Raw genomic sequence first — 144,179 nt, 5'->3', positions numbered from 1 at the left:
TTGTATATTTTGATATTTTCTGTTTCTTTTATGCTTATTTTCGGAGTTTTATTTTATTTTTATTTTTTTTCTTAATTAACCCCTTTTTGAAAAGTGTGTTATTTACACCATACCGTAGGGTGCCCCTCACGCAAAATTATAGCTGTCAACTTTTCTATTTTCGCTTTGTTGAGAAAAAGTTCTCTGCTATTCATTCGTATAGTCTATTATTCGCTCGTATTTTAGTGCAAAGCTTTTATGTACAGTAACCAATGAAGTTTTATACGTGCACATATGTTCCAAAAAATAACAAAAACACTTTTATTTTAAGCGGGGCATGAATACATATCCAAATTACTACGCCGCGATTTAATGAATGAAAAATTAGAAGGTCAAATGTGTTAGCAAAACAAATGCGGATAATCATTGGATTTTAAACATTTTTCTTAGTTTTAGTGTGTTTCATGATACATGGATATTCAGTCATCTAACTGTCAAATACCAGTCTGTTTTGCTTGAAGACAGGTCGTTTTCAAGGTAATGATGAGGACAACGCTAGTTTGTTGACATATTTTTAGGCGTAGGTGGGGCAAAAAATATCAGATTATCTGTAAATTGTTGTGTGAAAAATTCAATTGAACGATGATATAACATTCTTTTATGTTCGAACAGTTGTTTTCGTCTGTAATTTGTTTGGTACAGTATGAAAGCAATTATTCGAACATTCAGCTTCAAGATCAAGAAAACGTTTGAAAACGGGATAAATAGTAATAAACGGTAAGTTGTAAATTTCCAAATATATATTTATTTAAATTTATATATAAGTATCTTCCATGGCCGAGAGTGTAAGATAGGTTCATTCCGACCCGAGCGTAGGGTGTTTTGCGGAAACGAGGCAAAACACCCTGCGCGAGGGTCGGGATGAACCTATCTTACACGAGCGGCTATGGTAGATGCTTTTTCTCCCACCTCAGTTAAACCAAATTAAGTAAAATGTATTTTTTTGCCGGAACTCTTTTGTGCTTAGTGAAAATAATTGCGGACGGATATGCAATAATTCGTGGTCGTCATGGATATTCGCGCAGTGATTCAGAGTATGTAAATGTTCTGATCGGTCTTTAAATAGTTCTAAGAAGAGTGAAGCATTATTTCTTGAAAGTTGCGTGAAAACTGTTTTCTGGTGACATTTGAAGCGAGAAATAATTAACTCGCGTTCTAAATATTGCCACAAGACAAGATTTACATGATGCCCTACAGACGACGGTCTTCAACAAGGGAGGTAGTTACAATGTGGTAACCATTAAAAGAAGTTCCATACGGGCATTTTATCTTCGCCCGTGGGCAAGATAAGAATTTCTATCATGGTCAAATTAATGGATCTACTTATCTGAGGTAGGAGAAAAACATTTCTTTAAATTTGCCAACATTTTCTGGTATAAAGTGAAGTGTTCTGTTTTGATCAAGGGGAAGTTACTACAAAGAATTTTAAAAGTAGTTCTGAAAGTTGATATTTTCACCCCTTATTTTGCAGTGAAAATACCAAATTGATAGTTTCACTGTTGTTATTTCACTGATAAAACCCCATATTTCTTTGAAAAGCATAAAAGAATATGCTATTCATTCGTCGCGATTCTTTTCTCGTGTACGGACAAAATACGGAGCGCGTAAGCGCAAAATAACCGCTGATAATTGTTCACAGTTTTTTTTTTGTGTCGGGAACGTTTCGTAGGACGCATTGTTGTTATTTTAATTCGGTATTATTTTTCAGTTTTCGTTGTTTTACGCGAACATAGTCAATGGATTACAGTTTTCAGCAACAGCAGATGCACGGCGTCAAAGGAAATATTTATGTGTGTTAAATGTCTTCTAAAAACCCACACACTAGTAAACTCATGTTAAACATGTTTTCGCATGTATACATCTTCTGGGTATGATTGTTGTTACAGTTTCACATAAAACCAAAACCAGTTTAATCTGGGGGGTTTTAACGAAAACCGAAACCGGTTTTTGAAACTATAGAAACTCCTACCGGAGGCGGTTTCATCGGTTTGTTCTATCCGAAAACTAGTTTACTTTGCAAACAACACGGCGGAAAGTGATTAACCACGTTTGTTGGAACTCAATATATTTGATAACAATGAGCTAAATGAAAAAGGTAATAGTGGCTAAATGTATGTTGTTGAAACTGTATACAAAACATGCATTTGTTACTTCAAGCAAAACTATACAAACCGGTTTCAATACTGCTGAAACCATTGAAACCAGAATTGAAACTTGTTTAGTAGGCCTATCACCAAAAACGCCCTAATTCTAAAATGCACTTATCCGTAAACGCAATTGTTATTCACCAATAAAAAAGGACAAGCTTGTAAAAGTTTTATATATCGTCTAAATATATGTATATATATTAGATATAATAACATAAAAGGTACAATTTTTGTATGTTCACACTTATTTTCTTAATAGAAAAAAAAACAGGTGTAAAATTATTTTGAAAACAAATCACTGTTTGATAAGTTATAATTGAATTGCGATCAGTATTATCTCCCTTACATATTTCTTCAAGTATTTTTATTAAAATCTTTAAAAATACATTAATATAACTGTGTTTCTATTAAGAAAATATAAACATTTTTATTTTTGTATATTTATTTACGTTTAATTTATTTCTATAAATAATTAATCTAAATTAATAATTGTCAGACGGACAACGCCAAATCAATTCTAAAATTGATATCCCTCGTCGATAAGACGAATTAGAATTTTGAAGCCTGAAATTATCGGGCATGTGTGGTAACAGTCATTTGAATCTCCCCGGCGATTTTTAATCGAAAACAACATCGGATGTACATGGACGGTTTACCTTAAGTCAACTGCAAGTAGATCGCTTTGTATTTAATTTAGCGGTTAAACAAAATGACTGATTTCTTGGAAATCATATGTTTATGTACGCAATAATACACTTCACTGGCTATCAATTTAAACTTAGATCAACAAATACAAGCGAAAACACTACATTTAATTAATGATATAATTCAAAATTTTACGAACTACTTCTACTTATGTACCGGCATAAATCCGAGGTTGTTTTCGATAAAAATGACCAAGGAGCTCCGATTGTATCGTAGTATAATTATTTTGGACAAAGATGGTCGGCAACCACCGTACTTTCTTCCGTTTAACTGCATACACAACGTCATATCGCTGTAGCGTATCTGGTATTATCTAACGATGGGAACATGTATGATTGCAGGACTGTTTAGTGAAACCTTTGAACAATTGAACACAAGGGTTAAATCAACGAGAAATTGTTTTCTATTCTAAAAAATAGGAGCTCAAATAAACTAGTCATGTGACAGTTAAAACTCACTGAATGACCAATTACACAATATATAGATATGAAAGCAAATTCTAAAACTGCTAACCTATAGTTAGACTGAAAGGTCACGTGATCATTATCAGTATTGAAAATATAACTATGAAAAATGTTTTATAAAAAGCAACCTTTATTAACAAATGTTATTATGAACCGATTAAAGAAAAATGACACATCAGTATACAAAAAAACGTATATATGTCTTATTACAACACATTAAATGGGTATTTATTAATTTGTACCGAAACTCATAGAGTACGTTTTTATAGCTTAGTTTACGAAAAATAGTGCTCTAATAATCAAAACTCAAAAAATACTATCAAAGGTAATGAATTGTCATTGATTTCCCATGATTTTCCATTAAATAATAATCATATTAACTTTAATAAGTAAATTTCCTGAACGTAACTCAACTATGCGATAAGCATGGCCATATAATTGTCTTATTGCCTCCCTTTTCTTCAAAGTTACATAATTTAGCTTTATATTGAAACGTTTGATTAAGATAGCAGTCACTGTGTTAGAATTATTTTTCGTTGTTGATTTTTTATATTTAAAAAGTTATTTCTCAGTTAGGTATAACCCTTATTGTCTAAAAAGCAATAGCACATTGGAAACCAAGTTAAATAAAAATTTCGAACCATGAAAAAGAAATGAAAAACAATTAAATTCGATAGACATTTCAAGGATTACCTAAAATATAATATAATCATTCTATACAATCGTGTGCTAATAAAATAAACACACATTAAATGTGTGTGTTTTTTCTGCTTTCATGTTGATGGTTGTACGAGAAAGGCCTGACAGCTTGGACCGTCAGCCACCTTCCTGCAAGCTGATGATATTCATCGCTTTTTGTACATTCTTGTAAATTACTGTTTGTTTTGTAACTTTCTTCATTGAAATTTGTGACCCAGATTCATATCATTTCAAACAAACCCTCATTCCACTCATCCTCCATATGAAAAAGTGTATATTGTGTATAATTGCTCCCCCTTTCATATTACTGTGTCGGATTATTAGTTAAACATATGGACATTTTTCAATTACTTTAAAAAGGCCAAAGGCGACTCATTGTGAACTTTCCAGTGACATATCGTGACAGTAGTGTGACACATCGTAATATGTGACTTTCATCTTTCATCATTTCTAAAACATATTTTGTACCTGTATATATATATATTTATATGTTAGTTTTGTTAACGTGTTTTCTTGAGCATGTTTGTTGGGGCGCTCTACACGCCACCCTCATGTTTGTTTTATATGAATAGATTTTATGAAAAAGGAAAAAAAAATCGAAAAAGGAAAAAAAAACACACCAGAAAATGCAGATTTCATCGTGAAGTTGTGCGGTTTAAAATTTAAACTATGTATAAACGTTCGGTTCAATGTTTGTTATTGCGTTAAACTTTAGAGGTGGGGAAATTGACATACGAGCCAACCGTTGATACCATGTTTGTGTCTTCCACTGTGGAGCTATTATGGTCCCATACGCTTTTTGCGTTTGTACTATGTCTAAAATTTGTGGTATAAGACAAAACGGGGCGTTTACAAAGTTGTTTTCGCACCCCAGTAGCCCTGCGATAGGGCGTCCACTGCTTCTGACAACGGATTTCAGTACCGACTGTTGAACCTCGGTAACTGAGCGTTCTGACAATTTGCAAACCGATCTATTGTGTGACGACCGTACAATTTGTCTATGTAACCGAACACGGCTGGATGCAACATCCAATTGTGCTTGTCTGGCGTTCTCGACCAATAATCGGCTTGACCATTCTGTACTCCTGCGATATGAGCACAACGTAACGTGATTCCATGATCGAACGCTTCCACCCAAATTGCTAATGCCAGCCTTGACAGTTTTTGGCTCGGGCCCCCCATATGGTTTATATAAGTCATTGCAGAAATATTGTCGGTTAGTACTTGCACTACTAACCCGCGTAACAGCTTCGCGAAGGCTTTGATGGCCATCAATATGGCCAACATTTCTCTTTCGTTCGAGGTGAGATACAAGACGCGGCGGTTCCAGTCGCCCGATGCAACATGGCTGCCGTACGTTGCTCCCCAGCCTAGACCACTGGCATCGGTGACCACCTGAGCCTGTATTGTCTCGGAACATATTTCGCGTGAGTTCCAGTAATCTACTGAATTTAACCACCACTGTAGTTCTTCTGCAACTTCCGGTGTTATAATTAAGCTATCCGACCACGATTTACGCGCACTAAGTAATTTATACGAATTTCTCAGAAAAAGTTTGCCAGGTGTGACGGCCCAGGCAACTGACACACACTGCCCCAATACTTTCGCTAACTGACGGGCAGCTGCCAGCCCTTGACTAAGAACTCTCCGAATAGACCTCTTAAGCCTGGCCACGCGAATCAACTGCACTTTTACGATTATTTTGCTGTCGGCAGTACATATTGTATATCCAATATATGCAATACGCTGTGTTGGCACTAGGTTTGATTTCTCAAAATTCACTTCAAACCCTAACTCGTCTAATGTATGCAGTAACTGATCTTTGTGATCTGTTATATTTGACACAGATGCACAAAGTAGAAAATCGTCAACAAAAACTGTAATTCTCAACCCTACAGACCGTAAATACGTTATAACATGCCTCAAAATCTTATTGAAAAAAATATGGTGAACAGCATAAACCAAATACTAACACATTCCACACATAATAAACTCCATCCCATTTAAATCCTAAGAATTTTCTGTGTGATACATGAACAGGTATATGTAAAAATCCGTCTTTGATATCAGTCGTAATAAACCTGTCTTCGGGTTCTATTAACTTCACAGCATCTCGAATGTCTTCATTTCTGTACTTTGGAACATTACAATTATCATTAAGCTTCCTTAAATCCGTGAGAAGACGTAACTTATTGTTCTTTTTAGGCACAACCCCTAAAGGGCTCACACAAACTGGTTTTTCTTCCCTAGGTTCTATGTATCCGAGTAATAGCAACCTATGTAATTCCTGATTAACAAACTGACACTGTTTTGCACTAAGATCGTGATTCTTTAACTCGAAAGGCTGTACTTGTGTCGCAAAGGGAATAGTAATACCATTAGTAATCCAATCAATTTTGTGATTGGGAGCATCAATCTGTTTCCATGCAGATATATTTCGTTGGAGATTAGAAATACACATTGAAACAAAATTTTAATTAAGTGAAATCTGAATGAAAACAACGCTTAATGTAAGCACACAATGCGTAACTAATCGTCCTTATCGTATGTGTTTGGTGCACCCTCGTCCTTCTGGTGACTGTTGCGGTATCTCGACGACGGGAACTGGCGCGACGCGAAGCTATTGAAAACGTCTCCCCGACGACCTCCGCGTTGACCTCCACGATAACCGCCACGTCCCGACTCGTACGATGATGTTGCCGCACCACGTGCTGGGGCTGTCGTACGGCTGGCCGCCGATAATGTGGCTGCAGACCTTAAAGTATCGAGCGAGTCTGCGTTTAACCCGGATGTGTTCTTTTGTAACGCACGAAATATCCTTGATGTTGATTGGTCAAACTGTCCATTTACAAGAATAGCCGCATACTCGTCCTGAACATATTTACACTGGGCATGACAAATAAGAAACAACTGGTCCAATGTCTCTTGGGTTATACTAGATCCTGGTTCAATTGTCGATAGGAGTTTTGCCGTGGTTTCACTGTAACGGCTACACTTTGAAAGAATGTTCAATACAGGAACATCCGAACGCTTGATTCCTTGACGGGATTCGTTGAGTCGTTGCTCTGTCGGCAGCTTAATCCGTGCCAAACTGTCCTTCAGTGCGGAAAAATCCCCCTGGATATCAGAATTAGACCCGGTGGCAGTTAGAGCTGCGGTACCGGGAGCCAACACGTGGCTTCTTTCTGGGTGGTCGTTTACCGAGAAGCACCCTTCACGTGGTGAATTTACAAATCCGGAGGAAATATCAAGTTTCTGAATCACTGTCTGTAGATTTCGTTATACGCCGATAATCCTTTCGTTCACAGAGTCTTTAAACTCCTGAAACTGTTCCTCCATCTGAATAATTGTCTATGAAATAAACTTATTTTCCTGACTGAACAAATACACGTCCTCTCTCGAGAGTGAACAAGATGAGAACATTATTACGTCATAAATGACTGTATTATGACGTAATTGTATGTCGCGTGACTACTAATAATGAATTTTATACCTTGGCGACCGTTCCGTTCCTCCTTCAACTTAAAATAGACCATTTATACTGCATATTGGTATGGTACCTAGCCACATGTTCTGTTCTACCGTTGATTTTGAGCTGGGTGGTTTTACCTTTCACACAGTTCACCCCCCCCCCCCCCCCTTAAATTTGGTATAGGAAATACAATTCGTCTTCACTGTGCCGTTTACAAAGGGATCGTCACAATCACTGCCATCTGTGATAGTATCGCAGGAAAAGCAGGAGATTCCCTGCGCTCCTAAAAACAAAGACATGTTTTCAACCATTCCTACACAACTGTATCTTTAACTTCGGATGAAAATCGCTGTTTTTCGGCAAAGAATGTAGTTAAAAATATATATAATTATGCGCATTTTATTTCATATTTATGTAAAAACTACAGAAACAAGCTCAATAGCCAAAAGTTAAAACATAAACCCCGTTTACTGGCACAGGGTAAACGCCAAAGACATAAAACAAAAAAACAAATCATAACAAATAAGAAACATGGAACAACAGCACAAAACTTCAAAAACATATATTATATAAAAATAAACTAGGTTTGTTTATCAAGGACTGTTAGAACGGTCAGTAAAATGTAAATTTACTTGGGTTTAAATTAGTCCAATAAAATAAAGTTACACTTTTTTTCAAGTGAAAGAACATTTGAACATGTAGATTGAAGTCTCGTGAATTTGATCACCATACGTAATTTGTTTAATGACGATGATTTCTGTACGACAAGGGAAGTAATCTCCGTGCAGGTAAGAAGCCAGAGTACGGGAATATCCCTCGAGTTATATTATTCCGTTCTAAATAGAATGTCTGTTTGATCACACTTGACACAGTCAGTTTAATTTTACAACTATGAACATTTCATTTTAATATGTTGATTAAAACAGTACATCTTTGCAAAATGTTTTACAATATTAATGGCAGTGTTTATATGTCATAATCACCATTTTGTTTAACAACACAAGTTACGTATCCTGATGAGATTTGAAATATTGTACACTGTGTATTCGTTGAAAAGCAACATAAACTATATTCGACTTCTGCAAAGACGCATTTTAGGACATAATCAAGTATCAAGTATTAAAATCTTTAAATTTATCATTGTGCCCCGATAGCTTCAGATATAAGTTTAGTTTACTCGGAAGATCGATTGAGTACTCGAGACATCCATTGATCTTTTTTTGCATGTGGCCTTTCGCTCAATGATAACCAAGTCACACATAATCCTAACTTCAATCATGTGTAATCGTGTGTATAACAGGGGAGTAGTTACTGTCTAAAGTTTATTTTACACAAGTATGTTTTAAAACTACGAAAATAAATTATAATCTTTACGACAATGATCAACTGAGACTGTTATTAAAGCGCGTCCTTGGACTGTGTTTCATTTGTATTTACTCTGGAAATTTATTGTCTCGTCAGAAGATTTATTGTTTGTGACAGAAATTTCAGAACGTCTTTAAGTTTATTATCGTTTTAAGTTTCTTGTTGAGCATAATCTCATTTTCAAAAGCACCTGGCAGATATTGAGTTCAAAAAAGCACAGAATATTATTGTAATGAATAGAAAACAAAACATATCAATGTTAAATGATGTAACAATATCAATATGTTAAAAACAAATTTTGTTAAAAAACAAAACTTAAAGCATATACAAATTTTCAAATGAATGACTATACAATATATGAAAATGTCCTTTTTACTATTATATATTAAAAAGTATTTCCATATAATGAAAAGTAACGATCACATATGATATTTTACAAATATCAGAGAAGACCAACTTAACATTGTTTTAACATGTTTTGAATGTAGCATTTATATTTCCTTTTAATTAAAAATGACAATAAATCTTACCGCTACAAAAGGCAAACAGAACAACCCAACAAATAATAAGATGTTTCTTAAGTTCCATTATCTTGACTTTCGTTTTAAATCAATCCAAACGTTCCTTCACTTGAGCTATGAATGCGCTTATAAGATAAGGTACTTTTTATACACGACATCTAGTAACGTCATGAACGGGTTGCATAATAACTGCTTAAGTCTGAAACCTCTTCGGTTTGCATTTTCTTTAGAGGCCTTGTGCTTGTTATATATCATCGTATTCATTCGTGGTATCATTACATCACTATCGCTCTATATTTTCGCTCATTAAAATGAGAACTTTATTTCAAGTATCCTAAAATCAACAACTGAATTTGCTGTGGCATCGAGGACAGACACATGCCATAATTTCGACATGAAGTTCATTTATACATTCAGCGCTTCGGCTTTCGTAAAGTTAGAAATTAGTTACTGGCTACTAAAATGCATAGATGTATTTTGGTGTCTCGACATGTTAAGTATACCTTTATAGGTAAACGCGATGTCAGAAAAAGAAAATATCATACACGTCAATGTGCCTTGAGATTTGATAAATGTAAGGTATTTAATAAAGGAACAAAAACATTCATTTATAATATATATATATATTATTCATTCATTGTCTTCCCCTAGTGTACATGTAGTTCAGTCATTGTCTTCCCCCAGAGTACAAGTAGTTCTGCCTAGTCATCCCCTAGTGTAAATGAAAATAAGTATTTGTCTTCCCTTAGTGTACGTATAGTTCAGTCTTTGTCTTCCCCTAGTGTACGTGTACTTCAGTCTTTGTCTTCCCCTAGTGTACGTGAAGTTCAGTCGTCGTCTTGCCCTATTGTACGTGTAGTTCAGTCTTTCGCTTCCCATAGTGTACGTTTAGTTCAGTCTTTGTCTTTCCCTAGTGTACATGTAGTTCAGTCTTTTTTCACTAGTGTACGTCTAGTTCAGTCTTTTTCTTTCCCTAGTGTATGTGTAGTTCAGTGATTGTTTTACCCTAGTGTATGTGTAGTTCAGTCATTGTTTAACCTAGTGTTCAAGAGATTTAAACTAGTCATTTGATACAATTTACTAAGATTCAAACAAATGGCCGATGGCCTTTTACCTCAACTATTTGTCCTTTTTCACTAACGATGCAATAAAAATGGGACGACTTCTCCAATACTGAAATGAACGACTACAAAAACGTCCAGTAGTCGACACCCCGTTCTATGACATTGGGCAAAAGACAGAAACATAGAACAACGAATAAATAGATGTAAAGCTTCTGATGCGTTCACATTCTTCTTAGATTGTAAAATTTATAAACCGATGTAATATAAAAACGCTGTACGTACTGTTCTATCATAAAAATCCACTTCTTTAAATAAATGTTAACATCATTTCGATTTTATTAGATATCTACGACTCTGTTGAAAATTGAAAGGTGAAGAAGGAAACGATCATTTAAAAATTACTATATTTTTGGCCCGCCGACTACTTCATCGACCACAAAGGCACTATAGTTAGGCAAACAAAGTTCTTTCCACTAACACTTAAAACAGAAGGTAGGAAGGCATTACTTTCTCTCGTTCTATTTCTCACGGGATCCTATACCAAACCGACCTATATCAGCATGAATCACTTTTATAATGTTCACTTAAAATGCCGGTCTTTTAATGAAAATTAAATGAATAAAATCCACACCACGGCAAAAATGTGTAGGGTCAGGAGGAAAACAAAATCGGTCGGTCGGGTTAGTGAAACAACACATATTTTTCGCCTTACAATTCTTTGGTTGGAACATTTATTCATAATTAAACAATGTGTTTAAAAACTATGTCATTATGAAAATAGAAAATAACTGTTGAACTCAATAGATTTAGTTATAATTGGCGAATTAAACTATCAATGCATCAACGAAGACGAATACAATCTTAAACAAAGTCTTAGCGATGCACATTTCGTACGATCGCTTTTTCGAATAATCATTTCTGATTATTTATAATAATTATATATATAACTGCAATTCTACTGCACTTCTTCATATGTTATGGAGTCAAAAGTCCTCTGAATAATAATGTGGCACCTCAATGTACACATTAATTCCATGTCATTTTCAGTCAAACCACATTTCTACATCTCAAATAGTTTCAAGAAGATATAAACTAACACGGGAAGTAGATTGAGCATTATTGTTGCCATGGGTCCACGTGTTGCATCGTTACATAAGTCAGTCGTGCATACGCATAGGGTTCCAGAATAAATATCTTCTTCGAATGAATTGCAACCCGTTGTAAGGTCTGTTTCCGTCTCGCAGTCTCGAGCTATCCCTGAAAAAGATTAATAACTGCTAGATCGAGAACTTGTAATGCATTAACCTTAGTCGCATTATATGCTTCATGGAGAACATGGATTTCTCGAAACATGATTTTAAAAATATATGATCGTTATTGCACTAGGAAACATATCACGGTGTTATTTGAATCCAAGATATCTTGGCGATCATGATACCTACACAGAAGAAAACTCTCATATTCTCGCAGTATTTGCATATGAATAACCCCAAAAAATATTTGAAAGAAATAAGCTACAACACCAGGACACCTTAACTTTGCACGGTGAAGTTCCTTGGAAAATGTTCCGTTCCTCCTTCGCGATAAAACGGACAGTGCATCAATTCCGTTCTGTACTTACTTGTTTAATGTACTTGACTCTGGAAACCCGTTCTGCTCTCCCGTTAATTTTGCACAGGCAATGCATCTCGTATAGTGTATTTTGATTCTGGTCTGTCCTCCCTTCACTTAAGAACGGGTCAAATAACCCGGAAATACCTTATTCACTGGTAGTGTGTACTTGTATCCAGACATCCACCATGATATATGTTTAATTTTGAACAGACAGTGCACTCTTATTAATGTATTTTATTCCTTGGCATCCGTTCCGTTCCTTCTTCAACTTAGAATAGACCATTGATTTTGAACAGGGTATTTTTACCTTTCACACCGCTCACCTCTCCCTTTAATGTAAAACAGGAAGTACAATTCTTCTTCACTGTGCCGTCGACAAAAGGATCGTCACAATTCTTGCCATCTGTGATAGTATCGCAGGAATAGCAGGAGATTCCCTGCGCTCCTAAAACAAAATCATGTTTTCAACCATTCCTACACAACTGTATCTTTAACCATGAATGAAAATCGCTGGTTTTCAGCAAAGATTTTATTTACAAAATATATGTTGTACGCGTATTTTATAAACATCCAATTAAATAAAGTTGTTTTTTGAAAGATTAAACTTAATTTCAGTGGAAAGAACATTGGAACGTGTGGATTGAAGTCACGGTTTTTTTTTATCACCATTACATAATTTGTTTAATGACGATGATTACTGTCCGTCAAGGAAAGTAACCCCAGTGCAGTGTGTATTTCCCATAGACACGTGTATCTAACAATCCAGTGTACGTTCACATCTTCTAGAGTGAATATCCCACAAGTTATATTACTCCTTTCTAAATGTCACATTTGACACAGTAAGTTTTAGTTAACAATTATCAACATTTCAATTTACCATGTTGATTTAAACTGTACATCTGTGAAAAACGCCATTTAACAAGCAAGTGCAAATTGCAAGCGTTTATTCACTGTGTATTCGTTGAAAAATAACATAAAGTATATTTGACTTCTGCAAAGACGCATTTTAGGACATTTACAAGAATTAAAAGGGTTAAATTTATCGTTGTGTCCCGATAACTCCAGATATATGTTTACTATACTCGGAAGATCGATTGAGTTGTCTTTTCTCTCCATAGACATACATTGATCTTTCTATATTAGGCCGTAGGCATAATGACAAACAAGCCGCAATAATCGTTACTACATTCATATGTACTTCATTAATATGTAGTATTTTTTTGTCACAAACGGCGACAATTTCATTTTATATTTATCTTTATGTTCATTTGTTACTGGCTTAAGTTTAATTCACACAAGTATGTTTTAAAACTACGAAAAAAATTATTAATCTTTACGACAATGATCGACTCAAATATTATTGCAAAGTGTACTTGTACTGTTACAGTACTGCATTTGCCTTTGCTGCGGAGTTTTATGGACTCGTCAGAAGATTTAGTGTTTGTGCCATAAAATTTCATTAAATTTATCATCATTTACGTTTCTTGTACAAATATGAACACCTTTTTAATAGCACCTGACATATATTGAGTTCAATATAAGACACATAAGCTGCAAATTTTATAATCAATGGAGAAAAATCTATTTGGTATGATGTAAGATTAAAAATAATCATTTAAAAAAATCTTATTCTTTTGTCAATAGGGGTCGAACCGGGATCCTGTGATCTGCTGATGGAGATTTTAAAAACTAGTTACAAATAAAAATGACTATAAAAACAAAATTAACTATTGTTATATAACATATTGTGCTGTCAGCGGGGGTCGAACCGGATCTACTGGCGCAGACTTAAAGAACAACTCTACAGGGAGTTTGCGGTTTGACTAAAATAAAAAATGTATGTACCCTATACGGTTAATTTACAATCGTTTAAGATATGATCTTATCAAGATAATATTCGATCGTTTCTGGCCATGATTACGAACAACCTTAAGTATAAGTCTAGACTCAGACTACGAAAATATTTTGTTTTTCATTTGATAACCAAGAATCATCTTTACTCCATTCGTTTTACAAGAACAAATTTTGAAGAGTTTTACAATTTTAAGCAGCAATAAAATTCAGCAAATCTCAACTAGAATGGAAGTTACTATGAACTCGGAATTTGCTGGTTTGCCAAAGAGGTCTAAATTCAGACATGAGACTATTCCAAGACCTCCAAAAGTAAAAGAAAAATATTTGATCATCGAAAAACTTTGAAAACACTATTGTAAAGAGAAAATAGGGCAATGCCTCAATGCAATCTGTCTAAAGTAATTCGTGTGCAATCAAACGTTGTCAACACTTTTTTTGCCATTGAAACACTTTTTTTTAAATACTAAATATAAATGAAACCTCCTTTTTGTGCTGAATTTAAGAAAATTTTAATGTATACTCTGAAAACACGTTGATTTTGAATTTCCGCTTAGCGCAATCGTTTCTCACCAAGGCGACCCGGGTTCGATTCCCGGCCTGGGCGCATATGAGTTTGGTTTGTAGTCACCAAGCCGGACAAGTGGGTTTCCTCCGGGTACTCCGGTTTCTCCCACAACACATGACCACACTCTCGCCTAACATTGTGCCAACGAGAGTGATTAATGATATAATGTTGTAATAACTTGTTTCACAATCGTTGTTAAAACTAAGCAAGTATATCGTACGCGCTAAGCTTGAACGGACACATTAGTATCATGTTCGCCACGCAGATTTGCAAAATATTTAATATGAAAACACTGCTAACATAATTTGGGTATATAAATAATATGGGATGCTGTTTAACACCTAGGAATCATGTATATCGGCAAAAATAATATATATTTACAATTGAAGTAACACGTTTGTTCGTAGTACGCACATTTGTTGAAGTAATAGGGGATAGATCGCAAAGTGTTTCACCGTGTGAGCACGAAAAGCTATATTTCGCGAGCGCGTTCAGGTGGTGAAATTCACCACTCTCTCACATCGAAACAAATGTTATTCTTTTCTTTTTATGTGCCCCTAAAGGATATAAAATGTGCAATTTCGAATTAAACGCCTGAAAGCATATAAGAAAATTGTTCAATGACTGACTTCAAAATATATCATAATTCCATATAAAGTATTATATTTCCATATAAAGAAAAAAACGTTCACATGTGTTGTATTTACAAATATCAGAGAAGACCAACTTATCATTGTTTTAACATGTTGTGAAAATACCATTTATGGAATATTTCGTTTCATTAAAAAAATGACAATAAAAACTTACCGCTACAAAAGGCTAGCAGAACAACCCAACAAATAATAAGATGTTTCTTAAGTTCCATTTTTCTTAATTTACTTTTTAAATCATACGAAACGTTCATTTGAGCAAGGAATGCGCGTAGAAGATAAGGGACTTTATATACACGAACTCAAGTTACGTCATAAACGGGTTGCACAACTACTGCTTAAGGGGCCACTTATTATTTTATGGCTAAATAAGAGTCATTGTGCAAAAATGTGTCCCATTCTGCCGCCTCTACGGTTGGGATTTTTTTGAGAGGGCTTGTTGTGCCTGTTATTTATTACTGTATTCACTTTTGGTATCACTACGTCAAGTGCTGTCTCCCTATTTTTTCGCTCGTTCAAAGGAGAACGTTATGTTCAAGAAGCCTTGAATTATCAACCTTTGCTATAATGTTCTCAAGATCTCCCAAAACTACAAATTGTTTATAATGATTCATACACACTTCTCTTTGGTAGACGTTTCTTACTGTGGTTAAATAGTATCTATTGCCGCATGGAAAGGTAAAATTTTGAATCACGCTTCCGGCATACAAATATGGCATTAATCATCGTCGGCGTCGTCATCGTCTTGCTCCTTTTTGTCGACTAGTTTTTTTATTCGTATCATCATTATCAGCGGCTGTCGCACCATATTCACAATCAACCTTGTCATCTTTTGTAGACCTTTAAAAGCGTATTCTTCTAAAATTATTTAAATGTGTTTTTAAGCAAGACATGTTTTTTTCATGCGATTACTTTCATGCACAGAAAATACGTTGGAAATATACATGATGTTACATCTTAAGTCGTCGCCTATTAATTCTTTGTTTACAGGCATGGGACTGGTTGACTTCAGTCTACATACAAGTCAAAACAAGGTCTAAGTAACCGTTAAAATAATAAAATCCTAACCATATACAAAATAAACATTCATGTGTACCATCAAACTCTAAACGTTTCATGCAATGGAAAATGCAGTAACCTTCTTGTGTAATGTTGCAGTTGAGAATGGACTGCCCATGCCAGCTGCACCCAGAGAAAGGACCAAGAATGCGCCGGTTGTCCTTAACAGCTCAACCACAAATAACGCTTATGCGCAATCGTTCGCAGAAGCAGACTCTAGTTGAGATGAATTTAAAACATCTTACTTCACTTTATATTCCATTAGTGAGTATATTAGATATATCATACATACTTTGGCATGCTGTGTATGTCTCTCGCAAAAAAAATATGTTTAAATCTCTCCCCAGGCTTCAAACCAGAGGTTGATTTGTAGTCTAATTTGGCAAGCACACTCTGACCATTTAAGAAATTTGGTTTGGTGAGCAATAGTTCATCCATGGTTGTCTGAGGGCCTTATATCTATAAAGGCAGCAGTTTTGGCAGTTGTAAAGATAAGATAGGTAAGATAATCTTTATTTAAAGCCGGCTATGATAAACATAAATAGCACTGGCTGATAGCTATTTTTTGACATAACAGATTATCCAATAAAAAACAAACAAAAGACCTGAACATATTCAAGATCATAATATCACATGTTATTATATTAATGCATAGGTTCCAATAAGATTGTGGCTTCATTATAAAAAAATACCAGATACATCAAAAGTAACAAGATAAAATATAGTTATGATTTAAACACTAGTTCAATGCATTGAGATAATTTAAATGAAGGCAACAGTAAGACACAAATCATGTAATCAAACAACAATACATATTTCAAGTGATAAGAAAGTAGTAAGCGGCTAATAAAAAGCAGTTCAACATAAACGACAGATATTTTACATATATATATACACAATACGACGCTAGAGGTGAAAGTTAACCGTTTTATAAAAATAATTAAAACGAAAAAGAAATTAAGACACTGAAGAAAACACGCATTACGATACATAGATATAAAATAGGTATTAAAGATCCTTTAAAGAGAAGAGAAGTCGCATGTCCTTCACCCATCAAAACTGTTTGATTTGCGATGTCCTGATTTCTCCCTGGCCAGACTGGTTCTGGTTTCAAATGTAGCTTTGACATGGAACAATCTGCCTGCCCTGACAGACTGGGCCACTGAAAGTACAAATATTCAATATGAAACAAGTCACTATCAAATATGTGTTTTCCATACTCACAAAGCAAAACCGAATAGTTTTTGATTAATAGGTTGTCCTAATAAATCATCAGGATGAAACAAGAATCACCTCGCCTATTTTTCTAGAGGACCATGGTAGGCTTGAACGAGGAGTATTTCAGTTTGGATTAACCCTTTTTTTAATATAAATGTTACACTCTAGTTCATTGTATATTAAATCAATGGAGAAGGGGGTTTCACTTTTTACTTGTAAGCCATTTTAACAGAGCTATTATTACTGAACTACGAAATAGTTCACATGGCAATATATATTTCTAAAAGTTTTCATTTACCTGTTCAAGATAGCAACTAGTGTTGACAACTTCAGTATTTTTATTCTGACGTATGTTTTTCTCCATTATTTGAATCAACATAAAGGTTTTGCTTTTGATAATTTACGACTTTTGTTATGAAATTGTAAATTGTGAATTTTATATATCACACATAACATTTAGATGCCTGTGATATCGATCTGGTCTTGAATTCGTAACCTGCTGACATCGAATAATGTTCAATTTCTTTATGTAAGTGTCTGTCGTGGTTTTTATACAAAATATTTAGAGCTAAACTTATTTCTGTTGACTGCGAATTTCATAGATTTCAGAATGAGAACTTCGAACCTGTAGGTACATGTACCTGGCATCCGATTGCTAGAAGATTGCTTGATATCCGGTTAGCGCAGTTGTTATTGCACTCACTTCTCGACAAGTCCCGTCCTGGGTGCATTTGAGTTTGGTCAACAAGCCGGACAAGTGGGTTTTCTCCGTGCACTCCGGTTTCCCCTACAACACAAGACCACAATTTCGCGCATCATCTTGCCAACGAGAGTATTTTAGTATATAAGCTTTCTTCACAATCGTTTTTAGATATATCCCGTTTAAACTGCTAGATGAGGGCAATTGTGATATTGGTATTACAGCTTAAGCGACATGGATATGCGGAATATTTACAATCCAAAACCCCTTACGCCTCATAAATCTACAAATAGTCGACATAAAGGGTTATTGACAATTATCTAGTACCACTCTAACCATAAATCTTTGATCAATTGGCATTTTGAATAGGCTTTATGTCTGACCGACTTTCTAGATTAAATAGGGCTTAGAATGTTGCCTCATATTTTTTCAACATCAAGCTGTTTATATATTAAGACACTAAACAGATGATATATCGTATTTTCAGTGTACATGAGGTTAAACTTTTATTTCAAGGTTGAAAGGCTATATTTATGTCTGAATCGTAATCTGAGTAACAGTCTCACAAATGTGGATACATTGTACACTGTACAGTTCCTACTTGGTGTACTGATTTCCGAAGCATATTTTGCATAGACTCAGAAATTGTAACACGTTATTTAGGTTAGCCACATACATGTTCCTCATGATATAGGTACCAACTTGCTGGGAACATTTTGTTACGGTTATAGACAATGTTATAAAAATCATACATTAAAAAAAACAGAAAAATATGCACCGTCTCACTGGGCGCTGCCATTATTTAGTTGTAAAATAATAATGTTTTCTTAGATGTGTAAATTGCATACCACATGTACTTCAAAAGAGCAGTGAGATAATATGACATATTTGGAACTGTGACAATTAGCTGTTGTTTTTTCACAACGGCTATTAACATCATCATTTTATGTAAAAACGACTCTGTTTATATCAGTTTCCATACGTCGTTCAATTGCACTAACCAGTGCCGATTCAGTGTTTGGAAAAAATACGTTTCAGATATACGGGGCAATTCATACAACATACTTTATATGTCCTATCAGCTTGAGTTCCTCTGACACAGCATATCATATATCTATAATGATAGCCATATTTGAACAAATATATCTTCAAGAGAGTTACAACTTCTTTCAAAGAAATAAAAACAATGATTAACTTAGGCCTTCTTTAATTCAATGTACACAATGATGTAGGGCTTCTTAAGTGTTTACATTTGTCTTACATAGCGATAGCGATATTTATACGCCTCTATTTGGGTTGTTAATATTTGTATTATAAAATGAAAAACAAAGTTATAAATTATGAAAAGCTGTTTGTACTGTACATTTCTATACTTTACACTATTTCATTTTCTATAGATATTTATTAAATGTGACAACGAAAAGGCTGAGTAAGATGAAGTCGCTTACTTTTATACTCTACGTGTAATGTGCTTATTTGTAGGCGTTTTGTGTACAAGTTTCTTAAAGATGCAACTCCCAAGTAATATGTACCACGGTTAATACAGTTGTTTAAATTTACCGAAAAGGATTAATAAATAAATGTTTTTATGAAGGATACCGTGAATAATTTGAAAGAAAGGTGCAGAAAAACACGGTATTTCTACCTAATGAGATGATGATTGATCACTGTAGATCTTTGAGGACATATCAGTAAGTTAATATTTGTGCGTTTTCAAGTATTAAAAACACGCCATCGACGACAAAGGCATGCCATCGACGACAAAGACATGCCATCAACGGCATTGGCACACCAAAGATGACGTAGACTTGTCATCGACGACTAAGACATGCCCTCGACGACTACGACATGCCATCGACAATAATCAAATGCCATCGACGACAAAGACATGCCAGCGACGACTACGACATGCCATCGACAATAATCAAATGCCAATGACGACAAAGACATGCCAGCGACGACTACGACATGCCATCGACAACAATCAAATGCCATCGACGACTAAGACATGCCATCGACAATTATCAAATGCCATCGACGACAAAGACATGCCAGCGACGACAGAGACATGAAATCGACGACAAAGAAATAACGGTAAAGGGGAACAATTCCTCATTTTTTTCGAAAGACAAACAAGCTAAAATATACTAGACACGGGCGAAATAATATGTGTTTCATAAAAAGTTATTTATTTACAGGAACAGTTGGGTTCTAAAGATCTAGTAGAAAATGACGTAAACATACCTATCAATAAACAATCAATTAAAGGAGAAGAATATAAACTAAAACATATGTCTCTGTTTATTCTCTGCGTTCTTTACAGTTTATTCCGCCAACATGTTCATGACGAGAGCAGCAGACACTGGAAGTAGAAAAATCACCACTGTTGCTATGGATACACGCGATGACGTGTTACATTATTCAGTCGTGCAGACGCAAACATCAAAAGACAAGCCCTCTAAAGTCCTGTGATAACAACCCGTGGTAATATTTTCATCCGTTTCACAGATTCGACCGAGCCCTGAAAGAGAGTAAGAGCTAGACTTGGTCACAAATTCACAAGATAAAAGAACACCAAAATATCGCTAACATGTTTTAATCTGTTCACAAATCATATGTTTTATCAGTATAATAAAATAAGTTAATTATAAATATGCATTAAATAATTTTGCATCAGCGTATATTGTTCTCCTTTTTGGTGTTCGCAAATATTTGTGGGCCAATGACAATGGAGGATTTACCCTTTTTATTGTAGCTCCATATCATGTAGAGCAGATTTGACGGTAATGCAAACGCGTTTTTTTTTCGAAGAGAGTATTTTGTCGATATACATGATTTGGTAAAATCGTCTGGTTTTCAATGATCGCTCTGCGCATGCGGGAAGTAACTATGATTGACAGTTAAGGGTGTCTTTTTCTGGAGGAAGCTTACCTCATGAACCAGAATCTTAAATATATGTGTAATCAGCTATCAAACCTTATGCACCAATCAATTATAACCACGGCCCCTGCAAAGTCCGAGGAATAGCGGGTACTTTTTCATTATCGGTCCAGCAAAGTCCGGGTAAAATCTTCGCCCTGCAGCGACAAACTGCTGGTAAAATCCCCGCCAAATTTCCCCCGCACCCCAGGGACCCTAGGTAAGGCCCATTCCCCGCTGTTAATGGCGCGAAGACAAGACCACCGCACTCACCAGGCACTGTGGAAGGTAAACATACGGCCCATTTCCCCGGCAATCCTCGCTATACCCACGGAAATGGGGGGCGTGGTTACAATCGACTGGTGCATTTCTATACAGATATATATTTTAAAGCTGCAGTCTCACAGATTGACCCTTTTGGCATTTTTTTTGCATTGAAAGGAGTCGAATTCTGCGTAAATGACTAGAAACCACACAAAAAGACTGTGAACGAATATCAGATTACAGTTCTTCATATTTACGGTCACAGATTGATGTTTTATTGCTAAAAGCGTTACGAACGCTTATTTAAAAAAAAAATACGTTTATCTGCAGTTTTCCAAACATTTGAGATCTGTTCTTATTGTCAGCTATCTTATTCAACTGAAATGATCAGATTAATGTCAAAATCAACTGAATCTGAAACAAAAATTAAACGAAAAGTCAAAACTGTCTATCTGTGAGAATGTAGCATTAAACAGCTTATTTACCTTTGACACAGTCCTGTTTCCCCCTCAACTTTAAGTAAGCCGTACAATTCGGAACTACTTTGACATCGACAAACGGGTCGTCACAGTTCTTTCCGTCTGTGATTATGCCGCAGGAGTAGCAGGAAATAACATTACTTTGTGGAACTAATGGTTTAACATATTTCTCAACCTTTTACCCAGTGAGCTCCCTTGACAATCTATTACAAAGAGCTCCCTTGACAAATTCCTACTCAGTCATCTCCCTTGACAATATCCTAACCAGTTATAATTGAAAACCGCCTACCAAGTAATCTCCCTTGAACATATTATACACTGTGATCTCCCGTGACAATCATCCACCCAGTGATCTTCCTTGACAATCTCCTATCCAGTGATCTCCCTTGACAATCTATTACGCAGTGATCCCCATTGACAAACTTCTACTTAGTTATCTCCCTTGACAATCTCCTTCCCAGTGAACTCCATGGATGATCTTTTACCCAGTGATATCCCATGACAATCTCCTACCCAGTGATCTCCCTTGACAATCTCCTACCCAGTGATCTCCCTTGACAATCTCCTACCCAGTGATCTCCCTTGACAATCTCCAAACCAGTGATCTACCTTGACAATATAACTCAGGCTACCTTGACAATCTCCTATATAGTGATCTCCCCTGACAATATCATACCCAGTGATCTCCCTTGACAATCTCCAACCCAGTGATCTCCCTTGACAATCTCCAACCCAGTGATCTACCTTTACAATATCCTACACAGTGATCTCCCTTGCCAATCTCCTACCCAGTGATCTCCCTTGACAATCTCTAGCCCAGTGACCTCCCTTGTCAATCTCCAACCCAGTGATCTACCTTGACAATTTAACCCAGGCTACCTTGACAATCTCCTACATAGTGATCTCCCTTTACAATCTCCTACCCAGTGATCTCCCTTGAAAATCTCCAACCCAGTGATCTACTTTGACAATGTAAACCAGGCTACCTTGACAATCCCCTACACAGTAATCTCCCTTGACAATCTCCTACCCAGTGATCTCCCTTGAAAATCTCCTACCCGGTGACCTCCCTTGATCTCCTACACATTGGTCTCCCTTGACAATCTCCTACCCGGTGATATCCCTAAACAATATTCTACACAGTGATCTCCCTTGACAATCTCCTACACAGTGATCTTTTTTGACAATCTCCTAACCAGTGATCTCCCTTGACAATCTCATACACAGTTAATTCCCTTGACAATCTCCTACACAGTGGTCTCCATTGACAATCTCCTACCCAGCGGTCTCCCTTGACAATCTCCTACACAGTGATCTCCCTTGACAATCTCCTACTCAGTGATCGCTCTTGACCATTTCCATGGATTTGACGTTAAAGAGGGCGGGGTGGGGCTGGGGGGAACTTAGAGTGTAACCTTTTGACTTTGACTTGCACAACTCCTTAAGAACTGAAATTGATTTTGTTTAAAATGTTGGCAGTGAGTTGGAAGTACTTCCCTAAGTACATTTGAACAATTTCTAGTCCGAAATGGTGCATATTTGGCGTGTTTTATTACTTTGATTTTCCTTTATTGAAATAAAAAAAACTTTTAGGGAGAGACACGCGCCGGGTGCACCCACTATCCCTCCGGTTCCGCAATTGATAACTTGATCCCCCCCCCATCTCATCCACAAAAAATGGCTGCAGAATTAATTAGAAGGTTTCAAAAGGTTTATTGCATGCAATTCATAATTCATTGCTGAAATCGTTAATAGAGACACACTCACAGGTCATAAGTGAGTATGTATCTTCAAGGTATGTCATGTAAAAATAATAATTTCACCTTGCCATTAATAATCATATTCAAGTGTGATGACTTAAAGCTGCACTGTCTCAGATTGACATTTTTGACATTATTTAGTTTTTGTCTCAGAATCAGCTGGTTTAGTACAAATGCCTGTAACTAATTTATATAAGATAACTCGCAATAGAACAGATCTCAATTGCTTAGGGGAACTGTCGAAATTTCATTTTTCTTAAAGCGTTAGGAACATTTTTGGCAAAAAAAATAAGTCGTAAATTTACGTAAATAAGAAAAATCTGCGAATTGATCTTTTGTTAGCAGTCCTATATCACTAGGTTGGTTCATTCCAAGACAAAAAAATAAGTCAAAATGGCCAATCTGTGAGAGTGTAGCTTTAAATCCCCTTATAATTTAGGTATTATCCAAAAAGGCACAATATATAGGTTTATGCGAAAATTACTTTTAACACATTTGACTTTAATGATCAAAACAAAAAAAAACTCAAAATGATTTATGTATTTTTCAAAAAATAGGAGCCTTTATAAACAAATTGTTTTAATAAATAGCTACGTGGCCATCAATTAAATTAAAAGAGCGCGAAATTAAACATTAACATAAAAATACATTTTAAAAAATCAAACAAATCTCAATACAGGGTGAGGACTCACGTGACTTAAATGGGTTCAGTTTGATAAATTTAGTACCTTTATTATCAAAAATGAAATACTAGTATACATCGTTTTCAACTGACAATACTTAAAATGCCAGGGGAAGCTAAACATTCAGTTAGAAATGTAAGTCCAACAAATATTATTTCATATTTTAAAAAGGGTGATTTTAAAACGACAAATCGTATCATGAATTTCAAATAGGATCAAAGGATAGGCTTGTCTTTGAGTACTGATAGTGTGCTTCATTTTTAGAAAAAATATTAGGGGTATATTTTCGGAAAATGTAGTTTGGACTATTTATAGAACACACTACTTAAGTATCCGAGTTGAATTTCGTTTGTAATATTAAAGATGCACTCTTACTCCAGGTAAGATTCACCACAATTAATAATATTGTTTTAATATTCCGAAAAGAATGAATAAATGTCGAATTCAATGGTTCTTATGGAGGATACCGAGTTTAATTTGAAAGAAATGACTATAAAACACGGTATTTCTACCTTATGAGACTATAGTAGATCACAGCAACTCTTTTCACATTTCATTTGATATTTTTTACGCATTCTGCTATTAAAAACACGGTTACAATCGTGTTATCAGTAATAAATATTTTCCATCAATACATTTTTTAGTTAGTAGTTAAAGTTTATCAGTCAAAATTGATGTTTGTATGTATTGATTTGGCCTAAAAAAATGTCCGTTTCGGGTAACCCGACCCTACCTATAAAAATGCGCCGACCCTAACTATTTTTTTCCGTTCTGAGCAAAAAAAATATTCGTTATCGAATAAAGAGTTACGAAGGGCGGATACATGCAGATTTTAATCAGAATTATTGTTTATATGATAAAACAAAGTCAGGCAATGACAGTAATGTAGGAAAGACTGCCATGTGCAAGAAAACACTCTGAACTTACGACAGATTTTGAGAAAAAAATAAAAAAAATACCTACCCTACCTAGAAATTTTGGGAAGGTTACCCTAAACAAACAATTTTTTGGCCTTTTGAATAAGAGTGTCACCCTAATGCCATGAGCGATTGAAATAACAAACTTGTGTTAGCATGTTGGATCGCTCTAAATTTTTCAGGCCAAACTTTAAATCACACATGTGCTTATTGTTAAAGGATAATTTTATCGATACATTAACTTCACAAAAAAGCCATGTGCTATACGTAATAGATAGATGACATGAATTAAAATCTTAAAGTGACACTCTTATTCAAAATCAATGCATAAACATGGATAACAAACATCAATTTTGACTGATAAACATTTAACTACTTACTAAATAATACGTTTATGGAAAATATTAATTACTGATAACAACATTGTAACATTGTATTTAATAGCAGATAGCGCCAAAAATATTAAATGAATAGTGAATGCTAAAAGATTTACTGTGATCTACTATCCTCCCATAAGGTAGAAATACCGTGTGTTCTACACATTTCTTTCAAATTAAACGCAGTTTTCGTCATACGAACCATTGTTTTCGACATTTATCAATCTTTTATGGTATATTAAAACAATTGCATTAAATATGAATATTAAATCTTATTTGGGAGTAAGAGTGCATCTTTAATGATTAAGAAAGGGGAGGAGTGAATGAAGCGAACAGAGAGTCGGATGAGTGGCAGTTGGCGAACCTTTAAGCATCCGCGAAAGTTCAAATCCTTTATGATTAAGTCTAGTACTTATTGATTGCTTATCTGCAATTTCAAAAATGTAGGTTGTTCTAAATAATGCACTAGTCATTTGTAACCATGGCGCCCCCAGGTCCGAGGGTATACCGTGGATAACCAGGGAAATGGACCGTGTTTTTACCTTCCAGGTGGCCCGGCAGTGCCGGGTGAATGCGGTGGTTTCGTCTTCGCACAAAATATAGCGGGGAATGGGCCTTACTTAGGGTTCTTGGGCTGCGGGGGCATTTGGTAGGGATTTTAACATCAGTTCGTCCCCACAGGGCGGAGATTTTACCCGGGGTTGGCTGGACCGTAAGTCAATGTCTCCGCTATTCCCCGGACCGGGGGGGGGGCGTGGTAACAATTGACTGTTGCATAACAAGTCTTGATAAAGTAAACATTAGATGACATGAAGTAAGATTTTAATGAATAAGAATGGGCGGAGTAAAGGTAGCAAACGAGCCCTCCTTAATCATAAAGATTTTAATTCAGGTAATCTAACTAACTTAGAATACAACATCATGGGCTGACACATTGTCAACCCAAAATCTGACGCAAGGATTGTGTATCGGATGAGTGGCAGTAGGCGGACCGTGAACGTTGAAATTCTAAAATGATTAAGCCTAGTACCTAGTAGGTTGTACTCTAGTGTTGCAATGAAATATTTCCTCAACAATAAGCACATATGTGACTTCAAGATTGGCCTGAAAAATTAGAACATCAACTTTTCAAAAAAAGCCATGCTGTACTTTGTAAAACAAGTCAAGTCAAGCAATAATCATGAAATATACATGGGTTGTTATAATATAAATATTGGAACTTTGAATATAAAAGTCTCGATAACTACGACCCCATATTTTAAAAATGCATACATGATATTAACGTCAGAGATAACACGATGATCAAAAATTGATCGTTAGCTATTGAGGTCGCTGATAAACGGTAGCATTATATTGGAATCGAGTGTCGCTATCAGGGGCGGTTCCAGGATTTAACGTTAGAGGGGGGCGAAACTGAGGGGCGTAACCTTTTGACCTGCGCCCCTCCTTAAGAAACGAAATTAAAGTGTTGGCAGGGTTGCTTTGGGGTACACGCCTAGGAAAATGTTAAAAAAGTATAGTCGGGAATGGTTCATTTTGGGCGTATCTTATTACTTTCTTTCTACTATATTAAAGTAAACATGGGCGATTTAAGGGGGGTGTGCGCCGGTTGAACCCCTTGATCCGCTAGTGACTATGTGGTTGTATTCTCTAAGAACAAAATAATGTTGTCAAATAGCACTATAAATATCATAAATTATATTGTTTAAGCTAAAAAACTCAAGCTTATCATTAGATTACTTCTGACTAACTATATACAACAGAAGAATTTCCTTTCGTGTTCATTCATCGTGCAAAGTACACTTATGAACAGTTAGATGCAGTTTTTTTAAAGACTTCTTATAAAGTTCAAATAAAAACAAACTTTTTATTTCAATTCTATATCAAACAATAATCGAAACGGCTTTTAACCCATTATTTCAGATGGTCGATGGTGAGATTTATCAATCTTTAGTTAACAATCTTATAATGGCATCCTTTAAATTCCTAATTTCTTTCAGGACCTGTTCGGCATTCCACGCCTCAAAAGCGATACTACCAGCGCGCTAACATTAACCTCATGTTCACATACTCAAAATCTTTTTATACACTTTTCTTATATAAATGAACGTGGTAAATAAATGAATAGGGGAACTTTTGACATTCCTCGTCACAAAAATATATACACCTTCCCACCACACACACACGCGCGCGCGCACGCACGCACGCACGCACACACACACACACTTAGTTACATTTCGCATACAAATAAACTCAAATGATAACATTTTCCAAAAAACATGTTGGAAAACTTTACTTATATAAAAAAATGTATTATCATATTTAAGAAAATAGGATGATAATACATACAAATTAAAAATCAGTAGAAAAAAAGAGGAGAGTGATAGAAAGTAAAAACTGATTTTCGAACCAGTCGTATTGAGGCATTCGACATGTAAAGATATTTTCCATTACTCCCAGGGTATTCTTACAAATATGAACTCAAATTTAATACGTATTTCAAGAATGGAACTTGATTGGATATAAAAAAATAAATTTGATAAACCTAAGTGAGTGAGAACAATTAATTTTGTCGACCCTCTACAGCTCAACCCCCGCAAAAAATACTCCTTCAATATTGTCCCCAACTCCTCAAATAAAGTCTTGATAATATTAAATCATATTGACCTTAAATCTACTTGCGTTATAAAACATACAATTGTAAAATATTGTGCATTTTATATTTATTTTTAAAGATTAATTTTATGTTTCGTAGCCTCATTTCAATATTTGATGACTTGTTCATTTAAATATGACTTCATTAGAATATTTGTCCATTCTGAAATTAAGTACCTGAATGCATTGTGTGTTAATGGTTAATGGCTGAATAATGATATTTGCTAAAAAACTCATAATCGTTTCCAAACTTTACAAAATTAATAAAATTTGAATAAGTGGCCGTAACACCGTATCGATAATCAATGCTCAAAAGTCAAGTATGCTTAATGTAACGAGCGATTTGATTGGTCGACGAAAATATCAGGAAAATGATATATTTATACATGTATTTTTGCACTCGAATTTGCAGCGATTGCATCAGAGTTTAAGATTTATCATTATCGAACCTCTGATAAATAAGAATGCATTCTTATAGAACTCTTATTTTTCAAAAATCCAGACCTAAAAATCAGCATTTTAAAATACAAGATAACAGCAGGAATGCGAAGTGATTTAAACGATGTTTAAACTTGTCAGATATCGTTTTTCGAAAACGATGTTAAAACTAATTTACTCATATTTTTGGAAAATGCAAAAATTTGAGATAACCAACTTGTAGCGCATTTATGTCCTTATCTTGCTTTTCAACCACCTCAACACTATGTGCCTTCCGAAATGTTATGTCAAATGAAATAATGCTATCATCCATGTTATATCTATGGGTTAAGATAAATTCTGTATTGACAATACTTAACTTGTTACATGAAAACGTTCTCTCCGCTTTGATCTGTATTTTACCAAGGTCATTAATTGAGTTTTAAAAGCGTTTAATTGATAGAATTACCGTATTCAATACATGTAACCAGGAGTTCACATAACTCGGATTTCCTATGGCGGTACAGATAAAATTCAAGCTATTGAATTTAATGTAGTGGATCAATGATTCTTTTGTTTCCAAAGTAATGCACCAGTCAATTGTAACCACGGTCATCCAGGTCCGGAGAATAGCCGGGACTTTGACTTTTGGTCCAGCCAACCCCGGGTAAAATCCCCGCCCTGTGGGGACGAACTGATGGTTAAACCCCGGCCAAATGCCACCGCCTCCCAGAGGCTTTATATAAGGCCCAATCTCCGCTAAATTTGGCGCTATGACAAAACCACCGCGGTCACCCGGTCCTGCGGGGGCACCTTGAAAGTAAAAACACGGCCCTTTTCCCCGGCTATCCCCGGTATACCTCGGACCTGGGGGGGGGGGGCGTGGTAACAGTTGACTGGTGCATAATGTGTGTATATTAAAACGGTACAATTTTGTTTGTACTGGTGGAATTAGCTTGGAAAAAAACAGAATATTTATAATTCCGGGCTTCAACTAAAAGCCAATTCGTTGTACTTATAAAACAGTTTGATCGAAGAACATGTTAAATCCCGATCCATATTCTATATGAAAGGCGCCTTGCAACAGCAAAGCTACCAATTTCATAGCTTGCTGCTTGGTCAGCATCCGGCAATCTCAGAACAAGCTCCTATTTTTGATCGAACCTTCGACCTTTCGCTTCGTTTTCGGGCGCCCTAACTACGCAGTCAGGGAAGGGATATACATGGAAAACCACTCCTCCATTCGAAATGCAGTCCATTGATAACAAACTCGTTTGAATACTTTTCAATGGTTCATATGTAGCCTAATGCTAGGCCAATATTTCAAATCCAGGGCCCATATTAACTCATGTCTTTCTAGAGTAGATAATTTTGAGAGTCAGACTTAGACTAAGCAAAGCAAAAGTTTATTGTTATTGTATAAGATGATATGACCGGAGCAAGATGGACAAAATGGCTGTATATGTTATAAAAAAATAAGTTCTAAAATCATTCCGAACACCTCGGCCATTTTCCTTCGGTAACAATCTCCGACGTATATGGACGGTTTACAATGTCAGAAATCTTAACATTTAACTACACTGCATGTAGATCGCGTAGTAATTTTAATTAAGCAGTTACACTTAATGACTCTACTCTTGGAATTCTTATTTATTTGTGCAATAAAACCATTAATTTACAATCAATTTAAACTCAGTAATACCAAAATACACGTGAAATCACTACCATTAATTAAAAAATACGAACTACTTCTACTGATGCACCGGGAAACATCCAAGGTTGTTTTTTATGGAAAATGGCCGAAGTTTTCCGAATGTTCTAAAATATGTAAGTGAATTAGGCCCAGAACTTTTAGTATTTTGTCTGTTTACCGCCGTAAGTTCAAACCCTACCAAGGACACAAACCAATTTCAGTTTACTTTAACATTTAAAAAAACATGTTTCCCATACATTGTTCGAAAATATATCCCTTATCTGCCAAGACACATAAGAAGGCACGTATCAGGCCTGACCGTAACCTACTTAGATATCATTTTTTGAAAATTTAGTTATAAGAGCGTGAGAGTGAACAGATAAAAAAATACATGTAATTATAAAAAAATAATAATGAATGGCTACGTGGCCACAAATTCCCAAGAAGCATTAATTTTTCGCTTTTATTTTTTCATCTGTACATAAGTCATATGCTTTTTTGTTTTTATCCTTAAAGTCAAATTAGTTAAACATGAAAATGGTTTGAACCCGCAACCCAATCATAAGACTTAATCCCTCATCCGATCAGCTCAGCTAACCAATCAAGTGACTTGAACCTAAAACCCATCCAAATAGCTTAAATCAGCACCTGGTCTCATGGTAAATTTCTAATTTTGAACCCGAAATTCCGGCGAGATCTCCTCAGGTCTTGTGGATTAAGGGTATAAAATAACTCTTTTGGCGAATATCCCATCAACCGTTGGGGGCAAAACTCCCTCTTTGGATTACAAATTAAGTTTAAGTCACACCTGGGGATGTGACGGGGTCAAGCCATAACGCTGTCATTAAAAATCGTTAGGCCTAAAAAAATACATTTGGTTCGGGTTATCCGACCCTACCTACGGAATAGGCGTCGACCGTACCATTTTTATAGTCAGTTTGAAAAAAAAATGAAAAACTAAATAAAAAAATTATATATATTTTTTTTAATTGCTTTTCAATATGTAGTTTAAAACCTTAAATGCTTACTCAGAAGATAACTTTAACACCATTCCGCTATGATGAAAGTGATAGTCTTATATAAACCTAATAAAAAAAGCCTACCTTCCCTACCTATTTTTGAAAAGGATGTAACCCTAACCAAACAATTTTTTTAGGCCAAATCCTTCATTCTTCATTCAAGTTTTATTTCACCAGACTCATATTCGTCGACGTTATCACGTTCGCAAAAACAAGCAATCTCCATATATGGACATCTTGGGTAGCCGATCGTTTTGTTATGCTATCAAAAAACAGGTTCATACTCAGCCCGAATTGATAAGGTCTCCGCGCTTTTTAGATTTTTAGAAAACCTCTGCAATTTCAAATTTGATTGATGCATAAAATATATACTCAGAGATAGCAGATTTCATTTGAGAAGGGGTCTTCAGAGTGACAAAGTATCTAAAACGAATTCAGAAATCATGGCGAAATCACAATTAGTTCTTTGTATACTGCCTCTGTTCCTATTGGTTACTTTTGCAGGTAAGACTAATATATTTTTCATAGTTTAACTTATATCAATATTAGTAACATTTATGGAGGATATTTAATGTTTAGTTTAAACATATTTATTTTACAACGATTGTGAAACAATTTATTTCAACATTATATTAATCGCTCTCGTTGGCACGATTTTACGCGAGAGTGTGTTCTTGTATTGTGGGGAAACCTGGAAAAAAACTCGCTTGTCCGGCTTGGTGACACATGCACCCATGCCGGGAATCGACCCTGGGTCGGTAAGCGAGTGCGCTTACCACTGCGCCAACCAGACAACCATCATATTTAATGAGTATTTAATACTGATTTTCATATTTATTTATTTTTATTCTTTTTTTTTTGGGGGGGGGACTCTGTACGAAACCGACCTTTATCAGGGTATATCACATTTGTAAATAAATAAATAAAATATAAGCACATTTTAGCATGTTAATTTAAATAACAAATGCACCAGTTTTTTGGAAATTACGGATGTAAATCCACAGTGTAGGATCGGAAGCAAAATAAGGTTATTGGATAAAAAAATTTTTTTGTTAAAGATGCAATCTTACTCCAAAATGAGATTTGTCACAATTAAACCCATAAAATATGATAAATGCCATATATAATGGTTTTCATGAAAGATACCGAGTTTAATTTGAAATAAATGTGCAGAAAACACGGTATTTCTACCTTTTGAGACGATAGTATATTACAGTAAAACAGTAAAACTTTTAGCACTCACCAATTATTTAATTCCTTTGCGTATTTAATACACGGTTACCCACTTTTGTTATCAGTGATAAATACTTTCCATGAATGCATTATTTAGTAAGCAGTTACAGGTTTATCGCTCAAAATTTATGTTTGTTGGACATGTGTATGCATTGATTTTGAATAAGGGGATCAGTTTAACCTTCTAGAATAGTGTTTTGTTTTTCTTTGTACTCGTTAAAATGACCGTTCTTGTTGGAATATTTTATTTTTATTTTTTAACTATCACTTACAATATCTCCCCGTCTTTTTCTAGCACTGAATGTCAATGTTACAAATGTTATCACATTTATTTTTTATAATAAAGTGCATTATGTAATATTGTGTAATTAATAATGATTTAAAAACGAGCGTATTGAATGAGCACGAATGCCATATTTTATTTTTATTATACACACTTTAGTGCTTTGAAAACTATTTTACTTTTTGTCTTGCACTGAGCCAATTTTCGCGTAAATATCGGAAAACCAGTGCTGACAAAAGATAACATCGCAGTTCTTCATATTTCCGTTATAAAAATTAATGTTTTGTGGCTAAACGCATTACAAACGCTTTCAGAATAATGCATAAAATTTCACTTTTTTAAAATAAATATGAAAACATGCGATCTGAGTTTCTGTCAACAGTCTCACATAACTGATTTCCCTAAATGTTCGCAACGATTAGCTCGTTCCAAGACAAAAAAATAAAAAAGTTAGTTGATAAAACGTTCAATCTGTGACAGTGCAGCTTTAACGTAAAAGGCTATTGCTTTAGTAGTTTTAATAAACAAACATGTAAACATGACAATATTTATTGATGGCGACGTCATTTATGATAAAATTGCTTTTATATTAGCGTGGTTCCCAAATTTTAAAGTCATAAAATGATTTTATATTATTAATATGATTTTACACAATTACGGTAAATCTAGCTGTGAAATTGTAATAATGATTCAGACTATATTGAAGAATAATAATTAAAGATAACTGTAATTCATTTTTTTCAAAATATCCTCCGCAAGAGAGATTGAAATACAATAAATAAGATATGAACATGATTAAATAGATTAGCAGAAATATTTATTTCATGTACAGTGATTTTGGGGGTGGGGGAAATTACCGCCTTCTAAAGGCGGTTTCCCCTTGCGAAAAAATTGTCCATTTTCACAAAAATTATATTTTTTGCCCAATTGGATAATTGGAGCTTACGCTAATGAATAAAAAATCCATTAATCTTTTAAAAAATAATAAACATCTTGAAAACAATAATTCTTTCACAGCATAATGTATGCATAAAATGAAAAGTGGAAACATGTATATTTGCCATTATACAATGTATATGCTATTTTGGCATGATTTTGTAATTTTCCCATTTTTTTAAACCTAATTTGCAGGGCACACGCGGTAAAAATAATTCCAAAAAAACACTGATGTATAAAATAACAGGTTTGCAATGGAGTCAAGTCAAACACAAGACTATTTACATTGCTACGACGATTGTATGAAAATATTGTATTAACATAACCAGCTCATGCAAAAAATGTCTGTTTTTCGGCATCTTTAAACCACAAGCAAAACTGCTGTATAATTCGAATGCATCTTGCACATAACAAAATGTGAGCATGCATAATAATATTGATTACAGTCTTTTTTTTGTTTGTTAGATGCACAAGGTCAATGATAATTATTGAGGGACACTCGTCGAAAACCCAATGGAATTTGGCTGTTAATAAACTGCTTTTCATAATACACCAGTCAATTGTAACCACGCCCCCACCCAGGTCCGGGGGTAAACTGGGGATAGCCGGGAAAATGGGCCGTGATTTTACCTTCCAGGTGGCCCCGCAAGGCCGGATGAATGCGGTGGTTTTGTCTTCGCGCCAAATATAGCGGGGATATGGGCCTTACCTAGGGCCCCTGGGGTGCGGGGGCATTTTGCGGGGATTTTATCATCAGTTCGTTCCCGCAGGGCGGGGATTTTACCCGGGCTTGGCTAAGTCCCGACTGTTCCCCGGACCTTGGGGGTCGTAGTTACAATTGACTGGTGCATAATCAAATTGGTAAAGGCAAATATTGCGAAAGACTGATTAGCGCTAAATTAAAGTGCATGTGTTAAAGTGAAAAGCTAATTCAGTATTCACTTCATAGATATTATGTAATAGTTAGTATTGTTTTTGGTTTTCAAAACGAGGAGGCCGACGCCGACTTATCGTTTATAGATGACCAAAACATAAATGTTCATTGTTCACTTATTCAGAGCGAAATGCCGCGCGATTTTCTTTATATTAGCCAGTGCACATCCAGTTTAAACCAACATCTATATGAAGGCTGGCTTGCCCAAGACATTTTGTTTGCTATATTTAGTCAAGACAGCTTTACTCCGGTGGTATCTATATAAAGGTTCGACCTTCACCCCTGACCTTTGTGAAGGTCTATAATACATGTATTACGAGGCAAGACCAAGCTGTGGTTCGTAGTAATTGTCCAATTAGTGTGCGGTTTTCACTAACAAAGACTAATGCTTTCTATAGCTTTAATGTTCATACAATTCACATATAAGAAGGATTCCAGTAGGATTCAATACAGATGAATCTACACACTGAAATATAACATAAACAGTATTAAAAACGTAAAATGCAACATCACATTTAGTTATTAGATATAAAATGTTAAAGAATAAGTTTATCTCATATGATATCGTAAAGTGCTTAGTGGCCCGTATTAACAAACAACATATGATATCGTAAAGTGCTTAGTGGCCCGTAATAACAAACAACATATGATATCGTAAAGTGCTTAGTGGCCCGTATTAACAAACAACATATGATATCGTAAAGTGCTTAGTGGCCCGTATTAACAAACAACATATGATATCGTAAAGTGCTTAGTGGGCCGTATTAACAAACAACATATGATATCGTAAAGTGCTTAGTGGCCCGTATTAACAAACAACATATGATATCGTAAAGTGCTTAGTGGCCCGTATTAACAAACAACATATGATATCGTAAAGTGCTTAGTGGCCCGTATTAACAAACAACTTTATATATTGAGATAAATGGCATTCAATAGAAAGGTCTACATCTATTTGTGTTGCTCCGATATTGTTATTTAAGTGTGTACTTGGACAATTTTAGATGGGGTTTAGAAAATTATATCTAAAAGTTTTCCAAACGCTATTGATCTAAATCTACAAATTGTTTGTAACTTTCGGATTCCTTCGTTTAAGAACTTAACAAAGCTTTGTGCTTGATAAGAAAATCGCACAACGCGAACAAAATAGAACCACGAATAATGGGAAAGGACGGAGTGACTTTGAAGCTCTAACAAATTGAACGTTTTGACTTTTTTATTTTTTGTCTTTGAACAAATCAATTTATGCGAAAATGCATGGAACCTAGTGATATAAGACTGCTGAAAAAAATCAGATCGCGGATTTGCATATTTAAGTTCAAATATTGATGTTTTATACATTTTTCTTAATCCGTTAGTAACGTTTTTAGCCATATTACACTATTTTCGACGGTAATATAACCTGCTACGTTCACTCCACCCATTCTTAATCATTAAGATGTCACTTCATGTCATTTAACATTTACATGGCAACCGGTAGAACACGATAATTGCACGCTTAAAAGTTTAAATTGGGCTGCGGCTGCGACTACGTGGCATTACCTTTTACTAACCATTACCCTAAATTACACGAACCCACTCCTGAGTGACAAATATAATTAGCCCAACCTTAGCCACGCCTTTGTCCTCTGCTGGGTGCATTTTAGACTTTACGCAATTCGGCATACAGCGTGTTTTCACTTATAGCATTGTATTGCACACAGTACAGACATTTATATTGAAATCTAGACATGAAAGGAAAATTCCGTCCGGCACTTCGATGAAACATAGCGCCTTTAAAAAAAAAATCATGTTGAGCTAAGGCCAAATAAAAAAAATAGGTGCGTTTCAGGTAACACTGCCCAAAAAAATAGGGTAGGTAGGTCGGAATATTTTTTTTATTTTTTTTAGTATTTTTTTGATATATTGATTTCAGTAACTGTTGACTCAGAAAGTAACAAAAATAAAAGTCACCAATTTTCAGGTTTATCAGTAGTTTTTAAACATGTTCCATGCTTCAAAGGAAACATTCTTTATTTGTCTGGTTAAATACTTTGACAATGATGGTTGGATTTCAACTAAGTTATGGTACACCACTCTGCTATTATTTAAGACTTTCCAAGAACGGTTTTACTTTTCTTTATGCACCCTTTTGCTTTCAATCGCCCTCTGTAGAATGCTAACCTCCCTGTAACATAATTACATGAAGAGTGGGACAGCAAATTTACCATTATAAGCCATCAGCCAAGGAAACCTCAATGCTGTCAAGAGGACCTGGGGGTTCAGGTTTGAAGAACAAGTAACATGCCGGTTTTATTGCCAAAATTGCACACTTAAGTCTGACATATCAATCCGAAAGTCAGTATCTGACACATTTGTATCTGACAAGAAAATATAGTTCAAGAATTGAATTATACCTGCCACACAAGCACAAACTACCCGTAATTCACCTTTGAGTTCGGACAATCTAAAAATTCGGACATCCATTATTATTTTCAAAAATAATTTATTTAAGGTACCTAATTTTCGGACACCCATAGGACATCGATTGTAACTTACAGTTACTAAGTCTCACAGACAAAAATTATTGATCATTATCGTTACAATGCCTGGCTAGATTACCTAACCGTATACAGCACTGTGATAAGTTAGTTAGTTACTACCCATCCTAAACGATTTATTGCCTGTTGAAAAGAATGTGTGATATATTTAATGGAGGATTAAAGAAACAACAAGGGCAATCAAGAGATTAAAAAAACACAGAAATGACATCGTTGTAAAACGATCCGCCAATAAACTTTCAAACTTGTACCACACTTTTAATATAGACTTTATGAAGCAATAATCGTACAGTAATGCTCATTGAAACATCAATAGAACAATAAAAGTCAACACATTCAATGATACAGGTAACTTTTTAATGTGATGACTTAAAGTTAGAAATGCAATACTTAAGTTACAATCCCAGACAAATTAGTCCTGCATAGCAATCCTATGAGATCCTTGTGGGTATAACTGAGAGTTATGTGACGTCACACAATGTGACTGTTTGATCTGAAGCGGATAAAAGGTGTTTATTCATTTCAATGCATGTATAAAATGGTGTTGAATAGGATTTTAATTAACTTGATGAAGGAGTTACACTTATAGGCGTAATAACCATTGATAACTACAGATATATTAATTAGTGGTAAAATGCAGACATGAAGAAAAAGGCAGGTACCATACATGTAGATAAAATGTAAAAATGGTTATGTTCTATGAATTTGGAGAGCGAAAAATTAATTATTTTAAGGTGTCCGAACTCTAAGGTGAAGTACGGTAGATACATTCAGAAATCCAACTCTTAATATTGTCAAATTTTCGTACATACATTTCGTAACAAATGCTTTTCGTACCCAAATCACATTTTTTTTCAGGGAAAAATAGGTTAGGGTCGGCGGGAAAAAATAGGGTCGGTCGAGTAACCTGAAACGGCCCAATTTTTATTTGGCCTAATAAACATAATGAAATAAAGCGCAGACAAATTTATAATTATATATATATTGCAATTAAAGCTGCACTCTCACATATTGAACGTGTTGACATTTTTTTTTATTTTCTGTCTTGGAAAGAGCCAATTTTTGCGAAAATCCATAGAAACCAGTTATATAGGAGTGCTATCAGAACACATATTTTGATACTTATTATTTAGTTTTTTTTATGTTTTATGCATTTTTCTTTAACCGTTAATAACGGTTTAAGCCATAAAACATTTATTTTCGAACGGAAATATGAAAGTCTACGATCTGATTTTTTGTCAGCAATCTTATATTGGTTTGCCGATATTTACGCAAAAAAAATCTTCTAAGACAAAAAAATAAAAAAAAAGTTGCTAAGATGGGCAATCTGTGAGAGTGCAGCTTTAAAGACTGGCAATAAACATTTGGGGAAAATCTTTCTTTATTCCTTTTCATGAAATTTGATCGTATATGACGAACATGTTTATGTGCTGTGCATAACCACTGGCACACGCATTAATAAATAAGCTTGTTTATACTCGCAGTCGCGTAATAGGGCCGATTTGATGAGTGCTCCGATAAGAGTGTGAGTCACTCAATGCTTACGGAGCATAGTGAACGGACAGAATGTAACCCTGGTTAAAGCTACCCTTCTTTAACGTGTACAGTGTATGTCACTGTCACACAGGATCCACATATAAAGTCCCACCCGGAAGAAGTTCAGATTTCTTTAGTGATGCGGCAGGGAATCGAACCTGCGACCCATGGATCGATAGTCAAGTGTGTTACCACACAAGACAACAGATCCGCCACAAGGGTGTGTAATTATGAATGTTGAGTCAAATGTTTTAATAGAAACTCAATTATTAACAATAATAAAAAAACTACAACTACTACTACTACTGCTACTGCTCCTGCTGCTGCTACTACTACTGCTACCGCAACCGCTACTGCTACCCCTACCACTACCGCAACCACTACCACTACCATTTCCACTACCAATACCACTAGAACTACCACTACTACTACCAATACTACTGCTACTACTACTGTTTCTACAACATCTACTACTACTACTGCTACTGCTACTGCTACTACAACAACTTCTACTTATACTACAACTACATACTACCACTACCACTACCAGTACCACTACTACTACTACTACTACTACTACTACTACTACTACTACTACTACTACTACTACTACTACTACTACTACTACTACTACTACTACTACTACTACTACTACTACTACTGCTTCTATTACTACTACTACTACTACTACTGCTGCTGCTGCTGCTGCTACTACAACCACCACCACCACCACCACCACTACTATTACTACTACCACCACTACCACCGTTACCACCGCCACCACCACCACCACCACCACCACCACCACCACCACCACCACTACTACCACCAGTAGCAGCAGCAGCACCACCACCACCACTACTACCACTACCAATACCACTACCACCACCACCACCACCACCACCACCACCACCACCAACACTTACACTACTACTACTACTGCTACTGCTGCTGCTGCTGCTGCTGCTGCTGCTGTGCTGCTGCTGCTGCTACTACTACTACTACTACTACTACTACTACTACTACTACTACTACTACTACTACTACTACTACTACTACTACTACTACTACTTTAATTACTACTACTGCTGCTACTACTACTGCTGCTGCTGCTATTACTATTACTACTACTACTATTACTACTACTACTACTACTACTACTACTACTACTGCTACTGCTACTGCTACTGCTACTGCTGCTGCTGCTGCTGCTGCTGCTTCTGCTGCTGCTGCTACTGCTACTGCTGCTGCTGCTGCAGCGGCTGCTGCTGCTGCTGCTGCTGCTGCTATTATCACTACCACTACTACTATTACTACTACTACTACTTCGACTACTACTACAACGACTACGATTACTACTGTTGTAACCCTGACACCGTTTTTAACTTTATCTTTCAGGAATGAGCAGCGCCATCCGTTGTTATGTATGTGACAGCATCACCAATACTGATTGCAAAGACCCTTTCATATCTGCTCCTACTCAGGATTCGTGTGTCGCCTGTGGCAAAGCAAAGGGCGAAGTTAGTGGGGCACAGAGTAAGAAATGATATTCAAAGTTCACACGCACGTTTTGTTTACAATAGCATGTATAGGCCATGAATACTAAATATCTACCAATCGATTTTATTTTTTTTGCAATTTTATACATATCCAAAATAAAAAAAAAATGTCTGAAAAAAACCCACAACGAATAGGTAGGGAAAATATATTTATATCGATCCGTGCTCAAGAAAAAATAATGTCTATTGCAATGAAAACTCATTATTATTACATAAAAAATATTTAAATGTCGAATTCTGTTATTTCGATGTTCCGGTTATGTTGATTTTGTTTAAATGTTTTTGGTTGAGTAAGATGTGTTTTATATGTCGGTTATATCGAATGTTTGTTATCTCGAAGTTTTTCCGGAGCCACAACAATTTCGACATAGCGCATTTATAATGTTTATAAATTACAGTTGACACTGTTTTTTAGGAGTAGCTAGAACCTGCGAGTCCAATTCGTTACCGGACATTTGCGAATCTGATACACAGTTTGGAGTCGACGTAGATGCCTGTATCTGCAATGGAGATCTTTGCAACGCCGCAACTCCCGTTTCCATGTCGACGAGTGTGCTTTTGTTGCCATTAGTGATTGTTCTGCTTGAGAAACTGATTTAGTGTTATAGAGACCGTGTGGTTTTATCATCGAATATACAGTCATGACTTTATTAGGGTGATATCAATAAGTTCATCTCATGTTATAAGTGCAACTGTGTGTTTTTTCTTAAATATTCAATAGACATCACTTTATCCGACAACTTTATTTATGCAACTGTATTATTTTCTTGAAAACTCAATCAACATCGCTTTATCTGATATTGGTTATATGTGTAACTCTGTGTTTCTACTGCAAACTCAATAAACATCGATTTATCTGATAATTGTAATATGTGTAACTCTTTTTACTGCAAACTGAATAAACATCGATTAACCAACAATGGTAATATGTGTATTTATGTGATTTACTTGAAAAGTCAATAAACACTGCTTTAACCGATAATTGTGTAAGTGCAACCGTATGTTTCTCTTGAAAAAACAATAATAAACATGGCCTTCACAGACAAAGGATAAGTTTCAGAATGGTTCTATCCCAACCAAATATAGCTGGTATAAAAAGGCAATTGTAGGATTCCATACACACTGTTATAGGACGGGTCATAAAATGTAGAAATTGGAGAAATGTGGGTTAATGTCATAACAGAAACAATGCCTTGCATCATGCAGTTGTACAATGTAGAACTCGATTTTAAAGTGATATTCTTATTGAAAATCAATACATACACATGTATAACAAACATCAGTTTTGGGTGATAAAATTACTTACTAAATAATGCATTTATGGAAAATATTAATTACTGATAACAAGATTGTTACCATGTATTTAATAGCTGAAAACGCAAAAATATTAAATGATTGGCGAGTGCTAAAAGATTTACTGTGATTACTATCGTCTCATAAGGTAGAAATACCGTGTTTTCTGTATTTTTCTTTCAAATGAAACCCAGTATCCTTCATAAAACCATTCTTTTAGATATATGTATTCATCCTATTAAATATATTCAAACAATTGTATTAATTATGGTAAATCTTATTTAGGAGTAAGAGTGCATCTTTAAAATGGCAATGGTTTCTTCGTGTCTTACCTTATTCACAAAAGGATACACTATCTCCAAGCCTAGGAAATTGATTCAATCAATTATAACTAATCTCGATAGATACCCTGCAAAACTTCCAGGAATGAAACAGTAACTTAGTGTCGTTTAAAACATATAAATGGCGGAGAGCGACACCTTCAGATCAAGGGCGATTAATCAGGATATAAGGTCAGCCAGCATGAAACTTATCGACAATAATCATCTGATAGCAAAGTTATTTTCCTTTATAGAGTGTATACTTTGTAAATGCTGTTGAATTAATGCCAAAATTATTAATTAACAAAACAATAATTGCGCTGCAAACGTATTTGTCTAATCTGGCTTTATATCGGTAACTTGTGTCACAGGTTAGATTGTAACATAGTCATCTGAAGGGTTTTATTGTCTGTCATGTCTTTGTTTCTATGTCTTTTTCTATGACTTCATATGTGAGTTCTCATTTCATCTCATTACCCCTCATTTAACGATCTGCATGCATTTCCTTTATCTAATTTATTGCACTGTGACCGTTTTTAACAACCGTTTCGGTTCTTGGGCACGCCTGCGCAGTTCATATGTTTACATCGGATAGGCGTGAGCTCTCCCTTTTACAAAGACAATAAATGTCCTTATAATCATATATATTGTGTGTACAGGTTAGTGAAGTATTGAGGAAATGTTCTAATTATAAAAATAGTACACAGAAATTAAATAACCCATACAAAATAATGCAATATTAAAACTTTCATTTTTCATTGTTTCGGTCAGCCTTTTCTGGCCTGGTCAGCCTTTTCCCTCTCTCTGTATATATCTATATATATATATATATGGTCGGCGCTCTCGTCAGCCTTTTAGCACGACCCTGATGACGTCACAGCACAGAGGACCAATGAGAATTGGAAACTCCCTCCAATTTTAGCGATATGGAATTCCTCCTACAGTGAAGTATTGAGGAAATGTATAATGTGAAAGAGACGTCACTAAGCGTCAAGTTGTTTACTTATACGGAAAATGAGTGAAACGAGTAGTTTGATATATTTTTGGTGAAAATCGACCGGAGATAAAGGCTTGAAAGGGGTTTGAGCGTTTCCGTGAGCGGACAGAAATCAGCTGATCAGGACTTCCGGAGATTTGTAAACAAAGTCAAGGACGACATACTGGTTTGCTGGCTAAAGTTTCATTTTGAAGACTTTCGAAGGTAAAAACTTTATTTTATCCAATTTTAAAATAAAACCTGAATATTTAACACAACGATTGATATATGGAAAATGGCTGGTAAAAGAAAGACAAATAAAAAGAAAACAAGTAAACAAAAATCACCCTCGCCTGTGAGTTCTGTTTCTGTAAAGAGTGAAACTAACCAAAACACAATTTGTTGTGCCTGTAGAAGCGTAGAGCCTCATGAACAAATCAAACCCTGGATCCAGTGTGACGTTTGTAATTCTTGGTGGCACTCGGAATGTTCTTTTCTGAGGGTGGATGATTTGAAGAAAATAGACATATAGGATCTCACACGAGTAGTCATTTAATACAAGATTTTATTAAACGAGTTCATGAAATTTGTTAGTTAGCGAGCGTCTGGCGAGCTTACTAACAACTTTCATGGACGAGTTTAATAAAAAATATTGTATAAAATGATAACGAGTGTCAGATCTTTTTTTATCACATGCTTAAAACGGTGTTTGTATGACCGATTTAGTTCCACTTTCTGAACCCATTATTTGACAGCCAAAGCACTCAGAGTGGAATGTCAACGATGCGCCATATAAATAGTTCCATATGAAAATGACAAAAATAGCTAGAAGTTATCAAGTTTTAATTGTTATAAAGCGCTTAACAAGTCACCAATATGAAAATGTGTAGTAAAATATCCAACAACATGAATAATGAACAATTTTAACCAAAAAACTATAAGTACACAATTTGATGACGTCACACCGAGAGTACATGCATTTACTACGCGGTTTATATGACATACATCGGTTTGTCAAGTTTTACTTTGTGCACGGATTTAAAAGTTATTCGCTGTCGCTTTCTACGATGATTTTGCAGCTTTTCTTAGTGTACATGGAGTTTCATAACATGCAGATGATTACGGCGAAGCCTTACTCTGTACTGCGTGGATGTTGATGTTGTAAAAGTTCCACCAAGATTGTTTCCAGAGAACATAATGTTCTAGCCGTCATGAGAGAAGGAAGATAAGGAGAACCCTGTGCTGCAGAATTCGTATTTCTGTTTTTGGTAACTGACAGCTGATTAAACTGGCAAGAAAATGGCATTGATTGCATATTGACTGTGTTTGTCAAGATGGAGATGTTTGAAATATTCTTGTGCTATTTGTCATTATTGTGGCTGCATTTGTTGACTGACTGGATATTTCTTCATTATTGAGGTAAGTATTTGCTTGCGTTTAAACCATTTTGTTTACAAACAATGCGGAGGGATATCTAGGGACGGTGTGATTAGTCTAGCCAATATAATTGTCTGATATGTTATCTTACACGGGTGTAAGATAAAAATATTCGTAATGGGTATATTGCATGGAAAACAAGGGTAGGCATGTGATAAAATGTATTATTAAACATTCCCCCAGGGATACTCAAAAACCCTTGCCAATACTAATTGTTGAGTGTTTCTCCTATGAAGATCAGCAGAAACTTTTTTAAAGCAAGATCACAATAGAGAAGAAACACATTGTAGTGCAAGCATACCGGACCAAGCGTAACATTTCAACAAGGTGTTACCAGTGTCAAGAATTTGGGCATATAGTGGCAATCTGCAACAAGGACTTATACTGTGAGAACTGTGCAGTATCTCATACAGAAAACTGTAAGAGGAATTGAAAGTGTAAAACCTGTTCCGGGGATCACGCAGCTAGCTACAGAAAGTGCCCAGAATTTTTTGACTTGTATGATAGATTGAAAAAAAGAAACAAGCACCAATTCATAAAGCATTCTCACAAAAAGGAATATGATGAAAAATACAAAAGATATTCAACTCTATAGAGTTTTAATACTCTCTTTTCTTTGTATTGTTGTACTTGAACATATGAAAATAGCACATGCAAATATAATATCTATAAACACATCATTTGGCTTTATTGAAAATGCAGTTAAAGCCAAGGAAATACAAATATTAGCCCTGTTAGAAATTTGGCACCCAGGAAACAACATTAAAGAATCAGTAAAAAGGAAGTGGCACTGGATGAAAGAAGAATAAACCAGGAGGTGGTGTCTTATGATTGACAAAAGTCTGAAAATATTTGAGATAAAAGATCTGAGATCATGTGATGTTGAGGCAGTTTGGGCCGAAGTATATACAAACAAGACTTCATTTATTGTTGGATCCATATACATTCCACCAGAAAAGAATCAAATGATTCACAAACTGTTCGAAATCATAAATGTAATTGACAAATATGGAAAACTTCTTATATTGCTAGATGACTTCAATTTTCATCGTCAATACTGGCATGACAAAACCAATAACAACTTAAGAAGGACTTGACATGATTGTTCACAAAGGAAAAGTTTAGTAGTGCTGAAAAACCACATGCCAACAAGAAAAGACCACATCAATGACTTGTCTATTGTATCACCCAAGCTCCAAGATTTCAAATTGGAAAGGTCAAGAAGTATACCTGAACTCTGACCATAACCTTGTCTTGAAATGTGTTGACAAGACAATAAAAACAAAAAGTGGTACGCACATATAACAAAGGATACTGGTGTCATGACCTGACTGAAGCTAGTTTGAATTACAGAAAGGCAAAAAGAAAATATCAAAAAAGAGCTGATCCGGCTAACAAGCAAGAGGTGGTGAATGAGCGGAATAAATTTAAAGAAACAGTTCAGCAGGCTCAGAGAAAATACATCGATGTGTCAACTTGGAACTGCCACGAGAGTGCAAATGAAGCGGTCAAAAACACTAATGAAGACATGAAGAGTATTACCAACAGGTGTCAAGAGGCACTCGAGAAATTGAGATTATTTAAGACAAGAAATTGTTGGGTATTATAATAGATGATAAAGTTGGATTTGAAAAGCATGTACAAGAAAGAGATGCATCTGGTTTTAAAACACTCAGATCACTAGATAGATTCTTGGAAGGCAACAAATGATGCAGCCAGTCAACTTACATGAAGTTAAACAGGTCATTGGTCCTCCCATGGATTATGGATTTTGGTGCTCAGGTACTTGCGACTGTGCCAGAAATGAAATTAAAGCCATTAGAAGGGGTCCAGAGAGGAGCTATGTTGAAGGCAAGTGGCTGCATACATTCCACTAGTACAGAGACACCTGAAATTATAACAAACACTCTACTTCTAAACATACACATTAAAAGAAAACAGGCAGAGGAGGCAGTTCGGATATCAAAAAAGGGGCCAGATGATCCACTAAAGGAGGACTTCAACAGATGGTTTAACCACAGAGGAACCAAGAGAGAAAAAACATCATGTTTCTTAATGCTTATGGGTAGGTTCGAAGAATTTAGGGGCCACATCGAGTTCAGTGACATTGAAAAGGAGTTTGAGTACAGCGAATTCTTCATCGGGTTATCAAGAACAATGGAGAAAATTACATTGGAAGAATTTAAAAAGAGAGTAAGGATAACCAAGTAGTAAACATCAACAAAATACTTGAAGAATGTAAAGAAGACATGCTGATGTTCACTGATGGGTCGACTTTAGGCAATCCCGGACCTACAGGGGCAGGGGCAGTTATCTATGTGGATGGCTACAATTCAGCACCAATACAGATGAAAAAACTGTATTAAAGTTGAGTAATAACTCTGCCGGGGAGATAGTTGGAATAGAGACGGCCCTTGCATTTGCCAGCAAACTAACCAGCATTAACAGCATTGACATCGATAACTTCACAAACTGTCAAGCAGCAATAAGGTCAGCGATTTCAAAAGAAATTCCAGAAGAAGACAAAAATAGAAACACTACTCAAAATTAAAACTGCAGTTGCTACTCTAGAAGAAAGAGAAAATAAAATTACTATACACTGGGTACCTGGCCATAATAATGTTGTTGGAAACGAACTAGCCGATCGCCTGGCCAAAGAAGCTGCCAGAGAAGCCCAAAACACAGAAGAGATAGCATTACAAGAGAAATGGGATGTTATAAGGCAAATGAAAGAAACTTTCAAGCACAGATGGGAAAGTCAGTATGCACGCTCAGAAAAGGCAGAAAAACTCCAGGACATATTTTCAATACCAGGAAGGAGGAACTGCATAAGAGACAGAAACATAAATACTTTTAGTTTTATCAACCAGTTTCTGAGTGGACATAGCCATCTCAAAACCATTGAGCAAAGATTACAGACAGTAACGACCGAAACTGTAATACTTCCTGAAATAGTGGACCACTACATATTTCAATGTAAAAGATTTGTAGAGGCCAGAAATTCCTTAGAAAGAAGAACGGAAGAGCACCTGAATTGCTTTGGTATAGACTGTGGGGTAATCACATTGGCCGTCCTTGCAGGAGAGATAAAAGACATTTCTGTGGAAGCGAAAGAAGCTTTTGTCGCGTCATTGGCACTCTATTTGACGGAAACGAAAAGGATATAATAATAATAATAATAATAATAATAATAATAATAATAATAATAATAATAATAAAAATATTAAAAAATAGACTAAAACAACTTTCTACATTAAGTGACGTTTACAAAAAACTAATAAGTAGCAAGAGTTAAAGTACAATGAGGAGTAGTACAATGAGATGATAACGGTGTATCGATTCGTCAAAGTACAACGTGGACATCGGCGACAACAAGCCAAAAATTCGATAAAACAACAACAACAACAGTGTAGAGTGGTGTACAATCTGTTCTTTGATTTTGGATATTTAAACGAGTTTTCGCAGGTGTAAAAGGCCTAATTAATTAAATATCTAGAGATACCATCAAACTTAACTGAGTTCAGTACATGACAACCTTCGAAATCTTCATTTCTTCAGATTTACAACTATACCGGTAATTCGGATGATTTGTTAACATTGTGAAATTTGACAGCTGGCATCTTCAGAGAACATTTATAACATTGAGTTGAGTTCAACTATATATAAGACAGTATTCAGGAAAGTGTTTATTTTTGTTTCATGTCATAAATTATTTATTTGTTATTTGGAAATTGTATGTAATGCATTGTTTTTTTTGTGTAAGTCATTAATTGTGTTGTTTATTTTTTTAGTTTGTGGCATCTAGATTTTTGTGTGGTTCAAACAGTCTGAGGACCCCAGTGCACAGTAACCTGATCGTGGGACTCTGGTATGTTCATTCGGTTGCAGTAACATTAAGGTGTTTGGTGAGCTAACAAACATCATCCTACAGTTTAATATTAACCTCTTTTTTTCTGAGAACTTTCATTTCTTTATATTATATTTTTCTTGAAATAGACATAAATATAGTTGTCGCTTCCAAATAAGCTGTTGTGAAGGATTTCTTTTTTTATAAGTGTGAAGGTGAAAATAAATCATTTCAGCATTTAGTGGAACAATCACATTATACAATGGAACTGTATATGTTGTGTGTTTCACTTGAATTAAAACGGGCATTTGAAAGTTTGAAGATATTTTTGAAGAATGGTTAGATTTTGCTGTGTGGCGGAAAGGTATTTGTTTGAATTTGACTGAGCGATTCATTGATTAAATATTTGACAGAACATATTGTTGTGAATTTATTGTATTAATAATATTGAAAAAACAATAAAAATGTGTTGGTGATATTTGATTTTATGAAGTTTAAAAATACATCGCAAGAGGTAATACCAGGTAAATTTGTGTCATTTTTTTAATTGTAATGTGAAGAGTAGATTAAATCAGCAATGAAATACCCATGAGTATTTAACTGTTTTGAACTGTTTAGATAGTAAAAGAGATTTATTATTTGTTATAAAATAAAACTTATTTATGTGTTTGTATGGTGCCACATACAGGGCAACTTGAATTGAATAGAACGGTTGAATTGTTCAGATATTTCATTACTCCCGGCTTTGCAAAATAATTTCATATATTACACATCTCCCTTCTTCGACCATTACATGGTTAACCAAATATCATTTATTACACACTTCCCCACTCTTTTGAAATATTAATTTTTCTGCATTAAGTTGTTACATTCGTCACTGATCTGTTATAATGGATGGAGACTTTAGTAAGAGAGATGGTGATGATAACATGGACGATTGTCTAGACCGAGTTATCCAGGCTGGATACTTGGTGGAAACTGAAGGTCAGCAACCTAGGCTGAGTAGAGGTCAGGGTGGTTTATCACAGCAGCTTGGCACACCGACACCGATAAGGGAGTATCGCCTTTTACAGATACAAACGCGAGCTCGAGCAGAATGCGATATTTCCTGTGCTGATCGTTGACACTCCTTATACTGACGCTGTACCGTTTGTTATTTGTACGAATGTGATCAGTTACTTCAAAGGTGTAGAAGGATCAGAACAACACGTAATATTGCCTGGAAGAAAGCTTTTTCAGCTATATCAAACCTACATGCAGTTCCAGTGAAAGCTTTGATTGACACGCCAGTTACTCTGCAGTAGCATGAAACCAGAGTTATAACCGGCCTAGTGAGAGGTGTTGGCGAAATGATGCATGGAGGCACTGAAGGTGTGGACAACAATAACACTGTGAATGTTTGCCCTCGATTGGTGAAGGTAAACCCAGACCGTACTTACTCCAAAGTACGGGTTCGGATCTTCAACATGACAGTTAGGCCAGTGAAGAACATGCCCAAGGTTACTAATTGTAAGTTGCAGGAGGAGGATGTTGTAAGGACTGTAGATCCGTTCGAGAGCTCAAATACATCTCAGCAGGAAAGTCAATCTGCTTCGAGGATATCGGAATTTCTACGCCATCTGATTCTATTCCAAAAGATCGTAAAACTGAGGCCAGGCAATTCCTTGAGGGATGAAAGAGTATACTTTCCACAGGTCCGACTGACTTTGAAAGTACAAACCTGGATGAGCATTAAATTAATCTTACAAATCTGTGGTTCTGGTGAGAAAAAAAGGATAACCCTCTTCGCTTCTGTTTTGACTTTCGCAAGTTGAATTCGCGTACTAAACCAGACGCGTATGCCCTACCTCGTATAGACGAGACTATTGACTCTCTATCTGGCTCTCGTTATTTCAGCAAGTTGGATTTACGGTCAGGGTATTGGCAAGTGGCAATGAAGGAGGCCGACAAGGAGAAGACATATGTTGGTCCAATAGGCTTTTATGAGTGTAATAGAACTTACCAATGCACCTGCGACATTTCAGAGAATGATTGAGAGGTGCATGGGAGAACTACACTTGCGCCAGTGTGTGATATATCTAGATGATATTTTCTCGAAGACTCTCGATAAGCATTTTGAGCGACAGCAGGCAGTTTTTGAACGTTTGAAGGAAGCTGGGCTAAACTCAAGGGTTCGAAATGTGAGTTCTTTCTTCCGAAGGTAAAATACCTAGGTCATGTGGTAAGTAAATCTGGCGTTGAAACTGATCCGGAGAAAGTCCGCGCTCTGAATGAATGGTCAGTTCCTAACAATATAAAGGAACTGCGCAGTTTTCTGGGATATGCTGGATATTTTTTTGCGTTTTGTTCCTGGCGTATCACAGATCTCAAAGGTTCTCAACGACTTACTCATCGGTCACCCAACCATCAAGCGGTCGAAGGCGTCTAAAACTAAGCGCGACATTGCACCTTGGGTCTGGGGTCCTGAACAGCAGTATTCGTTTGACAAGCTAATTGGTCTTTTTACGTCCCTACATGTACTTGCATATGCAGATTTCAGTCGCCCTTTCATTTAAACACCGATGCTAGCACTTCCGGTCTTGTAGAAGTGTTGAATCAAGTGCAGGACGTTGGGAAGGAACGAGTTGTAGCTGACACTAGTCACGAGTTTTACGCCCAAACGAACGCAACTACCCTGCTCCCAAACTAGAGTTTCTGGCACTGAAGTGGCATTGTTGGTTAAGTTCAATGACTACCTGTATGGTAACTTCTTCAGAGTTCGCACGGACAACAACCCACTTACATATGTATTGTCCACCGCAAAGTTGGACGCAACTTCACACAGTTGGCTCGCAGCCTTGTCGTCATACAATTTCAGTTTGCAGTACAGGCCAGGTCGTTCAAATATTGATGCTGACTTCTTGTCACGCATACCAGAGAAGGAATCTGTCGCTTTAACGATGCAGTTAAGGCAATTTTTCAGGCCTCTGCAATATCACCTGAGACCTCACCTGCATTTGAGTGTATCAACTTGGAACAGCATGTTGATAAGTCGCCTTCTAGTGAAGCATTTTGTGGCATAGATTGAAAGCTGTAACAATCTAAAGATCTTACCATTTCAAGGGTATTAAATATTATTTCAGCCGGACATAAGCCAACCAAACGCCAATATGCGTTAGAACCGGAACCTGTGCGGAGATACTTGCGAGAGTGGCAGAAATTATATTTAAAGAACGGTGTCTTGCGCCGCCGGGATAGTGTTGCCAAGATGTTAATCAACTTGTTCTTCCAGAGGCGTTTCATGACATGTTTTTCTCTGGTTTACACGACCATGTTGGACATCAAGGTGTGGGTCGCATATTTTCTCTTCAAATCCAGATTGCTTTGGCCTGAGATAGACGATTTTGTGGAGACACGTGTTCGGAGATGCCCTCGTTGTATTCGTCGAAAAAAACCCGGCTTCTAATGCCGCCGGTCCTGTACCTATTCATTCCTCTTGTCCCCTTGAGCTCGTTTGCATGGACCTTCTAACTCTTGAGATGTCGTCTGGTGGGTATGAGAACATCCTCGTTATTACAGACCATTTCACCAATTTGCTCCGTCGGTGCCGACAAAGAATCAGATGGCCAATGTGTTATTTGACACGTTTATTTGTCATTATAGCTTTCCCAACAGATTGCATAGTGATCAGGGGAGGAATTTTGACGAGTCAGTTATTAAAGAGTTGTGCCGCCATGCAAATGTAGAAAAGTCTCGTACGACGCCCTATCATTCTCAAGGTAACGGGATGCCGGAACGAATTAACCGGACTCTCTTGAACATGTTGGGTACGCTGGAGGAGATGAAGGCGAATTGGAAGGCGTTTGTGCCAACGCTGGTTCATGCCTATAACTCAACCCGCCATGAAACATCCGGATTTACTCCCAATTACCTCATGTTTGGTAGACTTCCCCGTTTAGCTATAGATGCATTTTCTGGGAGTTGAACCAGACACCTCGTCTCGGAAGAAGAGCTCATCAAAGTATGTGGATGGCTTGAAGAGAAGGTTATCGTTGGCCTACCAAGTGGCATGCAGTGAGGCACGATAGCAGACTAAGCGTCACAAGAAACGGTATGATCTTCGGGCCCGGAATATACGTTTGGAAGAAGGTGACAGAGTTCTTGTTAAGAACGTTGGTATGCAAGGAAAGTGTAAGCTAGCAGATAAGTGGGGTCGTGATGTGTACATAGTTGAGTCTCAGCCTAATTCTGACATTCCTATTTTTCAGGTTTACCAGAGTGTTAAAATGAGAGACGGCGTCTACTACATATGAGTTTACTGCTACCATTCCTCCCATTGAAAGAACCTCATTGTTCGACAGCGGAAGGGGTTGCGGATCAAAATAAGCAGTCAGATACCACAGTCAGTCCTGAGAATGTTCCTGGAGACACAGACCCCACTGAAGAGTATGTTATTCCAGCGCATTGACAGAGCACCATCCCATTAAGACCAGATTCTCAACCCTTTGTTCATCCCTGGCCTAAGAGGACGAGACAGAAACCCTCGTGGACAACCTCCGATTGGAGAACATAACTGTAATGAATGTCAGTGATTGAAAACTATTTTCACAGTGCATATAGTGGTTCTTTATTTGTTTGTGTTATACTGTTGTTGTTTGTTTTTCATTTATATTGCATTAATATATATGAAGATCATCTATGTACTGTGTTTATGTATCACAATAGCACTTTGTAAACAACTGCATTAAAACTTATTTGTAGTCAGTGGTTTTATTCTTTGAGCTGGTTATTTTTCTGTTTTTCTGGTAAGGAATTCCATATTGTTTGCTGTTGAAGCCTAAATGTTTTGGACTCGGAACACATAAATAGGCTCATTCCAACGTTTTTCAATGAAAAAATTGTTTGGATGTTAATCATCCTTGATTGTGCTTTGGTTACCCAATCACAAATGGTGTATTTTCAGTAAATGTACTTTTAAGAGGTACAACTGTGATTTCACCTGATTTTCAGTGTTGAACGTGCATGAATTGAGGGTGACCTGTTTTTGAACGTCTAATGACATTCAAAGACAGTAGTGTTGCTATAAACCGTTTGGTTTAAATACCCACTAATGTACGATAGGCTTAGTAAAGAATCACACTGAACTTTTGAACAGTAAATCGATTATTTAGCTTGCGTATTAAAACTGAGGATTAACGTCCCCCAAATTTGCGGAGCTCGAAGTCATCGCTTTGAAGAATTACTATATTTTAAGCCCTAATTTAAGTTTTTGTCACGATGGATAATCCATAGCTATTTATTTGCGGTTTAATGTAGTCACAGCAGGTTACCAATTTTGTTCGTGTATTCTTTCATTAATTGCCAGTTATCGATGTGTTCAAAGATATATCAGGACTAATATATATTTGAATTTCAAGAGGGACGGATCCAGAAAAGGACGTTTGAGGGGACGTATCTTCTTATTACCTAAGTTATAACAAAGAAAATAACACACTTATATATATTTTGCCGATGAAATTGCAAATTGGCAATCACTAAGTACTAGAATTTGTCACGAAGCATTTCAATGTTCGACTGTCACTATTCCGATAAACAACCCCTGCGCCAGATTTAGCGTTGACAATTTGATTTTAACATATTTATTCAACATATCTATATTGTGGCTCAAATATACACCTGACGTGTTCAACGAATGCACGTTTTATTGAAAAAAAATTATGTTATGAGCGAATGTCTCTTTTATTATGACGTTGTGTATATTTTGACTGTCTCTGTAATTATTTGACCATGATACCGTTACACACACTGAAAAGTTGATGTCTTTTAAATTTTAAACACACTGAAAAGTAAACATTCGGCTGCTATGGGCTATATCATAATTAACATTGTATAATGAAAAAAGTTCTCATTATATTCTATTGCAATTACACATAACATTCCTTTACATACAATACAATTGCATATGCAGGTTGTACACCGAGTACGTCAAGAGGAAGTATGACGAGGCAATTGTTGTGTTTGATGGTTATGAGGGCACATCTACGAAGGACATGACGCACCAGAGACGAGCATGTGGAAGGACTGGAGCAACCGTGACTTTTGATGAGGATATGCCTGTTACCATGAAGAAAGAAGAGTTCCTCGCAAACAGCACAAACAAGCAGCAGTTCATTAACATGCTCAGTGGTCATCTGCAGAAGAATACCTGTCAGACTTTTCATGCCCCAGGTGATGCTGATCTCCTCATAGTACAGAAAGCAGTGGAGTCTGCCACCACAAGAAACACTGTGCTCATTGGTGATGATACAGATCTGCTCATACTCCTCATCTACCATACCAACCTCGATACACATGACCTCTTATTCAAACCTGAGCCAGCTACGACATCCCGCCTCTATGGCATTGGTAAAGGAGCTGCCATAAAAAAATTAATAACCAGTAATGTCTTCCGTCTGCAAGCTACAGTGTTTGGCACATCGTCAGCATCCACTGCAGATGTCGTGGCAGCAGGTGAGAATGCTTTGGTGTGTTTGTACAATGGGAAGCCTGGGGAGGGACTCAACTCACTACGGTACAATCGTTTTTGTGAGAAGGTGGCAACTAGCTCTTCTTATGTTCAGTTACAAAGCCTACCACCTACATCAGCAGCAGCAAAATATCATAGTCTCCGAGTGTACTACCAAGTGCAGCAGTGGAAGGGTACCGTTAATAATCTTTTGCCACAAGACTGGGGATGGAAAGAGAGTGATGGGTTGCTTTTCCCTGTCCAAACTGACTTACCACCAGCATCACAGGAACTCCTGCAGGTCATCAGATGCAGCTGCAAGACAGATTGCAGCAACCTGAGGTGCACATGCAAGAAGCATAACATTGAGTGCTCTGTTGTATGTAGCAACTGCAAAGGATCAGGGTGTGCTAATTCATTTCAGGAAACTGAATGTGAGAACAGTGAATTTGACGATCATGAAAACAGTGACTAAGCAAGCAGACAATGTTGTCCTACTATAAAGTAAAACTGATTTTTTCTTAATATTGAAAAATATTGTTTTCAAAACAAACAACTTTTTATCATTATAAATTATTATTGTGTTGAACATCAATGAACATATGTCAGGTCATTGTAAGTGGAAAGTCTTATCTGGGGTGGTATTTATTATTCAACTTAAGTAAATCTTATGGTCATACATGATTGACTTCATTCACTATATTGGTCAGTTATAAATAGCAAGTAATCCAATTAGCTACATCGTTCTTAGATCCATTTAAGATTAATATAGAATACCCCTGATGGCAATGTTCATTTCACTAATAAACCCATACCATTTTCCTATGCTAATATGTGTTTAGCTATTAAAATATTGTTAGAAAGTCGTTAAATAACCTATTATAAAGTAGTAAAAACTGGTACCAGAGTAGGATTAAGAAACATTATTTTTTAATACTTTCCACCACTTGGATTCCTTAGGACTTTTTTTTTGGTTATATATGACACTTTTATGAGTAATAAACTCTTGTCAGATATTCTGTTGCAATTTGTGGTAGGTTTAGCCCTTATTTGTCACAAAATGACTGTACTACTTCACCCCAACTCTTATCAAGTCTGAAGATCATGCACATTTCTATATTCGCATCCACAAATTTGGACATAGGTCCCGATTTGTGACCATTAAACTAATGGTAGTTCAGATAAGAACCAAAACTATGTCAGCCACGCGCCGAAGACTGCTTTAAGCTGTTTGATCCACACTTAAGCTGGTTATGCTATCATGGCATTTGAGGTGGCATAAACTATTCAATTTCTGGTGGTCCCTTGTGATGGTATAGATAGAGAAGACACACGTATTATTTTTTATCTCGTTTCAACGACTTAAGCATCTTATTTAAACGACTTAGTATCTAGCATAAACAACTTACGTGTCCCGTTAAAGATACGTAGTTTTCGATTTAGTTTCTCGTTAAAACGACTAAGTATCTCGTTTAAACGACTTCCGAATCCCGTTAAAGATACTTAGGTTTCGACTTATTTTCTCGTTAAAACGAGTTACGAATCTCGTGAAAATAACAGATGTGTCAACTCTAAGCCACCGTATCTCAGTATAATGTCTGCCCGTTTGAAGGTACGGATTGCTGATTATTAATAAGTAATTACCCTAACATTAATTATAGATGAATGAATAAGCTATGCACGTTCTATGTTTTTATAACTAAAATAAGTCATTGAGTGACCTCTGAAGTCATAGTTCAATTACTAAATAATATGTGTTAGTTATAAAATACTATTATTATGCTGAATAAGTCTAATCTCTATACATACATTGTTTGATAAATATAATAATATCACTTGTATGTGGTCACCAGAAATCAGAAATCTAAAGGGATCGTGTGATTGGTTAGTTCACGACCGATTTCAGTTGAAATAATAAAAACTGCCGTACCTTCATCTTTGGGCATTCAGTCATTTATTTTTGCATACTTGCTGTACCTCTACTCAATCTAATACTACTTAAACTACTTCTACATCAACCACGATGACAAAAAAACAACATCTACTCAATCTAATACTACTTCAACTCCTTCTACAACAACCACGATGACAAAAAAACATCTACTCAATATAATACTACTTCAACTACTTCTACAACAACCACGATGACAAAAAAACATCTACTCAATCTAATACTACTTCAACTACTTCTACAACAACCACGATGACAACAACATCTACTCAATCTAATACTACTTCAACTACTTCTACAACAACCACGATGACAAAGAACATCTACTCAATCTAATACTACTTCAACTCCTTCTACAACAACCACGACGACAAAAACATCTACAACTCTAATACTCCCACTACCAATTATTTTAATATTTCTGCTGATACAACTATATCTACCATACTTCCAGTATACAATACACATATCTTCAGGCGGTGTAGGGGGTAAACATCCTGTATATCGGAGGTTTGTGTGGGGGTCTATCTAGACATTACTCTATTGGAGGATATTGTTTTGTTTCATTGGCTTTTAAACTTGTTTTCAACTCTACTGCTACTGTTACTGCTGCTGCTGCTGCTGCTGCTGCTGCTGCTGCTGCTGCTGCTATTGCTACTGCTGCTGCTACTTCTACTACTACTACTAATAGCTTATACAACTTACTAGTACCAATTATATGACAAATGCACCATACACTCAACTTCAGACAGTGGAGGGGGATCAACATTTCATATCCCGGGGATAGGTATGTATTATTATTCTATGTATTATTCTTTGAGAGGGAAGTATGTTTTGTTACACTACCATTCAAACGTACCATTTCTTTTAATGGCTCAATGTAATGGCAAACCTATTTGACATCATATTCCTTAACAATGAGGCCTGACTTGACCAAGCTGCAAATGTATAACCACGACATTGACAGATAAGGAGCTTTCGTCACACCTTTTCATGTATAGTTGAACTTGATCATTTTATAAACCGACTCGCAGGCTTGTAGTTGTACAGACCAGAGTGGATTGTTTTTCATTGTAAATATTCTTATTTTCTTTATATAATACATTTAGATTTGCCTGAGATTAATTTCCTTAATTTCTAAAAGTGGTCGGGTTTTTCAGATAAAAATTTCTGCACGGGTAATCATTTTCTGCTTGAAACTTGAAGTCATTTTCAAATGGAAATTATTTGTTTATTTGGTATAGCATTTTACTTTATTTTGTTCCTTTTGACGTGAATTTTAACGCATATTGGTTTACAGAATATAGGAAATGTATAATGGTCTGAATTTAGAATTGGTGATTAGCCGCTTTCAAAAGCGACGGTGCGGTATATATGATAAATTGTGCTTGTTATGATGCTGCTTCTATTTTTGGTTTTGCAAATATTGATTAATGTCGGGACAAATGTGAGGTCATGGCCATAAAAACTAGTAAAAGACCTCCAGTAGACCCGTGTTCCAGTGGATTCGTGTTTCACTGACCGCTTTAAGGCGGTTTTCCAAACCTTGCCTTGTGCATTCCAACGGGGATTACTTTTGAATGCTCGACTACTGGGTTTGTGCCTGTAGTTTTCAATGTATAACATAATGAAATCCCTGACTGATCTCTCTGGGGCCCGCCCTAAAAATGACTAGGCAACTGTTGAGATGTCTTGCTGTTGAGTTTTACTTTCGTTGATAGCATGTTGGTATTTCGGCATTGTTTTCGCCGTCGCGCAATATTACTCCCACCCCCCAAAAATACACATGCGTTAATTGTCATATTAATGCAATAGTTTATTATAAAATGCGTGTACCTTGCGAATCCATACCTGCATAAAGTGTTAACCTGTATAAAACGACCAGTGTGGCCGTAAACATTGGGTGGCTGTTTAACGCCTGTTTGATTGTATTTTAGAGACATGTTTGCGGTCATCCTTTTTCTGACCTTGGCGGCTTTGACCAGGGCTGACATCACTGGTCAGCATCCTGCGTCTGGGACGTGCCTGTGTGTGACGGGAACCAACGTCAACGCCAGAGCAAGTGGTAAGCTTCCCTCAAATACTCTCCTAGGACCATGTTCACAAATGCGCTCTGAAAGTCTAAGTCCAGGCCATAGTTCTCAATAAATACGCATAACAAGTTGATGTTATTTATTTCATTAAGCCAAATGCTTATACACAAGTACTTCATTTCCCATAGCAAAAGTAGTCTTTTATATGATAATCATAAAAACAAAACCTTTCAAAGTCTCATAACTCTTTTAAATGAGGAAATTACACTAATTTTACCAAATAATAAGTGAGTTTACCTGTGTCTAGTTATAAGGAATTTATGCTTATTCGAGAAATTCTACCAGATTCAAACTCCGAGGAGTATTTTAAAGTGACAGATTATATCATAATCATTTCCCATACTCTGTGTAAGCAAAACAACAACCAACTTGATGATTGAGTAGAAATATGACGGTAAGCCAGATCGATGTTTATGATTAGGATTTGAACAAATGTCAGCAGGTCCATAATACTTCCAGTTTGTCGTGGCGACGGTAAGCCAGATCGAGTGCTTTAGCATGTTTATGATTAGGATTTGAACAAATGTCAGCAGGTTGATAATACTTCCAGATTGTCGTGGCGACGGTAAGCCAGATCGAGTGCTTTAGCATGTTTATGATTAGGATTTGAACAAATGTCAGCAGGTCCATAATACTTCCAGTTTGTCGTGGCGACGGCATGCCTGATCGAGTGCTTTGGCATGTTTATGATTAGGATTTGAACAAATGTCAGCAGGTCCATAATACTTCCAGTTTGTCGTGGCGACGGCATGCCTGATCGAGTGCTTTAGCATGTTTATGATTAGGATTTGAACAAATGTCAGCAGGTTGATAATACTTCCAGTTTGTCGTGACGACGGTAGGCAAGATTGCGTGCTTCTACCTAAATATGAGATATTTTAACAGGTACATAATACTTCAAATACTTCCAGGCCACATATCAGCTTCTGTCGTGGCGACGGTCAGCAAGCCCGAGTGCTACAAGTTCCATGGAGGAGTCCTTACAGCCGACCATTATACATGGTACCAACTGCAGGCCGTCAACGGACATGTAAGTGATGTTTAATTATCGATGTTACATGTATATAAGGTACAAGCTACTGAACGTGAACGATGATGGATACAGTAAAACTGGGAGGCCGTCAACGGACATGTAAGTGATGTTTAATTATCGATGTTACATGTATATAAGGTACAAGCTACTGAACATGAACGATGATGGATACAGTAAAACTGGCAGGCCGTCAACGGACATGTAAGTGATGTTTAATTATCGATGTTACATGTATATAAGTTACAAGCTACTGAACGTGAACGATGATGGATACAGTAAAACTGGGAGGCCGTCAACGGACATGTAAGTGATGTTTAATTATCGATGTTACATGTATATAAGGTACAAGCTACTGAACATGAACGATGATGGATACAGTAAAACTGGGAGGCCGTCAACGGACATGTAAGTGATGTTTAATTATCGATGTTATGTGTATATAAGGTACAAGCTACTGAACATGAACGATGATGGATACAGTAAAACTGGGAGGCCGTCAACGGACATGTACGTGATGTTTAATTATCGATGTTATGTGTATATAAGGTACAAGCTACTGAACATGAACGATGATGGATACAGTAAAACTGGGAGGCCGTCAACGGACATGTACGTGATGTTTAATTATCGATGTTATGTGTATATAAGTTACAAGCTACTGAACGTGAACGATGATGGATACAGTTAAACTGGGAGGCCGTCAACGGACATGTAAGTGATGTTTAATTATCGATGTTACATGTATATAAGGTACAAGCTACTGAACATGAACGATGATGGATACAGTTAAACTGGGAGGCCGTCAACGGACATGTAAGTGATGTTTAATTATCGATGTTATGTGTATATAAGGTACAAGCTACTGAACGTGAACGATGATGGATACAGTAAAACTGGGAGGCCGTCAACGGACATGTACGTGATGTTTAATTATCGATGTTACATGTATATAAGGTACAAGCTACTGAACGTGAACGATGATGGATACAGTAAAACTGGCAGGCCGTCAACGGGCATGTAAGTGATGTTTAATTATCGATGTTACATGTATATAAGGTACAAGCTACTGAACATGAACGATGATGGATACAGTAAAACTGGGAGGCCGTCAACGGACATGTACGTGATGTTTAATTATCGATGTTATGAGTATATAAGGTACAAGCTACTGAACATGAACGATGATGGATACAGTAAAACTGGGAGGCCGTCAACGGACATGTACGTGATGTTTAATTATCGATGTTATGAGTATATAAGTTACAAGCTACTGAACATGAACGATGATGGATACAGTAAAACTGGGAGGCCGTCAACGGACATGTAAGTGATGTTTAATTATCGATGTTACATGTATATAAGGTACAAGCTACTGAACGTGAACGATGATGGATACAGTAAAACTGGGAGGCCGTCAACGGGCATGTAAGTGATGTTTAATTATCGATGTTACATGTATATAAGTTACAAGCTACTGAACGTGAACGATGATGGATACAGTAAAACTGGCAGGCCGTCAACGGACATGTAAGTGATGTTTAATTATCGATGTTACATGTATATAAGGTACAAGCTACTGAACGTGAACGATGATGGATACAGTTAAACTGGGAGGCCGTCAACGGACATGTAAGTGATGTTTAATTATCGATGTTACATGTATATAAGGTACAAGCTACTGAACGTGAACGATGATGGATACAGTAAAACTGGGAGGCCGTCAACGGACATGTACGTGATGTTTAATTATCGATGTTATGAGTATATAAGTTACAAGCTACTGAACATGAACGATGATGGATACAGTAAAACTGGGAGGCCGTCAACGGACATGTAAGTGATGTTTAATTATCGATGTTACATGTATATAAGGTACAAGCTACTGAACGTGAACGATGATGGATACAGTTAAACTGGGAGGCCGTCAACGGACATGTAAGTGATGTTTAATTATCGATGTTACATGTATATAAGGTACAAGCTACTGAACGTGAACGATGATGGATACAGTTAAACTGTGATCGTCCGAACGGGAGATCGTTCGAGAACTGGCGTTCCAATATCACGAAAATACTTAAGTCAAATCTCAAACTCAGTCTCAACACATTTTATCACATAGCATTAAAATTTATTAAAAATCATATATGTTTTTTAGCAGTTTTATAAGCGCATTCTATCACAGAATATACTGATAAAAGCCTTTGGTCGAATTCCAAAGTAAACATTTGCTACAGCCAAAAAATGTATTTGAGTACAATTCTATACTTTTTATAAAATACTCAAGTATAATTTTTGTTCTAGAATTAGTTTTCTTTGTTTTCTTTAAATAAATGACAAAATCTTTTTATCAAAACATTCTATAAGGAAAAACGTTTTCAATAAGTATACAACTTTCAAGATTTTGAAGAATATTACGCTATTATATGGTGAAATGAGTTGAGACTGAGTTTGAGATTTGACTTAAGTATTTTTGTGATATTGGGGCCTGGCGTTCGGTTGAGGACTATGCTTTGTCTCGACCATTATTCCTTTTAAATTTATAAAAAATATACTGACGATGGATCGAAACCTAAATAAGTCGAGGCCCCGAGCACAATTGCGTGTTCCAAAATAAACAAACAATTTCCTGGTATTTAAATGTTTGCAAGTTGAAGTGCGAGATGAAAGGAAATTTGATAAGGTGTAAATAAAAAACGATTATCACCGTTTGCGCTTGACCGCTATTACTTGAGAAGATAATGGTGAGTTGTATACCGTAAATGAACCAATACTTGTGTAACGTATATTACAGAACCCATGGGTTGTTGGAACATATCTGAGCATTGGAGCTGCCAACCAGTGCTCTGGGACTTCTACAGGTAAAAATGCTAAAACGTATAGACAAGTACTAGTATGCTATCATGCATTTCGGATACCTTTTGAGCTGAGTTATATTTCCAATTAATATAATGCTTAGGCCTAAAAAAAATATGTCCGTTTCAGGTAACCCGACCCTACCTATAAAAATACGCCGACCCTAACTATTTTTTTTCCGTTTCTACCTACTTACTAAATAAAATAATGCATTTATGGAAAATATCAGTTACTGATTACAAGACTGTAACCGTTTATTTAATAGCAGAAAGCGCAAAAATATTAAATGTTTGGTGAATGCTAAAAGATTTACTGTTGTCTACTATAGTCTCATCAGGTTGAAAAACCGTGTTTAGTGCTCATTTCTTTCAAATCAAACTCGTTATCCTTCATAAAAACCATTGTTTTGTACATTTATTCATCCCTTTTGGAATATTTAAACAATATTATTAATTGCGGTAAATCTTCTTTAAGCAGCGTAAGGATTACCCCAATATTTATTATTGAAACGGGACCCTAGGATATCGGTCTTAGAAAGGGACTGTCTCACAGATTTGCACCAAAAAAAAGAAGTTTTTTTTCTGTAACGAACCTCAGGACAATTATCTAATAGAATAATTGTAATGTCATAATTGTACAAAAAGTACCAAAATGTAAAAAAAAAAGATTGTGTCGGAGAACGGGTTCGAACCTGCATCGCTAAAATTGGTGTACAACGTCTTCCTTACTGAGCTATCAAGGCTTATTCTCAACGAGTGACATAATTAAGCTATAAACTTACCTCGGTAATGTCACGTGATAACACCGACTAGCCAATCACGCATAAGGAATGATTTCTAACTGGTAGACATATCCATTAACTTTTTTTAAAGGAAAAATACGAAATAACTGCTAAACTTAAATAAATTGAAAACTATGTGGTACTTCAATTAGTAAGTTTCAATGCATTGTACACATCGATGCCAAGTTTATGTCATTTTTCTGCATTTTTTTGCTATTTCATTATCTGTGAGACAGTCCCTTTAATTGGATATAAGAACGATGTAGCTAATCGGATTACTGGTTATTAATTACTGACCAACAGAGTGAATGAAGTCAATGATGTATGACCATGAGATTAACTTAGGTTGAATATTGAATAAAACCCCTTGTCACTTGTCGAAGTTATATGTTGGATTATACAACCATAATTTTTACATATACTGACAAAATACGACCCTTCGTATGTTAAGTGACGGGTTGAACGAAAACCAAGGCCGTGTTAACGACTGAGAAATTTTGAGAAATTTAATAGTCGCAATTGTTCACCAATCGTTCAGAAACTTGATTACAAAAACTAGGGACAATTATTTTTTATCGATGTCTGCTTTTGTTAAATCATGCAAAGCTAAACCCAACACATTCTGAAAAAAGTTCGACATCATACATTATTAAATAAACAATACAAAGGAAACTTCAGAGACAAGGCGAGAAGCCAAACAATTAACGAAGTACCTGTTCAGTGACACGAGGCTTGGGCCTAACATATATAAATACAAGAGACCTACCAAGTTCAGTAATCACTTGAGAATATTTATGAAGCATGAATACACATAACATAATTGTTTTATATAGAAACGGATGGTATAAATTCTGAACCGGAAAAAAGTCTAAAAAAACAACAAGTAAAATCACTCATTGATTTTAACAATTATTTGTATGTATTGTACACATATTGAAAAATGCTTCATAAAGGGGATTATATTTGATTAGTTTTATGCAATTGAAACAATGATAATGTATAGAAATATTTCGAAAAACGATCGGAAATCGACGTTAAATATAATTTTGGAGAAGTGAAATCAACTTATAACTCGAGATAAAAGTTTCGACATATAGAGTGTCGACAGTTTTAATCAATTTCGACATTACTTTAGGAGGTTCAGGGTCCTGCTCCTCTGCAGCGGCGAGGGCAGACGCATGTAAGATTCTTCAACTGGCTAACTCTGGAGCTATTGGCATCGCTAAAAACCACGTGTCCGGTATGCATGACACCGCTTACGCCTATAACAATATTCAGGACACGTGCAATGGTCACGCTGCGGCACGCTCACAGTAAGTCCTCACACTAAAAGTTTTACACTAAATATAGTTTTAACAATCCATATTTTCTTTAGTGCCCCGGCTAGCCCAAAATAACAGGGCGGGGCATCATGCATTTCAAGCATCCTGCTGCCTCTTTACTACACCCTGCTGTGCCCTTTTGATTGACAGAGTCATTTTTCAAAAAGAAGTATGGCAATAATGAATAAATATAATTTTGACTCTAAAGTAAAGATGACACACTATTAGTATTGAAAGAAGTTACAACACATAAACAATAATAATTGCACATTTGCCCTTGCAAAGCGCCCAATTTAAGCTCATTCGATGTGGCCTTTCTGACCTAGCTCGTTGCCCTTTTCAAATCCTTGTTGGGCAATGCAATATTTGTATGTATGTCCTTACCATGTGTTATCTTTGTGTAATTATTTAATTGAAGTGAGCGTTCGTTTATTGGATCATTGGTTTTCGTATGTTCTTCATCTGTGTGTTGCCTGTCTAATAGTTTTTGATATATCATTTGATTGTTTATACGATATTTGTTATTTAGATTTCACCGCCACCTTGAATTGATGATACTTGTTTGTTACAATAATATATCGTTGTTATGTCATTTAGTGGGCACTGAAATCTCAGTTCCAAAACATTGGTAACATTTTTAAAACATCTTTATCATCTAAGAATTGTGATTCAGTATATCAACTTTATTCCACTCATTCGGAACTCCTCGGCCATTTTTTTTTATCGAAAACAACCTCAAATGTATGCCGTTACATCAGTTAAAGCAGTTCGTAATTTTTGAATTATATCATTAATTAAATGTACTGTTTTAGAGTTGTATTTATTGATCTAAGTTTAAATTGATTGCCAGTGAAGTGTATTATTGCAAACATAATAAATATTTTCAAGAGTAAACTAAGCGTTCTACTTGCAGCGGACTTAAACGTACCACTTTTATGGTATGAAAACCGTCCAAATACATCCGAGGTTGTTTTCGATAAAAAATGGCCGAGGAGCTCCGAATGTAACATTACGTTAAGGTTATACACTACTGATTAATTCCCCTATACATTTCAATGCAAACAGGCACATCTTCAGATGAGAAAATAAGCTATTTTTAGGGTTTCAAGTATATGAAAATTAAATCTGAAGTAGAATTCTCATTCTTAAATATACATCCCTTACTTTGCATATACATGTAATTATAACGTACCCTAACTACTGGGACGCATACATAAAACGCTATCTACACTTAGACCTTGTCTCACAAAATAGCCAGTCGCGTAACAAACTAAATATTCAGCTACCAAGACTCAGGATGTACATGCAGAGCTCCTGTTTACATGGACAGTTTGTCTCAATGACATCGTTCTTAAATATATATATCATTGCCTTACAATAACTATAACATGTAATGTTCTAAATATTCAGTTACCAGGACGCAGGCTGCGCATGTAGAGCTCCTGGAGGGACAGTTTGCCTCAATGACGGCCTTCTTAAATACATCATTGCCATGCACGACCACTTTGGTTACATCCATGTAAGTTTTTTTTATTTTAATAACGGCCATGCGCCTATCAATGTTTAAATCACAGGACAAGGGGCGGGCACACAATTGCAAACTTTGTTGTCTAAATTACATTTCTGGAGCACGGACATTTGCCACAATCCCTGTGCCCGTTTTACTAACATCTTGAGCATGAATTTGGGACTTAGACTAAGAAGAACACAGTTTTAAATGCCATCTTTTTAACATGTTTATGTTTATAGTATTACAGAGTTTAATACCTCGGATTTCGGGGTGGGTTGGTGGGTACTCATAAAATAATTAAACTAGATAGGATTTTAACGTATTTTCTTTGTGTGGTGTAATAATATGAGCTTTTGCGTAACAAATCTTCCTGTATTCTCATTTTCTTTCAAATGATAGATACACGAGCTGGTAGGAGGTTTATTATGCTTTTACTCCCGAAAGCTCCAGAGACACAGTACTTAACTAATAATATCTGTCATGTGTATCCGTTCCGTATAGAAAAATCCGACCTGAGGGCACCTGCGTTGCCAGGTAACGAGGCTTGCCGAGTTAGTGGCCACGCAGCGTGTCCGAGGGTCGGATTTTTCTATCCGGAACGGAAACACATGGTTGATATTTTTTCTATCACACCTTAAATTACATTCTTTTGTGAAAAAAAATACACGAAAAAGCGCATTTTTGTACATTTCCCCAAAAAGCGCGTGCGATGATGTTTACTGACGTCATGACGCGCAGTATTTTTTATTCACTGCATAGTCAAAAAGTTCCTTCAGTATCGCGTCTTTTAAGGGTTATTTTGTTTTGATTTGAAGGTAGAATTTTGTAAAGTTAATGTTTATGGAATTCATCTATTGAATATTATAATAATGGTTACATAGAGTGTAAAATAAAAGAAATGAAAAGTATTACGTCACAGCGCGTGACTCATCTGGCTTGGGGGGATGCCAGATAGAGTTTTCCAGCACGGCTGAATTCACCGGAAATGCCTATAGGGTGTGCGAGAAATGTTTGTATGCGTTGTATGATGTATGATGTAGCAATAGGAGCGACCGCTTAAAAATGTTATTAATGCAACATTAGATCACGTGATACACAAAAAGGTCACTTGATCGGTCATTTTAATGATGTATTACACATGTGTATCACGTGATATTTTTGTTGTATACGTCATCAATACTTCAGAAACGTGGTACACAAAAATGCCACATGATCGGGCATTTTAATGATGTATTACACATGTATATCACGTGACATTCTTGTTGCATACGATCACCAGGCAAATCTTCATTGTCTTTTAAATTATAGATAAACGAGCTGGCAGGAGGATGCCACAGCTGCCACTCTCAACATTACCAGGGCACGGCGGTTGACCTACACAACCCCGCCGGTCAATCAGCTTACATGGTCAGCCACTGCCTTTCCCTTGGAGGAGGATTCGCTCAGGACGAAGGGAACCACGTGCATTGTGATTTCCGCTAATTGAAACCTTGCATGTTCGTAAAAGGTGTTGAGAATTAAACGAACCAACTCTTCTGTTTAAAGCCTTAAATAGTTTATGAATACATGTACAAAAACAAAAACAATCCCTCCCAAAATGCGGTGGAAACAAATCTATAGTACAGATCTTTATGTATCGTTTCGAAATTAGTAAAATTGGTCTGGCGGCAAAGGTGTCCGCCGCTATCCTGAAGGGTTGTCACTCCAATCCTCGCCAGATATTTTCTCATGGCCTCTCAATATGGACCCCAGTACACCAGTACCGATTTATTTTCAGGACACGGACTACTCCAAAGTGATTCTATTTAATTGTTCTTACAACCAAATTCATAAGAAAATACCATCCATTTAAATGATACTTTACCAAATATAACCTGATGTGAATGATGTGTTCTAACATGGGCATCGTCCTTGTACAAGTTATATCCTTTGTAAAATAGTTAACGTACCTTACAATGATAAATATATATGCTTTTGTTCGACTAAGTTATGAAATATTGATTGCACAGACAGTGCCCCGACAGAGCCCCAATGTTGGTTTTCTTGACTTTCAAATATTCATGCTTTGTTGTATTGCAATAGAATTTGAACAAATAGATTCAGCTCAGTTTTAAAAGTGAAAAGGCTCATTTAGTTGACATTGGGCGATAAGCTATCATGTTTCGCCACATTTGAGATAAAAGAAATATGTATAAACTAAACTGTTATTCCCGAGGAGGTCGACGGGGCATTTTATTTAAACAAAAACGACCCGGTTTTAGTAGGGAGCGAAACCACGCGGTACAGCCAAGAAAAGATAGGGTCTCATACTATGCATCAGTCAATTGTAACCACGGCCCCCGAGGTCCGGGGAATAGCCGGGACTTTGACTTTCAGTCTAGTCAAGCCCGGGTAAAATCCCCGTCCTTCGGGGACGAACTGCTGGTAAAATCCCCGCCAAATGCACCCGCACCCCAGGGACCCTAGGTAAGGCCCATTCCCCGCAATTTTTGGCGCGAAGACAAAACCACCGCATTCACCCGGCACTGCGGGGCCATCTGGAAGGTAAAAATACGGCCCATTTCCCCGGCTTTCCCCGGTATACCCCGAATCTCGGGGGCCGTGGTTACAATTGACTGGTGCACAGCAAGTTGACGGAAACTTAAACCCTCATTGAAAACATTGGTTGAATCACGTGATAATGTCAATCAACCAATATATCTTCAATCTTTTGTTTTACATCTAGTTAGGAACGATTTTCAAAATAATATGAGCATATATAATACCTTTTCGAAGCAAAACATTTGCACAATTATGGATACATCATGGCAATGGCAGTACTCTGACTTGTCACAGTGATAAATGGGTTTTGGGTTCACCAGTAAAGTTTCATTTCTCTCCTTTTCTATTTAAACATAGACACTTATGTTTCATATCTTAACAAACGGGAAACCATAACAGAATAAGCGCCAATAATAAGTACTTGTTCTTGAGTGGGTTTGGTTTTTCCAAAGTTATATTTAGGTAAGGACAATCCCAGAGTGAGGCTGCGGGGTAATGCAGAATATTAATCAAAGCGCTGATAGCGCTACATGAACAGGGTTTTATACGGGTTTTCACCATTATGATTCACGATCATGTGTGAATTAATAAGGTGCTGATATGTTGCACAGTGAATCTAAGAGTCCCCGTATAAAACAACCACAGGGGCCTCCCCAGGTTTATTGAAGCATGATGGTAAATGAAAAATTAATATTTTATTGACAATAAAAATAATGTCGCTGTGTAAGAAGGCAAACAAGGATGGAGAATGTAACCAATCCAAGCAAAACTCCATCATATGGTGTTACATATGAGTATATCTATATATACTAATCAAACTTTACTCATTATAAAGAGTTTGCCTATGTGTGCCTTGTTATTCACAAAACAACTTCGAAAATACAAAGATTACAGAGAAATAGTTTCTTAATTAAAATGATGAAAATTTAAATATTTGATTTCAAACAATTGTAGATGAAACACCTATATATATATATAAAATATAGTTATCATAAAATCTTTAATTTCAAAACTTTTTTTTTCCTTCGTTGTCTATATGGTCAGCAACTCTCTTCTATTTCTATATCGTCAGGTACCTCGTTAGCACTTAAGCACGTCTGTTATTCCCACGTGGGCTATCACGTGATGTTTTAAGCAGGGAAACTGTTCGATTATTGAGATCAATGAGACCATTGTTGCTTTCTAGGTCATTAAGATTTTAAGATGAGAATACATTTGTAATTCCAAAGCAAGGGTGGGTCTATATGTCTATATGTCCAGGTTACCATATGTAGTAGTTTAATAGTTCAAACAACAAACACAGTGTTCTTCAATATCTCTATATTCAACATTATCGAATGTAGATATAATATCGGAGCGTCCTGAAAATATAAATATAAACAATCATAAGATAATGAATAATAACATGTTTATAAGTTAACATCGTAAACAGTCTAATATCTTATATGATTTAATCATGTGCAGTGGCAGATTAAATTAAATGGCTAAAGCATATAAAACACACATACAAAACAAGCGATTAAAACAACAGCAACACAGTACACCATAAAACAAAACATTGACATAGAACTTACTGATTTATGGAATCAAACACTCCTGCTCCCTCGTACTCCCATGATGACTTCTGTTATCCATGCATGCTATCATCTGTAACCAAACCCACATATATTAGTATATGGAAAGAGGCTAAAAGAATATCACGGAACTGCCATTCTCGTTTTAAATACAAACTCTGCCGATGTCGTAAAAATACATGACAAAACTAAATAAATGCAGCTGAATGAAATAATGATCATTCCAATCCATTGCTAACCCAAGACAAACACAAAAGACTACAAATGCAAATCAATAATAACCATCAGAACATCACAAATAAAACAATCAAGTAAACAAAGTAAAACAAACATCTCTGTAGACTTCAACTATGCACGACAATCAATCAAGCTTGAGATTTCCCGCATCTTCTTAACAAAGGCAAGGGAGAGACATCTAATTAACTTACTGCATTATCTCATTACAGTATAATCTCTCTTCGACTGTAAATTCGCTTGGCTTCTTCATTGTATCACGTGATTGAATGATGCGCTTTACGTGGATAGTAATTCTTTGTGTACGTTCATTCATTTTTTTGGCGCAGGGATACTACTTTAATGTTATCTTTATCTAAGTTCAACAGATTAAATTATTTGAATATATATTGCGCTAGGTTGCTTCTTGCTTTGTCAAATCTACCTCGGTTATTGGAAATATATAGCTTGTAATTTATATAGTCTGCACTTTCTCAAACTACATTTTTGGTGGTAAATTGGCAGGCGACATTTGTTACTATTAATAAAAAAAATTCTGTTGTAAGTGTCGAGTTTGTGGCTACACTGAACAGGGTTGAAAACAACCCTGTTCAAAAATCAGATAACACTCTCGGCGAGTAGTGACGATCGTAAAACATCCGCTCATTCAACAATTTCTCTTTGTTTACAACTATATTTTTATAAGAACACAGCGAAATTGAAATTATTAAATTTTGTATAGGATTATTTAATTATTTTATTTTTTTTGGTTAAAATTTACCACTTTGTATTCGGTAAAATGATCATATCATGTGTACGAGTACAAACAATGTGGCGAAAAAAGGAAATCAAGTAGATCCAGTCTGTTTTGAAATCACAAACAATTCAGCTTCAAATCCTCAAAATATGGAAAGTAGCTAAAGGTCTGAAATGGTATTACCATGATTTGGTTTACTGTCATGTGACAATTAAAATGAATAAGGCATGTGATAATGAGTAGACACCTTCGAATTGGTGTAATTTGCCCTTCATCCGAGATTGCTTGCCATGGAAATGACCGGGGTGCCTTCGGACGGTAAGCACATTGTACATTCGGAACTCCTCGGCCATTTTTTTTTATCGAAAACAACCTCGGATGTATGCCGTTACATCAGTTGAAGTAGTTCGTATATTTTTGAATTATAACATTAATTAAACGTAGTGTTTTAGAGTTGTATTTATTGATCTAAGTTTAAATTGATTGCAAGTGAAGTGTATTATTGCAAACATGACTATGATTCCCAAGAGTTAAGTCATAAAGTTTAACTGCTATATACAATTACTACTCGATTTAGCTGCAGCGGACATAACGTACCGCTTTTTGAGTATGTTAACCTTCCAAATACACCCGAGGCTGTTTTCGAAAAAATGGCCGAGGAGTTCCGAATGGTGCACTCGCTCTCACATAGGCGACCCGGCTTTGATTCCCGGTCTGGGCGCATTTGAGTTTGGTTTGTGGTTACCAAGCCGGAAGAGTGCGTGGGTTTCCCACGGGTACTCCGGTTTTCCCCACACAACACAATTTACCACACTCTCGCGTTTCATATCGTGCCAACGAGAGTGCTTTATTAAAATGTTGTAATATTTGGTTGCATTATCGTTGTAAATTAAATGATTTTCAAACAAATACCCGAAAACGCGCGCTTTTACAAACCGGACACGCTTCAGCGACGACTTTTGGTCAGGTTTACACTCATTTCGTACTAAGTTAGTTTGTACAATCTGGTTTTCGGTTACTTCGTACCCTTTAAATAGTAATAAAACCTTCGCATGGTGCAAAATAAATATTGATCGATCGGTAGGGTACATAGTGACCAACGGAAGGGTACGAAATAACCCTCCGAATGATACAAGATGACCGTTCAATTAGAGGGTACAAAATGACTATGGTACGAAATAACTCTAGGTCCGCTTTAGCAAGACCACTTTTACAAAGCCGACGACGGGTCTGTTGTATCTTGCGTTTACATCACCATATACAGTACATAGTTTAACCTAAGACCAATAGTTAGAAGCATTTTACATCCTTTTTACTCATATGATTTATGTCCGCTTAAGAACGTAAGGACACGTCTGAACGTGTACAGTAGGGTGCAGGTTTAGGCGAAATTTACCCAAACACCGCTTTGACTGCGTGGAAGTCGCCATCTTGGAAACAACAGCCGGTCGAAACGCGTATTTTTATTGAAATATTGATCAAATAAACAATTTTATGCGATAATACTCAATTTATTTAGCCATGGATATACTATATTGTTTATTTACTGTGTTAGCAATGTATTTGTGCATTGCTTATGCAAATGAGTTGACATTTGAACTGCCTGACAACGAAAAACAATGTTTTTTCGAATCGGTAGAAAAAGGAGTCGAAAGTACCCTAGAGTTCCAGGTAAAATGAGATGTTTTAAACTAAGATAAATCATTATACAGCTTGAAGAAAGAGCTGAAATTGGGCAAGTGCAGATAATGCAGGGCTAAAACCCACAATTACCAGTGATTTTCCTAAAAAATAATGTTACTGTTTTGTTTTTGTTTTATCTGAAGACCAACTGAACAGCTGCTTCAGAGTCTCTGCCATATTTGTTTAAGTGACGCTACTTGTTCATACTAATGCACCAGTCAATTGTTACCACGGCCCCCCCCCCCCAGGTCCGGGGAATAGCCGCGACTGACTTCCGGTCCAGCCAACCCCGGGACGAACTGATGGTTAAACCCCGGCCAAATGCCCCTGCGCCCCAGAGACTCTATATAAGGCCCAATCTCCGCTAAATTTAGGGCTATGACAAAACCACTGCGGTCACCCGGCCCTGCAGGGGACATGGAAAGTAAAAACATGGCCCTTTTCCCCGGCTATCCCCGGACTGGGGGGGGGGTCTGTGGTTACAATTTACTGGTGCATAAACTTTTTGTTTTCCTATTTAAGATCTAATTGCTAAGTTTATTTAGTGGAAAGTTACAATATTTATTATTATAATTTAGATTTATCGTTGCATGTGTTATGTCCGAATTAATAAGACATTTAATTCTGCATGAGATAAATCTATGAATACCCTGCTGCATTAGAATAATAACTGCTGTTTTTTATTTCATTGTTTTGGACCTAATTTTGTTAGAACTCAAAGACAGATATTCTCTTAAAGTTAACTGATCTTAAAGAAGGAATATTGAATGTTATTTGGGTTTTCAGGTGATCACCGGCGGACATTATGACGTGGACATGGAGCTGACAGCACCCAATGGAAAGGTTGGACTCTATTAAATTTCAAAAGGCTTTATTTTACCCCCTGATTTTTACTTCCCAACTAAAGACATAAGCGATAATTTGTCGCATAAACATAAGTTAAAATACTTGTTCTAATAATGTTTATAAAAAGGCCTGTAATTTATCATTATTTTGTCTGATGTAAACAATGGTGAACCATGTTTATTTATTAGGTGCTGTACAAGGATGTTAAGAAACAGTATGACAGTTTTACTTGGAAGGCAGAGGAGTCCGGAGTATTCAAGTTTTGTTTTAGCAATGAATTCTCCACTTTTACCCACAAGGTAAGATTTATGGGTGACTGTGAAATTGTAAAAATTGGAAATAAAACCCCCTGCTGTTTCGTTGTTGAAGGAAACTTATATTAAGCTTTGAATGTTTTTGTGGTTGTCCTATGCCACAACTAAAAAAAGGTTGAGATGATACAGTACACTCAACGAGTAAGACCCACTTTCCTGAATCACTACGAGGGATTAAGTTGATGATCGTGGATTTCCTTTGAGGGTAATACTGTTGCCCTCGCTAAAATCCCACCGAGTTCCTCCGAGTGGCTGGTTTACCGCCAAGTTTAATATAAACAATAGCATGGAAAATTGTCAGTTTTATTAACCTGTGGCGGAACTCCGTGCCTAATCAGATAAGCAAGAAATCATTCTTGTTCACAAGTTATTTGTTTTTATGATCAGGGCTTCTAAAAACCGGCAATTTGCCGGTCTGGACCGATTTTGACCAAGCCAGACCGATTTCAGTTTCAAAAAGTGTAAAAAAAATCGCTCCGAAATTTTCTATTTTTTTTGTAATTTCGGTCCAAAACGACTAAGTCAGTAAAAGATGTAGAAATTGTAATACACAAACATTCATGGGTCATTCACACATTCAAAACCACATCCAATAGGTCATAAAAGTGTCTTGGTTACCATGAGACCGATGCGACCAGCTGCTTTTTCCGCTACGCTGATCACTCTATTGCCTATCTGTTAATTAACAGACGCTTGCAATCCGTCCAATCTCGTGTTTTGGTATAAGCAGAAGACACAGTTAAACAAACTATGTGTTAATTATCTGCTTGCAGCTTTCCTGATTAAGTGTTAAAATCGGTCCATATTTTCACATGGCAATATGCTATGTCGTCGTCGATCATTACATGATATCCGTTTGTTGATTACAAAACGGTTAAATTTAAATTGTTATAAAGTACCATTGCTGATTAAAAACGGCTTTAAAGATAAATGCATGTCATTGTTAATCCGTGAAAGCATTAAAATACCGAAATAATTAACGTAATAATATATAGGCTATCAACAGCGATACGCTTGATTAACTACAGTACATTGTCTGACAGCTGTGTCCGCCGCATACGTCATATTTATTCGCAGTAATGAAAAAATCGTTGTCGATATCACACTTTAAGCTTGTTGCCCCGATTATAAATCTAGATATATACTATTATTCAAGATTCTCAGAATGTTGAACCACTAAAGAAGCATTAAGCAAATAAATCATAAACTGTTTCATTTTTTTGTCGTCTGACCGCCTCCCGACAGCCACAGTTATTTACGATCACAGTCTTTCTTGTTAGAAACGCCGCAGAACTCAATGAGAATCTCATTTGAATTAAACTTGTATCAATGGCTATTTGAATCGGCTATGCTGGCTCTAGAGCCCTCTTACGAATTGCCACATTGTAAAAAATATTGACATAAAAGACGTCGCGAAAATGTATGACATTTCTATAAAATCGGACTTTTGAACAGGTCTTTCTTTTTTGAGGGGGTTGGGGGGGGGGGCTGTCGCCGGGTCCGGACCGATTGAGGTTCTAAAGTTTTAGAAGCCCTGTTTATGCTTATAGACATTGTTGATCGTAAAAGATCCTTACCAGCATTTAATTTGTATTTGTGTATTATCTTCACTTGTTAATATTAAATACACATTGAATCATTGATGTACTGCCACTTATTGTATTGCATCATAAAACAGCCTTCATTTTACATGATTCTGAAACATGACCTCTGACGTCACGCGCGTGATCAATACAAAATAAAATATAATATTTATTATTGGTGGTTAAAAATAGCTAAGACATTTGAGGGAATTTTCCAAAGAAAAAGAGACAAGAAGGCCTTCAACCATGTGCTGTGAATTTTGAACGCGTGTTTGACCTCCTGATTTTCCAAAAATGTGTAATAAGTAACATAGCCTTTTTCGGGTGAAATGTGTTTATCAATGTATTCAGTCATTAGTAAAAAGCATGTTTATAAGATGCATATGCAATATGTAAAATACGACTGCATTCTTGTGGTAAGCTAACTTCAAGCAAAATGGGCAGAGAAAAAAGAATAATAGCAATTTACTGGAACCGTCATTATCCGTTGAAATTTTTAATAAAAAAATAACTAGTGTAGATTCTTATCAGTGTCCGCAGAGTTTTACCCCTCCTAGGAACGCCTCGTTAGTAATTTTTCTGTCAACAAATCACTTTCCAAGGGCGTTAAATTCAAACTCTGAGGAACACGGACAGTCGATAAATTCATTGTGTTGGGCGTGATAGCAAAAATCCGCGGTACAGAATGTGGGTCTAACTCATTGAGTGTACTGAAGCTGTTTACTTGAGGCAATTTACCACAGGGCTTCCTATAAGAATTTGATACTAGAAGTATGAACTTTCTGTCCATCAATTTCGGAAGTTTTTCACCAAAATGTGGCAGTTTAAGTCTCCCGAATCTTTTTCCACAACTAGAATGTTAAAAATCAAATGATTTGCATAAATATTATAATTATTCATTTCAATTCAAGACTGATTCAAATTGTGACAGTAAAAGTCATATTAACACCAGGTTTTGATATTTTGAACTTTTGTACTTCTAAGGAATCAATTTTTGGAAGTTTAAACCCATTTCTTCAATATATTCCCCAACTTCCTTTCACGGAAGCCCTATTACCATGTATTTTCAAACAAAATGACTAGGCCTAAAAAGTACATTTGGTTCGGGTTACCCGACCTTACCTACCAACCCTACCGTTTTTAGCTTGACTATTCGAAGAATAAGGAAAGCTATACTACTCACCCTGGTGTCGGCGGCGTCATTGGCGTTGGCGTCACACCTTGGTTAAGGTTTTGCATGTAAGCACCTTTAAGTCATTATCTCAGTAAATACATCAGTTATTGCATTGAAACTTTGCATATGTATTCCAAACTATCTTACATACTAAATTAATGAAGTTAGATATAATTATCAAATATTTGAATATAATGCAAATAATAGGCCTTTATTATTTGACTTATAAATTCTGGTTAAGGTTTTGCGTGTAAGCACACATAGGTTAATATCTCAGCAACTACTTGAGGTTTTGCATTGAGACTTTATACAATGGTACTCAACCATCCAACCTACTAAATTAACCAAGTTAGATAACTCTAGTTTGCATTTAATTCAAATAATTGCCCTTTATTATTCGACTTAGAAATTCTGGTTAAGGTTTTGCGTGTAAGCACACATAGGTTAATATCTCAGCAACTACTTGAGGTATTGCATTGAGACTTTATACAATGGTACTCAACCATCCAACCTACTAAATTAACCAAGTTAGATAACTCTAGTTTGCATTAATGCAAAATAATTGCCCTTTAATATTCGATTTAGAAATTCTGGTTAAGGTTTTGCATGTAACCACATTTAAGTCAATATCTCATCAAATATCATGTATTGCGTTGAAATATTAGATATGTATTCCCAGATAACACTTTTTTGAATATAATGCAAATTATGGGCCTTTATTATTTGACTTGGAAATTCTGTTTAAGGTTTTGCATGTAAGCACACATAGGTTAATATCTCAGCAATTACTTGATGGATTGCATTGGGACTTTATACAATGGTACTCAACCATTATTGCATTGAAAAGCGGCGGAATAGTCGAGCGCGCTGTCTCTGTGACAGCTCTTGTTATATCCAATTGTTAAAAAGAAATGAAAATTAAAAAAAAAGAAAGAAATTGTGTGTGATTTGAAGCTTTACAGAAAACCAATCTCCAATGATGACAATAACATTCATACTGTAATACATGTCAAGCCAAAAAAAAGAGATTTAAAAAAAAAAAGCCTACCTACCCTCCCTGTTTTAGAAAAGGATGTAACCCTTATCGTAAACCAAACCATTTTTAACCAGGTTTTCACATAGTGAAACCTGGTTATTAGAATGACGAACGTCTTTGTTTAGGCGGGCGGCGTCAAACTCACCAATTAAACTGAATAATTTCAGTAAGGGTTGACATATCTTGACCAAACTTGGTCTATAAAAGAGTTTATGGATACTTTTCATTGGATTGTGTTTGGGGTCCCTAGGGTCAAGGTCAAGGTCCCTGTTACTAAAAATAGAAAATCAGTTGAACTGAATAACTTTAGTCAGGGTTCACATATCTTGATCAAACTTGGTATAAAGGAAGAGTTTATGAAGACCTTTCATGGGATTGCCTTTGGGGTCCCTAAAATCAAGGTCACTGTTAATAAAAATAGAAGAATGGTTGAAACTGAATAACTTTAGTCAGAGTTCACATATCTTGACCAAACTTGGTATAAAGGAAGAGTTTATGGAGACATTTGATGGGATTGCGTATAGGGCTTCTAGGGTCAAGCTCACTGTTACTAAAAATAGAAGTATGGTTGAAACTGAATAACTTTAGTCCATCAATCATTGAAAACCTGGTTTTGTCGCGTTTCTTGTTTTTTTGCCCTACCATGATTAAGACCGAGTTTCATGTTTCAGGTAGTGTATTTTGACCTTGAAGTTGGAGACGAGGATGACCAAGTCTTCAAGAACGTTGATGCTCAAGCCACAGCTATGACCTTTGTAAGTACCAGTTAAACATTCATGGTTTAATATTAAAGGCCAAGCAATAATCATTCTATGTTTAACTTCATCTGATGGTTTTCAGCTTTCAGATCTGGGGAAAAATACATTGAATAACAAGGGTTTCTTACCTCAATCTTAATTATGCAAAGACACCTGTTTATAAATGCAAAGCTTTATAATAAAATAATGATAAATCCTAATCCTATTTTCCTTTTTCGCTTTTATGACAGCCAATCTACATTTCTGTCAATTGTTTTGTCTAATCTCTTCAACATGTATACGATTCCAATTCTGTAGATTCTATTGAACACACCAATTTTTAATTTTAAGACAATTGTGAGAGAGTGGCAAATTTAAGTTAATATTTCACAATTATTCACTAAAAACAATAAAAAATAAAATAAAAGGTGTAGCTTCTTTTTGATTAAGGTATTGTAAATTTTGAAAATGAAGTTAAAACTGTAATAGGACTTTAAAGCTGAAAAATAATGTTTTATGGCTAAAAGTGTTACTACATGTAAAGTTCTGTTTAAGAAAAGTGCAGAAAACATCAATTTTTTAACTTAAATATAAAAATCTGCGATCTAATTTTTGTCAGCAGTAATATATGACTAGTATACATGCATCTTCGCATAACTTGGCTAGTTCCAAGACAAAATATAAAAAAGTTGTCAAAACTTTCAATCTGTGAGAGTGCAGCTTTAAAAGTTAAATACTTTTTTACATCATATATTCAGCTATCAGTATTATGACACTGCATGAGTAGAATGGTGAATTGTTGTATTGTCAGCTGTTGGAGGTGGAAGGTGTTGTTATTTTATTGTCTGTCTGTTCAAAGTCTGTGATATTCTAAGCTTGATTATTTCATAAGGTATTGTCATAACCTTTATTTCGGTGTTTGTCTTTGGGGCTCCAACAGAATATTTCCAGGCTCATCGTGATGCCTTACATGATTGCTTCAGTTCTGGCTCTATTTGAATACATCAAGTACTGTTATAAAAACACATGGTAGACACTGTATACACTGACCGTGCTCCAGCTACGCCTAAATAGCAGGGTTTGGCACCCAACTGCCCTTTTCCAGCACCCTGCTACCTTTTAACTACAACCCCGCTGTACCCTTTTGTTTGACAGAGTCAATTTTCAGAAAAAAAGTTTTAAAATAATACATTTACATCATTTTGATGCTTAGGTATTCCTAAAAAAACAAATTAGTTTCAACACATTTTGCATAAACAAATACAATGGATCTTTGTATATTATATATATTAGATACAAATGTATTCATGATAATATGACTGACTAAAACATGTTTTGAATTGTGCCTGTTATTGTTTATATTAGAAACACAGACAATGGTTGACATATCAGCCCTAGGACCGCTTGTATGCTTATATTCATATATAATGGTGTTGGCAATGGTTCTAAGGTATATATTGTAAAAAAAGAGAAGACAACACAGTTTGTAAATTAAGAAATAAATGTAATTATATTTCTTTCATTTTAAACTCTTTTTGGTGACTTTTTGGCTAAATTCAAAATCTTTCTGTTTTCATTACTTTCTTCCAAGTTTTTCTGCTTTTAATGTTCTTCATAAATGATTATACTGGAGCACTTCACCATTTCTAGTCAGGCCGTTTCGTGGAAATATCAAATTAAGAAACAGTCCCTCTTACATTTTCATATCATTTGTAATGGGGTCTGGCATATGCTTTTTGTTTATTGAAGCTCATCCTGAGGCATATTGAACCCTGCTTTTAAAAACCAACAGTTTGCCAGTCTGATTTTGACGATTTTGGTACTGGTAATTTAAAAATATATTGAATTGGATGACAAGTCACTTGAAATTTGTATAAGACCAAAATATGTGGTCCATCAATATAATATACCCCACCCCCCAAACCCCATGTGAATAAAAACATCCCCCTTGGGATTAGCACTTTAAAGTATTCATATATGAATATATATGATCATATCAAGGGAATAAATAGTTACATTACTTTCCAGTGGTTATAGATATTTATCAGTAAAATGAAAATGATATTTCACTGTTTTAAATAGTAAAATTATTTGTTTCATAGTTTGAAACTAAGCCTGCTCTCACATCCAAAACCAAGCATCAGCCTGCACAGGGCTGAGACATAATTTTCAGAATGGCATTTCAAAATGATGTTATGTCCCCAAACAGATTGGTGTGTTTTCCTAGTAAAATGTAATGAAATAACTTTTAAAACCACTTTTAGGTAAAGAATAATTGTTTGTTTAGTGTATGAATGCAATGTTTTTCACCTCATAAACAAGGAAAGCAAATATATCACTCGTAGCTACTCCACTCGTGAAATATAAAATTATGCTCACTTAGTGAAATATCTAACAATCTTACACTGAAACAAACAATAAGCCTCTACGAATGTAACATAGTCAATGTGGATTTTTTTTTAACAAAGGTTGAACATTTGTGATGATTTTGTTAAAATAAATTTTTTCCCCTAAACTTCCTTCTCATATGTTCACAATTTCCAAATCAAAATGGCTGTGGCCCCTCTCGCTAAATTAAAGTAAGGGCCCCCTATATTAAAGCTCTGTACAAAATTAGCTGTAGACTTTACAGTGTGTGTATACCATGTGATAAATTGCGCCATTAGGCTACGTTGAAAGGCGATATTTTGCTTTGATGCTTCGAATGAAGATTTTAAACAGAGTTAACTTTACTAATTCTTGACCATTTTAAATGAAACCTAGTGCAGTCTACGTCACTAACAGAGCCTCGCATTTGATCTTTTACCAGAATTTTACTGAGAGTTAAGGTTCTTAGAACACTTCGACAAACCTCTTCACAAAACCGCTGTCTGATGGAGCGCTTTCAAAACATTATTTTGGAAACAGGTTTGTTGAAGTGTTCGATAAAACTAATCACCTTATCAAACTCCGGTAAAAAACGACAGGGTTCTATTAGCGGCATAGATTGCCCTTTGTTTCATTTATAATGGTGAGGAAAAATAAAAGTTATCTTTGTTTTAAGTCTTCATTTGAGGCAAAATATTTCTTTCCAACGTAGCAGTTATGACACAAATTATTAGTTAGTATACATACACTGTAATATGCAGGAGGAAAATGGTGATAATTTTTTTGTAAAAACTCTACATACTACAATCATGTAGGTTTTTTGAAGACATAGAAAGAACATTATTCCAACTCCATTATTACAGTTGTACACATTATTTTAATTCTGGGAAGGTTAAAAGCATTCTCTCTTAAAAGTGTAATTATATTTTTCAGTAAATCAAAAACTAAGTTGTCTCCTCTTTTTGCAGCTTGAAACATCGGCCGTGAACTCGCATGAGTCACTTACAGACGTTCTTGACTATCAAACTCATCATCGCATGCGTGAAACTCAGGGGAGAAAGCACGCTGAAGATTTAAACAAACGAGTTATGATGTGGTCCATCGGACAGACATGCGTCATTTTGTTAATCGGTCTTGGACAGGTTTTGGTGTTACGAAGTTTTTTCACGGAAAAGCGTGGCGGACGAGCGCCGTGATTATAAGACTGTGTTCAATTAATTTTATTTAGGAATATTTATGTTTGAATAAGTATCATTGTATAATGCACGTTATAGTTTCACAAGGTCTGTACAGCTGGTGTCAATTGACCATAAAGTTGGGCTCGAATAATGTTCATAAACTATATAACACACAGTTGGCCTTAAAGCAAGTAATACATGTATAAATATGGGTTTGAATAACACTCATATCATTACATGCACATTTTAGCTTAAAACAAGTTATATATATATGTGTCTGTTGCGCACTAAAGTTTAAGATATGCCAATCATAGTTAGGGATTTTTTAAGGCAAAAAAGGTTTATAAAGTAATGCTTTTTCTCCTGTTCAGTCATAAAAAGCTATTTAATTGAAAACAATGCAGTAATTTATTGAAATTAATTTTGAATTCTTTGGTTTGAGAAATAATGGATTTTTTTTACAGAAACAAGGTTTATAATGTAATACTTTTTCTCCTGTACAATTGTTAAGATGTAAAGATATTAAAATGAAATCAATGAAGCCATTTATTGAAACAGCTTTCGAATTCTTTGGTTTGATATATTATGGAACAGCAGTCTTCCTTTAATTAGAATAAACGTTTTGTTTTGTTTTTTTCATGGTCAATTGACACTGGCATTATAAACATTATCTCTCTATTTCAATGAAAAAAGGAGCAAAGTTTGTTATATATTTTTATGAAATAGATAAATAAGAAAGAAAGAAAAATAATTAGAATTGTATAATTATATAGAAAATGAAATCATTCTTGCTCTTATTTCAATTAAGAATGATAGTACATAATGTTCCATACTGAATCTTATGAAAACTCAGTGCTCCTGGCTGAGCTAGACCTAAATAGCAGGGCCGCAACTCCCTGCCCTTTTCCAGCACCCTGCTGCGTTTTGACTACATTCTGACTACACTCTGACTGCTACACCCTATTGTTTGAAAGAGTCAATTTTCAGAAATTATTATAAAATTAATAGATATACATAATTTTTCCATTACAGTAAGATAACAGCTTAAATGTATTTAAGCCATTCCAACATCAAAGAATTCATTCATATATTTTTTATTATAGATATATAACAATTCAGATATGGTTTTCTTGCAAGATATTTTTGTTTGACACCATCTCAAGTGAATCTTTCAAGATCAGCTTCTAAGATTGCTTCACTCTCTGCTGAAAGCTTGAAAGAAGCAATTGAGTTGACATAATTGTCATGTCTAAAATAATTTACACTTTCTTAATTTTTGTCTCCTATCTATTTAGACTAATTGTTATTTAAACACCTTTTTGCTTCTTTTAATATTTTTCTGACCAAAAATTGAAAAATTGATAATTTCACATCCAAAGCTTGCAAAATAAGTAATTTCATGTCCAAAGATGTAAAAAAATAAATAATTTAACATTCAAAGATGGAATAATAGATTCACATCCAAAGATTGCAAAATAGGTGATTTCACATCCAGATTTTGCAAAAAATGGTCATTTCACATTGATATCACATCCTAAGATTGCAAAATAGATAATTTCACATCCAATTACAGTTGAGACAAGAACAAAAGCACAAACTGCAATTATTATACTTACCGTAGTGTATTTTCAGCCCTATATTTACACATATATAAGTATTTAGCAAGCAATATACATCATGTCAGATGATATGACAAATATAAAGGGTCAGCAGGTATCAAAATTTAACATTATTGCCAATGGCTGGGTGAAATGGCAAGCTTTTTTGTATATCAGACACCTTAAGTTGTTTCAGAGGTGTTAAGTTTGTATTCACTTCTTTTAATGGATAGTTCAGTCTTTTTTGTTGATTTTAATGGCATGCTTATACACCAGAGCGATGATTTATCATTGTCAAACCTCTGATGATCGAGAATGTTCAATGGGTGCAGATTGCATAATATGTTCAATAATGATTATTCAATCACCAAGAATTGCATGTTGTAATATCATAGATATTATGTAGCAGAGATACGGGGATTTCAGTTCACTTGTCAGAGTTTTGAATGTGTCCAAATGTCTATTCTAGAAATCCATAAGCATGGCAAAGTTTCTCATCTCACTTTTAAAACAGTGGCGATAATATGGGAGGGCCACGTCAAAATCTTCTTTTGAATAATTGAATATGATTGAATGGTTCAAGTACAGGGCCGAATTGCAATAGACTGGTAAGTTTGCACATGCAAGCATTTTGATTGGACAACAGTCCTCATTGGATAATTATTGACCAATGAATAAACATTTTTGTCTAACTTTAACCAAACCAATGAATTAGCTGGTGTTATACAATTGGCTGTTTTTTATATTTTAGTTTACAGACGATATTGGAAAAGGGTATACATACACACCAAACCAAACACAATTTTTTCAGAAAATTATTATTTTATTGAAAATAGGGAGTCACTTTCCTTAAATTGATGAATGGAAAAAATGTGTTATTATCTAATCAGTACCATACCTTGCATGTTTCTTACCAGTGTTCATGTAAACAAATACAGCCTGGAAATTTAAATGTTCTATGGGTTTCTCTATTCAGATATGGGATTGTCATGCGCATGCTACAAATTAAAGTGATATCTTATAAGATATAAAAGGGTAAATCCTGCAAATGGCCATCCTCGAATAGACACTGTGTTGTTTTTACTGTATTTAGAAGTCATGTTCATACACATATATATCACAAAAAATGCTTGCTCACTTTATATACATGTATTATAATGATTGCATATAGCAAACCATTGAAAGTAACATTTATTTGTGTTTTGTATACATGTAATGTTATCTTTTCATAGTGAGAATGTTGATTTTTTGTGTTTTTAATTTATGCTCAGGATGATAAATGGATGTTTCATATTTAGCTCCTCAGTTTATTTGTTGTCAAAGTTTTGCTGTTGTTGTCAATAGTGTCATTGTTGTGCAGGACTTTTAATGTTGGTTATGACTTTAAAAACATTCAAGATACTAAAATGAAACTTGGCGTTTTTGTTTCTGGAGACCATGTGCTGAGTTAAGCCAAATGTAGGACTTACAAACAACAGATGAGCGTTAAAACAGGGCCACTATTCACATAGGTCTTGGGTCTCAGTTTGAGATTCTCACACAGTAAAAACAATTTTTTTAAATTGATGTTAAACAGCTATTAAAGAGCAAAGTTGTTAAAATTGCTGTTGTTTGCCCTGCGCTCTTGTTGTGTGGGTCACTTGCACTTATTTTTGTTAATATTATAGTTTTGATTGGCCTTAGATTACTCAAATCAGTAACAGCGAGTTTGAAATCAATTCTGTTTTGTATTTCTTGAATGTCCATAAGCAAACAGCTAACCATATAGATCAAGAATCGTAAGCTTACCTGGAACTCAAGTTATATTGTTTGAAATTTAAATAGTAAAAATGTTAAATTTTGGAAGTTGTATTTTACGTAATTTTTACTCTTCTATTAAATCTGCACTCACACAGATTGACTGTTTTGACAACTTTGTTTTGTTTTTGAATGAGCCAATATTTGTGTAAATACCTAGAGACCAGTGTTATTAGATTGCTGACAAAAGATCAGATCACAGGTAATGAGTTTTTTTTATATTTTTTATATTTATGTTAGAAAATTAATGCTTGATTGCTAAAAGCGTTACTCACATTTTAAGAAAAATAAATTATTCGGAAGTGTTTGAAACAATTAAGATCTGTTCTAATGTTAAATCTCTTATTTGTCTCAATGGAATGTATTGATTCCAAAATCAACTGATTCTGTTACAAAAATTAAAAGAAAAAATCAAAACTGTCAATTATGTGAGAGTGCAGCTTTAAGAAGTAAGAACAGTGTAATAACTTTTGACTTATGTCATAATGAATATGTTGAAAATGTATTTGCTACATGTATATACGTTTATTGTATTTTAGCACTATTTGCCATCAAAAAAGTACTTATGATAAAAAGAGAATAAAACGTGAATGTTCATCTGATGCTTATTAAAATTGTTGATTTAAATAGATAAAAACTCGCAAAGGTTTGTTTCAATTAAAGTATATTAGTTTAACACATTTCCTTTTTAATCAACCATATTCGTATTCAATTCAATGATGTAATATTATCTTATTTAATAACTATGCACATTCAATATACATGAAGTCTCAATGAAAATCCACACTGTTTGATGTCTGTAATGAAGATTGTATGATCTTCTGTAAATATTGCTGTAATTTTATTTTTACCTAATACTTCCTTGAATTGTCAATAAACCATTACGATGTTTTCTTTTTTCAAGTTTTGCAGTTTTAAAGAAATTATGACAAGATGGTAGTTATACATGTATTATTGATTCTGCCATTCATATACAGTTTAAAAAAAGAAAGCAAAATAAAGCCAACCTATCCTCGACCATACACATGCACCACAAAATAAGCATAAGGTCATAACGGTGAAATATGAAACCAGTTTTACCAACTAAATCGAGAGTTAAACTATCAAAATCATATATAAGGGTGAGAGTGGTCTAGTGTTAAAGGTGTCGGCCTAGCACCCAAGAGGTTGTGGGTTTGTTCCCACTAGCTGAAAGTCGTCGAGTGGTAAAGGTCCCAGCTTATCACATAAGAGGTTGTGGGTTTGATCCCACTAGCTGAGAGTATTCGAGTGGTATAGGTATCAGCTTATCGCCCAAGAGGTTGTGGGTTCGATCCCCACTAACTGAGAGTATTCTGAATGGTATAGGTGTCAGCTTATCGCCCAAGAGGTTGTGGGTTCGATCCCCACTAACTGAGAGTATTCTGAATGGTATAGGTGTCAGCTTATCACCTAAGTGGTTGTGGGTTCGATCCCCACTAACTGAGAGTATTCGAGTGGTATAGGTGTCAGCCTATCGCCCAAGAGGTTGTGGGTTCGATCCCCACTAGCTGAGAGTATTCGAGTGGTATAGGTGTCAGCCTATCACCCAAGAGGTTGTGGGTTCGATCCCCACTAGACTGAGAGTATTCCAAGTGGTATAGGTGTCAGCCTATCGCCCAAGAGGTTGTGGGTTCGATCCCCTTTAGCTGAGAGTATTCGAGTGGTATAGGTGTCAGCCTATCGCCCAAGAGGTTGTGGGTTCGATCCCCACTAGCTGAGAGTATTCGAGTGGTATAGGTGTCAGCCTATCGCCCAAGAGGTTGTGGGTTCGATCGCCACTAGATGAGAGTATTCGAGTGGTATAGGTGTCAGCCTATCGCCCAAGAGGTTGTGGGTTCAATCCCCACTAGCTGACAGTATCCAAGTGGTATAGGTGTCAGCCTATCGCCCAAGAGGTTGTGGGTTCGATCGCCACTAGCTGAGAGTATTCGAGTGGTATAGGTGTCAGCCTATCGCCCAAGAGGTTGTGGGTTCGATCCCCACTAGCTGAGAGTATTCGAGTGGTATAGGTGTCAGCCTATCGCCCAAGAGGTTGTGGGTTCGATCCCCACTAGCTGAGAGTATTCGAGTGGTATAGGTGTCAGCCTATCGCCCAACAGGTTGTGGGTTCGATCCCCACTAGCTGAGAGTATTCGAGTGGTATAGGTGTCAGCCTATCGCCCAAGAGGTTGTGGGTTCGATCCCCACTAGCTGACAGTATTCGAGTGGTATAGGTGTCAGCCTATAACCCAAGAGGTTGTGGGTTCGATCGCCACTAGCTGAGAGTATTCGCGTGGTATAGGTGTCAGCTTATCACCTAAGTGGTTGTGGGTTCGATCTCCACTAGCTGAGAGTATTCGAGTGGTATAGGTGTCAGCCTATCGCCCAAGAGGTTGTGGATTCGATCCCCACTAACTGAGATAAATCGAGTGGTATAGGTGTCAGCCTAGCACCCAAGAGGTTGTGGGTTCGATCCCCACTAACTGAGATAAATCGAGTGGTATAGGTGTCAGCCTATCGCCCAAGAGGTTGTGGGTTCGATCCCCACTAGCTGAGAGTATTCGAGTGGTATAGGTGTCAGCCTATCGCCCAAGAGGTTGTGGGTTCGATCCCCACTAGCTGAGAGTATTCGAGTGGTATAGGTGTCAGCCTATCGCCCAAGAGGTTGTGGGTTCGATCCCCACTAGCTGAGAGTATTCGAGTGGTATAGGTGTCAGCCTATCACCCAAGAGGTTGTGGGTTCGATCCCCACTAGCTGAGAGTATTCGAGTGGTATAGGTGTCAGCCTATCACCCAAGAGGTTGTGGGTTCGATCCCCACTAACTGAGAGTATTCGCGTGGTATAGGTGTCAGCCTATAACCCAAGAGGTGGGTTCGATCCCCACTAACTGAGAGTATTCGAGTGGTATAGGTGTCAGCCTATCACCCAAGAGGTTGTGGGTTCGATCCCCACTAGCTGAGAGTATTCGCGTGGTATAGGTGTCAGCCTATAACCCAAGAGGTGGGTTCGATCCCCACCTGGGGCACTTTTTCAAAATGGACTCCATTACTGGTTTCTTAGTAGCCCAGGAGACAGACCCTAGAGTGATTAAATAAGCTTTTGTCACGGTAGAACTAAAATAAATTAGTTTAAACTAAAATCAAACAAACATTGCAGAAACTGTCTATTACAGCAATACGTTTTGAAACACAACTTTTGTAACTTTATCGTTCGTCTTGTTTCCTGATCAGATGGCCGCAAAATGTTCAATGTTTAGTTATTAACTTTTTTAAATGAGTGACTTGAGATTATACGTATATCTTCCATGGCAGAGAGTGTAAGAGTAAGGGTGTTCATCCGTACCCGAGCGTAAGGTGTTTTGCGGAAACGAGGTTTACCGAGTTTCCGCAAAACACACTGCGCGAGGGTCGGGATGAACCTATATAACACGAGCGGCTATGGTAGATGCTTTTCTCCCACCTCAGTTAAACAAAATTAAGTAAAAATGTATTTTTTGCTGGAACTCTTGTGCGTATTGAAAATAATGCGTATAGATATTTGATAACTCGTGGTTGTCATGGAAATGCGCGCATTGATTCAGACTATGTAAATAGTCAAAGCGGTCTTTAAATAGAACTGATGAGAGTGGAGCATTATTTCATGAAAGGTGCGTGAAAACTTTTTTATTGTGATATTTGAAGCGAGAAATAGTTCTAAATATTGCCACAAGACAAGGTTTCTATGATGCTACAGACGACTGTCTTCAACAAGGGAGGTAACTTCGATGTGGTGACTATTAAAAAGGAGTTCCATACGGGCATTTTATCTTTGCCCGTAGGCAAGATAAGAATTTCTAGCATTGTTGAATTATTGGATCTACTTATCTGAGGTGGGAGAAAACTATATCCATACAGGGAGACTTAAACTGTCAATTAATTGCATTGATAATAGAAAATAAAGATACATGTATGTTGTCCCATTGTATGGACAATAGTTAGGTAATGGTAGGCATAGTTTGGATAGATGAACTTAAAGGAGTATAAAGAAACCTGGATATAACAAACACATCTGATGGTCTAAATGAGTCTGTTTCCCCAACCCAAGGTGAGTAGATCTAATTATTTGGCCATGCTGAAAATTCTTGCCTTGACCACGGCCAAAGATAAAAAAAGTAGCCGTATGTAAAAAATAAATTAAAATACAATTTACTATATCTACCATGGTTGCCCAGTAAACATTTCAGCAAAACACCCTACGCTCTGTTTGGTGTGAGCCTATCTTACACTCTCTGCCAAGGAATATTCCCAAACTATTCGTAGTTTACTGTAATAGTATGGTTTATTTCTCAGCAACTACTTGAGATATTGCATTGAGACTTCATAAAATGGTACTCAACTTCCAAACCTACTTGAAAAACCGAGTAAGGTAACTGCGTTTTGCAAATAATTGCCTTTTATTATCGGACTTAGATATTCAGGTTAAGGTTTTGCATGTGACCACATTTAAGTCAATATTTCAGCAAATATGACATGCCTTGCATTGAAACTTTGCACAGGGGCTTCCAACCATTCAATCTCCATAATTAATGAAGTTAGATAAATCCATCTTGTATTTAATTTAAAATCTGCCACTTTCGTTTTTCGATTTAAAAAATCTGGTTAAGGTTTTGCATGTTAGCACATATAAGTCAATTACTCATGTAGTCAATTACCCAGAAACTACATGATGTATTGCATTGAACCTTTAAACAATCATGTATGATAATAGCTCTATCTTGCATATATTGCAAATTTTGACATACTGGAAACTCAATCCACTTTAAAACACCGTGAAATATTGGATTATTGATTCTTAGCATATATCTACATACCTCCCCTATTTTTCCAGATGGAAACGGCCGGCCAAGCACTCCACGACAACCTGAATGAAGTTCTGGACGACCAGACCCATTTCAAACTTCGGGAGACGCAGGGTAGAGCATTTGCCGAGGATCTGAATGGACGAGTGATGGCCTGGTCCATTGGGGAGACGGTAGTGGTGCTCTTGATTGGGATAGGACAAGTGCTCGTGTTAAGAAGCTTTTTCACGGAGAAAAAAACTAGCGGACTGACTATTCGATGATGTAGAATTGATTGTAGATAATACGTCATGTTGCACATACCACGTGACATTCACTTCATGTTAACAACATTTAGACAAGTATTTTGGACAATAATGGAAAAATACCAACCTCCGGTCGAAAATTAAGTCCGAAATATTGGTCTAAATATTGTTTACTTATGACGTCAATATCACGTGGTATGCACATCGTGAAAGCGCAACCACATAGTCATAATGTTTGTAAAATACTTATGTTAAATACAGTGCAACTTTTAATATACCGCCAAGACTCAGTTCAGTTTTGTTTATCGACGAAAAATAAAATCGTATAAAAATGGAATTGTCATAGCAAAGGTGTCGTTGTTATCGTTATCAGCGTGCACATACTTGAATAGCGTAAGCCATAACTCATAAACCGTTGATGATATATACAAATTCAAGATATTCACAAATTCTTGGTACTCTTTTTTCCAGAGAAATTATGCGCATGTTGCAATGCCCATACTCGGGTTTAAAGGCCCACACTATCAGTTGATGCAAATATACATATTTTCAATTTAATGCATTATATTGTTATGTGTTTAATTAATTTTGATTAAATTTTGCACATGATTCAGGCGCTTTTTAAACTGGGGGATGTTGCGTACGTATTTTTTAATTTAAAAAATAACACCTACTTATAGGCTAATTTGGCTACCTAAATCATATGTTTATTTTTTATCATTAAAGTGAAATAAGGTTTTGATGGCAAAATATTTTCTTTTACTTATTTCTTGCATCAACCTAAAGTATACAGTCGAGCTTTGGGGTTCACTCCGCGGTGCTCTTATTTTCTTACTTTATTATTTTTAGAATGTTATCAAAGTTGGGAACGTTCACTCCTATAACTTTTTTACCTATTTTCTGTATGGTTTTGTTGAGATTATATCAATTTTGTTTCCATTGCCAAAGGTTATGTTATGAGTACTTTTTCTAGTCAAATGTAAAAACTATCAAAATATACTTACGGAATAGGTATAAAAATGTATTGATTTAGATATGTTTCTTGTTTGGGAAGTCATATATTTTAACAAATTGGATGCTCTGACTTTTTATTAAAATACCAATCAAAATGTGAATTAAGTTTATTTTCCATATTACTTTTTTTTCTTTTTGGCTTTTGACTTCTTTTTTTAATTATTAAAAAAAATATTTTTATTTCTTTCCGAAGCTCTGTTTAGTAATGTAAAAAAAATCAAATTGGATTTCAATGAGTTTTTGTGTGCGTGCGTGCGTGCGTGTGTGTGTGTGTGTGCGTGTGTGTGTAAGTGTTTATTGTATTTATGTTTTGTATATATATTTGTATATTGTGGCAGAATATATATTTTAATTCACATCTTACTGGTTCTTGTTTTTAAAACAAACAGACTGGCAGTTTAAACTTTTATTTTTATTAGAATCAGCTGATTTTGGCATCAATACCTCCAATTCTGTCTTATAAGAGTAATCACAATAAAACAGATTTCAATTGTTCAAAAACGGCTAAAAATCATTTTTTTTCTTAACGCGTAAATAACGCTTTTAGTGACAACACATGAGTTTTGGGGGAAAAAAAACTATGAAATACTGCGATCATACCTTAATGAGGTCAGACTTCTATATCTTATTTTACTGTTTTCCATACATTGATGCAGAACTTGGCTCATTCAGAGATAAAAACATAAAACGTTTTTCAAATCGGTCAATCTGCGAGCGTGCAGATTTATAAAACGAACGGTTCTAGTATTGAAAGCCTTACATACACCTAACAAGAAATACACATTACGTTAGAAGAAAATTCAAATAACACAACTATCAACATACATTCCTAGAAACCTTTGTATTATTATCCTTGCCATTCGGTCGATTAACAGCGTTCTGCATAAAAAGAAAAGGATACTGAGAGTTAAAACGGAACATTGAATCAAGCTATAAGCACTAAAATATGATTTTGATCAAAGAAAAAGATTAGAAAGTCGTTAAATTGAAGTACTTTTAGGTTTCAATTGCCAGATTTATTAAGTTTGTAAGTATTACAATCAAAAAGTTTATAAAAATGTTATTATATACATGATTATATAATGCATTTGGTTAAAAATGCAGAAGGTCGCATATGCTGGTCTCCCTTATGTCCTCATTGGCTGCAATCTGCTCTGTTTGATACCACTCTTCTGCTCTATCAAAAAGAGATGATCGCAGCACCCCCTTGTCTCTACCTTTTCAGCTAAAACCTTACAGTGAAGCAGAGGACCTCAGGAAAACTAACAGGTGAATAATAATGGTCTAGTTCTGAGTGGTTCAATTATATTTCGTTCAGATAAGGAAAATGTTCTGTGTAATTAATTGTCTGTACAGATCTACTAGTTTACACAAACACTAACACATAAATACGATCTCATGAACGGTAACAAATTAATACGATCTAATGAACATATATTACTAATTGTTACCAAACCAACGGGTTGTAAGTGCATTTGCTAGTACACAGAGAGTAAAAGGTGGTCGTTTAACATAGGTTGAACAGTCCATTCAGTTCTAATAGAACGTTACTGTACGGTTAACATATTGAACAACATCCGTTAACAAAATAGAAAAGAAGGTAAAACAAAACAAACAACAGCATATGCAACCAAATTTTATTGCTACGAAGATCTATTATCTCAGTAACAAATGGACTACAAGTGAGCCAGTTATAAAATTATAATTTAGCCAATTAAACTGTAGGCTTGCATTTTCTGGTCGATCCAGCTCAGGTATGACGTGACACGTGTGTAAACGCCGGGCCTTCTTGCCTTACCACATCCGTCGCCCCAGCTTACCACGCCTGTGAACAAAGGTTACATATTAATCATGGTTTCACTCGTGTGTTGATGGCAGGTCTTCTTGGCTGGTCTTATCCGCCACCACAGCTTACCACGCCTGCCATATAAGTTTTATATTTGTTATGGTTTAACTAGTGTAAACGCCTGGCCTTCTTAACTAACCACATCACTCACCGGCTTACTATGTAAGTTATATAGTTTTAATGGTTTAACCCGTATATAGACAGTAGACCTTCTTACATTGCCGCATTCGTCATCTAAGCTTATGTACCAGTCAATTGTAACCACGCCCCCCCCCCAGGTACGGGGAATAGCCGGGACTTTGACTTTCGGTCCAGCCAACCCCGGGTAAAATCCCCGCCCTGCGGGGACGAACTGATGGTTAAACCCCTGCCAAATGCCCACCCCCACCCCAAAGACTCTATAAAAGTCCCTATATGGGCTTAATTTGGCGCTATGACGAAACAACCGCGGTCAACCGGGCCTGCGGCTCCACCTGGAAAGTAAAAACATACTTACCTACCCTTTCTTTTGAGATGTTAGTGGAAATAAAGAATCATTTTAATTTGCGGCCTTATCACCCAAACGACCAAGTGTTTTGAAAACCGAACAGGTACTTCCGGTAAATTAAGCCGGGATACAGTTTACCACATGTAAATTACAGAAAACAATCTATTACTTCTTATCACGTTTTTTGTCCACAAAAGGACAAGTTCATGCAATCTATCACAATTACTATTTACCACGTACCTGCTATTTCCCAGACACCGTGCCTCATACATACAAGCGGTCCGCCGGAATCACCCTGTAGTGAAGACATGATATAAAAGTATGATGGTGAAAGGACATGGCTTTGCTTACAGTATACATTTCAATTTATGTAAATATTACTCTTTTATTAAGTGCTGGCAGGTGATTTATAGAGTTTTATCAGTATAAATAAAATGATGTTTCACATCGTGAACGATAAAAGTCAATATTTTACTTTTGGCCACTCCACTATTGAAATGAAGCTTTTGGTGATAATTCGTTAAAATGTATTTCGATCTTAAACTGAAACAAGCAATTATCAGTAAACTAAAACTGATGTTTCACTACCTTAAATATTTTGATATATTTCACTGTGTTGAAATTTTATCCGGCTCTCTCTTTAAAATTAATAGTAAGCGCGCACTGGGCTGGGACACAATTTCAAACGAATCTTACCGAGGTAGTCATATCTTAATATTTTACCTGACACGCGTCTTGTCCCCCTGTTGACGTCGCACCTGCGCAGATGTTCGTGCTGTGTACACTGCTGTAGCCAAGGAAATAGGAACACTCGTTGTTGGAGATGGTTCTCAAATTGACGTACTCGAGTTGGTTGGTTATTGGGGCCTGACCATTAGCATCTATAAATGGAATTATGACGCAATTTATGCATATGGAGGGTCGTCATAAGTATGTTTATTGATTAATATGGTTTTCAAGGTCGAATATTATTGGGGCGTGTCAATTTAGATATCTACAATAAATGATGACACAATCAATTACAACTTAAGTCGCCAGAAACATTATATAATACTGTTCAAATTCACATTCGCTAGTTGGCTCACGCACATTCGGAGTAACACTTATAGCTATTGAATTAAAAAAACTGATGCAGTTAACACCAGCCAGAATTTTTGTATACTTATTTAAATTTGACAAAGAGATGAAAAATCAGGTACAGATCCCATAAAGTTTTTACGTACATAATGCATACATATAGTTCAAAGGTGCCTATTTCGTCAGTATTTTGCAAACATATCATAATCATTGGCGGAATACTTAAAAGACAAAAACAATAACATTCAAATTCAGATACTAACTGTCTTATAATTGTAAATATACCATAGGTAAACGTTTGGGCAGCCTATTTGTATGGAATTATGAAAGAGCTAACCAAGAATGCATTAAATGCCTAGTTTAAGCCTTCCATAAGTGACCCCCCCCCCCCCCCACCAAGTCTGTACAGTACACAACCTCTGTGTATTGATCTAAATATCTTTGCCTAAATCCCTCTTATCAGAATTCCGATCTGAGCATTCTGCTGTGCAGGTTCTGAATGGCTCTTATCCAATAAACGAATACACAGGAAATTGGCCCCTACTGTGACACCAGTGCAATTAGCAGGAGATGCACAGCTGGGGATTATAATGCCAAACATTCCTTAAACTAGGCCTTTAAATGATTTTTTTTGTATAATATGCTATTTACACCCTATCCGGAGACTGTATATCAGAAGGAAAGATTTCAGAGGCCTTAATTAGTCAGGGTTTACCCAGGCTAGCTTGTTGATATGCAGTGACACTAAACAATGCATTTATTATTTACTGATAACAAGATTGTAACCGTGTTTTAATAGCTTAAACGCACAAATTTTAAATGACTGATGGTCTTAAAATATTTACAGTGATCAACTATCGTCTCATAAGTTAAAAATGCCGTGTTTTATGCACCTTTCTTTCAAATTGAACACGGTATAAGTACCATTGTATTCGATAAGTATTCATCCTTCTCGGTAAATTAAAGCAATTGTACTAAATGTGTTACTGCTTATATGAGAGTAATAGTTCATAGTATGTTGCGCTCCATCCGAAGACCGTTCATTTATCAGTGAGGAAAGTCCCGGACGCCTATGTTAGTGAGATTGTACACAAACTACACCTTGATATAATGAATAAACGTAACCGTCTGTTTTGGTCATTTACCGTAGTAAGTGGCGCCCCATCCGGAGACCGTGCATATGTCACTGCTGAATGAATCGGCTGCTTGGGGCAGACAGGCTGGTCTTGCGTACCTGGAAATGCTTGGTAGAATGTACATGCATAATTTGCTCCATCGGGGGTTTGGTAAAATGAACCTATGTTTTTTTCTCTACCTGGGGATTTATAAAGTACACATATCAATGGTTTTCTCCACCGGGTGTTTAATAAAGGATAATTCCTTAAATAAATTGTGGGCCCCTGTATTATGCTGCTTTGAAAAAGAAAACAAACAACATTTTACAATGTATAAACAAAATAGTTTATCATTTTTTATACACAATTTCAATTGATTCATGTTTATTTTATCAAATATAAAGCTTTGACCAATGGTTACATTTTGATCTGATTATACATAGTAGGGTTGTTTGTATTGCGCTTTGATCCTTTTTTTCCACTCCACTGGACTTCAACATCTGGCGCAATCTGAGTAAAAATCGAAATCCACAAAACGCCAAGAGAGTCGAATACAACAATCCGGATCACAACGCAGTCCTATTACGCTTTTATTATATAAATAAAAGATTAAATACAGATGTTTTCATGATAAATGTAATTTTAATGACGCACTATTATGTTTTATTAGGCAATTTTAACATTACGCAATGATACGTTTATTATGTGAGGCCAACAAAGTGGAATACGACCGAATTGCACTGGATTGGAATGCAGACTACCGTATTTTGTGGTTTGTTTTGCGTTTAGATTTGTGATGGGTATGTACTAAGATGTGTTTTATTACACTACAAATATACATTAAAGGGACTGTACATCAGATTGGCACCAAAATTATTTTTTTTCTGTAACGAATCTCAGGACAATTATTTAATTGAATGTTTTACGCTTTTATATCGTAATTGTAAAAAAAATACCCAAATGTAAAAAAAAATGGTGTCGGAGACCGGGTTCGAACCCGTGTCGCCAAAATTGAAGTCCATTGTAGAATCCAATGTGCTACGAAGGCTTACTCCAAATGTGTGGTATATTTAAGCCATATACCTAACTTGGTAAAATCACGTCATAACATCGACTAGCCAATCATGCATAAGGAAGCAATTCTACTAAGTAGACATGCCTAGTAATCTTTTATAATGAAAAAAAATGAGAAAAAAATGCGAAAACTAAATTAATTGTAATCTATGAGGTACTTCAGGTAGTAAGTTTCAATGCATTCTACACATCGATACCAATTTTATGTCAGGTTTCGACAATTTTTTTTTTTTTTCGCTATTTCATCATACGGAGTACAGCCCCTTTAAGAATACAATGGAAAATACTGGGACAAGCTCGCTCAATGGTACCCTATTTACAGGAACACTTATATTTTTTTACATTCATTTTACGAGGGACGAACATGTTCACAATACAACGAAAAAATCGGTTGAAATGTTTACCTGCCCGATATATCGATCCGTTTGTTCAGTCTGATGAGGGCAATGTCATTGGTGTTTGTTTGTCCATTGAAATGCTCGTGGGGGTAAATGTGGGACGTGTGAACAATGTTGGTCGTATAAACTGACCGTTGGTCCTGCAGCCCTACCCCGATCGACCATTGCGTTGCGTAGGTGCCAAGTCTTAAAAAGGAATATATCAAGAGTATTGACTAGTGCAAATTACCAACTCATATAACCTGAGGACAAATTTACCAAGTTTTATACAATTCACTGCAGATTATTGTTTTTGACTGAATAGTGAACAGTCCATTCGATAGAAAGGACTTTAGTCTTTCAGTCTTAAACTGATCTCTGTGAAACTATTTTTCCTACTCCAGAACCGTAATTAATAGATGGAACAGGTCAATTGCAATATTAATAGTAAATGGTGAGCCTGGCCTAACGACCATCGTGTTTGTTATGGTAGAATGAATACAACATATGTGTGGGTAATGTTGCTGGTGTAATAAGACATTTGGTATGTCAATCAGAACACCTCGCCTATTTCCATCGTAAACAACCTCGGATGTATGCCACTGTTAATTAGAACAAGTAATTCGTAAAATAAATAATAAGTATAAAATCAAATATTAAGAATAAAATTAATACATTGAAGCATAATTTAGATTATCAAAATAGCATGACGTCATTTTGGTAGAGACCAAAACATCAAGATTCGTTTACGACTTCTGAACATGATTTCAGGTCGGACGGAAAGGTATCTGTAGCCAAGTGTATTTACAGTCCAAGAGAGCTGATCCTGTAATGAGATAATGCAGTTAGTTAATCAGATTTATCTCCCTTGTGAAGAAAGAAGCGGGAAATCTCAAGCTTGATTGATTGCCATGCAGAGTTGAAGTCTACAGAGATGTTGGTTTTACTTTGTTTCAGAAAATTGTTTGTTTTACTTGGAATCTGATATTCTGATGTTGGTAACATGCATGGATAACAGAAGTCACCATGAGAGTACGAGGTAGGAGAAGTGTTTGAGTCCATAAATCAGACGCTCAGATATTATATTTACATTGGATAATGTTGAATATAGAGATATTGAAGAACACTGTGTTTGTTGTTTGAACTATTAAACTGATACATTTGGTAAACTGGACAAATATACCTACCCTCTCTTAGGACTTATTCTCATCTTAAAACCCGGAATAACCTAGAAAGCAACATATCATTTAAATGTTATTGAATATTTCTAATGTAGCTGGTCTACAAACTTCACCCAAACCATGGGCAGATTAGTTGCTCATCGAAAATAAAGGCAGCGCAAAACTTTCGATCTTCAAGGTAGTATAAAGATATTCAATATTGTGTTGTGTGTTTTGTCCTTGACATTGTGTGTCACTTACTTCTCAAAGCAGTGAGCGGCTGTAAGGACCCACTGGTCGGCGACTAGGGTACCACCGCAAACATGCTGTCCCATGTAACGGATTGATACCTAAAACCGAATATATATCATTTACTAGTTTAGACTTTCGTTTGCCCCATGTAATGCGCGAGAGTATGGTCAGGTGTAGGGCGAATTGGAGTACCCCAATGAGACAAACTTGTATGGTGAAACTAATAACCAAACACGAGACACGACGCTACAATGCAACAAACATTACACAAAATATTGTATTTGGTAAATATTTTGTTAACCGCGTTGACAAGGTCAGTACCAAGTAAGTAAGAAAATATGGCTTTAGAAATAAGTATAAAGAAAAGTGTAATGAATACACGTGTAAGGTTAGGTACTCGAAAAACCAGTTTAACCACCAGGAAAATCCTGTTTTAATGACCATTTCATGATGGTAAATCAAACATTCAATAATAACGCTACTTTGATGTCTACACTATATGAGTTTTTTTGCATTGCGACGTCGAGTGTGTATATTTGAACCCTGTGCCTCTATATCAGGTAAGTGTCAAAGTTTACGCTACACGACTGACTGTGCCCGTAGATTCCATTGTATAAGTTTGTCCCTATAATAATACATGCTCTGTACTGTCTGGTGCTAAGTACGGGTTTTAAATACCGATGCCAAGTATACAATTGCATAATTCAATATTCGTTTTTCTAAATATGGAGACGAAAGTTATGTAACATTTCCTACTTTCGTGGTGGGCAGTGATATATTCGCTTGCCATAAAAACGCATATTAATTCACTTGCCATATGCATACATATTCATTTATTTGCCATATATAAACATTTATCTGAACTGGTCATGTATTACTATACTTATTTACTTGTCATATATATATATATATATATATTACCCATATACTTTCCATATTTTAATATATATATAATAACTATTCATATATTAATTTACTCATAAACTTGCCTTATATTTTTTTATTCATTGATTTGCCATACATAAGTATATTTACTTTGTTGCCATATGTAAGCATTATCACTTACTTGCCATATGTAAGCATTATCACTTACTTGCCATATGTAAGCATTATCACTTACTTGCCATGGGTACTCGCCATGTTGAGCCACGGATCCTCCCACAATTTTGTGAGCTGTATTACCAACAAGGGTTGTCCCGCAAGTAGCAGAACCTCTGTAATATGTTAGAAACATGGTTAGTTATCTGAACGTAACACGTTCAACTTCGTGAGATGGGTTGGCTGCAATGGTTGTCCCTCAAGTAGCGGAAGTTCTGTAATATGTTAGAAACATGGTGGTTTATCTGAAAGAAACACGTTCAATGACGTCTTACTATTCATAAACATTGACGCCAATGGATGCATTCCTTTAACTACTGTTTTGTCAACAACGTTTATCGCACGGGTTCTATAGTTCTGTAGTATGTTTGAGTCTAATTCGTTACTTAACATATTTAACGATGAATTCAGAAATCTGGTCGAAAAATCACCTTTATCTCTTTCATCAATTTTATGATCTGTGTCAAAAGCAAGGTTTATCTAACACGTGATATAAATTCAGTACTACGTTAGAGCTTTATTCGCTAACAGGTCATTTTAAATCTCCACGACTTGCACTGCTTTATCAAAATAAACATGTAATTTATTCACTTTGTGATACTTCGTCAGCGAGAGTTTGGTAATGTCAAGTGCTCGAAACGAATTAAATTTTCTCTATAGACCACACCCTTTAAATTCATTCACGAATGCATTACTTGTCGCAATCAGACCTGTGGACCTTTATCCAACAAATATGCGAGTCGGATGAACTTATTCCACGGCGGTGTAATAACTTGGTAGACCATGTTTGACTATCTGCATTAACACTTTCGTCTTTAGCGGTTTAGGGGGGAGCATTCGTGTGTATATATTTAGTTGTTAACGTCCTTACGTTAACTCAATTGGAAGCACATTTTCATTGAACGAATGAGGAATGTTAAAAAACGTATACACAAATAACTACTCACACTTGTGGATTGGTGGTTACAGGCGGTGCAGTGGTGCTGTAGTAGCAGCACATCTGTTGAAACCCACAGTAGTTTAGGGTGTAAGTGTGACCCGCTGAACACGCGCCATTGAGCCCGCTGAATAGATCGTAACACGTGCCGTGGTACATGTATGTACAGACTGGAATAATAGAGCACTTGTGAATGACAAATTTATTTATAAACGACTATAAAATGGCAATTGAACGAGAGGGCTGGAACGAAAGAATATGCAGACATGATGCATTGATTCATGTACAACTATAAACTGAAATATTGATATTCACGCCAGAATAATATAGCATGCAGAAAATAAATATTGATTCATGTACAACAATAAAATCGAATTTGAATATGCGCGCCAGAAGAAAAGAGCATGCAGAAATAAAATATACTGATTCATATTCAACTATAAAATGAAATATGAATATGCGCGCAACGACAATAGAACTTGCACAAATGAAATATTGGTCCATAAACTGAAGAAATGAAATATTAATTCATAAACTGAAGAAATGAAATATTAATTCATAAACTGAAGAAATGAAATATTAATTCATAAACTGAAGAAATGAAATATTAATTCAAAAACTTTCATCAATGACAAAGATGATGTGCAGGATAGAACAATAGAGAACGAAAATGGTTATGGATATAAGTGGAATAGCGGTATATGTTTCCGCCTATTACATAAAAGATTGTACATTCGATTTCTACCTGATACACTTTCTAATGACCTTTTAAGCCATTTGTAAAGACTTAAAAACTTGGATATGTTCTACACAGGTTATCTTTCGGTTTCCTTTCATATCAAATTATTTGATTGGTTAGTAGTTAAAAATACACACATGTATTTAAAAAAAAGTACACGTTCGTATCCGCTATAAAATTATTCACTAAGCATTAAATTATATACCGTATGCAGCTTCACTTTTATGCCTTTTTAAAATCGATATTTTAACCCATGAGGTTCTTGTGATATTCATTTTTAATCATATATACATAACAAATCTAGCGTCTCGTGAGAGCAAAGTCTTCAAAAATGTTTTAGATTACGCTGCATTAAAAGCATGTTCATCACTTCGATAAACAAGCGATGTGTTAACATCAGCCTATAACTATTTATTTAATACATTGTGGTCTCACAAAAATACACAAAAGAGCGACCGGCATGCTTTTCAGGCCAGTACGTATGCTCGTAGATGGGCGTGAAGTTAGCACCATAGCACCGCAACACCGCAGCACCGCGGTGATATCACCGCAACCACGGTGCTAGCACCGAATCACCAGAATTTTACCAAAGTGTTATTTTAGTATAGCATAGGAGCTGCTCTTGATCATGGCATAGGTCACTGAACTGCGAACCTAGGTCATGGCATAGGTCAATTGGCTGCGATTTTACGCAGGCTCTAGGTATTTGATATTTTAAGGCTGACACCCTAGGAATTTTCAATCAAAGTTTCAATAATGTGTAGCGGTGATACCTTAAACTGATAAAGGGGACCACTGACACCTATACCAGAGTGTAGCCTAGGCCTCTACCTAGGGCATGGCAAAGGTCAATGGGCTGCGATTTTAGGCAGGCTCTTGGTTTTTGATACTTTTAGGCTTTAACTAAAATACTTTTACATCAAATTTTCAATATTTGTTGCGGTGATACCTTAAAAATGAGAAAGGGGACTACTGACACCTATACCACAGTGTAGCCTAGGCCTCTACCTTGGTCATGGCATAGGTCAATTGGCTGCAATTTTAAACAGGCTCTGGGTTTTTTGATACTTTTAGGCTATTACCCTAGGAATAAGTCATCAAAATTGCAATTATGTGTAGCGGTGATACCTTTAAAATGAGAAAGGGGACTACTGACACCTATACCACAGTGTAGCCTAGGCCTCAACCTAGGTCATGGCATAGGTCAATTGGCTGCGATTTTACGCAGGTATTTGATATTTTAAGGCTGACACCCTAGGAATTTTCAATCAAAGTTTCAATAATGTGTAGCGGTGATACCTTAAACTGATAAAGGGGACCACTGACACCTATACCAGAGTGTAGCCTAGGCCTCTACCTAGGGCATGGCAAAGGTCAATGGGCTGCGATTTTAGGCAGGCTCTTGGTTTTTGATACTTTTAGGCTTTAACTAAAATACTTTTACCTCAAATTTTCAATATTTGTTGCGGTGATACCTTAAAAATGAGAAAGGGGACTACTGACACCTATACCACAGTGTAGCCTAGGCCTCTACCTAGGTCATGGCATAGGTCAATTGGCTGCAATTTTAAACAGGCTCTGGGTTTTTTGATACTTTTAGGCTATTACCCTAGGAATAAGTCATCAAAATTGCAATTGTGTGTAGCGGTGATACCTTTAAAATGAGAAAGGGGACTACTGACACCTATACCACAGTGTAGCCTAGGCCTCAACCTAGGTCATGGCATAGGTCAATTGGCTGCGATTTTAGGCAGGCTCTTGGTTTATGATACTTTTAGGTTAAAACCCTAGGGATTTTCTATCAAAAGTTCAATTTTGTGTAGCCTTTTAACCTAAAAGTATCATAAACCAAGAGCCTGCCTAAAAACGCAGCCAATTGACATATGCCATGACCTAGGTTTGCAGTTCAGTGACATATGCTATACTAAAATGACACTTATTAATATACTTCGGTGATTCGGTGCTTGCACCGTGGTTGCGGTGATTTCACCGCGGTGCTGTGGTGTTGTTGTGCTACGGTGCTAACTTCGCAGACATTGCTCGAATTTGAAAGTACCATATATGATAGCATATGGTTAACAGAAATACAATCATCCGAGTGTCACACATAACCATGTCATCATTGGGACATATACACATTTAGATAGACGATAAGATAATTTTGTGGCTGTCATAATTCATAACCTTTAATTGCATGCTTTAAAGATGCACTCTTTCTCCCAAATAAGATTTTCCACAATTAATACAAGTGTTTTGATATAAGAATGAATAAAAGTCAAAAACAATGGTTCTTATGAAGGAAACAGAGTTTAACTTGAGAGAAAAATGCAGAAAACATGGTAGTTCTACCTTATGAGACGATAGTAGATCACAGTAAATATTTAAGCACTCGCAAATCATTAACTATTTTCGCGTTTTATGCTATTTAATAAACGGTTACAAGAGTGTCACTTTAAGGATTGTCTTGCTGGTGAATCTCAGCTGAAAAGCGCCTTTGTTTTGGCACTGGTGCCACAGCAGGGTGCCCATTTTCCTGTGTATTCTTCCTTGGCATATTGCAATACAGGGCTGTGTTCAGGGAAATAGGGTTCTATATGTCAACATTTATTATCTTAACGATGGTTTAACACAAAGAGGGCAATGCAGTGAAGCATGTGATATATCAAAGAATACATTTTTGGTTATCATTAGTCTATCTATGATGATGATGATGATGATGAGGATGAGGATGAGGAGGAGGAGGAGGAGAAGGTGGGAGCTGATGCTGATTTATTTTTGATTTTTTTTTTCTATATATCACATAAAATATAATTGTTTTTCATGCTGTCATTTCATTATACTTAATATGGTTATTGACTTAAATCATAACTTTGTCAGAGTGCAATTAAATAACATACATAATCTATATACACTACCAACTACGCCGCGTTTTTTTTCAGATTTTTTAACTCTAATTTTAACTATACCCCGCGATATAAGCATAACTCTCATCGCGTTCATTTCTTTAATTTTCCCCGAATTTAACCGCGTCGAGTCAATGCTATACGCGGCGTTACGAAGAGTTAATTATTGGTATTTAAGGAAGCTGTCACTTTTCTGATTTCTGAGGTTATTTCTTTGTTTCCTTCCTATGAATATAATTCTAGTCAGTTGTTTTTTACTCCTACAAACTCGACCCGTGATCTACAAATCACTTGATTCGTACTGAAAACGTGGATTGATCCCTGAAATTTACGAGCTTTGTAACTGTGAAAAATTTCCTACGTTATCATAATTAAGAATGCTCTCGTTAAACTTGTGTGAAAATAGATGAATATTATATTGAATAAAACAGCAATGATAACTTTTTAAATGAAAACTTAATATAACCTTTTTATAGTAATTTTGACACTTACAAAAACGTTCTCTCCCTAGGTGGAAACGCGTTTTGTTTTGCAATAAACGCGTGGATGTAAGTGTAAGGCATTACTCCGTTATAAAAAATACCCTTTAGCATTCCTGTAAGACTGTCTGCTGAGAAAGAACCATACATATTTACAAGCCACCCAGTCAGAGGTCTCCGTGGCAGTGAACAGTTAATTATAATATAACAAACCATTTGCGTCCGCATATCCGATACTCAGCAGCGCCAGCGCCAGAACACGTAGTACCATCTTCATACTTAAACTATCTTTAAAAGACCGTAACTATCTTCACAAGACCTTAACTTTCTTTATAAGACCGCCCGCGGTCACACGTGAAGCCTAAAAATGAAGAAAACCTGGACTTAGGACACGCGTTATCTAATTAGTACAACAACGGTTTAAATATGGTATTTCATGCGGATATTGTCTTAAATAAGGACGGGCTACCTTTAACTGCCTTAATTTCGCTAGAGTTTTATTTTCGCGAGTCTTCAAGAGTAATAAAGATCACCAAATAAGCCAACGGATTTATGAGTTAAAGGCGTACAATATACAGTGTGTGTATACCACGCGAAAAATTGCGTCATAAATGCTACGTCGGAAGGCAACATTTTTCTTCGAATGAAGATGTTAAACAAAGATAACTTTACTATTTCTTCACCATTTTAAATGAAACAAAGCGCAGTCTACGCTTAGAGAGCACCGCCTTCGGTCTTTTACCAGAGTTTGATTGAGAGTTTAGTTTCTTAAAACACTTCGACAAACCATTTCACAATACGACCGTCTGACGGAGCACTGTCAAAACATTATTTAGGAAACTGGTTCGTCGAAGTGTTTAATGAAACTAATCACCTTATCAAACTCCTGTAATAAAACGAATGCGGGGCTCTTTAAGCGGCATAGACTGCCCTTTTTTTATTTAAAATGGTGTAGTAAAGGAAAAATTATCTTTGATTTAAGTCTTAATTTTAAGCAAAATATTGCCTTCCGACGTAGTAAATATTACACAATTTATCACGTGGTATACACACACTGATGACGTAATTTATCACGTGTTATACACACATTGATGACGTAATTTATCACGTGGTATACACACACTGATGACGTAATTTATCACGTGGTATACACACATTGATATATATAGGTTAATGCAAAAATATGTTTTTTGAATTTTATTGCATTCGTGAGATGTTTTGTTTTGTTTTGATTATGCAAGTCAATTGAGTTTAACATAATAATGCATAAAACTTAAAAAACAACAACATTTTTTTGGCATTAACCTAAGTATATTATATGCCTTTGTATACAATGCCTGTCGATGATAAAAAGTGGTGTTGTGACTTTAGATCTAGAACTGCGCAAAATTTCATAAAATGGAAAAGAGTTCGCTCAAATTTATAAAAAATAAAATGACTATCTATAAGAGTGACAAATATTCATCTAAAATTCATATCGAAGCCTAACATCGTTTCAACATGTAATACTATTTGAATATTTGGCTCAAATACATTTCATTGTATCGCTTTTAGAACAGTATTGGTTTTGAAGTCTACATATTGCTGTTTGAATTCACAGTGTCCGTTTGATGACCATTCAATGGCGGTATTCCCAAAATGTTTTAATCAAGATATGCTGGCGCATGTGTGGTCCGTATGTGTTCGTTTGATCGAGTTTGTCTCTTGTATATTGTCTGTTAGACCCTAGACTCTCGCCTTTAAAGTTTACATTTCCATTGTCCAAGTTAAAAAGGTAAATTGACCGAGGCCAAAAATATAGAAACACGTAGCTCCCAAAATAAATCTGAAACCAAATTACTTTATAAATGCACTCTTACTACCAACTCTACTCAAATCAACTTTATTCAGTACATAAAGGCCTCCGGCTCAAAATACATACTATTATATATAAATCATTAACTACAATACGGTAATGTCATTGCTTAATACAGATTGTATACAAATTTCAATATTAATTCGCCATCTTTAACAAGTAAAAAATAAATATTGCCACTTGTCTAAGAACCAAATACAATATACCATTAATAAAATTGTTTTAATTTATCCCAAAGGATGAATAAATATCGAAAACAATGGTTTATATCATGGATACTGTGTTAAATGGGAAAGAAAGGTGCAGAAAACATTTTTACCTTATGAGACGATAGTTGATCACTCTTAATCTTTAAGCACTCACCAATCATTTAGTATTTGTGCGTTTTTAGCTATTAAAATATACGGTTACAATCTTGTCATCAGTAATTAATATTTTCCATATGCATCATAACAGTAAGAAGTTAAAGTTTTATCAATCAAATTGTATGTTATTTAGACATGTGTATGCATTTATTATACATAAGACTGCCACTTTAAAGCTGCACTCTCACAGATTGAACATTTTGGCAACTTTTTTTATTTTTTGTCTTGGAATGAGCCATGTTTTTGCGAAAATCCATGGAAACCAGCTAACTAAGACTGCTGACAAAAAATTAAATCGCAGATTTTAGTATTTAAGTTCAAAAATTGACGTTTTTTGCATTTTTCTTAAACCGTTACTAATAGTTTAGGCCATAAATCATTAATTTTCGAACAGAAACATGAAAATCTACGATCTCATCTTTTGTCAGCAGTCTTTTATCATTGGTTTGCAGATATTCACGCAAATATTTGCTCTTTCCAAGACAAAACATATTAATTTTTAAAAAACCCCGGTATATCTGTGACAGTGCAGCTTTAAAGCCAATGCGTGCTTTCTTCTTCTATTCTCAGCCTTTCCTCTTATCCACGTCAATGTGTCGTAATTGACATAAAAGGCCTAGTTTTAGGAATGTTTGGCATGATAAACTCCTGCTGTGCATCTGCTGTTTATTGCACTGGTGTCACAGTAGGGTTCAATTTCCTGTGTATTGTTTTTTTTTTGTTCAGGGCCATTTATTATTATCATCATCATCATCATCATCATCATCATCCTCATCATCATCATCATCATTATATTCTATATTTAAAGTAATGTTCGTATTTCAAAACCAAGTTGCCCGAAGGAAATAATGTGCCATATAACGAACGCGTGATACACAAAAGTGACAACTTAAATATGAAACAACTGCGCGAACAGCAATAAGAAAACTTCAATTATATAATAACTGCGCGAAAATCAAAAAGAAAACTTTCGATATAATAGATATTTAGAATATATTGACATGTCCAAACTAGCCAATAAACTTATATATGTATATGACGTAATTCTAAACTATCAGCATTGTCAATTTAATATGTATGCACTTAAGTATGTAAACGGTCTCTGACGTCTTTTCCTCGTATAAATTTCTGGTGGCACTTATAGCGCTTTCATTATTGAGCACGTTGTCAGCCGAGCGTTCATTGTTTATACTTTAAATTGAAAACTTTGTGCGTATGTTGAGATTTTGAAAAGTATCTGTCTTTCTTTTTTGAGGGTATAAAACATTACCCGGCTAAAGACGCCTTCAACCGTCTCTGTGGCCTTGTGGTTAAGCGTCCGCCTACGGAGCGGGAGGTCGTGGATTCCATCCCGGGTTGCGTCATACCGAAAGACGTAAAAAGCTGGTACAAGTAGCTCCCTTGCCTGGCGCTTGGCATTTAAAGGGTAGTGCTTGGAAAAGTGGTGTACTCAGTACTGGTTTAACCCAGGAAAATTGTATCCCGTGTATCGGTGCTTTACACCGAGCACGTAAAAGAACCAAGAGGTCTCTTCGCAAAGAGCTAGGGTATCGCACCCGGATCTCTTGTATCTCACTCTGTTTCTTTAAGTCTTCCAATATCTGGATTTGACTGCGAATTGCTGTCACTTCTATCTCATGTCACTTATGACATTTAAACACAATTTAAGTCGTGATTGCCATAATGCAGCCAAGGGGCGCGGGCAGACCTTGATTAACTCAAATAAACAAACAAGACGCCTTTGTCATGTCATTATTTTATATATACAATGACCATGCCCATATCGTTCAGATCAAGAGGAAAAAACGGGGGAAATTGATATGAGATTAGGCTATATGCGAGTCTTAATTACTAAGTTTAAGAAAAATTATATTTCTATATCATATCCTGCTTAGCTGCGCGATAAATTGCAAGTGGGAGGCTATTTTCTATTTCTCCTTGAGACTGGTATTTACGCGGCTTTGTTTTTTTACATATGATATAATTACTTTTTATTTTAAAGAATGCCAAATATTTTTAATGTTTTGGTATATCCCAGCCATTTCAAACGGTTGTTAACATGAAACACGCTAAACATTTTGCTTTGGCAACAGCGTATGTATTTCAACATTACATTGAAAACTTTCGGGTCAAGCAAAAATGTCGAATATTCAAAGATAACCAATAAGAGGCACAATGCAATTGCCCAAAGACAATGAACTAGAGACACAACCGTATGAACACCATGTAGCCAGCTGCAAACACCACAAACAGACCCACGCCGGGTTGTCCGGTAATCGCAGTGGTTAGCGCACTCGCTTCTCACCAAGGCGACCCGGGTTCGATTCCCGGCCTGGGCGCATGTGAATTCGGTTAGTGGTCACGAAGCCGGACAAGTGGGATTTCTTCGGATACTCTGGTTTCCCCCATATCACAAGACCACACTCTCGCGCAACATCGTGCCAACGAGAGTGACTTAGTAAAAGCAACCAAAGTTTCCTTCACAATCGTTGTAAAATATATAACGGTTAATGGTTAAAGTAAGCATACCATTTTGAATGGTCAGTGCGATACGGGTTCACTGGATCACGAGTTATCTGGGGGCTTAAACTATTTAATGTGACCATAACCTCACACTTGCCCCCAACATTTATCAATAATAACAAAATATATAGGGTTTTATGCCTCATCAAATAATAAGCGATAGATACTGCGCCAGCTGGTCGTGTTATTGAAGTTATGAACTCCAAGAACGAAAGCTTATACCTGTACTATAAAATAAGTCTCATGCGTACACTCGAAACACGTTGGCCTTTACTTTTTTGGGTCACTTTTCCTTTTGGCCGGATGTAAATGACCGGTTTCTTTGTAACGATGTTACATAACCGCTTAGCTCAAATTTTTTCGAGACTCGATGTATTTGCTCCGGTTCCTGGTAGCTCGAGCCAACGGTGTTCGACTGTATATGAAATATTGTTGTAATTTATCCAATAACTGCACTATATAAACCCTGAGTACTGGTTAGCATTCTGAAATGAAAACTATTTGTTTCGGTTTTGTATCATTTATATATCAGACACTACTATCCTGTAGTACCGGTCAGTATGTAGCTTACTCGGTGTGTTTAATTTCAATAACTCGGCCATTGGAAGCATAAACACTCCCCCAAACAAATGAAACCACGCTATACACCACTATATTCGTGATACATAAAGTTTAAACAGGACGTAAAGGTACTATGTGACCTCAATCTCAATGCATGTGCAACGCACATATGCTGCCTTCCCATACACTTAACCTAGATGGCATGCATGCAGTTAACAATTCCCATCATTGTTATAACGTATGAAATGTATACACTAAGTAGATCCTATAGATACTATACAATACTACTACTAACGGCAAGTGTTTTAGGAAATGCAAATTAGCTTCATGATTAATTACTTCATTGTAAACGTTGGAGATACGCCATGTAGGCAATGCATTCATTTGTAAACTCGCAGCTATATTGAATAAAAGCACTGAAAGCGTTGTAAGGCTGTTTGCTCGGCAAGAGTTTTTTACAACTCTGCTCACAGGCAATAAAAATCGAGTCGAGAAATATTTTGAGTGGCCACAAACTGTAACCGATAAGTGCTTGTCAATACCTAAGAATAGATAATGTATATTCAAGATATAATTAGCTAGTTGTATAATAAAAACTGAGAAACCTTAATGTTTTAGGATACATCAACAAATGTATTATCTCGCGAGTTAATTTCTAGTGTTACGTTAATTGAAACCCGCTTATATTAGCTTAAGACATTTATACTTTTTGTGTGGATAATGTTCGGCAGGGTCTTTTAGTCAACGCATTTCCATATTCTCCTCAGTATTTAAAAGTAATTATTTCCCTTTGGTTCCTCACCATGTTTTTTTGAAGATTCTTCGGCTGGTTATTAAATTCACATAACCGTTTCAACTTTATAAACGTGTTTAAATAAAGTAGGCTTTCAATTCGCATTATTTAAGACTGCATAACACCATACGGCTCTTAATTTAACCCCGACACATTAATTCTTTTAACATATCATGTCAAAAGTAAGATCTCGCGATACCGAAATTTCGATTTGCGCTACTTAAATCTGCGGTACAGCCTTAAAATGTAAGAGTTTATAATTATCTCCATATATAAAGTACTTGAGGGTGTTTATAACATTTTAAATAACTTTTGAATAGCAAGTGTGAGGTTTCAACTAATCGTGCCAAGTCGGTTTCCCCCATATTTACTAGTAATGAAATATAGGGAAAAAATGTGTCAGTATAAGATCGTAATACATGTATATTTCACCGAGTGAGTACAAAAAGCTATATCCACGAGTGGAATATATATTTATGTTGAAATATTTTGCAATCATACACTCATGTCTGATGTACTGTAGCGTTTTGTAAATGTATGTTGTCCTGTGGCGTTGTTTGTCTAATTAGTGAGTGTCTGTTCACTGGTCTTTTAGCTCGATACAGTGTTTTGTTAGGACGATACGATCTGTACCCCCAAATCCATAGCGTAAGCAATTGGACCTATTAACTTTAATTTTGGAGAGCATGTGAATTGTATAATAATAACTTCAGTTCAAACACAGACGTAAATGAAATACACTAAGTTATGTTTCTCTGCCTTGTTTTGGTCGATGGTATTGACGCCGGCATTGTAATGCATAAACTTTAACCATGGTCATTTATGAAAATATGTTCAATTGAAACTTGGTACGTATATTGCTAAAGACTGGGACCAATAATAATCCTACTTACCGTTAGAGACAATACGCAAATGTATAAATTGCAAAGACAATTACTCTGACTTTGATGAGTAATGAGTCCCTTTTCCGACTGAAAACAACAACAACAACATTTGCTCCTTCGCGCTTTTTGTATTCTTGTTCGGGTAATTTTTGAAGGCGAGTAAGATTAAGATGAATTGATAAAGAAAGCATGCGTACAAAGTAGATGTAAATAATCAACTCTACCGTATTGAGATGAACATTTCATGCTACACAGATTAGCCGGTGTCCGACGATACCGAGGTCGAGTCCTTATCAGTGATGAAAAAGGTTTACTATGGTAATCTCGGTTAAGAGAACAAAATTATTTAATATACGAGGGTATATTTCCTAGCAAACATTCGTGTCCGCGTTTTAACCGGGAATTCCGTACATTGAGTAATACAAGTATAAATCAAATTTCAAATGGATGATGCTACGCCATTTAGAATATAGTTTTTGAAAAGGGCAGAGTCAAATAAGATACATTTAAAAATGATCAGAATAACTTTGTTTTAAACCTTAAAACTGCGGGGTTTTCGGGAACTATTTGACTTCAAAGTACTTGGCTTCATGACGTTGAAAGGTCAACTAACATTTTCAAAAAAAATATTGAAATTAAAATTTATCATTACAATGTTTTCGCACAAGTATTTCCAAGTACCCGTAAGATAAGCAGATACACTTAGCTTACTGTACCAAATGTTCGCTGCAATAGGTTTACACTACCAAGCTATTGCAACTGTTAGATTAGCTTACTACTAATTTGTTAAAAAATTTGCTTCTCTACAAATCTTGACTGCGTCATTCTTCATGTATAACAAAGTGCCCCTTTAGACATCTTTGTAACAAAAAAGTATTGTCGCCTCAAAATATAGACTAACATGGCTTTGATGTATTTTTCAACCACAGCCATTTTTTTCGCTAATTATTCAGGAATCCGACTTATTCCCTGTCGCTTATTTCAATTAGGCAAAACACATACTTACGGGATTTTAGTCAATAAATTATATTTTTTTGTGATAACCATAACAGTTATTTCTATTTGGAGTCCAATAACTCTTGTTGAGGTTTATTAACAGTTTCATATTGTTGGCAATATCAGCAAATACATACTTTTGGGCAAAATTAACGTATATAACATGTGAGTTGTTACACTGCATTTTCCAGTAGATTAAGTCCATATCGAATGCTACCGTGCACTTAATATGTTAAAATCATTTTTTACCATTTACAAAACAGACGGTAAAACAATGAAACAAACAACTGTATGTGCATCCATATTTAATTGAAACGAAGATCCACTTATCATCTCAGTTACACAGGGAACTAGCTATATAACTACACTTTAACCAATAAGAGAATTGTAGCCTTGCATCTTTTGGTTGATCCAGCCCAGGAAGGACGTGACTCGCGTGTAAACACCGGGCCTTCTTGCCTGGCCACATCCGTCACCCCAGCTTACCACGCCTGTGAACATAGGTTATATACTATTTATGGTGTAACTCATGTAAACGCCAGGCACCAATATCACGAAAATACTTAAGTCAAATCTCAAACTCATGTTATTTATGACATATACATAATTATCACAATTACTTTATATCACTATAATGTAATCCTGAAAACACCACGAACAAGTTCCCTGCACACCGGACAGTCAATTAAGGTGAATTAGCAGTGATGTAAAGTTACGTTTGGAATCCTCAATTCTGATGACGTAACCTTTATGAAATAACTGAATAACTGCATATAGAAATAGAAGCAGATATTGAGGTCTTGCACTTAGGTGACGATAAGTAACCCGCATCATCGCGACTATTCCTACTTTTTTAATGGTATGATTTATTGTAATTACCTTGTCATTATAAAAGAGCGCAATGAAATATACAAGTATACAATACTTTTCAAAGAGAACAAAAATTAAATAATAATCGTCAAACCGCGAATTTAAGACGAACTATTTCTAAGGCAGCATTAATCTAAATTACAACGCGTCAATTCAGAGGCGTAGCTAGGCATAAAAAATGTAGGCCTGATGGTTTTATGTGAGTTTGCGGACTTTTATATGCACATTAGACAGCCTTAATTGTATTTGCAATGATAACACTTGTATCAAGCAATAAGCCCTGCACGTAGTTTAAATAAACATCAAACTTTCTTTACACAAAACACACACGCTTTTGAGTTGTTCAAAGTGTTTGAGTAGCTGTTAGTCTTTATTGCACTATTCGGTTATTTAAATGTTGCCTATTTAAAAAAAAATAAGGGCAATATGTAGCTACGCCCATGGTTATGGATTGAAACGTACACAAATGCGTTTTTTATCTAGTAGACGTTTCACAAGTGGATAAATTGAGGAATGCAAGAAAAACATCGTTCGTGTTTCCGATCTTCCGATTTTGCTTAAAAAGTTTGTCTCCCGGGCACGCTACTAGGGCGGCAATATATCACAGTTATAAATTTTACATACATGCTATTTTCCATTCCCCATGCACAAGTTATCACATATATTTCTATCTAAATATTTTTATCATAAAAACAATTGGTAACAATTGGCTTTTTCACAAACAGCACGAAAAGATTACCACATGTTAATCATCGCAATTACTTTTACATCTATTACAAATACTATTTAGCAAATAGTTACCTGCTATTTCCCAAACACCATTTCTCTTACATACAAGTGGCCCACCGGAATCACCCTATAGTCAAGACATAATACACATCTATAAATGTAAAGAAAAACATGGATCTGAGTTAATATCACTTTTTCATTACATGTTTTTTTCTGTGATTATTAAATCAAATCAATAAACATAAAATAATATTTTACTGTTTGAAACAATGAAGTAACATTTTGATATTTGTATACTGTTTTGAAAAGGTTCCATTCTCTCATTCAATATAAACTTCAGATCGCACATGGTGGAATGCATTTTAAATTAAGTCATTTCCGAAATGATGTAACGTTCGCATACAATTTTGGTGATTTTTTTAAAAACTACAATGTCTGTAATTTGTATATCTTCACCTCGTAAAAAACCTCTACAGTAAATAAAGCTTTTGGTGACAATTATCCTCCGTTTTCAAAGAAATATGAAACACAAGGAAAATAAATAAAATAAATATTTTAGGAAGTCATTGTTATCCTATTAGGGCCCTCGCCATTTCGTTACTCGACTTTTAAAACTGTCCAAGATCTTGTTTGCAAAAATGTCGCATCTTCATTTTCTACTGTGTACTGTACTGTATCAACAAACTTCCTTAAAAAAGATGCACCTAAGTAAATGTCTCGCATATTGTTTTTAATTTGTACTTTACATAGTGAAACCTGTAGGAAGTCAATGAGACCAGATGCGACGGAAATAACTGTTTGTTTTGTCTCCTGAAAGACTTATTAAAAAGATGCATGTACTTAACTGTCAAATCTCCATTCTTTTTTATAGCGAAATCGAATGCAAACAAACACACACTAGTTTTTGAAAACAAAGTCCTACTAATTTAAAAACAAAATGCGAAAATGTAATAAACACATGTCGTGTTTGACCTGGCAAGCGTCTTGTCCTCCTGTTGACGTCACACCAGCACAGATGTTCGATGTGTGCACGTGACTTGAACCGAGGTAATAGGAACACTCATTGTTGGAGATGGTTCTCAAATTGACGTACTCGAGTTGGTTGGTAATTGGGGCGTGACCATTAGCATCTATGAAAAGAATGATGACACTATCAATGAATATATGGTTCGTCTTCGATAAGATCCATATGGTTTGTTGACACAATCGATAAAAAGGGAGGTCGTCATAAAAGATAATTGTTTAATATTGTTCTAAAATAAATGTTCAGTAGTTGGTTATGTATGTGTTAATGCGTGTTTGTTTTGAGTAATCTTCTCTGATGAAAAACGGTGTATACATTGTTTGCACCTTAAGACGCATACGTCTAGTGAGAATCATGCAATACCCTTCATGGTTCCTGTAGAAATATATATGTAGATTACAGGTTTGAAAGTCATTAACAAAAGGTGTGTCCAAAATATGTATATGTGGGGGCAGCTCTAATTCCTTGCAATACAGGAATGTTTGTCATTGGTGGATGTGTGAAGATATCAGTGAATAAGGAGCCGGGAGTCTATTTCAGTGCAATTGCACAAAAGCTAGCTTACGTTTATATAAAATACACCTTGATATGATGAATATAAACGTAATTGTTTGTTTTTGTCATTTACCGTAGTAGGTGGCGCCCCATCCGGAGACCGTGCATATGTCATTGGTGAATGAATCGGATTGTTGGGGCAGACAGGCCGGCCTTGCGTACCTGAAAACGTTTGGTACAATCATATCAATGTTGTTTTTTCTCCCACGGCCGTTTGCTAAAGTACACCTATCAATACTTAGCGCCATCGGGTGTTTGTATAAGTGTACCAATGTTTATCATCCAGCGGGGATTGAGTGAATAGCACCTTTTTATGATTTTTTCTCCACTGTCGGGCTTTTGAAAAATGTAAAATTATCATTTTGTTCCATTGATTTATTATTTATTTCTCCTTTGGCGGTTTTCTTAAGCGTATCAATATTATGCCCAAAAAGCATTTTATTAAAACCTATTTTTTGCTCAACCAGGAGTTTAAAAAGATATATTAATTAATATTAATTTGTTTTTCCTCCTTCGGCGGTTTGTGAAAGCGTACCTATATATGTTCTGTCCGTAGGCGACTTGGTAAAATGTATCACTTTATGTTTTTCCTCCTTCGTTGGCTTGTTAAAGTGTAGCGTACCTATCAATATTTTACTCAAATGGCGACTTAATAAAATGTATCACTTTATGTTTTTCCTCCTTCGTTGGCTTGTTAAAGTGTAGCGTACCTATCAATGTTTTACTCCAATGGAGACTTGGTAAAATGTATCACTTTATTTTTTCCTTCTTTCGGTCGTTTGTTAAAGCGTAGCATACCTATCAATGTTTTACTCCAACGGCGACTTGGTAAAATGTATCACTTTCTGATTTTCCTCCTTCGCTTAATTGTACATTTCAATGCTTCATCCAATGGCTGTTTGTTAAAACATACCTTTCGATGTTTTGATCTACCACAAGTGTAGAAATATGTATCAATTAATGTTTTTTCTTCATCAGCAGTTTTTTAAAGTGCACATATCGATGTTTGCTCCACCAAGAATTTGAAATTTTTTATCAATTAATGTTTTTTTCTCCTACAATCTTTCGCTACACCGGGTGTTTGGTAAAATGTACATCTGAATGGTTTGCTTATCCGAGGGTTTGGGAAAGTGGCATGATAAATTTCATCAACGGGACCTTGGTATGTTGAATATTGTTAATTTATAATTTGTTTAATGCATTGTTGTCATAAGTGTTTAAAGGTAACCGTTAACAAGTTATTTTACGTATTTCATGAAGTGATTAAATGTTTCCAGCGTTAAAATCACTTCATATTATAAACTGTTTCCGGTAACTTTTGGATCGTTCATACTGATTTGGCGAGAAAGAATTACTTTAAGATTTTCTGAAATGAAATGAAGTATTTGTTTAACTTGGAAAGAAATAATGAACTATTGGTGTAAATTTAAGTAATGGTTTGCGTTTTTGATGTCATTACCGGGGATATGAACGCAGAAGGGCTGGTTGAAGCATTTGAACCAGCCCAACTTCGTTTATACCACGATACTGACATCACTCACGTCATTTATTCCATAAATGATTTGCATTTGTGGATTGGTGTTGCAAAATAGATTAGGTTCCTGGACACGTCGTATTTTCACCAATAAATTAAGTATTGTAAGTCCTAGCAGGATGGATTGAAAACGAAAATTAGCTCTTGAGCAGAACATTTGATTAAATGATCAAACAGTACATTCATATCAGACTGAAGTATTAAACATTGAACAATGATTACCTTCATGATGTGATAAGATACAATGTTTTATGAGAACACATAATACATGTGTAAATAAAATAGAAAAAAATGGACAAGTACAGTAGCTGTGAAGATATATTTGTATAGAATGTATTTAATACAGACTAGTGTCAACAAGGTGCAGTAGCATATATGTATTTGTTCTACAGATGATGAGGTGTCGTTTATCGGAGCAAATGAATATGTAGGGCAATGCCAGTGATGTTATGAGGGAGTCAACTGTTGAGCTTATTTTTGTGTTTCTCATTTGTTGATTGCTTCCCTTATAACATAATAAATACTACCTGAGCTACACAATTCCATATTTCAAGTCCGCCATATGAGTTTACACTGGCTAAAATCAATTAACAAACAACTTTAAATGTTTTAGGCACAATGTAATTCTCTATCAGACACCCCACCTAAATATTGATTTTGATATCACGTGTACATGCAGTAAACACGCACTTCAGAGAGTTTGCAAATAAATGATTTTCACCTTTTGTATGTTCTCTATTTTGTAAAAGTTAAAGACCACATTAAAAACAAGATACTGATGTGCGTGAATGTGTTTCCTCCATAAAATAAGTCATTATTATTTTTTTGTTATAATTGTTTTTACATTCTCCCTTTATTGTTACTTTAATATTTGTGGTCATTTTCTGAATAAAGTAATTGTCATATACATGCATTGTGTTTTAGATATGCATGGCCCAGGTTTTTCTTTTATAGAGATGACGAAAGTTTGACCGGTTTATGATAAATTCATCTAACTTTTATCGACAGAAAATTAAAACCGAATGTAAATATTGCTCAAAAACATCAAAGAGCGATAACATATGAATTGAAAATCGGTTGAAGGGTTTTACCTTCCCGATATATCGATCCGTTTGCTCAGTTTGACGAGGGCGATGTCATTAATGTTTGTCTGTCCACCGATGAACCGCTCATGGGGATAAATGTGGGATGTGCTGACAATGTTGGTTGTGTAAATTGACCTTTGATCTTGAAGCCCTACACCGACTGACCATTGCGAAGCGTAGTTACCAAGCCTAAAATATAAATAGATAGATACTAACTACTCTAGCTTTATGTTAACACCTGGTAAGGGTTAATCTGACCCTTATAATTTCACCCGTATTAATTGACCTTTGGTCTTGAAGCCATACCCAAAATGACCATCGCGAAGAGTAAATTCCAAGTCTAAAATATAAATAGATGAAAACGAAAAGCACTAGCTATATATTAACACTTGAAAGAGTTAACCTGACCCTCACAACTTCATCCGTGTGGAATGATCTTTGATCTTGAAAGCCTACGTCAACTGGCCATTGGGAAACAAAGTTAAATAGACATAATAACAAAATTCATATTGTCCTAGCAAGACTTCAATCTTATACGTTGAACGTTTCCCCCATCAGCCAGTTGTATAAAACCGTTTATTTTTTTGTTTAGTTAAAGTTAATCGAAATGTTTTTGATTGGTCAATTTATATCCAATAAAACTGTTGACCAATCAAATCATTGAAAAGTTAAACCATTTACAAGTCTGAAAAAGTAATTTATGAAGAAGGGTAATGATGTTAACAGTTGATCTTTGACCAATATACTATCTCTGCATGCTAAGGATGGGTATCAAGCTATTCAAGGGCAATGATGCTTGTGTTCTTGTACCTACGGTCTGTAATAATGTCAACGTAACTGCCAAGTCAGAACATAACATAAATATATATGAACTATGCTGAACACGCCCTTTGTATGTATCGCATTTAGTGACACAACATCCGTTGACAATGTCTATTTTCTTTGAGTATCGAGTGCTAATGTAAAACTTCACAGCCTTGTCTGAAATTGTAACTGGTTAACAATTCTGCACAACGCTGAAACATATTACAAAATAATAATATACAATTAACAAGATCAATTTGAAAATAGCACAACAAACATATACCTAATATTAAATTAATTAATTGGCCATCTTGTTTATTTGTTTTTATCACATGTGTGAACAACGTTATTTCTGCTAAACATGGACCTTTTGATCTTGTATGCTTGTACAATTGCTTTTCCGGAAACTTTCTTGCACGATCACTCATGTTAGAAATGTCACACACAATATGTATCTACTAGTTTTTTTAGCTTATCAAAATTAATGTATTCATATTTTATAGAGCAATACGGCCAGCTTTGTTAACGGCTTCTGTGGATGCTTTCAGTTCGGACATTACTGTCTGGGACGGAAACACAGACATGGTATCATAAGTAGATATTGCTAATGTACCTGGTTAGTTGGTTCTTTCGGAAAACCAAAGTACATCCAAAGCGTGAAAACAGATTTAGTAACGTTGAGACGAACAGTCGGTAACAATGAGAGCGGAAAACTGCCAACGTTCAATGTAACACAACCTTACTGTGTACTTACTTCTCAAAGCAGTGAGCGGCTGTGACTACCCACTGGTCGCCAATAAGGGTACCACCGCAAACATGTTGTCCCAAGTAACGCATGGATACCTTAAAACGAATGATCAATAACAATAGCTAACACCTGTTTTGTTTGAAACGAATGTAAAAAAAACACACAACATTTTTATAATAATTTTCGTACGCACAATGTCACAAGTTGTAGGGGAAACCGGAATTTCCGTAGGAAACCCCCTTGTACAACTTTGCACCGATAAAAAAAATACTCATATGTGCCCGGACAAGGATTATAACCCAAGAAGCATTTCTGAAAAGTAAGTGCGCTAACCAGACAACCATATATGAAAGTGACTGTTGTCCTTAGTAGCACAGGGATACATACAAAGGAATATGTATCATAGACAAGTTATTGTGAGTACAATATTAACGCCTCAAATTCAATTCCGTAAATGAACCGCCTTTCGGCAGTTGCGTTTATCAATCGATGAACGCACCATCTTTGGATATGTTCAGATTGCAATTCATCGCATAACAATATATGAACATTTTTTATCTGGTTATTGTTTGTATTGTGTCAGCAGGTGCCGTAAAATATAAATAAACATTTTAGAAAGTGTTCAATTATGATACGTTAAATGTATCGTTGCCATAGATGTTTCAGTTTTACGTTCAAAACTGATTGGTTGATCTTTTCCCGCGTAATCGTGACGTCATTTGAAAAAAAATGTTTCCGGTTATAGTCGGGTCGTTCTATTTTCAGAATGGGTAAGAAAGATTTACTGAAAAGTTTTCTTGAAGAAATTAAGTACTTTTTAACAATTCTTGAATGAAATAATGCACTATTTGTGTAAAAATAAGTAATGAATTGCGGGATTGATGTCATTATCGGGGATATGATCGCAATTTGGCTAGTCAAAGTACGCATGGAGTCCTTCAGACCCCAAACACTGTCACCAGCCCGATTGCGTTCATACCCCGATAATGACAACAATCCCGCAATTCGATCCTTAAATGGTAACAACAAGTACAACCCCAATAACCATCAAATATACCAAAGCCCTGTTTCAAGGTACTATGATCGAGATCAAAGAAACACCATACAAGAGACACGCCACTGCATTACTACAATCATCAACAACTATCGGACAATCTGAAATGTTTAATTATGTTGGGGAAGAACCCTTGGTTAGGTCAGTAAAATGTACATTAGAAAATAGCTATAGACAAGGAAATTTTAAAACAGTGTATTATGTGAGTGATGTTTGTGCACGTAAACTGGTTTAAACCTCCAGTAAATTTACACTTTACTGACCGTTCAAAGGCGGTACCTAAGAATCCTTGATAAACATACCTAATTTTAAATAGTATGTATGCACTGTGCTGTTTGTAGAGTTCTGTGCTGTTCTTCCATGTTTCTTGTTTGTGATATTTGTTTTTGGCGTTTACACAGTGCCATTTAACCGGGTGTATGTTTAAATGATTAGCTACGGAGCTCGTTTCCGTAGTTTTTCACAAAAGTATTGATACTTGTAAATCGTTTAACATCTGTTTTTGATGATCATGTTGGTAACCCCAACATATATTCATAGTACGGTATTGCGATGTTTATGCTATCAGTGTTTGTTGTGTGGTAATGTTGTGTGTTTATCGATGTGTGTCTATTAGATTTAGACCATGTGTTTCTAAGCAAGGTCATTGTAAAAACTGCTTGTATCCGTAGTTTCCATTGTATTATCATAAGGACAGGTGCCAATACACGTGCTCAGTTCACCTGCTCAGAACATCAAAACACTTCGTTGTTTAATTGTTTCGTGTAACGTTCTTTGATTGAATTGCCCTATAAAACTATTTACCCATATATTTACATTTTCGCTTACTTTCCATATATTAATATCTTCGCTTACTGACCAAATATTAATATACTCACCTACTTGCCATTTGTCAACAAATTCACTCATTGGCTGTATATTAATTTATTCCACGACTTGCCATATGTTAACAATTTAGCTATCTTGCCATACATTAACAAGCTCACTTAAATGCCAAATATTAGCAAAAACATTCACTTGCCATATATCAACAAGCTCACTTTACTGCCAAATATAAGCATAAACATTCACTTGCCATATATCAACAAGCTCACTTTAATGCCAAATATAAGCATAAACATTTACTTGCCATATATTTACAAGCTCACTTAACTGCCAAAAATATAGCATAAACATTTACTTGCCATATATTTACAAGCTCACTTAACTGCCAAAAATATAGCATAAACATTTACTTGCCATATAATAAATAACAAGCTCACTTAACTGCCAAATACTAGCATAAACATTTACTTGCCATATATTTACAAGCTCACTTAACTGCAAAAAATATAGCATAAACATTTACTTGCCATATAATTACAAGCTCACTTAACTGCCAAATAGTAGCATAAACATTTACTTGCCATGTATCAACAACCTCACTTAACCGCCAAATATTAGCAGAAACATTCACTTGCCATATATTAACAATCTCACTTAACTGCCAAATATTAGCAATATCATTTACTTGCCATATATTAACAAGCTCACATAACTGCCAGATTTTTGCCATATATTAACAAGCTCACATAACTGCCAGATTTTCGCCATATATTAACAAGCTCACTTAACTGCCAGATTTTAGCATACACATTTACTTGACATATATAAACATACCCGCTAACGTGCAATATATTGTACTACTCAGTTATCTAACATATACTAGCCCTTAATTGGCATATATGAACATTCTCATTACTTGACATTTTTAAACATACTATTTACCTACTATATAAAGATACTCACTTGCGATAATTTAACATGTTATTTGACTTGCCATGTATTACATATTCACTTACTTGCCATATATTACACATTCATTAACTTGCCATATATAGGCATAATCACTTACTTGCCACGGGTATTCTCCATGCTGGGCAACGGTTCCTCCCACGATTTTGTGAGCTGTATTTCCAACAAGGGTTGTTCCACAAGTTCCAGAACTTCTGTAATATGTTAGAATCACGGATGATTATTTGTAAGCAACATATCTACTGTATGAGCTCTGTTGTCCTTCAAGTAACATAAATTTAGTAATGTAACATGTAAAACACTTGCGCCCGATTGATCAGAACTCAGATTAGGACCAAGGTTGATTACCTGAAAGAAGCTCGTCGTTCAATGACGACATAGAGTTAAAAATACCTGACACCATTACATATATTCCTTCCAACTACTGTGTGAGCTGTTTTGCCAACAACGTCTGTCTGACACTTTCTGGAGTTCTGTACTATGTTATGTTTTCTTAAAGAAAATCTCGATCAATGATGTCTAAGAACTCAAAAATCTGGTCGACATTTCACCTGAATCCCCTTCATCAATTTTATGACCTGTGTTTATCTTGAACTCAAAGGGGAATTATTAATAAATGCATGTACTGTATTTCTTCGGCAATTATGTGATAGTTGTGGTCATCGAGAATTGTTACTAGTACCGTTGTTTTAGCAAAAAGTTCGAAATAGTTGTTATTTGTTCTCAATCAACAACATATATTTCAATTTATTCGCGAATGCAACAAATTTGTCGCTATGTGCCCTGTGGACCTACAGCCAACAATTATGTAATTCGGATGAGTTTGAAGGGATATTCAATGGCGGTGTTGTCAAATGTATAGACCATACTTATCTACATCGAACATTTATTTCTCAATAATATTGCCTGTTTTATGTACAAATGCAACATACTCCTACGACAAAAGGCATACAGGTTCGTCCGCAAGTTTCGATGTTCTTGTCAAAGGTTTGAAACGTAGTATATATTCAAATATAACTTTGAGCAATTCATCCAACAATGCCATAAGCCAGTTAACATATCAAATGGTTCCACTAGTTCCCCAGAATCTGCAATATGCTAAAAGCATGTTTGTTCATCTCTAAGGCAGAATTTATTGTTGAATTATAGACTCACAAAATGTGGTTCCATTATGATTAAAACGATAATCGATTAGCTACGATCAAGGACGCAAATATTCAAGTGTATAATCTTGGAATCTATTTTGGCTTTGCGGCTGTATTGTTTTAGTAGAAAATTGGAATAAAAAAGCTTGTCTTTGTCTAAAGCTTAGCCCTGCAAACGTTATTTGAACAATATTAGACAGGTGTTCTTGTTTGTTCAATGTTAGGTAAAGTGGGTTACACGAAGGTAATGTTTCATATCACAGTTTTTAATGCATTAAAATTGAGAATATGTTTTTCTAATGCATGCAAAAAAATCGTTAACCGAAAAACGATTATATCCGATCATCGATTTTAACTATTGATGGATTTTCAATCCCTATTCTATCTCGGCGACAGTCATTTGTAGGCCAGCTCCGCCCCCACGGAACAATGTAGCCTGATTCAAGTGTAACAAGGAACACATTCAACGTTACTCAGAAGAAATAAACGAGTGGCTAGTACATATATCAACAAATGATAACTTTCATGATATGACACCAGGCACTCTTAATGATATTATCACAGGAGTTATAAAAGCTGCTGAAAAGCACCTTCCACAAAGCAAATTCAACAGATATACCAAACCATACTATAACCAGGACGTGAAAGCCGCACATACTAAAGCGCGAAAAGTGCGCAGGCAGTGGATGACAGAGGGGCGCCCTAGAGGAAGCCATCATATGTACTTCAGGTACTATAAAGCAGCAAAACGAGAGTTCAGAAGGTTACAGCGTACCAAGCAAATGGAATACGAAAATAAAGTGATCGACGATCTTAACACAGCGGCTGAACTGGATAATAAGCTCTTCTTGAAGCTGCTTCGCAAAGGAAATAAGAAGTCACCGGAACTATGTAGTGAACTCATCGTTGATAATACATTGTATTCGAATGAAAAATGAAAATGTAATTAAAGGGTTTCAAGGCTACTTTCAAAATGTCTTCAAAGTTGTTGAAATTCAGTCATGCAGAGATTCGAGTAAACTCGACGAGTTAGAAAATCACCTAAATCCTGCAGGTCCAATAGAAGTCCCAAACAATTTAACAGAAAACTTTCCCCACAAAGAGGTCAAAAGAGCGATAAAACTATTGAAAGAAAGAAAAAGCCCGGGTATAGATCATATACTAAACGAGAACGTGATACACGGAGGCGACGCCCTAACATATATACTAACGACCCTATGTAACAACATACTCTCCAGCGAAGTATGCCAAGCACGCTGGAAATCGAGCATACTGATTCCACTATATAAGGGCAAAGGAGAATCGAAAACAGGTCCGAATAGCTACAGACCTGTATCCCTTATGCCGTGCTTCAACAAACCCTTCGAAAAAAAATGTGCTAAGTAGACTAGACAATTAACTACAACACACGCATACAAAGTTCCCATCGCGTAAACAACAGGGCTTCCAGAAGAAACTAAGCTGCATAACAGCAGCCTTCAACCTACAAGAGACCGTATATCACCAAGTTGAAAAGAATAGCAACGTTTACGTCGGCATGCTGGACCAGAAAGCAGCCTTCGACTCGGTATGGCACCAAGGACTCTTCCTGAAACTTGGTCGACTCGGTATTAGAGGCAAACTTCTGCGTATACTATGATCTTTGTATAAAGACCTGAAGTGTGTTAAAAGACTAAACGGTGACATGTCTGAAGAGATAAACATTATGAAATCTGTAAGGCAAGGTGGGGTCCTATCAACGTTTTTCTACCTCGCTTATCTAAAAATGAACTACTTCACATTCTTGAAAAAAGCAACAATGGATGCTCAGTGCTTTCTAACAAGAGCAGTAATCCGATATTTGCTAACGACATATCCTTAATTGCGTTATCTCCCTTGAGTCTTCAACATATGCTGGACATAGTGTATCAATACTGCACTGAATGGAAGATAGCTATAAATGTCCTGAAATCTCTTGTCTTAGTGTTTACCAAGAAGCGAAATGTACCACCCGTTGGCATGTTATACGGAGATAAGTTCATTGAACAGGTAAACAGCGCAAACCATCTGGGAATAAGACAAGACTCAAACTTAAAGTGCAAAATTCGCATTGAGGAACACTGCCCAAAAGCAAAAAATGCGTTTTTCGCTATGTTCGCGCAAGGTTTACATCCTTACGGTCTTAACCCTTTTAGTTTCTATAAACCTTAACAAGAAAAAAAAACATGCCAATAATCTTATATGGCTGTGAACTGTGGAACAATATCACCAAATACGACATTATAACTATAAAATAACTGCAACATTTTATTGTTAAAAAGATACAAGGTTTTCATATCAGAACAAGATCGGATATGTGCGAGTCGATGCTGGGTGTATGCAACTTATTCTCTAACGTCATTATTCGAAAGCTGCTATTCCTGCATAAGCTCTGGTCGCTAGATAGTAAAAGAACCAGCAGAAATTTATATAACGCTATTTAGATTTCATATCAGGAATCACCAAGGTAACTCTTGGCTTTGTTCCCGATATATGCTACATACTATGTACATTCGGTCTCCATAGCTTTATTAACAACATTCTTCGTAATCCAAGGACGATTCCTAGCAGTTACGAATGGAAAAACGAGTAAAACAACTTGTCATCGCAAGAGAAACAGAGCTGTGGTCATACAGAACTTTGTCGGATGAGGACTTTTATTATTTCCGAGTACTACACCCCACATTAGCGCCCGCTATTATATACAAGGTATTCGAAAAAATACTGAAAAGGAGATAGAACTATTCGCATATAAACTGTTAAATCGTTCGTTTAAAACAGACACTGTCATCGAATGTTCTGTCTGCTCGCAAATGTGTTTATTAGGCGAGGAAGTTCATCGTGAACGAATGCACGAGTACGGAACGACTAAGATGGATATTCCTTTGTGAAGTCACCGAGCTGGACATTAACATAACCGAAAACTTATTGCACGCAGACGTCGAAACATTCTACCTCACTGTACTTGGTTCTCCAAGGAGCTATTTGAAAGACATGCATTCAGCCTTTCTGAACATATCCTTACGGTTTGCAATGAAATGTGTGGGCTACAAAGATGTATAATCACAAAGAACAATAAGTTACAATCCGCAAGTTTGAAAATGATTAATATCATAAACTTATGTCGTTGATTTTTGTTGCGTAAATATTAGTTAAGAAAGAACACATATACATGTTGTAAATAACAAATGGGTATGTGCGGATTTTGTATATAACAGTGTACATATATGTTGTGTTTTGTAGTATTGTGGTACTCCTACTGTGTTTTATAATCATCAACATTTGGTTGAAATAAAGATTATTGAATTGAATTATGTATTTCTTCCTTCTTAGTTCAAACTGATTCCAATTTAATGTTTTATTGCATAAATCAATAGTTTAAGTCATCAGGCGTAACTGCTAAATCTAAATTACTATGCGATAAACTTGCTGCGTAGTTCCAAGTAAGGTTCATATTGATTCCCAGTGAAATGTATCATTGCACTTTATATAACCTTATTGAATTAGGGTTTATTGCTGAATTAAAAATACTACGTAATCTACTTGCAGCGTAGTTTAATGTTAATACTTCCGACATTGTAAGCCGTCTATATATAATCGAGCCTGTTCCGATTGAGTAAACCCATAACAACATCCTCTCTGTTTAATCGATGTATATTTAAACATGGTGTACACAGAGGTTCACATTGCGTCATTGTACCTGTATATAAACATGACTAGAGACATATCTTTATTGAATGAATGAGGAGTGTTTAAAAAGTAAACATGCACAGCTTCTCACAGTTGTGTGTTTGAGGTAGGGTGTCTGTGTAAATAAGGTGTTTACGTTAGATGAATTTTAACAGAAGCATATTTTCCTTGAAAATGAGGAGTGTTTAAAAAGGTAAACATGCACAACTTCTCACAGTTGTGTGTTTGAGGAAGGGTGTCTGTGTTAATAAGGTGTTTACGTAACATGAATTTTAACAGAAGCATATTTTCCTAGAAAAAAAAGTGTGTTTAAAAAGGTAAACATGCACAACTTCTCACAGTTGTGTGTTTGAGGAAGGGTGTCTGTGTTAATAAGGTGTTTACGTAACATGAATTTTAACAGAAGCATATTTTCCTAGAAAAAAAAGTGTGTTTAAAAAGGTAAACATGATCAACTACTTACATTTGTGGATTAATTGGAGGTTTCTGGGGTATAAAAGGTGGTAAGATAATATGAAATTAGACAGAAGCCCATTTTCATTGCTCGAATGAGGATTGTTGCAAAAGTAAAAGTTACTCCCAATTAAGATTTACCGCAATTAATAATATTGTTTCGATTTAATAAAGACGAAAACATGTCGAAAACAATGGTTCTTATGACGATACCGAGTTTGATGTGAAAGATATGAGCGTACTACACGGTATTTCTTCCTTATGAGAATATAGTCGATTACAGTAAATCTTTTAGCATTCAACATCATCATTAGGTATTTTTTGCGCTTTCTGCTATTAAATGCAAGGTTTAAATCTTGTTGTCAGTAATTAATATTTTCCATCAATACATTATTTATTTAGTACTATAAGGTTACCAGTTAAAATTGATGTTGCTTATACATGTAAATGTATTAGTTTTGAATAAGAGTGTCAGATCAATATGTTATACCACTTACACTGGTGGATTGACAGGAGGATTTGTGTGTACATAGGGAGGTAGCGTGGTGGCGTGTGAATAGCTGTAGTAGCAGCACATCTGTTGAAACCCACAGTAGTTAAGGGTGTAAGTGTGACCCGCTGAACACGCGCCATTGAGCCCGCTGAATAGGTCGTAGCACGTGCCGTAGTACATGGATGTACAGACTGGAAATAATAGAGCACTTGTAATTGATATATTACTTTATACATTATTATAATATGAACGTTGAGCGAGTAAGCTGGTAAAATAGCGTATGCGGGTATAAAACATTAATTTATAAAGCCATGGGCCGTATTCAATAAGCAACTTAGTAAAAAATTCAACTAAGTAAAAATTGCCTTTTTTATAATTTAAATTTTAAGAAAACGAACAATATTTGTACACCATGAATATGTAATTAAGCAAGAAAATGGTCTAAACAATATATGCATATAAATATATCTGATGAAAAGAAGCAGGTGTTTAAAATAATTGATGTAAAAAATTACGAAATTCTCACTAAGTTGAAAATATTCACTAAGATGCTTATTGAATACTGCCCCAGATCGTGTTTAATAGAGTATTAGCACATTTTAACTACATTGAAATCTGAAGTGTGTTTATTAAGAAATATAAAATAGCAGAAACTAAATGACGACTATAGGCACATTGGCTCTCTTTTGAGACCAGCCCCAAATATCACGAAAATACTTAAGTCAAATCTCAAACTCAGTCTCAACATATTTTACCATATAGCATCAAAATTTATTAAAACACATATGTTTTTTACAGTTTTATAAGCGCATTCTTTCATAGAATATGCTGATAAAAGCCTTTGATCGAATTCCCATGAAAATAGATTCTACATGAAAAAAATGAATTTGCGTACATTCTGTATTCTTTATAAAATACTCAAGAACTAGTATATGTTTTTGCTTTAGAATTAGTTTCTTTGAAATATTGACAAAATCTTTTTATCATTATTTTCTATGAGAAAATAAGTTTTCAAAAAGTATAAAACATACAAGATTTTGAAGAATATTATGCTTTTATGTGATGAAATGAGTTGAGACTGAGTTTGAGATTTGACTTAAGTATTTTCGTGATATTGGGGCCAGAAGATTGGTACATATTTCAAGTGAAGAGCGCTAATGAAGAACTTGCAATAATTAAGAATAGATTTGAAAAAAAGAAAGACAATTCTCAAGTATAGATACTTGGTGAGTTGCGTGCTTCAGAAACAGTTGAACACCGTTAATCCGAAATCGTAGTGACCCTACAATTTACTTCGGAATAGCGGTGTTTCGGATTATCAATGTTCCACAAATGACAGCGTTCGCGAATTATAGATGACGTGAAATACTAAGTCGTGAAGATTGCAATGTCGGTTAAACGTTACCAATACGATACACTCGGTTAGAGTTATCTTTCGTATACAAAAATATTTGTTGATTTAGTGGGTAATAATTTACAAATAATTCATTATTATACTTCTTTATTAAAATAACATAAAACATTTCAAACTGAACTATCTTTACTTCACATCCATACATTATGTAGTTTAAAAGGTTCTATTTTAAATACAGCCATGCATAAATGATAACATAGCTTTACCCTATAAACCCTTCTCATTTTTCATTTTCGACATTTATTTGGGTGGAAATTGGCCATAGTTATTAAGGTAAGTCATGTATGGATTTCTTGTAAGATAAGCAGTAGGAATGGAATGAGTAGTAGTTGTAAAACAATATAACGTTCGTTGCATAGCTATGCTATTATATAAAGTTGATATAAATATTAAGGCACAGTATCTCAATCTTATCATTGATAAATACATGATATAATCATTGCACAATACCTGTTTAAATATGCTTATTCTATGATGTGATAGACAATGCTGCTGTACTAAAAGCTTTCCAAATACCTTATTATACGCATCGTCTCTCAAAAGACTCTATTCGGGTCAACGACTGACGCGCTTATAAACTAAAAGCATTCGAATCTACATTTTAGCCACAAAAGTAATTTCATTATACAGCATTTTTCATTAAAAAAAACATTGCTGGAAATAAAGATATATAGTGAAGGTTTTCCGAGCAGAAGACTTTTTATAAAAGCAAATTAAACATCTGTTCGCTATTGCGGCCATTTGAACTATATATTTATATGCTTTCATGGTTAATGTGTGTCGTGTGCTAACGGGATGTCTCTTTCACAAAATATGTTGAGTCTCGTTTCAAAGTAAAACGAGTGCCTTTTACAAAATAGTTTGTGTATCTGTATTTTTCTCAATGCAATAGCAAAACAACTAGTGCAAGGAGAGCATAGTTTCATTGTATAACTATTTAGTCGAAAACAATTTTGCATAACTTCGTGTCAAGATCACTGTAGAACTATAGATATTTAACTTTGTGACCGAATATAAATACGTAAATATGGCGACCGATCCGGCCAGTACGTACTTTTGGAGATAACATTTCAATAGATTATGAAACTTAGTGCATATAAATACTGTTATAGGGTTCAGTCATTACTATGTCATCAATAACTGTGTGCTCATCCACACAGAGGCAGATGGAAATTGACGATAAGAGAATTATGTGGCTATCATATAACCTTTTATGACCCAGTTTAAGGAATGTCTGGCCTGTTATAGTCAGCTTAACAGCCCCTGTTTTATGTCCCCATCATAATCATCATCATCATCATCATGGACAAGTAAAATAATGTTCATGCTGGTATTAAAAACACATTTATACAACGATTGATGTGCGGCCTCATGAGTGTAATATGTATTATTTCCCACGTGTTTTTCTATCAAATCAGATATAATTTTATGTATTTTTTAATTAAAATTACATTAGTTTACTTTACTTAGGTTGTAGGTATATTATGTTTTATTGTTGGGTAGTATTATGTTTGTTTAATAATTAAGAAATAAATATTTTGATATATTTAAATGTAAATAAATATCACGACTTAAATTTCCTTTTCAATCTTTGCTTCTCTATACACCATGGCAACTTACTACTGCCTGAAACAGTTTGTTAATATTTTTCATGTTATATCCACATTGTTTACAATATAAAAGTCTGCCTTTTGACAGCCAATATTTATGTGATTGTTTTCAGATTCTTAACTTTGTCTTAAGTTTAACTGTTTGAGTAAGGCTTATATGTGTAAATCATGTGATGGAAACACACCCGACTACTACCGCAAATTGGCACCTTTTTCACCCTTACTATTTACTAGCAGCATACAATAAGCACCAACAGCCATCTATATATTCTAAATTACATAGCTACAGCAGAAGAAACAGCTTCACAATTACTATCAAAAATGACTGAACTATAAAGTTTAAACTTTATGACTTAACAATCATACGTAAATGTAGATATGAAATAATCTTCTATATATCGCATAGAATGGATTCATTGGTTGTCATTTGAATACCTTTTAAAATGTATGGTTACCGTGGTATATCATCACCCGGCCTTAGACCATTATTGAATAATATTTAAAGGGACTATACACCAGATTGGCACCAATAAAAGTTTTTTTTCTGTAACGAATCTCTGGATAATTATCTAATATAATGCGTTACGCTTTGATTTCATAATTGTAAAAAAAGGTACCAAAATGTAAAACAAATATTGTGTCGGAGACCGGGCTCGAACCGGTGTCGCCAAAATTGCAGTCCAGCGTCTTAACTACTGGGCTACAAATGCTTACTCTAATTGGGTGACAGAATTAAGCTATAGACCTACCTCGGTTTATATCACGTGATAACTACGACTAGCCAATCACGCATAAGGGATGAATTCTACCTGGTAGACATACCAAGTAATCTTTTTTAATGGAAAAAAACGAAATCACTTCTAAACGCAAATAAATTGTAAACTATATAGTACTTCAGTTAGTAAGTTTCAATGCATTGTACATATCGATACTAAGTTTATGTCAGTTTTCGACAAAAAAAAATCTCGCTATTTCATCATATGGAGTACAGCCCCTTTAAGGGTTTTCTTGCTTATGAAAAACATTTAAGCAGTTTAAGTAATATGGTTCGTTGAGAAAATACCACAACTCTTTCAAGCCACTCCCGAACACGCTTTCGAGAAGTCTACAATGTGCCTTCGCTATTTGGATGTCAAATGGCAATAAATCAACAAATTGACAGTTAATAATAAGTATAACAAACTGTTTGCGTCCGCATATCCGATACTCAGCAGGGCGATCGCCAGAACACGTAGTACCATCTTCATACTTAAACTATCTTTACAAGACCGTATCTTTCTTCACAAGACCTTAACTTTCTTTATAAGACCGCCCGCGGTCACACCTGAAGCCTAAAAATGAGGAAAACCTGGGATAAGGACACGCGTTATCTTATTGTTACAGCACTGTTCCACATTTGGTACTTTATGAGGATATTGTCTTAAATAAGGCCGGGCTACTGTTGACTGCCTAATTTCGCTAGAGTTTTGATTTTAGCGACATTTCTACAGTCTTGGAGATTGCAAATTGCGTCGCGAAGTTATGAATTTTAATAAATTGACAATCCTTGCTAAAACCTAATAAAATAAACACTGGCTTTTTGTATAAATGGTAAATCTTTATCTAAAACAAATTTGATAGAATATGGCTGAAGTACATTTTCTTTTTATCGATATTGAAAAAGAACTGATATATTCTCTTTTATTCCACTTTTCAGTGATTTAACATATGATATAAGTAACATGACATACAATGTAGTTAATAATATAAATAATACATGTTCAAAAAGTACATTACTTATACATATTATATAGTTGTATGATTATTTACAAATGATTGGTTATAATGATTGAACCAACCTTTCAAATTTTGCATTCAATATGTACACGCATGCATACTGTATATTTACCCGTCATATAACTAAGAGCTTATCGAAAACGAAAAATAAGCATTTAGTGGCAGGTTTAAGATGTGTATGTTAGGGTACTTATGCAACAAAATGCAAGCAATATTTTATCACACTTACACACTATTATTTTTATTGTACAGACTGATAGTGTCGTGAACAAATTTGCATGCTTTTTTAAGAAACTTCTTAAAAGTTTTCTTCGGGAGACTGAAAGCAGTGATGAAGTTTGGCTGGAAGAGTGAGCGCATTAGATATTCCTTATCCGAATTTACCAGCAAGGTATATATGTGCTGACCGCATAATGTTTTAGTTTCGTGTAGAAAAGTTTTTCTGAGGCTGCCAGTTTTTGAGCAGATGATAATGGTATGTATTATAATATCACTTGTTTCAGTTTTGCAGAGTTTACACGTTTATTCGGGTTGAAATTGTCTGTAAACTAAGGCATTTCTATGGCTTATATATTTGAAATATATACCAAATTCGCGAAATCAAAATGAAAGACCTTAAAGTGGCACTCAAAATCAATGCATACACATGTAAAGCAAACATAAATTTTGGGTGATACACCCTCAACTACTTACTCAATAATGCATTTATGGAAAATATTAATTACTATTAACAATATTATAACTGTGTATTTAATAGCTGAAAACGCAAAAATAATAAATGATTGGTGAATGCTAAAATATTTACTGCGCTTTACTATTACCATATAAGGAAGTAATACCGTGTTTTCTGCACATTTCTTTAAAAATAAACTCAGCATCCTTCAAAAGAACCATTGTTTTTGACATTTGTTCATGTTTTTTTATTTTTTTATTTAAACAATTGTATTATAGATGCACTCTTACTCCCAAATAAGATTTAACACAATTCATAATACTATTTTAATGTTCAAAAAGGATGAATAAATGTCAAAAACAATGGTTCTTATGAAGGATAACGAGTCTACCTTATGAGACTATAATAGACCACAGTAAATCTTTTAGCATTCACCAATCATTTAATATTTTTGCGCTTCCTGCTTTTAAATACATGGTTACAATCTTGTTATCAGTAATTAAAATTTTCCATTAATGCATTATTTAGTAAGATGTTGAAGATTTATCAGTCAAAATTTACGTTTGTTATACTAGTAACAGTGAATTATTTGAATCTAGAAAAAAATATTAAATCTAGAATGCTTAGACCAAGTTGAGATTGATATCTTATATCAACACAGTGCATAGACTCTATACACTATATGGATATGCTCGATACACCGTGACAGTACATACACTGGTGTTATATTCTATACCAGTATATACTGTGCACGGTATATATTCTATTCATTCTCAGAGGTGTTGAAGCAGTGCTTCAACACCCCTGTTCTCTATACAATGTATACAGCCAGAGATTTTGAAGATTTACTTCAACTCCTCTGTTATAGTCTATATACATTGTGGAAGCGTGCACTATACTCTATTCATTGTCAAGAGGTGTTGAAGCAGTGCTTCAACACCCCTGTTCTCTATACAATGTATACAGCCAGAGATTTTGAAGATTTACTTCAACTCCTCTGTTATAGTCTATATACATTGTGGAAGCGTGCACTATACTCTATTCATTCTTAGAGGCGTTGAAGCAGTGCTTCAACACCCCTATTCTCTATACAATGTATACAGTCAGAGATTTTGAAGATTTACTTCAACTTCTCTGTTATAGTCTATATACATTGTGGTAGCGTGCGCTATACTCTATTCATTTTCAGAGGTGTTGAAGCAGTGCTTCAACACCCCTGTTCTCTATGCAATGTATCAACCAGAGCTTTTGAAACTTTACATCAATTCCTCTGTTATAGTCTATATACATTGTGGTGGCGTGCACTATTCTCTATCTGTTAATTTGAACCTGTGTTATAGTCTATATACATTGTGGTAGCGTGCACTATACTCTATACTCATTCTCAGAGGTGTTGAAGCAGTGCTTCAACACCTTTGTTCTCTATTCAATGTATACAAACGGAGATTTTTGAACAAAAAATGGAGAAAACTGCACAAAAATAATTTTGATGAATATATGTCATATCAGGCAACATATTTAATATACTTAAATCATAGAACAATTATATGGCGCAAAAAATGATTTTTGGGGTAAAATGTTGGAAAAATTAAATGAAAATGACAATTTATGAATTTTGCCAATAACTCTGCCTTATTTTGCAATAAAAACACCAGAACTACTGCAGCTAATATATATCATTTAACAGTTATTATATATTATATAGAAAACGGGGTTAATATGATTTTCGGGGTAAAATGTATGAAAAATTAAATGGAAATGAGAATTTCTGGAATTTGCCAATAACTTTTTCAAATATTGCAATAGAATGACCAGAATTACTGTATTTCATAAATATTACAGTTTAATATATCAAAAGTAAAGAAACTATGTAATTTTGTGAAATGTGAATTTTGGGGAAAATGTTTGAAAAATTAAATAAAAATGAGAATTTCTGAAATTGCAAATTATTAGCACAAATTTTGCAATACAATGACCAGAAATTTTACTGTATTCAATAGATACTATAATACAGTATAACAAACCTTAAGTGTAGAAACCATGTATTGTGTGAAGTGTGATTTGGGGGGTAAAATGAAATTAAATAAAAATCGACACACAGCAGTTATCAAACAACACAAATAAACAAAAATCATTTATGTGCATTTTTCTGAAATTGTCTCCTTAATTTTTGAAGCTCTGCATCAATCCTCTGTCAAATCAATTAACCTTGTTCTCTGTATTCATTTATGATGATCCCCTTTTAGTTAATAAATCTTTTGAAATCATTGAAAATTGACCTTTTTCTCTGTCACCTGTATGTCGATGAATTTTATAATGCAGATATTTGCCAGACTCGCAAAATTCATAACAAACCGAAAGCCCAAGGCATTTTTTCAAGAATATCATGCGACAGTCACTTGGGTGTGGAGCCTTGCCCAGCAACGTCTACATTTTTAAATTGTCATAGCCTAAAATCATAGCCTAAAATTGTCATTTCCCGACATGCCAACATTTAGACATATCCAACATGATAACCCAAACTAAGGTCTCCCTAGGCTAAATACTTTTCCAGCTAGACACTAGAATTGGACCTACAATATCGAAGATGTCCATAAAACCCAATTCACATAACAGGACAGGAGACCAGGACAACCAAAAGACATGGTTGTCTATGTTATAAACAAACAAGACTATGCATTTACCATTACTGTATCTATTTTGAACATGAACAGAACATTAGTAAATTTAATCCTAAGAATCTGATGTCAATAATCCCGTACATGTATGTATATCTATGTCCATCAATATGATAAGAAATGGAAGTTTCTTCTAAAACATACACAGAAACAGCTATTGTTCATATAAACCATACCATAAGGTGTCTTATAATTATGTCAACAAGAGCTGTCTTTGGACAGCACGCTCAATTAAATGAGGCTTTGTCTTAAAAATGAATACAATAATGATGTAATATGTGCCTGTCGAAAGCAATAAAAAGAGTCAAATTAAAAAGATAACTAGAAATGCTGCAATGCAACAAGAACTTCAGCCTTTATTGTGAGATTCAGTTTTAAATGTATTAAAACTGAAGTTATTCAGTACCAAGCATTTTTCTATTTTTAGTTACAGTGACCATGACCCTAGGGACCCAAATCAAATATAAAAATGAATGGAAATTTTGCCTTTAGACAGTTATTAAATGGTAAATAATATTTGACAGTTATCTATGTACATCTACATTTTAACTTTAAAAAGGTTTCCTTGACATTAAACAATCATTTGTTTTTATAAACAAAAAATTAACAAAACAATGTGGCGAACAGATCAAGAATCTAGGTTTAAGAAGTGACATTTCTAGAGGCTTACCATGTGCTCCAATATGTATGGAACTTAATAACCATGGTTTTATTGAATTTATACTGTCATATAGGGATAATGTGCAATATAGTTAACAGAACACTCAAAAGTACAATGAAACATTTAGGTTAGAAGTTAAAATATAATTAGACAATTAGCCATAATTGACCTAAGTCAGTATGGAAATTAACAACAGAACAAGGTAACTAAAAAAAAAATATAGATTAAAAATAATAATATATGATTTGCATTCATTTAATTCAAGTTTAAAACAAACTTTTAATAATGAGCTAGCTCAATTGTTACTAAGCAATGTGCTTTATTGCTCACCTCAGAACCAGACACATTATTTGTTTCAATAATATGTTCACAAGATTTTATTCACTAAAATATGTGCCTAATTATTAACTATTTACATGTTATGCCTTATTTGTTGTAAAGTCTTGCTGGCTAAGTTGTGATTTATGATGAGGAAACAATACCTCTATGAATAGCAATTTTAAGGCTTTTTAATACTTGACTTAGTGACTCCTGTTTCATATTACCTACATTCATTCTTTAAGGAAGGCTTGGGAAGAGAATATGGCCTATAAAACTAGAACATAGTTTTTTTCTAAAACTTGACCAAATTTCATTCATATAAAGTGGAACTTGAGGCCACTCTAATCAAACACATTTTGACCAATAAACAAGTTTCACCTAATATTATTTAAATGTTGACGAGAATAAATACTGACAAATATCATGAAAATTATATATATATAGTTTCTGAAGCATTTACAGTTTATATTATTAGAACAAACAACCTACATGCTTTTTGTCCAACCTGAACAGTTATCAATCTCTACTAAGATTTTTTTGGTAAACATATTCTGGCCAGTATGAATAAAGACCAAAGAGACAAGAGCTGTCACAGAGACAGCGCTCTCGACTATTCCGCTGCTTTTCAGTGTAAGGATTGAAAAGTTTTGGCGAAACATGCATGGATCACTGTTAGATTAGATTTCAATGCAATACATGATGTGCGGAGATATTAACATAAATGTGGTTACATGCAAAATTTTAACCAGAATTTTTATCTAACTTGATTATTCAATTAGGTTGGGTGGTTGTATAAAGTCTCAATGCAATTCATCCAGTAGTTGCTGAGATATTAACCTATGTGTGCTTACATGCAAAACCTTAACCAGAATTTCTGAGTGAAATAATAAACGCAAGTATTTGCATTAAATGCAAACTATAGTTATATAACTTGGAAAATTAAGTAGGTTGGATGGTTGAGTACCATTGTATCAAGTCTCAATGCAATACCTCAAGCAGTTGCTGAGATATTAACCTATGTGTGCTTGCATGCAAAACCTTAACCAGAATTTCTAAGTCAAATAATAAAGGCCTATTATTTACATTAAATGCAAACTAGAGTTATCTTACTTGTTTAAATAAGTAGGTTGGCTGGTTGAGTACCATTGTATCAAGTCTCAATGCAATACCTCAAGTAGTTGCTGAGATATTAACCTATGTGTGCTTGCATGCAAAACCTTAACCAGAATTTCTAAGTCAAATATTAAAGGCCTATTATTGGCATTAAATGCAAAGTAGAGTTATCTAACTTGGTTAATTAAGTAGGTTGGATGGTTGAGTACCATTGTATAAAGTCTCAATGCAATACCTCAAGTAGTTGCTGAGATATTAACCTATGTGTGCTTGCACGCAAACCCTTAACCAAGGGGTGACACCGACGCCGACGCTTGGGTGAGTAGTATAGCTCTCCATATTCTTCGAAAAGTTGAGCTAAAAATGAGTCCCCATACTAAGTGTTAACACTGTATGAAACTGTTAATAAAAATGAAGGACAGACTATGATCAATCACAATAGTTCAACATGAGCACTTTGTACTGTGTTGAGGTAAATGTTAATCATCCAACTTATCTAAGGGTAATCTATTTTCAAATCTATAATGTATTTGTCTGTTAAAAGTTAAAATTGGTATATCATTCCAATTTTAGTGAATCTTTATGTGACGGATGTCTTGTCCATTAAGTTGCCTTCAATGAAGATTTTGAAGTCAGACTGTCTCTTGTTGGATGTGGGGAGTTTTCTGAAAGAAAAAGGAACATTAAGCAATACATAAACACAGTTCCATTGTTGGCTTCAAATATTGAACTATTAAGGAGCTTTTCATTCATTTGTGCCATTGGCTTCAATGTTAAAATTTGATAGTTACCCCATATAAGTATCATTTGAAAGGGCTTTGCATACTGATTACTTATATGTAAAATCAATGACAAGAACATATTTTCACCTTGAAAAGTTATTGCTGGCATCCCAAAATCACATTATTGTTCATCAGATACATTAAGTTATTATCTATCTTGCAAAAGCTCTATGGTTGATTTTGAAATATGATAGTTCTTATACATATTATATCTTAATATTAAAAATTAGCCACACTTTTTGTGATATAGATTTTATATATATGCACATAAAAATATGTAACAAAAAATATACAAATAAATAAGAAATGATAAAAACACACAAATCTTAGTTTATTTTACATTGATAGATAGTTCATATAAACTTTGCTAAACACAGAAGAAAATAATTGTTTCTATTACAGGATTTGAACCTGGACAATTAATTTTAATGTGAATGAGCATATTTGAGCATGATCACAACAGTGCATTACAACAAAGGATAACATTGAAAACTAACAAAGGGCAACTACTACAAAAAAAATCTTGAGTTATGGTTTCTGTGCACTGCACTTCTGCTAAATGAGATCTATCTGTACATATTTGAAGTTTGAGATCAACACCTCAAAGACTTTTCAAGTTCTGCTGCAGACAAAAACTCAGTAAGAAATATAACAAAGGGTTATTACAAAAAGAACTGTAAACAGAGTTATGGTCCCTTAACACTGCACTTCTTCTCAATAGGGATCTATCTGTATATGAAGTTTGAAGTTAATACCTGGGGGATTTATGCTCAAGGTTACATTCCGTGCACACGCACACACACGTGCACAATTACACAATTACTGTATCCACTTTGCCTTTTGGCAAGGGATAATCAATAGATTAGTCCTCATCATCACGGTCTTAAACAAACATGATGAACATAATCATAGCATGCATAAAACAGTTTACAGTTGTATCAAATCTGGAATAAAAACTGTACCTAGATGAATTTGTAACAGGTGGCGATCAGTCATCACTTTCCTGTTTCCTGTTTCTCATTGTGTCATTCCTGTATCTCATTGTGTCTTAGTTGGTTTAGTACAACTCTGACCTGGTCCACAATTGCAACAACTGAAAAACAACTGAACAATTAGCAAAAGAGAACTTATACCTTAAATGTACATAATATATTGCTACTAAAAAATGACTCATACTGTCAAACACTTGTTTCCATGAAAAACTACAGCTATCACCTATTGTAATAAGAGGTTTTCACTGAGAGTGATGTTTGCTTTTAAGCATACAGTAACCAATTAGGCAATAATTTTAAAACTGCCAAGCACAAAATAAACATAAGAAAATAATCCTTAATATACCAAAAACAGAATAGTGTTTTGTTAAATTAAAGTAAAAAATGAAAAAAAGTTATGAAGAGAAGAAAAAAAATAAAAAAATATAAAGATAATAATCAAAGGTTTACAATTCTTTGACTACCATACACAATTTAATGATTCATATGCACAGCTATTTTTCTTATCACGTCCAATATGTGCATGAAGTTTGAAGTTAATACCTCAAAAACATAGAAAAGTGAAAGAAAAATAATCAAAGACCAATAACTCTAAAATACCATAAACAAAAATGTTTTTTGCACAGCACTTCTCCTCAACATATTTAATATGTGTTAGAAATCTCAGAAGCATTTGGAATTATGGATAAAAGAAGACTTGTCCAAATGAACCCTAACCATCAAGTGGTAGGAGTATAATAGCAGAGACAAATCATACATACCGTATGTCTTTATATTTAATATGTCAATGTATGTTTGAACAGAATAATTATGTAATTCTCATTTCTTGGCTTACCTCATATTTATATTGTTATACATAGAATTAATCCAAAGAGAACTTACCATTCACTGACAAGATTTCCTCATTATACACAGGAGTATCTTCATACTTTTAGAATCTCTCCATTTTTCTTCTCCATGGGAACTGCAATGCATAACACATAAGAAAGGAAATCAAACAATTGCATTTTTTAAAACAATTTGTAGAGAAAAATAAAACATGACTTCAGACACATGCAGAATTATTTGCATTTATTTTAAGCAAGTTACAAGAGTAACTGTACCCTATGCCATCTGAGTAAAATCTGCATGCAACAAACATGTGCATGCAAAATTGCATGGACTTTCATTTATTTGCTTAACAGTTTCAATTAAACCTAACAACCTGACCAAATACTTGAAATATCTTATACTTGAATACATTATGTTATACTAGTAAATGACATTGAGTACATGTAAATATGTGTTAAAAATCTACCTTTCAAATCCAATGCTTTCTTTGCATCAAAACGTTTGTCTGTTTGCCCTTAAATTGGTCCCTCAAGAGTATCTGGTCTGAAATAAATATAAAATTCACCTACTTTTAAGCTTAAATTAGCTATAATACTAACTTGGCTGATCTTAGGAAAAATGAGTCTTAAAGCTGCACTCTCACAGATTGACTGTTTTAACATTATTATTATCTCAGAGAATCAATGCCTTAAATTTCTAACAATAAAACAGATGTCATGTATTGAGAAATCTGCTTATTATTTCATTTTTCTGAAAGTGTTCAAATTTAAGTCACAGAACAACAATTATGAACGTACATATGAAAAACAGCTATCTGATATTTTTTCAGCAGTTTTAAATCATGGTTCGCGGACATAATTTATGCACTAACATTGCATGATTCATTCCATGATGAAAAAAAAAGTTGTCAGAATGGTAAATCTGTGAAAATGCAGCTTTAATAACAATCCCCAACAGTTCCTCCCAAAGACTTGTTTAAAAGGGGCTGTAATCTGTTTAATGAAATAGCGGAAAAAAAGAAAATTGACGAAAACTGACATAAACTTGGTATCTATGTGTACAATGCATTAAAACTTACTAACTGAAGTACCACATAATTTACAATAAAAAAAATTCGCCAATATATTACAAGTTAGGTATAAAGATTAAATATTCCAACTGTTTAGGATAAGCCTTCATAGCACAGTGGATACAACACTGGACTGCAATTTTGGCGACACCGGTTCCAACCCATTCTCTGACTTGATATTTTTTTTTTACATTTTGTATTTTGGTAAAATTTTTTTTACCATTATGATATCAAAGATTCAAAAGATTTTTTGAATAATTAGTCCTGAGATTCTTTACAGAATATTTTTTTTTTTGGGGGGGGGGGGTCCCACCCCCTTTCTGGATCCGCTAGTGTGGGTTACTCCCGTAAAATGAACTGAATTTAATTTGGTGCAAAGCTCTAATAAAATTTGTGTATTCAATTAAATTCATAAAACTAATTAATGTAAACAAACCATTTGCAACTATCCCTGAATAACTTTTAAATGATAGTGATTATTTTCATTTGCATGATAACTAAGAAAATATAAAATAACACTTGAGTGTCCTGTATGGTATCCCGATATAGTCAATACTTACAACTTACATGTGCAGGAATCAGGAAGGAGTTCCATTCTACCAACATTAATACCATTCTTATTTGTCGTCTTCTTAACCGGATGCTTGAATTTTTGTAAACAAACCCAATGAACCCTGCATCGTTCCACTAGACTTTCTCGCTTAATATTTACGCTCGGTTGTGCCTGTATCGAAGAAAATGAAGACCAGTCCAAAACATTGCGTCATTTGGTATTTAGCACGCGCGAGAGAGGTTCAAACGGGTTCAAAACATCGAATTTGACCGACACTGAACAGAGGTAATGGCTATTTTCTTTGAAAATATAACACTTTCTAGTTCAAAAGGTAATTGAATTTATGTAGATACGTAAACAATCGACAGTTTAACGAGTATATTTTATTGATATAACGAAGTATACTCCTTAAAGCTGCACTCTCACATACATGTATTTTGACAACTTTGTTATT

The 144,179-nt window shown here is 35.4% G+C and overlaps 6 protein-coding genes and 1 long non-coding RNA gene across 14 annotated transcripts; 3 read left to right on the top strand and 4 right to left on the bottom strand.

The window, feature by feature from the left end:
- Positions 1–11,247: 11,247 nt before the first annotated feature.
- On the bottom strand, positions 11,248–15,413 carry LOC128221215 (uncharacterized). The gene is made up of 3 exons (XM_052929719.1): positions 15,317–15,413; positions 12,398–12,535; positions 11,248–11,733 (listed from the first exon to the last, which is right to left on the bottom strand). The coding sequence occupies exons 1-3, from the start codon at positions 15,411–15,413 to the stop codon at positions 11,537–11,539; spliced, it is 432 nt and encodes a 143-aa protein (XP_052785679.1). The 3' UTR covers positions 11,248–11,536.
- Positions 15,414–31,686: 16,273 nt separating this feature from the next.
- Positions 31,687–41,266, top strand: LOC128222553 (protein quiver-like). The gene is made up of 3 exons (XM_052931617.1): positions 31,687–31,823; positions 40,180–40,317; positions 40,756–41,266. Exons 1-3 carry the CDS (start codon positions 31,763–31,765, stop codon positions 40,938–40,940), a joined length of 384 nt encoding a protein of 127 aa, XP_052787577.1. The 5' UTR covers positions 31,687–31,762; the 3' UTR covers positions 40,941–41,266.
- A 6,472-nt stretch (positions 41,267–47,738) lies between these two features.
- LOC128222459 (uncharacterized) lies at positions 47,739–67,784 on the top strand. Of its 5 annotated transcripts, XM_052931469.1 has the most exons (8): positions 47,752–47,940; positions 48,158–48,234; positions 58,586–58,713; positions 59,653–59,771; positions 62,566–62,632; positions 64,544–64,721; positions 66,141–66,249; positions 67,549–67,784. In XM_052931469.1, the coding sequence occupies exons 3-8, from the start codon at positions 58,590–58,592 to the stop codon at positions 67,720–67,722; spliced, it is 771 nt and encodes a 256-aa protein (XP_052787429.1). In that variant the 5' UTR covers positions 47,752–47,940; positions 48,158–48,234; positions 58,586–58,589; the 3' UTR covers positions 67,723–67,784. The 5 variants fall into 5 exon arrangements, with proteins under 5 accessions (XP_052787427.1, XP_052787429.1, XP_052787428.1 ...); XM_052931468.1 differs by lacking the exons at positions 47,752–47,940; positions 48,158–48,234 and adding an exon at positions 57,359–57,435; XM_052931471.1 differs by lacking the exons at positions 47,752–47,940; positions 48,158–48,234 and adding an exon at positions 57,607–57,721.
- A 4,953-nt stretch (positions 67,785–72,737) lies between these two features.
- Positions 72,738–92,094, top strand: LOC128222031 (transmembrane emp24 domain-containing protein 7-like). 2 transcript variants are annotated; one of them, XM_052930775.1, is made up of 5 exons: positions 72,738–72,996; positions 73,795–73,851; positions 74,043–74,153; positions 78,633–78,716; positions 90,506–92,094. In XM_052930775.1, exons 1-5 carry the CDS (start codon positions 72,847–72,849, stop codon positions 90,737–90,739), a joined length of 636 nt encoding a protein of 211 aa, XP_052786735.1. In that variant the 5' UTR covers positions 72,738–72,846; the 3' UTR covers positions 90,740–92,094. The 2 variants fall into 2 exon arrangements, with proteins under 2 accessions (XP_052786735.1, XP_052786737.1); XM_052930777.1 differs by lacking the exon at positions 90,506–92,094 and adding an exon at positions 82,034–86,529.
- Positions 92,095–93,358: 1,264 nt separating this feature from the next.
- LOC128222536 (tryptase-2-like) lies at positions 93,359–105,659 on the bottom strand. The gene is made up of 9 exons (XM_052931584.1): positions 105,493–105,659; positions 101,169–101,328; positions 100,244–100,337; positions 99,133–99,221; positions 97,739–97,918; positions 96,291–96,379; positions 94,792–94,949; positions 94,309–94,363; positions 93,359–93,560 (listed from the first exon to the last, which is right to left on the bottom strand). Exons 1-9 carry the CDS (start codon positions 105,554–105,556, stop codon positions 93,442–93,444), a joined length of 1,008 nt encoding a protein of 335 aa, XP_052787544.1. The 5' UTR covers positions 105,557–105,659; the 3' UTR covers positions 93,359–93,441.
- Positions 105,660–113,625: 7,966 nt separating this feature from the next.
- On the bottom strand, positions 113,626–133,517 carry LOC128221423 (chymotrypsin B-like). Its single transcript, XM_052930035.1, has 9 exons — positions 133,460–133,517; positions 129,257–129,443; positions 123,554–123,647; positions 120,612–120,700; positions 119,060–119,242; positions 116,508–116,596; positions 115,828–115,985; positions 114,928–114,982; positions 113,626–113,747 (listed from the first exon to the last, which is right to left on the bottom strand). The coding sequence occupies exons 1-9, from the start codon at positions 133,515–133,517 to the stop codon at positions 113,626–113,628; spliced, it is 1,035 nt and encodes a 344-aa protein (XP_052785995.1).
- A 6,168-nt stretch (positions 133,518–139,685) lies between these two features.
- Positions 139,686–143,845, bottom strand: LOC128222620 (uncharacterized). Of its 3 annotated transcripts, none has more exons than XR_008259179.1 (5): positions 143,733–143,845; positions 142,570–142,646; positions 142,155–142,236; positions 141,243–141,373; positions 139,686–140,163 (listed from the first exon to the last, which is right to left on the bottom strand). It is a non-coding gene; the product is annotated as an uncharacterized LOC128222620 (long non-coding RNA). The 3 variants fall into 3 exon arrangements; XR_008259180.1 differs by having other exon boundaries at positions 143,740–143,842; XR_008259181.1 differs by lacking the exon at positions 143,733–143,845 and adding an exon at positions 143,609–143,715.
- Positions 143,846–144,179: the final 334 nt, after the last annotated feature.

This window comes from Mya arenaria, chromosome 16 (genome assembly GCF_026914265.1).
Source record: "Mya arenaria isolate MELC-2E11 chromosome 16, ASM2691426v1".
Taxonomy (NCBI): domain Eukaryota; kingdom Metazoa; phylum Mollusca; class Bivalvia; order Myida; family Myidae; genus Mya; species Mya arenaria.
Note: the sequence above shows the minus strand (reverse complement) of the source record. Positions and strands in the feature narration are given on the sequence as shown.

Coding starts and splice junctions, on each gene's coding strand:
- LOC128222536 (XM_052931584.1), bottom strand. CDS start 105,556: ATGAAGATGGTACTACGTGTTCTGGCGCTGGCGCTGCTGAGTATCGGA. Junction 96,380..97,738: donor CGGATCGATATATCGGGCAG/GTAAACATTTCA, acceptor AAGCATTTCCAG/GTACGCAAGACCAGCCTGTC. Junction 94,950..96,290: donor ATGGGGCGCCACTTACTACG/GTAAATGACCAA, acceptor TTCCATTTATAG/ATGCTAATGGTCAGGCCCCA.
- LOC128221215 (XM_052929719.1), bottom strand. CDS start 15,413: ATGAACGTTTCGTATGATTTAAAAAGTAAATTAAGAAAAATGGAACTT. Junction 12,536..15,316: donor TCTGCTAGCCTTTTGTAGCG/GTAAGTTTTTAT, acceptor ATTTTGTTTTAG/GAGCGCAGGGAATCTCCTGC. Junction 11,734..12,397: donor AGAGGTGAGCGGTGTGAAAG/GTAAAAATACCC, acceptor AATCTTTTTCAG/GGATAGCTCGAGACTGCGAG.
- LOC128222553 (XM_052931617.1), top strand. CDS start 31,763: ATGGCGAAATCACAATTAGTTCTTTGTATACTGCCTCTGTTCCTATTG. Junction 31,824..40,179: donor CCTATTGGTTACTTTTGCAG/GTAAGACTAATA, acceptor TTTATCTTTCAG/GAATGAGCAGCGCCATCCGT. Junction 40,318..40,755: donor CGAAGTTAGTGGGGCACAGA/GTAAGAAATGAT, acceptor ACTGTTTTTTAG/GAGTAGCTAGAACCTGCGAG.
- LOC128222459 (XM_052931467.1), top strand. CDS start 54,243: ATGACGCACCAGAGACGAGCATGTGGAAGGACTGGAGCAACCGTGACT.
- LOC128222031 (XM_052930775.1), top strand. CDS start 72,847: ATGGATATACTATATTGTTTATTTACTGTGTTAGCAATGTATTTGTGC. Junction 74,154..78,632: donor TCTCCACTTTTACCCACAAG/GTAAGATTTATG, acceptor TTCATGTTTCAG/GTAGTGTATTTTGACCTTGA. Junction 78,717..90,505: donor AAGCCACAGCTATGACCTTT/GTAAGTACCAGT, acceptor CTATTTTTCCAG/ATGGAAACGGCCGGCCAAGC.
- LOC128221423 (XM_052930035.1), bottom strand. CDS start 133,517: ATGGTACTACGTGTTCTGGCGATCGCCCTGCTGAGTATCGGATATGCG. Junction 120,701..123,553: donor ATGGAGAATACCCGTGGCAA/GTAAGTGATTAT, acceptor ATTCGTTTTAAG/GTATCCATGCGTTACTTGGG. Junction 115,986..116,507: donor ATGGGGCGCCACCTACTACG/GTAAATGACAAA, acceptor TTCTTTTCATAG/ATGCTAATGGTCACGCCCCA.